At 42.7% G+C, this 141,496-nt stretch overlaps 6 protein-coding genes across 7 annotated transcripts; 4 read left to right on the top strand and 2 right to left on the bottom strand.

Moving 5' to 3' along the window:
- The first annotated feature begins 54,069 nt into the window (after positions 1-54,069).
- Positions 54,070-66,610, top strand: tbx20 (T-box transcription factor 20). The gene is made up of 8 exons (XM_084026358.1): positions 54,070-54,556; positions 55,382-55,619; positions 56,441-56,605; positions 57,587-57,695; positions 59,673-59,831; positions 60,478-60,554; positions 62,594-62,706; positions 63,262-66,610. The coding sequence occupies exons 1-8, from the start codon at positions 54,427-54,429 to the stop codon at positions 63,588-63,590; spliced, it is 1,320 nt and encodes a 439-aa protein (XP_083882484.1). The 5' UTR covers positions 54,070-54,426; the 3' UTR covers positions 63,591-66,610.
- A 7,988-nt stretch (positions 66,611-74,598) lies between these two features.
- Positions 74,599-83,536, bottom strand: herpud2 (HERPUD family member 2). Its single transcript, XM_084027198.1, has 9 exons — positions 83,415-83,536; positions 80,700-81,056; positions 79,419-79,496; positions 78,676-78,780; positions 77,336-77,493; positions 76,786-76,911; positions 76,243-76,578; positions 76,011-76,122; positions 74,599-75,418 (listed from the first exon to the last, which is right to left on the bottom strand). Exons 2-9 carry the CDS (start codon positions 80,844-80,846, stop codon positions 75,239-75,241), a joined length of 1,242 nt encoding a protein of 413 aa, XP_083883324.1. The 5' UTR covers positions 80,847-81,056; positions 83,415-83,536; the 3' UTR covers positions 74,599-75,238.
- Positions 83,537-84,126: 590 nt separating this feature from the next.
- On the bottom strand, positions 84,127-86,718 carry pkdc (protein kinase-like domain containing). Of its 2 annotated transcripts, none has more exons than XM_084026574.1 (3): positions 86,640-86,718; positions 85,538-85,919; positions 84,127-84,845 (listed from the first exon to the last, which is right to left on the bottom strand). In XM_084026574.1, exons 2-3 carry the CDS (start codon positions 85,909-85,911, stop codon positions 84,245-84,247), a joined length of 975 nt encoding a protein of 324 aa, XP_083882700.1. In that variant the 5' UTR covers positions 85,912-85,919; positions 86,640-86,718; the 3' UTR covers positions 84,127-84,244. The 2 variants fall into 2 exon arrangements, with proteins under 2 accessions (XP_083882700.1, XP_083882699.1); XM_084026573.1 differs by having other exon boundaries at positions 86,526-86,662.
- Positions 86,719-87,716: 998 nt separating this feature from the next.
- ankmy2a (ankyrin repeat and MYND domain containing 2a) lies at positions 87,717-93,804 on the top strand. The gene is made up of 10 exons (XM_084026248.1): positions 87,717-87,913; positions 88,689-88,753; positions 89,407-89,545; positions 89,656-89,754; positions 90,148-90,308; positions 90,760-90,974; positions 91,762-91,897; positions 92,071-92,199; positions 92,394-92,523; positions 92,821-93,804. The coding sequence occupies exons 1-10, from the start codon at positions 87,847-87,849 to the stop codon at positions 92,940-92,942; spliced, it is 1,263 nt and encodes a 420-aa protein (XP_083882374.1). The 5' UTR covers positions 87,717-87,846; the 3' UTR covers positions 92,943-93,804.
- A 3,371-nt stretch (positions 93,805-97,175) lies between these two features.
- On the top strand, positions 97,176-100,609 carry sostdc1a (sclerostin domain containing 1a). Its single transcript, XM_084027162.1, has 2 exons — positions 97,176-97,468; positions 99,609-100,609. Exons 1-2 carry the CDS (start codon positions 97,249-97,251, stop codon positions 100,046-100,048), a joined length of 660 nt encoding a protein of 219 aa, XP_083883288.1. The 5' UTR covers positions 97,176-97,248; the 3' UTR covers positions 100,049-100,609.
- A 914-nt stretch (positions 100,610-101,523) lies between these two features.
- On the top strand, positions 101,524-140,414 carry crppa (CDP-L-ribitol pyrophosphorylase A). Its single transcript, XM_084027159.1, has 10 exons — positions 101,524-101,947; positions 104,573-104,861; positions 106,149-106,298; positions 111,857-111,961; positions 112,984-113,029; positions 114,414-114,511; positions 119,018-119,095; positions 119,199-119,291; positions 122,885-123,016; positions 139,435-140,414. Exons 1-10 carry the CDS (start codon positions 101,697-101,699, stop codon positions 139,537-139,539), a joined length of 1,347 nt encoding a protein of 448 aa, XP_083883285.1. The 5' UTR covers positions 101,524-101,696; the 3' UTR covers positions 139,540-140,414.
- The last annotated feature ends 1,082 nt before the right edge of the window (positions 140,415-141,496 follow it).

Raw genomic sequence — 141,496 nt, 5'->3', positions numbered from 1 at the left:
CATTTTGAAGGTATTTTTTTACTCCACTTCATTTATCTGACAAGTAAAGTTATTTTGCAGATTTAAATTATTGATTAAAAATATGGCAGTAAAAATTATGAAGAAAGGAACATAACACATGCATAGAAACAAAAAACAAAGTGAAACAATGAGGTATTCTTAACAGATCATCAAAAAAAGACACATTAAATAAAAACGTGATTTTTTAACCGGAGAAGGAAATATTTGCTATAAGACTATTTACATCTATGGATCTGTCAAAAATTCCCCTCATTCCTGTTGGTGTAATGTTATTGCACCAGCATTTCACAACCAGCAGGTGTCACTAAAGGACCACAATATATATATGCAATCTAAAATCACTGTTCAACATATTACAATGCTTCTCATAACAATAGCTCTCATTGTCTGAGGCATATCTTTTTTTTTTTTTTAATTGATGATGTATTAAAGGGTAAAATGGAATTCAAACATTCATATTCTTGTTCTTTTATTTCTTAAAAAAATATATTTTTCTTGTCCTGTTTAGGAGAAGATTCTGCAGCTCACCACACAAAAATAAATACAATTGTATTTTCATTGAGAAAGGGGGATTCTGGCTCTGGAGCAGACTAGCGGTTGCCATGGATGCGGTAGAGTTTCTCTCTGGCAACGGAGACGGGAACATCAGGAAAGATGAGTCGATGTGGTTTGTTTAGCTTGGAGAAGGACGGAGATGGAGCAGAAGGTGGTAACGTCATGACAGCTTCCCTCAAAACTCGACAAACAAACAACCGCCGGGGAAATCTGGGCTGATGTGGTGGCGGGTATGTGGGTGAGAAAACCAGGGCGAGGGTTGAGAGGTTCTTGGGGGTGACAGTGTGTTTGTTTTTTTTCTCCTGGCTTTGTAGCAGAAGCATAGACTGTATAGAAGAAGTGGACGTTGTCATGGTGACGTCACCCATTGGTTTGTGGAATTTGAAGCCTCAAGTTTGGCACCACGAACTTCAACCTTACTGGATCTGGATCCATCTGGATTCATAAGGTCAACTTTACAGCTAAGTCATCTTCATAGCTAACTAGCATTGGTAGCGTGGTAGCAACCTGTCAATCAGCAGGTAAGCCCCGCCCCCTAAAGCATCCCCTGCTTTCTGGTCTGGTGGACTCTAAATGGACCATAATGTACTAAATGAACATCATGCTGGATTGAAGAAGACTTGAAACTAGAGATTGAGACCATAAACTCATGTTTACAATGTTTACTGAGATAATAAATCAAGAGAGAAGTAGGACCATTTTCTCATAGACTTCTATACAACCAGAGAGGAGTCGCCCCCTGGTGGCCAGCAGAGAGAAGTAGGACCATTTTCTCAGAGACTTCTATACAATCAGAGAGGAGTCGCCCCCTGGTGGCCAGCAGAGAGAATGCACTTTTAAGGCATTTAGGCTTTGGCTTCACTTCACACTAAACGAGGAAGAGGATGAACATGGAGTCAAAGGTCATGAATGAAACCTTGTCATAGTAAAGGAATATTTGTTAGATAATTTGACCTTCACCCTTAAAGGAACAGTGTGTAGGATTTAGTTACATCTTGCACTTTTCCAACGCCATTCATCTCGTTCAGAGGTCGACCATACCATCCTCACTTTTTGACTTTTAATAAAAAATCCTTTCACTCCAGGCCAAGCCGTCTCCGTTCCTCCTATCGTAGAGTGTAAGAGACGGCGTTCTCTCTTCCCACGCACGTCTGACAGGATGCTTATTGTTGCACCGTCCTGCAGCGGTTGTTGTTGGAGCGCCGTGCGTTTATGAAAAACCCGCCAGCAACATGTGGACGAGGCATGGGATGAAACCGCCCACATCTCTCATCGGCCATCGTGGCATCGTGTATTTGGCCAAGTTGTCGTCAGAGCCGTCAGGGAAAAAACCCAGAAGTGTCGCTGCATGTGGACGACGTGAAGGACGAGCTCCTGAGATCTGTTAGCTCAGCTTGCGGCGACGCTGAGGGAATTTGTTTTTACACCAAACAGCGTGGCGGTGGCAGCGTTGGCCGGGGCGACGTTGTTGCTGGAGGTCGATGACACCGTTTATCCAAGATGGACTTCCTGCTAATTAAAAACAGCTGCGTCTGAATTCGTCCACTGAATATGGAAGACATATTGAATGACTCTCAGAACACACTCATCTCCAGGTTTCCTTCTTTTACCGCCTCAAACTACAAGACTGCTTTCAGATCTGTGTCACTACCAACAAACACAGACGTTACACTGAAGTTACTCTGTTCATTTTAATGCAGTTTGAATCTTCAACATAGCAAATCTATTGTGTCTTCATGTCTGTGTGTGTGTGTGTGTGTGTGTGTGTGTGTGTGTGTGTGTGTGTGCGCGCACATGTGTCCGACTTCTGCTATCTTTATGAGGACCAAACTGAGTTCTTAAACCTGAAGACTTGTGTTACACACCAGGCAGCAAACTCCGGTTGTGAGAAGTGAAGCCAAAGCTGAAGTGCCTTTAAACTGAAATCCTCTCTGCTGGCCACCAGGGGGCGACTCCTCTCTGATTGTATAGAAGTCTATTAGAAAAATGATCCTCCTTCTCTCTGGTCTTAATTGACCAAAATCTGAGATGGTGACGGCCAAAATATTGAACTTGAGGCTTCGAAACAATAATCTGTAGATAAATGGGTGATGTCATGATGACAACGTCCGCTTGTTATCTACGGCTAACACTCTGAGCTAATAAAGTATAACAAAACTTACCAGCCATGGCCGGCTATGTTTTTCCATGAGTCTGTGTCAGTGTCAGTCAGTGTTGCTGGAGAGTTTATTTACCTTGTTATATGGCTTAAATGACTCGGTGGAAGTTAGATGGAACAGAATATGGTAAAACTAAAATTTTGACCCCGGCCATCCAGAAAATAATAATGTTCCGATAATATTCCAATAGATTTAAGATTCTTGGGAAATAAGATGGAATTGAATGTAAGCCAATGTAATGTCCTCTAAAGTGATGGAAACATGACTGTGTGTGTGTGTGTGTGTGTGTGTGTGTGTGTGTGTGTGTGTGTGTGTGTGTGTGTGTGTGTGTGTGTGTGTGTGTGTGTCTGTGTGTGTGTGTGTGTGTGTGTGTGTGTGTGTGTGTGTGTGAGGCGGGGGCTGAGACAGAATGGGGGGTGGGGGGGAATTAATTTGCGGACCAACTGGCTCCCCGCGCTGCTGTGACATGTTTATCACGGAGCAGAAACACATGCTGTCAATGATCACTCGTTGTTTGAGTATCAGTTATCTCAACATTACGGCCCATTAGTATTCTCTGGAAGTCAATTCAATTAGCGCTCTCCAGGGGCCCCGGGGCCACAACACCGCATCAGTCAGGAGAGAGTGGCTGTCGCAGCCAGGTCACGGCGTGTGTGTGTGTGTGTGTGTGTGTGTGTGTGTGTGTGTGTGTGTGTGTGTGTGTGTGTGGAGGAGAGGGGATTCACTGATTAAGGGTTGTTTTTCCTTTATTCATACATAAACGAAAACATTTAACCCATAAAAACCTTCAAAATACATTTGTCACATTATGATTAAACTCTTTATGATGAAAAACTATATTCAAAATGACATAATAAAAACTCAAATTGTATTTTCCATTCCAGGTGTTATTTTGTACGATACTGAAATACATTCCCCTCGAAGTGTAACTGACAACTCAGTTTCATTGTATGGGAACATCATTTTTAAGAGTCTAAGTCTTTAGATAGATGCATTTTAGTTTTTAGTCAATTTAAACTTTGTTAAAATGTCTGTTTGACTGTTTTAATGTTTGAAAGTTTCTTTGACTTTCGGAGCAAACAGGATATGATAAAGAAAAAGAAACGGTCTCCTTAAAGGAGCCTCAATTAATAAAGTCTGACTCTGAGTCAGTTTCTTGCCATGTAAGTATTAATGTGAGTATCTGTGTGATATGATATGAATTTTGTCCAGCACTATTTTTTTTAACCTCAGCAGGTGCTGTAGCTGTATCCCCTCTCCAGGTCATCGTCATGGCAACACCTGTGTTTTTTAGGTGGACAGAACGACGGCCTTGGCCTCGTCTTAATCCTGGTAACACAGCTGCCCGGATTACCGGCGCACCTTGACCTCCGGCGTTTGAATCCCTCGCTTCCCCGGGACAAAGCTGTCGGCCGGTTCACCTGCCGCTCCGCTGATGGACGACAGATAAAGTCAGATACTCGGCAAAAAGCTTCGTCTCACAGGAAAAAACAAGACGATTGTCGGCTTTTCCCCTTGAAAATGTGTAAAGTCAATGTCGTCCAACTAATTTAAAATTTAAATGTAATTAAAATAATTTAATTAAAATAATTTAAAAAGCTGAAATCATAATTTTTTAAAAAGCCTTTTTAACCCTTTTAGATCACATCCCGTCATATTGTTCACCTATAACAATAAATGCCCCGAAAAAGTACAAAAATGATTATTTTTAACTCAAAAAAGCTTTTTCTTTCTGGAAACATTTATAAACATAAGCTAACACCAGCTAGTTCCAACTAGATAGTTTGTCAACATCTTATTTTATCCAATAAGATGTTCATCTCACTTACCAATAATGTTTTATTTCAACAACTTACATTAAGTGAATGCTGTATAAATGAATCCGAGTCATCAATTAAACATTTGTGGCATGGAGTCGTGTTCATGCATTGCCTTTTTTTTTTTTTTTACTTTTTTTTACACTCTTACACGCGAGAGGCCAAGCGGCGAGTTGAGAGAGAGGACATGATTGGCTTAAGTCGGTGCAGAAAGATTGTTTCCTTTGGCGCTGCGCTGCGATTTCCTGCCCTGTGATCATTCCTTCCATACGATTAGGCCGATGTGCAGAGCATGCAGTCATATGACGGGCTTTCCCTCCGCGAGTCAGCCGGCCGACACACGGAGGATTAGACCCGCTGAAGCTAGCGAGGCTAGCTGCTCGTTAGTGAGGCTAGCTGCTCGTTAGCGAGGCTAGCTGCTCGTTAGCGTTGGCATACAATGCTGATGGCTCGGGTACGTCTGCTGTCGTCCCTCAAGGATTCAAGGATTCATTGATGTAAAACACCTCCTCCTGGTCTCTGTCCTGAGGTCTTTGGTCAGCTTGATCCAGGATCCACCATGGACCAGGTCATCTGGTCCTGCAGGTGTGATGCAGATCGGCTGTTGATCGTGTCATAGATCCGCTGCTCTTAATCCAACCGTTGCACGTCCTTCACCGAATTCTGTCATGTGACATAAGAGCTCCGATAAAAACCAACAAAGACAAAACATTTCTACAGAAGCATATGCAGATGTGAATGCCCTCATTGACAAAAGCATTCCCAGGCCCTTAATAATACAAATAATAATAAACTTTATTTATAAGGCATCTTTGATGACAGACAAAGTAAAGCAAGATACAAGACAACAGAAAACTAAAATAAAGTTATTTTAACCTTAACCCTGATGTTGCCCACCGTGACCCCGACCCTTACCTTAACCTTAACCTTAACCTACTTACTTAACTTAACCCTAAAATAACCCTAAAGCCTCAAACAGGTCTTTGAAAAAGTGACGTTCGGAGAAATTGTGCTTTCTAATCAATGTCAAACTGGTCCTCACAAAGACAGATGTATAAGAACACACACACACTAATGTATGCACACGCACACACACACACACACACACACACACATACATACATAAATACAGAGCTAACCAGCCCAGGGTCGGGTCTATGTAATATAATTAGCCCAAATCAGTGACCTCCTTTTCAGACCCTACACAATACCAGAGGGGCCCTCGGCAACCTCCCAAAACACACACACACACACACACACACACCTTCAGACTGACCTCCACACTCACCCGGCTGGGACCGTCTTACTCGCCCTGTGGGACATTCTGCCAAACATGCAGAGGAGAGAGAGAGAGATGAATTCATTAATTACATAAATGACATTTGTCAATTTAAAAGATTTTTTTTTCCAGAAAGTCTCAGTTTTGTCGTCGTATCTTTAGTTTAGATTAGATATTGTACATAACCAACACGGCTCAGCTTGCTGTGGCTTGCTCTCTCTCTGACTCTGTCTCTCTCTCTCTCTCTGTCTCTCTCTCTCTCATTACCAAGGTGAGTTTTGACTGATAACCCCGACCCAATATATGGTGGCGACGCCCATGACTAATCCTCTTACAGACGTACCTGATCAAGTATTGGGAAAACAATCTGGGAAGCCAAATGGTTTAATTAAGAGTCCACGATCATTTGGTCATACGCACACCTATGTGTGTGTGTGTGTGTGTGTGTGTGTGTGTGTGTGTGTGTGTGTGTGTGTGTGTGTGAGGTTCTCCTGTCGTTTGTCAACACCCCAACGGTTTAATCTTTCCTGCCTGTACAGGAATTAAAAGATTATGAGCGTTCGGCATGGCTTCATGCATGCCGCATAAGGGGCTCACTTCTGTCTCCCAGGGGGTGAGATGGAGGCCGGGGGGGGGGGGGGGGGGGGGGGGGGGCAGTGGAGAGGTTTTTTTGGAGCATTTCCACCACCTACACCTCCACCACACACTGCAATCTTAGGTTCTTAGCAATGATTTTTAAAAAACAGTCACTGATGTGGGTTTTTACGATGCATTCACTTCGTGTTGGAAACTCAAGTTCCTGAAAAGAAGAAGGAAAAAAATGCAGCCACATGTCCTTACAAGTGTGAATTAAACTGTTGCTTCAACTGACTACGTCATCGCTCCGGTTCCCTCCAAGTCTACGATACTTTCACGCAAGATATTCTTCACACATTAATAACATTTGTTTTAGAGTTTTTGAAGTAAACACAATCGTGTCCATCGACAACATTGGCTAACTAGCTAACGTGAACCTCTACTGTGTTTACCAAAATTGCTTTATTTTTTAAATAAAGCAGGAGATATTGGATATCATTACATGCTCCTGAAAATGTCATTAAAAGCTCAAATTCTAGTTTGAAATAAGTTCCTGCAAGGAACTATTTTTCCAGGCGTAGTAACATCGGGCCTAACGACTCTCTTAGGACTATAACAACCGATCCATGTGTGCGATAAAAAATAAAATCATATACACTCTAAATATAATTAGGGCTCAAGTCCCTGATTTCAGACAGAAGTAGCTTTAATCTGTTTTTTAAGCTTCGTCAGGTTATTTGATGTGAGATATGTGGGATATTCAAGATTTCGTGTCGACACACACACACACTCCCACAGTGCTTCCGTGATGTGTGTGTGTGTGTGTGTGTGTGTGTGTGTGTGTGTGAGAGAGAGAGTGTGCATTTTCATTAGCACCACAGTCCAGCCACTGAGGCGAGGTGTAATAGGCTCTTTCAGCGCCTCGGCTGGCTGGCGTGCTGCAGCGATCTTTCAGCGGCCGGGCTCCCCGCTAACACCTCTCCGCTCACTGCAGTCCTTCAATTAGCAGTTTATTATCGTAGGGGCCCTCGGCCTCGGCCCCCGGGCGCTTATAGCTACATACCAACGCTACCGACGGTCTGCGAGCTCGTGTGTTTGAGGGCGACGGCGTGCCGGCGTGCAGAGTGACACCTTCAGCAGCAGCAGGTTTTTGTATTTTTTTAAGATGAGACGTTCTTTGAGCCAAGCAGAGATTTTTAATGTTTATGTGTTTGGAGACTTGCAGAATATACAGATCCACTTGTGTGTGTTTGTGTTCACGCGCAAATGAAGTGTGTGTTCTGCTCCGTGAAAGCAGCAGCGTGTTGTGAAGAACTAAAAAAATCTGCCGTATTTATGTCTAGATGACCTTATTTGGAGTGTTGATGGAGCAGCTACAATGTTAGCATAGCCTAGCACCCATCAACCAGACTCCATTCAGAAAACAAGCGTTTTAAAGGTAGTTATCTTGTGGTCTTGCAGACAGACATAACAAAGCATGACATCACACTTTTTACTGATCACCATCATTATGGAGTTATTTCAGCATCCTTTTCATCTGGTTATTGATATTAATAGTTGGTTTTTGGTTCCTCCAGCTGTAGTAAACCAGCTGATGTGTGTCTTGATAGATCCGGTGAATCCAGCTTGATGAAAATCACCGAGCACCTTTCGATGAACAAATCATTCTGATACAACTGATGCTATTAATATATAATATATATATAATATATATATAGGAGCCGCCGTTGTTGTTTTGAGGAACAGTCACCTCTCCGTGTGGTCTAATCACAACTTAGTGGTATTTTCATTTAAAAGGTACTTGGGCAACATTTTCTCAAACTTTCATATAATATAAAATAAATATCAAATTACCATATCCATTTTCTCAAAATAATTATTTTGTATATTTCTGATGTAAATGAAAATGTTTTGAGGTCTCTCTCTGTTTCTGCTGCTTCGCCGGGCGGGAACGGGTTAAGACACAAACACACACTCTCTCTCTCTCTCTCTCTCTCTCTCTCTCTCTCTCTCTCTCTCTCTGTCTTTTTTTTGCATGATGAGAAGCTATGCACACACACACACCACACACACAGAGAGCTGCCCCCCCCCCCCCCCCCCCCCCTCCTCTCCTGCCAATGCGCTGCTGGTTAGATATTGTTAGAATTCCATTTGCCATTTACATTTTGTCCGCTTGACATAATTGAGGAATGGATGCTCTTATGAAAATTAAACTCGCAGTCCTCCTGGGTTACTGTAACCCTGTTAAAATGTAATGAGATTCTTTATGCGTCTTCCTGTGATTTTTTTATTAAATAGAATATCAGTATGACTAATTCCCCTGGCCCAAATGTGGACTGGGACACCGCATTATTGATAGGCCAGTGCATAAGTGGTCTCTCTTGGCCTGCCTCTAATGGCCTAATAATGCATTATACCGGTATCAGTGGGCCCTGCGGCTTGCAGTGCTTATTGTCGTTACTGAAAACACCTGGGCGGACCATTCATCAAGGTTAAATCACCAGGGCCCATCCGTTCATTAGGCTGTCAGTAAACATCTTTATTTAGTTTCGCCTGCCGATACTGACAGAATGGAGGCGCCCTGACGAGCAGCTGCGCCCCCCCGCCAGCGTCCAGGAAGACACAGGGCCGGAGCCGGGGCCGGGGCCGGGGCCTCACCACGCGGTTGGTCCACCATCAGGGGCCGAGCCTCCCCTTGTCAATTGGACGGATGATGGAGCGGAACGGATTAGTACGCTCGTTCCCGGAAGAGAAGCTTTTTTTTAAACAATGTGCATATTTATCTTCTCGATTGTTTGTGAGTGTAAGCGGAGGGAGAGGCTGAAAAACTGTCGGGCGATCTCAGAGAATTTGGAGGCTTTTTCATCCCCGTGACGGATGACCGGAGGGCTAACGAAGGGGGGCGGCGGTGGAGAGATGATTAACCTCATTGACTCCCATCTTAAAGTTAAAGAGCAACTTGACAAATCATCACTGAGCAGGCTGAAGGCTTTAACATATTCATATGGCTCCAATACAACAAACACTCAAAGTACAATTCAATTAAAAATGAGGAGGGAAAGAAACTCAAATAGTTTGTCTCAAGGAAAATGAGGAATTCAAGTTTTAATTATTAATCTTTATTTCTTATAATAAAAAAGAATAATACATGTGTGAACCTTTTAAGAACACCTTACAGTTAAAACAATTTCTGTACAGATTGAGATTTATATTAATTATATGAGCTACAACACAATACTTCTTGTGACACATTTTTCTATGTTTTTCCATCCTTTTCTTAACTCAGTTTCTTTAAATAACAATTCAACATTTATAATTGAAATACAAAGTGCTTGAATCTACGTTTAAATGCAGTGCAACAGGCCGGGCTCGACTTTAATTAACAATGGTGATATAAACCTTTTGGGCTCACAGCGAAAAAATAAAAATAAAACATCATTAAGCTATACGAAGACATTACACTCATTTGTTTCATCCCTGGCACAAACATGGACAAATAATTCATTGTCTACTCATAATTAATTTCTTTACAGCCGCCGGATTCTCGCAAAGCAGAACAATTTAATGAATAAATTAGAGGCAAGGTTTGAGAGAATAAGTGACGTCTGCTGCTGTGTGCTTTAACACAAATGGGACGTAATTCGGTTGACCGTGACATTAACGATTAATTCCGAGAAAATTGCAGCAAATTAGGCAGATGGGATAAAGTTTCAGGCTTTATTTTTTTAAGGAAAAAAAAAAAAAAAAAACCTTCAGACTCTGCTTTATTGGTTTGGATTCTAATCTGGAAAATGGGCTAAAAATCAAACGCTGCCATCACTGGCTTTTAGTTGTTTCAGAATAAATGAGGAGGGCGACTTCTGAGTCGGTCGAAGATTACAAAAGCATGGTGGTAAAGATTTTGCTGACTTATGGCCCAGGAAAACAAATGATGTGTTGGTTCATCAGTTCATCACTGACTCTCTGCAAAATACGATTTTCTTTTGTCTTAATCATTCTTTTCTTTGACGGGCAACAGCAACTCAAACAACATATTTCAGCTGCGACATGAAACATATAAGCTTTTAAAAATGTTAATTTATTCATCATTTCAAATATTTGTTTTAAGCGTCAGCTTGAAGACAAGCGAGCAGGAGGCGAAGGGAAGTTTAAGTATTTTAATAAAACAATAATTCAATGTGGAAGAGGGAGGGGAGCGGTGGAGGTCCGGGAAGTATAGGTGAGTGAAGCACCAGTATTAATTTAGTAAATTATGGTTCATTTAGAGACAAACAGACCAGAAAGCAGGGGATCCTTTAGGGGCGGGGCTTACCTGCTGATTGACAGGTCGCTACCACTAAGATGACTTTAAAACTTAGCTGTAAATTTGACCTTGAATTATGAGGCTAACTTTGTTTACAGCTTCACACCATAATACACATGGTTCCAGATCCAATAAGGTTGCTTGTGTTCATCAGATCCACCCGTCGCTCCTCCACAGTCCAAATATGGTCACTTTCTTCACTGGTTGCCAAAAAAATCCAAGATGCCGACGACCAAAATGCCAAACTAGAGGCTTCAAAACCGTAGTCCGCAAACCAAAGGGTGGCGTCACCATGAGGACATCCACTTCTTTTATCCAGTTTATATGGTTTTTACGGTTCAGGTTAAGTTCATGGGAGCTAATGTGAAAAAGAGGATGAAGACTGGGAAGAAAGTCACTTATAGAGCCAAAAGACCATAAACAGTTTAACGTGGAGTGAGTTTGAATGGATACCTGGACCTAAAAAACACATCTGAACCCTCAAACAGCCACAACCAAAATGTCGTCTCAATCCAAAAGTGTCCTCACTCGGTTCAAAAAAGTGTGTCGGGCCCCGCTGTGTATCAAGAACAAGAACTCACACTCTGGCACACTAGGAGGGGACACCACATGTGAAACCGGCGGTGTTGATGAATTGATGTGGCGAGCGGCTCTTCTGCCGCCAAGCTCGGATTCATGGGAACCAGGAGTTCCTGGGAATAATATATCAGTCAGAGGCCGGGGGCGGGGGGGCGTTAAAGAGCTGCACACGTCTGTCACTGAGCCGGCCGGACCCCGGGGCCTCAGACCAAAACGCAAACAAACTGAATCAGCTGGACTCGTTTCAGATACACACTTTGATGCACACACACGTAGATCAGAGATTCAACTTACGTAATATTTAATACGCTGCATAAACGTGATCTTTGAGGAGGTTCGCAGCAAAATAATTTGTTTTATTGTCATCTCTGTTAGAAGTGAACTTCATTAAATGTCAAGAAAATGGTTTGAAAATACCTTGTCAAAGCCAAACTTAAGGACACATGTATAAAGTAATTTGGGTGATTTGATTATTTTGCTTCTTGCACATTAAGTTCGTTAGTTTATATTCTTTAGATTTGGGAATGAAAATAGAAACATGTGGTTTCTGTTTCTGCCAGTGAAGTCCATCTTCATTTATTTGTACTTAACATACAAGTTTTAATTATTAAAAAAGTAAATAGTAAAAAAGAGAAACCCTACTCATGTGTGGATTGAAACTTGCAAAAAGTTTGTTTTAATATTTCATATTAGCAGATACATCTAATTTTTAATGTCATTGTGACGCCTCGTGTTATTCTCTTTATCTTTAATTATATTTAATTTAGTTCATGAAAATTGCCTGTTTCTGCAACCAGTTGGAGTTAGTTTCCCCTGACTGGGAGCTACAGATCTGCTATTCCTCTATTGACCTCTAGGGGGAGATAACATCCTGACCTTAGACAAGCAGGATAAAGTGCTGCAGAAAGAGAAGAGAAATCACTTCTTCTCCTCACTTCTACTGGATTTCTTTAACCTGCTATGAAATAAAATTACCTTATAAGTATTATGACCTTATAATCCCCAGGATTTCAAATAATAAAGCTGCAGGTTTTGCTGTAAATCTCAAATTAAAAGGAAAGGAAAAATCAAATTTAGACAAACAAAAGAATGTATACTAAAAAAAAGTAGAGAAATTCCAAAGTTGAGGATTGTCTTTAACAAATTGTTGCCTTTTACTCTTCTGAAAATTATATGTCTGTATACGCTATTTGATTAATAGACACTTTTCATGGTACTTAGATACAATAGAAACCGACACATTTTCCTTCACATCCACCTTTTCACCTGCAACTCCGATGTAACTCCCTGAAACCTGCTGGTTTCCAGAACGCTGCCAACATATTTCTGCGAGCGTTGCAGACAGACAGGAACAATTAAAAGCTGTTAAGTGACCTTGCTTGGCAGCGGCGGCGGGCAGAGCGAAGACTGAAGAGGGGAGAATGAAGCCTTCTCGACAGCGTTCGTCATCCCAGGGCCCCCGAGAACTTCTGAATGAGGAAAATGATTTGATTATGTTGAGGCTAATGACGAGGGGCATACTTAAATCCATCTCCACGGTTTTCCCTTGCTTCTGCCCCTGATTCAGCGCGCTGTCAGCAGCTTGTTAGTCGAGTTTTTACTGCAGTTCTTCAGCTCCGAGCCTCGTCGCTTGAATACTGAGAGGTGAAGTTAGACAGAGAGTCGGGAACGAGGGTTCAACCCGTGTCGTCCTGGAAACCAAAGCTACAAACGTGATGGGAGATGAACTCAGATATTAAGTCAAATTAACAAAACCAGAATTAATTCTATTATTATATAATGTATGCAGTTGGAGCTCATTTTAACTGCTTTATATCATTTATCTGTTGGGTTTCTGCTGTTTTGAAGTGGAGCCACTTTTACATTTGAGGTATTTTAAGCTATTAGATCATTAATATGCAAATAGTGACTAATAGCTGCCGAATAAATGTAGTAAAAAGTAAATTTCCTCTTGAAGTGTAAGTAGCATACAATTGAAAGTAAAGTACAACCAGTTTTACCACAGTGCAACTTGAAATTGTCTTCTTTTCTGTGTATAATTTAATTCTTTCATTGATAAATAATCCAAATCATCAGCCACCAGGACAGAACAACTTCCTGGATCCTCCATGGTTGCCTCGGTAACTGGTCCCTATTTAATGAAACATCTTAAAACGAGTCGACAGTGACTCAGCAGGTGCTCGTGCAGCGCCACGTGTGCACACGTTTGATGAACGTAAAGACGTTAGCGACGGAGAAGTCAATAGAGACCAGATGGAGACGTGAAGTCACTTCTCCTCTAAGTGACAGGATTTTTAAATAAAAAAACAAGTGAACAATCAGCAGCAGGCCGAGCTTTAACCGTCGTATGAAAGGAGCCAAACAAAAGGCCGGCGGCTGACAAGACGGCGACCTCGCCTTCCCGCCCGTCAACGCAACAAAGAAGCTGCTGCTCAGAAGGTCGGAAAATAGAAAACCCCCAAACGAATTACTGTAAAGAAAAGGAAATCACGTTAGGGGGACGAGAGCGGAAGTGAAGAGGAATCGTCCCGTTGTTCTAATATTAGCGGGCGCTATTGTTTTGCGGGTGAAGCCGGGCATGCTGGGAGTTCTGTGAATGGTCGTGATTACGTTTGCTGCTCGGGACAACGTTCACCATGGCCTGTGTTTTGTTTTGTTGCTGCATGTCTTTTCTCCCTGATACATTAGAGCCAATCAGACGTCAGCTGTCCTGTTACTGTCTCACACTGGTGTGTGTGTGTGTGTGTGTGTGTGTGTGTGTGTGTGTGTGTGTGTGTGTGTGTGTGTGTGTGTGTGTGTGGATTAGATTGATGTATTGGGATGATGTCAAGCTTTTATTCGATAGACACCAGTCGGTCGCTGTTGTAGCGTGACAATGTGAAAAAATACACATTTGCTTTTATTTTTCCCAATTTAGTTATGATTACAAGATTTTATTGATTCCAATTCAGGTGTTGCAGCAACATTATGATATAAATAAGTACCAATAAATGGAAATTACATTGTTTTTTATCATAATAATGAGATATTAGGAAACAAGTTACAAGATAAAGTCACACCTTTCATTATTCTTTATAAACACAACATATATTTATTCAGTTTTGTATGTAAAAAGTAACCCAAAATAATCCACTTAATATATAAAATATACACAAATGAGTAAAAAAACTTCTGCAATACGAGAATCTACCAAAAAACAAACAGGAAATACAAAAAAGTAAATAAATTAAACCTGAATAAATGGACCCTCCTTGTGCATCACAAGCTGTTAGTCTCTCTGCGTTATCGTCACGTCGCCCGTGGAGAAGACAAAGCGTGAGCGAGCAGAGCGAGATGGAAGAAGAAGACGAAGGAGATGAGGAAGAAGAGGAAGAAGAGGAGGGAGGAAAAAAGAAACGTTTCACCGCTTTCAGAAAGACTCCATCGGTGAGGAGCCGCCCCCCCCCCCCCCTCTCTGTAATCACATTACCCAAGAAAACTTTTACTTATGGCTAATGGAATTCGCTTAAAATTGAGCCGCTGGGGTGAAAGTAGATTTGCATTGATCCAGATATGTATAGAGCCAAAGTCAGTCTATCTATTCTGTGAGGGAATTAAAGGCCGCTAAGCCTATAGAGCCAGACTGTATAATCCTATGTTAGGAGATCAATACTGGCTGGAACCCACGTGAGCTTTTTTCATTGTGTGTGTGTCTCCCTGAACACACACACGTATTTGTGTTATTTGTCCAGGATGTATATATGTTAGCTTCAGGTCTCCGTGGCCGCCGCTCGCTTCGTCGCGAACAGGAAGAGGCTCGTTTTGGGGCGGCGGCGAAGGTTTCGCAGTCAAACTGTTAACACCACAGGAATAAGCCCGGCTGCCCGGCCGGCGTTTATTTAGTCTGACACCCATCGTCTAGCGTTGCCCTCTGACAGCTTTCACCCCCCGGGAGGGTGCGAGGGGGAGGGGGGGGGGGGGGGGGGGAGTTGGCAGCAGAACCGGGTTGGCGGCTACAACGATCAGAAACCATCTGGATATGAAATACGCCACCGCAGTGATAATAAGAAATAATAAGAAACATGTGAGAAATCACCTGGCGTATGGTGACGATCACCATCGCAGTTTAGCATGCTAACATGCTAATGTTGGTTTTTAGTGCTAAACACGCAATTTTATTTGTAAAGCACCTTTCAACAACAAGGTAATTCAAAGTGCTTTATATAAAACATTAAAAACATTGAAAAGAAGACAAAAAAAATGAAAATTCTCGTCTTTAAAATTTCACAAACAGTGAAAAATGTGAATTAGTCTGAAGGATATTTTGTTTAAAATGTTACAAAAATACAAAGACCATAAACTTCACATTCGTGAAGCTGCAAACAAAAAATAAATAACTGAAACAATTCACGTTTAGTCGTCAAGTTTAGAATGTCCGTCGTATTTCTGATCGCGTTTCTCGCCTCGTCGGACTTTGTTACGAAACAAAAATGAGTCTCCATCCTCCGTATGGTGAAAGATTAGCTCACCACCTTTTCCAGCTAATTGATGGATGGATGTCATGATATTATTGGTTGATATTGGTTGGTAACAGCTGATGTAAGCAATTTGATACAAAAATTGCTTTTTCACCTGGGTGACGGGGAGAGGTAATCATTGCATCTGGTCAAAAGTGATGACTGATGCATTTAAATTGGATTAAACGGAGAATTGTGTCTGAAAACCAAATATTCCAACTTTATGGGCAACAGCGTTAATAAACATCCGATAGAAGTGATGAAGAAACCTTTTAAAATAAGACCAAATTGTAATAAGGAGCCAAATATTGAAATCTGCCAGCCTTCCGTTATCAGTAAATGTTCCTAAATTAGCGTTTCTATGATCTTTTGCATAACGACAGGAAGGTGTTCTCTCTCTGCACGAGCATGGAGTCAAAGAGGGAGATTAGCTAAGTGGTCGAGTCTGATCAAATCACAAGGTTTTAACCGGGCGACATTGATCAGCTGGGAAAAATAATTCCTCCCGGCAGTCCATCAATCTCATCCATATTCACCCCCCCTCCCCTCGTCTTCCTCCCCCCCAAAACATCCTCGCGGTTCCCCCGCCAACCCTGAGAATGTGCTAAATGACCTCACACAGTGACAGCGTCGCCACGCACACACCCGATAGTGACCTCATTGATGAGCCAGCTCCTGCCAATACAGAAAGCACGCGGACACACACACACACACAAGTGGAGCGTCATCAGTCAAGAGGTCACGGCGAGCCCATCATCATCACCGCCGGCCGCCACCGGCAGCAGCAGCAGCAGCAATGACATTGGCGAATCTGATGACTACGAAAATCCAAATATGAGATTAGTCCCTCTGACTATCCGGCTCCTAAGTGCCACTCCACACAAATGGGGCCCTAAGAAGATAATAACCATGCAATTGCTTTTATAGGGATGGAGTTATTCAATTACAAGACCTGGAGTGAAATGTTGCTATAACTGTACCGCGGCTGGCAGAGAGGATGGTTGTTTTTTTTTTAGTTTAGAAACAGGAAATCTCAGGGTGACGTTTCCTTGACAACGAGAAGGAATTGTGTATATGTGCAAGGATTATTTCTTCTTCTTCTTCTTCTAAATGTATTTTTGTCCATTTTCTACCATTTTCTACAAATGCAGTCTGATCTGTTGGCCACGAGACGGATTAGAGGTCAAGGGCGCCTCGGCTTTGGAAGTGATGGAGGAGGAAGTTTTGCTCTTTTCACTTTCTAAAAGGAAAAAAACAAACACTTGGACATGTTTTCATGTGTATAAAGAATAAATATGACTATTAAAATATTGCAATTTTCGTTTTTTCACACTATGAAATGCACCACACACACACACAGACACACACGCGCACACACACACATCAACCTCATATCACGCTTGCAGAAATACACAATTACATGTGGTTAAACTTTATAAAATGATGAGTAAAAAGGTCATAGTTTACGTTAAAATAATAATTTAACAATGTAACAATGTTACGTGACAAGCATTAAAAAATGTCACATGAAATAACATTACAAAAACCTAGGTAAAACATGTCAACACTACCAGCGGTGTCCTGGGTGAAAGTCCTGTGTTCGTACAGCCCATTCACCACCCTGTTGTTATACTCATGATTACAATGTTTCTTTTTATTTCATTTTCAACAGACAAGTGCAAGTGACAAAAACGACGTGTTGTTACAGCTCCGATCTTTCATACGACATATTCTGACTTGCGATCACCACCAATCGCCTCGCTGTGCTATCCTCAGCACCGGTCGCTAACAGTATGTAGCTAAAAGTCTCCAGATGGTATTCGTGCTTTGTGAAGTTTAATTAGCGTTACAGATGAAGCTAATAATCCGACCTCGTTTCGCTGCACACGTGATCAAAAAAAAAATGTGACTCCGTTCTGCACAAGTCACATTTGGGATGAGTTTGCATGAATTTGCCTTCGGATTTAATTGACCTGTTGCCTTCAGGTGAATGATAAAGTAATAAAACAACCACAACCTCCTTAAACCCCCGGGGACCACAGGAGGAACTGCGGCACCAACTTCATCTCATCTCGCTGCACCTTTCCCACCAAACCGGGATCAACCGCCGCCGCATGGTGGACCCGGTCCGACTGAAGGAAGTGTGTTTGACCATTTCCTCCTCGCCTCTTTGTTAGCATCCACTCAGAGCTGTTGAAAGTCCAGAGGAGAGCCCTCCTCCCAACCCGCTGCCTTCAACTTAATCCTGTTTGTCCCCGTTTACCAGGATTGAAGTGGAGCGGCCTCTCTGGATCCCACCCCCCCCGTTTAAAACCATTTCCTGGTCCATCTATGTGCCCTCATCCAGGACAACTTCTATTACTTACAAATTATGGGCGCGGTAACCCAGTTACCCTGCAAGGCTCTGGTTCTACTGGAAGTCCACAGGGTTTCCAGTGGACAGCGGCTCGGCCAAGGGCAAACCACAGCGGAGGGTCGTCTGCATAAGGGAAGACTTTTTTTCTTTTTTTTACAAGCTGTTATTGCTGACGTGGAAATAAATAGTATTCAAAATAAGAGAGGGTACAATGCATCCACAACAGCTAATAATTAAAAAAAATAAAAAATAAAAGGTCAATCTGATCAGAATATTTACAAGGTCATTGTCGCATCACAATCTCACGATAATCAACCTTCGTTGTCCCGAGAGATCCTCCATAAAGACTCATAACAGCCTTTAAAATTATTGATCGATCGCCCTCAGACACTTCTCCACCTTCTGAAGAAGTGGAGATGTGCCTGTGGATAATTACCCATGAGCCTCTTGGTCATAAGCGATTATGCGTGGAAGTGGCACTCAGTGTTCACTTCAACCTGCCACTCGACTTTAGATCTACTTTAATTTCCTGCAGTTTGAGATTTTTTGTTGTTGTTGAAAAGTTACTTTCCTTTAGTTGTTTGTTTGAATCATAGATTGTGTATGAGTGGACGTTGTCATAGTGACGTCAAGTTTGTTTTCGTGGTCGTGTTTTTGTGTTCGTTTCAATGCTTGCTATTAAACATGCCGTAGTCCACAAACCTGCCACTGTGCCAACAGTCTTGAATGGAGCTGGATCTTGAACCTTTTTTCTTTGCTGCTGCAGCTTTAACGGACCGCCATTCCTCCCTCCGAGGGACTCGTGTGATATACGTAGAAGCTTTGACGAGTGCGGAGGTGTGGAGATCTCGGGACACACGGACCCGTTAGGTTGCCGTAGCGACCCGGAGGCCTCCTACCAGAGGGGATTAGGTTAAACTAACTCTCCGTCGTTCACAGTTTATCACGGAGAGGCCGCTTCTGCCAACTACTTTAGAGCACTTTCAGCAGAGAGGTGGGTTCTGGGAAATTTCACACAGATCGAGCCTTTATTGGTCTTATTAGCACACACACACACACACACACACACACACACACACACACACACACACACACACACACACATTACAAAGCCAAAGTATCAGCTGAAGAAAGGAAACTTTGGAGTTTGAATGTCACCAAAAATAATTAAAATATTAAAACATCAAGATAAAATGAAGCAGATTGGAATATTAATACTTAAATTAATGTTTCTTTTATCATATCTGTGTTATATGCATCATTGATCGCTAGAAGTGGGCAGTTACGAAGTATTTGTACAGAAAGTCTGATTGCAGATACAGTTTTGTAGAGTATTTTTATTATTTGAGAGTGTTGATCAGTGGGACTTTCTTTCTTTGAGTCTCAATCTGAAAATATCCTGAAATCTGTGCAAATATTTAGAAATCCACAGAATGTAAACGTCACTAATCTCTTCTCCGGCGAACACAAATCATTTCCTCGTCTGCAGCGACTCTGTGAGCAAACACGCTCACACTTCCTCGCGTCTCCTCCGTTTACCTCCCCGACCACCAGGCCTTCAGGGCAGCAAGCGAGCTAAGTAGCTAGCTAATTAGCTAATAACCCGCTAACCAAATTGGCAGCCGCCGGCCCTTTAAGAGCTTGGGTTGCCATTAGCATCAGCGACTGTCGTCAGAGCGCCGATCCGTCCAATGTTCAGCCAAAAGAGCCCGAACGGTTCTCAACCGACGCTGAACCGTTATCCATTCACAGGCTGATAACAACAACCGCTGTCTGAAATGAAACGTCCCTTTACCTGTCTGGCTTTGCAGTAAATGTCCCAACGCGCACACACACACACACAGACACACACACACACAAACACACACTGCCTTTAAGAGGGCGAGCTCTCCTCGCCTCCCCAATTAGGCCTCTAATTTGGCTAATGGAGCATTAATGGAGAAAGAGGCTGCTGAAGACCCGAGCTCAGCACAATGTCCTCTAAACCAACACACACACACACACACACACATACACACACACACACACACACAATCCCCTCATACCCAAACCCCTCCACCCCCAACCCAATACGACACACAGATTAGATTTCACTAACAATAGTATCAGAATGCTCTGGAGACAACACACACACACACACACACACACACACACACACACTTACAGAAAGGGTTATTTTACTGAGATCCACACACACATTCAGAAATTGAAAATACGAAAACATTCAGACTGAGATAGTAAAGACCCCTTTTTGCAACAAGTCCTCCAACTCATACGACCACAGTTGTCGTTGGTCCATGCACTCGAATACGACCTCTGGGAGCGTATTGCGGAGATTCTTCCGCAACGATAGTAGTGGTTAAGGTTAGGGTTAGGTCGACGTGTGGAGGCGGTCTCTGCCGATGATGTACGCGCGGGGGGGGGTAGCGCGGGGGGCGCGCGGGGGCGCGCGGGGGGGGGGGTGATTGACGGGGGGCGCGCGGGGGGGGGGGGGTAGCTCGGGGGGCGCGCGGGGGGGTGATGGGGGTGGGGGGGGGGGTAGGGGGGGGTGGGGAGGGGGTGGGGGGAAGATGTCGTGGAATCGGGGTAGGTTTAGGTCGACGTGTGGGGGGGGGCGATCGTCTGAGACACCGGAGTGTCGATATTTACTTGACCGCTAGAGGGCGCGCTATTTTGAAACGTAACATATGGTCGTAATTCGGTGCTTGACACACGACCTATGTGGTCGTTTTCTCGAGGAGGACAGTCTGCCTTTTTGACCTGAAAAGGCTTGATGATTTATTATATTTATCTGACAAATAATTATTAATAAATCTTTGGGAGAGTTTAGGAAATTAGTTAGAATATATAAAGAGGTTGTTTATAAACTCATATTTACAATGTTTACTGAGATAATAAATCAAGTGGGCTGTTTTTCTCATAGACTTCTATACAACCAGAGAGGAGTCGCCCCCTGGTGGCCAGCAGATAGAATGACAGTTGAAGGCACTTCAGTTTTGGCTTCATTTTTCAGAACAAGAGGTTGCCTCCTGAGTAAGGTATATAAATATATGCACAGAAAAAAAAGTGTAATATGAAGTTATATGATGCATAATATTAAAAAAGATTCTGAAACAAACACATGGCTCAACACATCACACTCATTAAAGGATGTGGACAGCATGGGAACTTCTGCAGCGCTGTTGAGAGGAGGATCAACATGGCGCCATCACCCTGCTGCTTATCAAACACACACACACACACACACACACACACACACACTGATGGTCATGTACTGTATATGTACATAACCTCTTGTGATACTCTAAACATGTATGACCTGGAGCTCTGCTTCCCCTCCTTCATGTCTCTCCGTTTGAAATTTGAAATTTTCACACCAAATTAAACAACTAATTTTTTTACACCCAAAATTGTTTCCTGAAAGTCTGACACATGTTGCCGATATATGAGGTCATCACCCTCTACGCTCGCGCTCCGGGCAGCGTGAGGGAATATTGGCGGCGTGCTGCGATAAGGCCGGCAGTGAAGAGCTGCCACGACGCCTTGTTGGGCTGCGTCGGAGTTTCCAAGGCATGACGGCGCTGGCGACAGCCGTATCTGACGCTCTGACCCTTTTCAAGTCAGCCGCTAGCACTTCAATCTCTGCCTCTGTTTTACACACACACACACACACACACACATCCTCCCCACATCTGTAGATAGTGTCGTTGATCCAGTCTCCAGGCCGACGATAAGGGGACCCCCTGAAAAAAAGGAGGAGGGGTGCAAGCGAGTGTTCATGAGCAGTCTGAGAGTGGAAACCCAGAGTGTGTGTGTGTGTGTGTGTGTGTGTGTGTGTGTGTGAGTCATGCTAATCTCCAGCCCCGGCTCCATAAACACCGCCGTGGCCCTGCAGAGCCAGATCCTGAGCAGCCTCGCGGCTCCAAGTCTGATGCGTCACATCACACCGCCGCCGCTGCTGCTGATGACCACAACAACAAGGCTTAGATTAGCTCGACCCCTATCTGATGATGTCATCAATAGCAATCTCTGGTGATTGGGGGAACAAACATGTACAGGTTTGTCTTCATTATACGACTCTCAGGAACATTTCAGGCTCTGAAAACAAGAAATACAGACAATCTATCACACAGCAGCGGAGACACAGGAAGTAACAGAGGAAATAAATGATTATATTATTTTGATAAAAACCTGGCATTAGTTTTCACATGTATGTTGAACTGATGATGAACTGTACTAGAAGCTGCTTAGAGCGAAGTTAGAAGTCTCATCTCTACTTTATATTCTTCAAACTATTGTTTTTTATTCCAGTTTCTCATCCAAAACTACATTTTACATGATTACATTTGAACACATCATGATTACATTGTAATTTATCTTCGCCCGTTACTCAGTTAAACTGAGTAGAGCACGGACGCACCACAATGCAAGCTAATGCAACCTCCACTAACGATAGCTATTAGCTGTTAGCTCGTAGCTCCGTGCTGTCGTTATTAATCTAAGCAACGTGACGGGAATGAAGTAAATCTTAAAAAACTAAGTAAACCTACGCCAGGAGTTTATTTTAAAAAGACACTGTCTTCAAGTTAACAAGCCTCCAAAGTGGCCAAACGCTGGAACTACAAATAAAAAGTTGTAGGCTGGACCGCGGGGCTGGAGGCGGGGCTAAAATAAACGCTAGTTCACGCAGTTTATTATGAAAAAAGACAGGAGAACGAACATTAGCTTTTCAGATGATCATTTCTAGGAAAATGTTTACGATAAATATAATCGATTCAAACTGGAAGTTGCTCTTCGTCCAGCCGTGAAGCTCCGCCCACCAACATGTCCTGGCTCCGCCCACCGACATGTCCTGTAACGTCTCCAGATGTGTTTGTATTGTCACGTTCTCATCTTATCACAAACTACATTCTTTTTAGAACAAATTATTATTGTCTACGTTTGATTTTGATTTCTCACAGAAAAAAACAAGATTACTGCCGGGGGGTTTTCTCCGTTCTGATTGGCTCCCAGAGTTTAAACCGGACCGTGATTGGTCAACACAAAGAGAGAGAGCGATGTTCGGTTGAGAGAGGCAGATAAGAGTCGGAGCCAGACCAAATAAAGTGCAGCAGACTGTTAGCATTCCTGACGTTGCTCGATATCCCCCGAACCCACACAGAGAGACATTCCTCGGCTGTCTCACAACACAAATACAATTTCAATACTTTACATTTAACAAGCTATAAAAGTGTGAGTTCAGTGAGTTTCCCAACATTTGAGGGGTGAAGAAAGCTTGTTTCATAGAAAAACCTTCGAGGTTCCAGCTGAGCTTCCATGGTCAACGTCACAAATACAGTATGAACCCAAATATAACCGAAAGTAAATATTTAAAATGGACACGAGACACGAATGTGGAGAGTTAACAGTTGTTATTATAGTATGACAAAAATGTACGATATAATCAGGCCTGACAACACAAGCAGTCATTCATAAAATTATCATTTAAAATTCAACGATACTCTGGTTAAACACAAAAGGCAGTTTATAATAAAGAAAAAAGACTGAACTGAGTCAACTATAACAACAAATGACTTTAAATTATACAAAACATTAAAGACTTTGTCTTCTGGGTGAAAACTGAAAAAACGTAAGTAAACTAAACAAATTAAAATATTAATTGAACTAACCAGTCAAAAAATATTAAATATCTATCGGTACATATGTTTATATCTGTACATAGATTATTTGTCGTTTATTTTTAGCTTAATGTTCTGTACCTTGAGAGTCAAATTCTGATATGAAAACACATAAGAAACAAATAAACATCCCAGCAGCATCGCCTACTTTCATAGTTCGTTCAACAGGAAGTCGATCGTCGGGCGTTTCCTGTTGGAAGCGGCGGTGAGTTTTCTGTCTGAATGAATGAGAATCTGTCAAGTTCGGGACAAAAGCTCCCGGGTTGGAAACGGCCATCAGCGTCAGACATGGCGAGCTTTCTCTTCCTAAACCAAACACCCGCCATCAAACACAACAACACTGGTAAAAAAAAAAAAAAAAAGGCGTACGGCCTCTCGCACCTTCGCTCGTTCCGGTGGCGGGAAGTAGGATGCCGTTCGTTACGAGCCGTTGTTTTTTTGTGTCAGCTTTTACGAGTGAACGAGGAGACGTTAGCTTCCTGTTGCTCGTGGCCTCGGACCACCCGGAGGTTTATTACAGTCACATGACCAAGGAGCTAACGGACGGGAAATCCAGCATTCGGCAAGTTCAGGAACATTTCAAACTCCATATTCCTAAAAAAAGGGCAGCTTAATTATTTCAAATAATTCATTTATTTTTCTTCACGAGATGTTCAGGGAACATTTTCTAACCGACACCAGAGGAAACGACACGTTGGTTCAAGTCCTGGATTTCCTCATCAATGTTGGTCAGTAAAACATTCACCAAGACAATAAATATATAAATTAATTAATACTTAGTGTTGAGAATAAAGGAGGTCAATTAATTTGTAGATATTGTATTTTGGTTGGTACGACCTTCTGTAGAGAAAAGAACAGAAGTTTGACCTTTTCTTCATCCATCCATGTGAAAAACAAATATACTTGTGTATTTCAAATAGAATATACTAACAATGAATTGTACCTGGAAATATTTTGAAAGTAAACCAACATCATACCTAAAAGTATTTTTTTTAAATAACTTTTTTCACACAAAATAATTGTACCATAGTACACTATTCTACAAACATGATGCATGAAATTGTACATTTAATGTTTTTATGTTGGGTTTGATGTCGTCATGAATGAAAATGTTCTTTAATGTGCAACATCATAAGAAAAATACAGTTTTAAGAGATATGGTGACATTAATTTAGTTAATTAACAAAACACAGTAAAGAAATCTTTAGAAATAGATCTAGAAGATGACACATTTGAATTATATTAAATACACTGTTGCCAATAAAGTTGGAATATTTGGTTTTCAGACTCAATGTTTACCGGTATTCATATTTAAATGCATCAGTCATCACTTTTGAACAGGTGCATTACATTGTGTGTCCCAATTAACCAGGGGAAATGTATTAATGTGATTAATGTAATAGTATTTGTTTGGAGCTATAAAAGACGAGACATTTGCAAATCATTCTTACTTCATGGGCGACCCTGTATACTAAGTGTTAAAAGTACTGGAGGTCGTTTTGAAACATTCCCTTTTTTGCAGGATCTAAATAATTAACTTCAGGTGACGATTTCCCTCCAAAAAAAAAGAAAAGTTCTAAAGTGTGTTGCACCTAGAAGCTTTGCTGCAGCGTGTTAATGTTAGTGTGTACTAAGACCTCTGTTCCCCCGAGGTCACCGACAAGCCACGACTTAAACCACTCGACAGCCATGTTGGTCTTTGATCTCCATGGTTATGCCTCGGCGTTGGCACCTCCTCGGTGAGCTAACGCGGCTCTGCCCGGGCGTTAACAGACGGCGATGATCCGCTCGCTTCAAAGAGCACAAACACCTGCGTTGTTTCCGCGGCACAAATTGCTTTACGTTCCATTTTTTCGGATCCGAACAGCGGAGGTGTTGTTGAGGGTGTAGCTGCAGCGACGGACCCCGGAGGGGGGGATCCGCTCTCAAAGCCACACAAGAGGAGCTAAGCCCCCACTGAAGAGAGGCTGTCAGCCTCACCTGTGGGGACCGGCCCACCCCTCCGCCGGCCCCGGCCCGGCTCTGAGAGGGGAGCTTTGGGAGGATTTGGGGGGAAGAATGGCAGCCCACTTTGCATCTTGAGACTGTAAATACCTCGAAGGGGTTGACGGCTTTTAGTATCAGCCACCGAGTGGAAGGAACGGGGATGATGTTGGAGGGTTTTTTTCACAGCATAGCAGAAAGGAAAAAGCTACGATGGCGTGTTATGGCCACGGTAGGGGGAAAAAACGGAGCCGCAAGAGGGGGGCAATATCCCAAGAAAAAAAGTGGCAAATTTGTGACTTGGTTGGTTGATATCAGTGTTTTTTTTATTTTTATTATGATTAAATATAAATGTAGTGAAGCACCGACTGTATGCAAGAAGTGGACATAGTCATGGCGACGTCACCCATTGGTTTGTGGACTACGGGGTTTCTAAGTCTTGAGTACCACATTTTGGCCGTCATCACATTTTGGCTGTCGCCATCTTGGTTTCTTTTTGCAACCAGTGAAGGAAGTGACCATATTTGAATTCATATTTTCACACCTTTGAATTAAAATTGAAAATTGCTTGAAATTATTGGTGCACTAAAGATCTGATGTTCATTTAATTTCAAAAATATTTGAAAAAACTGGGAAATCAGTGATTGATCTTAAAATTGATATTTGCCCGTATGGTGATGTTTTTCTAATTGAATCCAGATTAGAACGTAACGTTGATTCGATGGTTGATGGGATTAGCTCACAATCTTATTTTGGCCTATTTCTCCTAAATAGGGGAAACAACATGACCGGGAAATGTGATCTAAAAAAGGGCTCATTTTCCATTTCAGCTCCACTTTAAACACTTGTTGATTATTGATCCCATCAGGACGTCCCTCTGGCTTTATTATTGGTTTTTCTCAGACATTAAAAACATCAGAAAGACAGATATATGTGGCACTAAACCGGCTCGATCTGCCTCCATCCACAGGAGAGCGTTTCACAGTCTGGTACTGCAGACGTGTTTACACACACTTAAGCCTCACTGTATTTATTACTGCAGGATTCCCAGGTACTTATACAGTCCCACCAACCATTTAAACAAATGCACACACTCACACACCTATGAATATCATCATGCACACACACACTGAACGTGCACCTCCGCTCCTCGCGAGTACTTAGCACATTAGAGAAACAAAACAGATCTACCTCTCAGCACACACTTTAATCCTCAGGCATCCAGCGCTGGGATGGTGTGAGAGAGTCCGATCCCAGATCTGCACCGCAGCAGGTCTGCGCTGACAGACGGCGCTCTCTGCAAGAAGGATAGGTCAGCGGGTCATGTGACCTATCGGGCCACGCCGCTAATCCGGCCATCGCTCTTCGATACGCTGTCGGCAGGCGAAGGGGAAGCATGCATCTGCAAAAAAACAAAATATGTCATCGGCTGTTTCTCCAGAGCTGGAAGGTCACGATCAAAAATGTAAGACAACGTCCCAGCTGACATTTCTATATCATATTCTTTAAAAAAATCATTTTAATGCAGCGGAATGTGGAATTTGACACAAATATTCCAGACATTTTTTAATGAAAGACCAAGGATTTTTATTTCAATAGAATCTCAAATCACAATAAATTCTGATTCAGTTGTTCACTTTACTGGAATCTCAGCAACCTTAACCCTCGTACTTCTTTCACTGAGTGAAAATGAAAACTTCCTGGAAATGTCGTACAGATTGAGACAGATGTTTCTTCTTCTACCTTGAGAGACAGTGAAGTTCAGGAGGGTCGAGTTCAGGGTCTGTGAGATGTGAAAGGCAATTACAGACTTATCAGTACAGGTTCTCTATGAAAACATAAAAACTGTTTCTGCTGGACTTTGTGTTCACGTCATACGAACTAGAAGAAACTGCAGTGTGAAACAGGAACAAAAGACTTAAGAAAAAAACAAAAGCTGACCATCAATACTAGGACAGATATTTAAGAAAATTATAAATAACATTTATTTATTTATATAGCACCTTTAATAATATAACTTAAAGTACTTTACAAAAACAAATCAACAATACAGGGAGAAAAACCAGAAAATTGGAGTAATACTAGCAGTAAAACAAGTTAATAATGTAAAAACAACATTTTAATATACACAAGTCATAAAACAAGTATGGGAGATATTGATTTAGAGTAAAAGTGACAATAAAAAATAAAAAACAATGTGGAGTCGATCCAGTCGATCGAATCAAATACGTTTTGTACGAGCCAAACAACAACATGTTTAAGTGCAAACGTACGTCCACATGTAACTGGACGAGGTCGCGGTGAAAACTCTGCACTCTGTTAACCACATGAAGACGTTTGCTGCACGAAGTGGATGTGGACAGTTTGAGGAATGGAGGCGTTTAGGATCGGCGGAGAAAACAAATGGAGGGCTGAGCGAGCGAGTGCTAGCAAAGTACGCGATCGATCACGGAGCGGGACGGGAGGGAGGCGGAGGGAACGTGTGACTGGAGGGGAGTGAAGGAGTCGGGGTGGTGGTGGTTTGGTGGGTGGGGGGGGGTCCGGTGGGTGGGTGCAGATAAAGCCGAGCTCTGGAGGATTAACTTGTCTTGAGTGTGTTTCAGAGCCGGCGTGGTTGAGGGACAGGCACTCTGCTCGAGGGCTCTGGAAGTTCTCAGCAACATCCAGACGCCCTGTCTGCAGAAACACACACACACACACACACACACACTCGTACACAAACAGAAAAATAACATGCATGAACACAAAGCACACCAGCACCGAAACACAGACATGAAAGCGCTTGAACGTAGAACGACTATGTCTATTTGTGACTCCGTTTTCTTCTGGCTTTCTCTATTTAAAGCCTCAGGTTTCTCTTTATTTTTTCTTTATTTTTCTTTTTTTATGGATTCTTGCTTTGGTTGATGATGTACGATATGACAAGCCTAAATAAATAATTCATGCAACTTTGTTTTTTGACAAGATGTGTGCCACACACTCTTTTTTCTATTACAAACCAAAAATCTGTTTATTCGCCTCCTATATGGTGACAAAGTGTTTTAGGGGGAAGACTAAAGTCGTTGGTTCCCTTCAGGTTGAGGTCAAGTTTAATGTTTGGGTTACAGTTCAAGTTAGAAGTAAGAATGCAACTTTGTCCAAAATCATACAATACTATAAATGTGTGTAAGTGAAAAAAAATCAGCCCTTTTAAAAAATCTGTCTATGACTTTTGCCGATATTGCGTGAAAAATCTCCGACAGGAGACAACAAATCAACAGACAGACAGTGGGGACGATTGTTCCGAAGGCCCATTATTCTCGAAATCCCAATAATCACAAATCACCATTTTTCTGAAATTACATCGCCAAGTCTTCCCAATTTTCACCCTACCATGGCAAAGGCATAACACACAACTCCATCTCTGATTGGCTAGTTTTCGTCCCCTTCGTTGGTTGGTTGGTTGGTTGGTTGGTTGGTTGGTTGGTTGGTTGGTTGGTTGGTTTGGTTGGTTGGTTGGTTGGTTGGTTGGTTGGTTTGGTTGGTTTGGTCAGTCACATATTCGCCATAGTAGGAAAATAATATCACGTAATGTATGATAAGTCAGGATCAGAACTAAGAGATTTTTATCCAATGGGACAATTTGGGGTTTCAGAATAATGACATGGGAACTGTACATCCTCCTATCATTGTAGAAATGATAGCAAAAATAAATTTAGAGCTTGATTTTAAAACATATAGGATACAAAATATAGATTTTCGTAGAGCTTATAATTTATGATCTTCTTACTTTGATTGTTGATTTTCACTAAAACGATGTTTCCCAACAAAATGTAAAGTGATTTTTCTGTGCCATTTCTAGAGTTTTAAGCATATTTTGATGATTATGGGGATAATATAATATAATGGCTATTATATTGGTCGGATAATCTCACATAGGTCCTCATACAGACTTTTAATTCTACTTCTTAGCAGCTCAACTAACAGCTCGAATGCTAATCGCCGAGTCATGACTCATCGTGTGCTCAGTAGAACAGGAAGTCTTATTTCCTTTGGGTGGTTTTCTCCAGGAAACGCTGGCAGTAATTCCTGAGTGATGAGGGCCTTGTTTCTAGACCCCCCCTCTCCTGGAGACCTTTAATCAAGCAGCGACATGAGTTAGCGGGTCTGTTTCACGCCATGACGCTCTCCTCTCTGGCCGCCTCGCTGGTGTCGGCTGAAGGAAGGTGACAGGACGCCGGTGTGAGAGCGCTGATAGGAGTTGCCTCCGCAGGTCGTTCCCACGCGGAGCGTCTCCAGAGCCGCCAACGCCGACAGCATGACGGGTGACAAGCGTGCCTGCTGTCAGTCAGCGGCGTCCAGACAGCTCAGCAACATTACTGATGCTGGAATCAGTGGAAGGACTCGACCAGACGATCTGATGTCGGACGTTACATCTGATTATTTTTTGTATCGAGACTCAGCGTCTGTGTCTGGTGATTTTTTAGATTAAATGTTCAGTTTATTGGAATATTCTCTGACTTTTCAAACTAAATAAACCAGTTAACATCTGACTGAAACGTCATTTCCAGAGTCTCTATCTTCCATTTAGTGACGTAATTTCCCAGTGAAACAGGAGGCGGGACTTATCGTTAACAGGGGATATTTGATTTGATGGGCTCACCACCTTCTCCAGCTCTGATTGGTTGATGGACGGACGTCATCATGATATTATTGGTTGAAACTAGCTGATGTTGTCGCGTGTCGCGTTTTCCAGGAAGAAAAAGATTTAGATACTAAGAAATTTATATTTTCAGTGTATATTGTTAAATAGATGTTTATGATGAGGTTAAAAACGGCAGCTTTTTTTATCTAACAATTAACTTCTTTTACTCACTTAAAAAAATTCAATAGGAAGTCAGCCTTGACTCTGGTGCAGCAACTTAACCTTTGTACCGTAAATGATTCATTAAATAAATAATACTCAAACATCATGATAATTTAATAATAAATATCATCATTAAGTTCATATTTTAGGCTGTGACGTTTCAAGCCGCTACAACAGATCTTTTTTTGTCCACTTTGTGGCAACATAACACGTTTTAAACACAATATTCATGATATTATTACCATATATAGTTGGTGTGGCAAATGTGTTAGTAGGTGTGTAATATGGGGAAACATTATCAATCATTTCGTCCAATATTCATTCTCCTTTTAGCTCTACTTTTGGTCTCCACCACCAAAAATTTGTGTCTTTAGCTAAATGCGCCAGTACGATTCATCTCTGACTTTGTCTGCCAGGTAGTTTACAATTGTTTTTTTCTGAAAGCACTTTGCAACTGTGTTCTGTAAAGTGCCTTTAGATAAAGTTTATTGACATAACTAGTTTAATCATATCCTTTCCATTCTAACAGTGGTGTCCAATCTTATTCAAGAAGGTATGTGTGCCGGTGTGGGTGCTGGATTTTGTTTGAGGCCAGCACTACCTCACCTGATCCAACTCATCAAGGTCTTGATTGAAGACCATGGTTAGTTAATTAGTTGAATCAGGTGTCTGAGTGCTGGGCTAAAACCAACAAACCTGCACCCACACCAGCCCTCCTTGGATCAGATTGGACCTCCCTGATTTACATCATCTAAATACTAGAAATCAATGCTGTCGTTACCAGAAAAGTTTGAATATTTTGGGCAAAAAGAGAAAAAGTTTTTCAGGTTGTTTTCAATATGTGAATGTCAGCAAAATCTCCCTCACACACATGCACACAAACACACACACATACACACACAAACACACACACAAACACACACACTGCCTCCTACAAACAACAGATGTTCAGGTGACAGAGAGACATAATCCAGGCAGCAGGTGACTGTCTTTGTGTATTCGTGTATTTCCATTTCTTGTAAATACACTGCATGTGTTTTTGTGTGTGTGTGTGTGTGGGTGTGTGTGTGTGTGTGCACGCGTGCGAGTGTTGTTCGGACGTCATCATTACTGTCATGTTGACAGCAGGACACACACGTAGTGCTGAGAGGAGTGTGTGTGTGTGTGTGTGTGTGTGTGCGAGCCGCCTCAGGCCGGTGTCTGTGTGTCAGCGGTGGTGAGTTAATCGAGCCATTACTCCGATTAGCTCGCTGTGTCCCTGCTGCTGTGAAACAGGCCGACGGTTAGCATCCGCTAAACAACATGACGGTGTGTGTGTGTTTGTACGAGGAGTGTGTGTGATGAGACGTCCAGATGTTTCCAGCAGCTGCAATGAAGTTTGAAATTTCAGTTTTGAGCACCAAAGCCTCCGACCGTCACACGCTACGTTCTCCGCTAGCGTCACATTATCACGTGTCATGTGACGCCTTGTCGATATACAACTGTTCCATTCACAGTGTCTTTTCAAAATAAACTTCACAGGAAGTCAGGTTTAGGAAAACAACGCGGTTGATGTAACTAATGAGACTGACGTTTACTTTCAGTTTGACACGGGACACAAACAGCAGTCTCCTGGGTCAAAGTCCTGTGTTTGTTTGACCCGTCTTTGTCTCTAGCTTTATTCTGTATCTTTTCCCTTCAAAACACAACTCACTCGTGTCATAATTTATTTTAATAAGCAGGCGTTATATCGATCAAATCAGGCTGCAGAGGACCGTGATCCGGCAACAACAATCTACTTCAATCAAGTCTTTGCTTTATTTTATGTATTTTTATTGTATTTTTGGTTTTACATTAAGTTATCCATCAGTGAAAATAAAATAAACCTTTAAAATAATTTTGTTATAGATTTAGTGAAGGCCTGAATGATGATTTGTATTATCATTTATGTTCATATTCATCTATATTCATTTATACTAATTATTAGATTTTTATTTTCTTTCTTTCTCGTTAACATTTAATAAATACTTTTGTGGGGGTTTTTGCACAAACTGTGCAATAAAAATAGTTTATTATTATGTATTTGTTGTTATCGTTATGAATGCATGTAAATAAAAAAGCATCCCACATTTTTCTCTTTAGTTTTGTCGGCTTGAAGAATAATTGAACTGTTAAATACATTGTACATTCATTTTGTACTCATTCTGATAGCTTGATCTCAAGTTTTCGATGATTATAAACCAGGAAGCAACCCATGTTGTGATGTGCACTTTATTCAACTTATAAATATATAATTATTCTCTGCTTCTCCTTCCCTACACTCCTAGAGATCTTGTCTTTCGCTTCACTTCTTCTTCTGCAGCATCTTCACTCTGCAGATCCTCTCCGCTGGCTGTTAGCCCCATTGTATCTGTGGTTTGTCATCTTCCCTTTTCTTTGGCCGGAGGACAGCTGCCTTTGTGTGGTTCTGGTGTTGAGCCCTGCTGAAAAGGCAACGGAGACGAGGCAATGAGCTAAGTGATATTTAGCTCTTTGCCTGCTTCACAAACACACACACAAGCCTACAAACTCTTCTACGCCCACAGATCTACAAAGAAACAAATGCAAACGGAGCGGCATCGCTGCATTCGGCGGCCTCACAAGCCTGTAAACACCAGCACACACACACACACACACACACATCCTCTGTCGGGCTGGAGTCGACGTTGACAGGCTGCTCTTTTGTCCATCATTCACCCGCAGACAAGAGCACAAACAAGAGAGGAGAGAGAGGGAGAGATAAAAGCCCTCCCCCCTGCCCGCTGTAATCCAATTACAGGCCTGCAAATTTGATTGGCGCCCCGTGAGTGTGCCTTCAGCTGTCCGTCATTAGCGACTGGAGAACAGGGGGGGGGCTCGCCGAGGGTGCTGTCAGGGTGGAGGGAGGTGTGTGTGTGTGCGTGTGTGTGTCCTGCTCTGTCTCACACACACACACACACACACACACTTTATCTCCGTTTGGCTCAAAGACGTCTCCTTCGTCTTCATGTGCCAAACGTCCCATGTCCACCTCCCGTTTAGCGTCCCATTAGGACAAAATGAAACACGCTGAAAAATGCCTTTTATTAAACATTTGTCAGATTATCGGATTCCTGCGGAGCTTCTTGTTTCCGATGACATCACGGCGGGAGCCGCTGAAGGCTGCAAACCTTTTCTGTTGTTTGTCCCGATCAATCTCAGAAAACATCCTAGCGATCGGCTCGGCTCGTGCCGAAGAGGAGGATGAGGGCGGGAATGTAAGAGGTCTGGATGCTGATTGGCCGAGTGGATAAAGTGATGGAGAGTCTGTTTCACAGACCAAGGCCAAAGTCAACATCTTGGTGAATAAACTGCTTTTAGAAAGCACTTCGGTGATAGCAGTGAACTGCAGAGAGCTGGTCAGTTTTAGAGTCTGGTTCACTTTGACTTTTATCAGATCAACCCGTTCTCACTCCCGACACATCGAGCAGAGACGATCGGTGTTCCATACCGACTTCCATAAATACCACTTCCGGTTCACAAAAGTGAAGCCGAAGCTGAAGATCCTTAAACCTGCATTCTCTCTGCTGGCCTCCAGGGGAAGACTCCTCTCTGATTCTCTTCCATGATAACGTGCTAGACAGCTTTTTCATATCACTTTTTATAATATTAACGATAATCTCGAGAATGGAAAATTCACTGTGATCAACACTACTGCTTGTGAGTGTTTTTAATTGTGATAAAATCCTCAAGTCGAAACCCAACAAACTGCAATCAAATTATGTGAATCCACTGGTTGCATTTCCTCCAAAATTATTTGATCAATTTTGGCGTTTTATTAAATAAAATGTGATAAGAATTTGTGTGTTTTCTTGCAAGTGCATCGTGTCTGAATCCGTCTTACCGTCAGCTGACGAAGTGACACGAGACGTCAAACCAATGGCGACGGATGGAGAAGGAAGTAGGAGGGACCAAGGAGAGGAAGCAGGAAGAGGAGGAGGGAAGCTGTCTGTCTCTTTGCTCTGAAGGTGGAAACAGGGTTGTGTTTTTCGCCCACGCTGGTGATAGAGCTATCTATGTGGGACCCAGCCATCCTGGCAGTGCCCCCCCCACCCCCCCAACACAACCTCCACCTCAGCCCCTGCATGGCTGTCCTCAGGAGGAGCCAGCCAATAAAGATAAGCCTGACGGAGGAGCCAGCCAATAAAAGATAAGCCTCCGAGGAGCCAGCCAATAAAAGATAAGGCCCCGGGGCCACGTCTGTGACTCCTTCACTGATCTTCCTTCGGCAGATACAAGACTCCGTCTGGCGTCTCGCTGGCATCCGCAGAGCAACACAACGGATATACGCCGCTCACAAAGCAGCGTCCGAGCTAAAGAACCTACTTTTGACGCAGAGTTTCTATCAACCACGACAACGGCTTAATAAAAACTTCAAGTTTGCAGTTTAATCCTGTAAAGTAAATTTATTGCTAAATCCACGATACGATATTATTCTGATTTATGCGATAGGGTCATTTTCTCATAGACTTCCATGTGATCAGACTTCTTTTTGCAACCAGTCGCCCCCTGATGGTCAGCAAAGAGAATGACAGTTTAAAAGTCATTTCAGCTTTGGCTTCACTTTTTAGAAGCAATGGTTTCTGTCTGGTTGGAATTAATTCCCAGGAATAAATCTTTGATTTTGCTGACCTCCAGGTGTTTAGGTTTTATCCTTGCTGTGGTGCAAGTCCAGGTGTTCTCCAGGACCCTATGACATCACTGTGATGTCATAGATTCTTTCCGTTTCCGTGTCCAGCTTTTCTAATAAGACAGTCAAAATGCGCGCAGTAACAAGTTGATGGAAACGCATCTGTCGACCCTCTGATGTTGCTGCTTTCAATGTGTGTGTTGTGTGTGTGTGTGTGTGTGTGTGTGTGTGTGTGTGTGTGTGTGTGTGTGTGTGTGTGTGTGTGTGTGTGTGTGTGTGTGTGTGAAAAGACAGAACTAGACGCTGATGTTCTCAACACTTGCTTTCCTGGAGTCGGGCCTATCAGCGAGATAAACAGCAGATCTCCTTCGCCAGGTCTGTTACAGGAAGTGCTGTTCACAGGCGTTACACAGTTTTATCGCCCGGAGGAAAGCTGATAACTGAGGAGCGTTAACCATAATTAGCATTTTTAGAGAGCGACGCGCTCCGACGGGAGAAAAGAGACACCTGCTTGAGTTGAATGTCGCAATAAAAACGGCACAAAATGTTGATTTTCTCAGTGAATATTTAATGCTTTGTTTTTGTGAAGCACTTTGTAATTGTTGGTTGTGTTGATTGTTAAATAAATAATACTATCAATCACTGCCAAGTGATAACCCCAAACCCAAGTTTTTAATTTACAAAACCTTGAAATTAATGTTTTTTAGTCCTTCTTTACATGCTCTCATGATGGAGCGCTCTATTCCGTATATAAATCAGACTTTACTTGACTTAAATAGAAATTAATGAAACACATGAACCCCTCACCCTTACCCTCCCCTGGTATCAGAAATAAATTACAATTTGATTTAATTTCTCAGATGAATCATCATTTTAAAAGGGCAAACAACTGAATGAAACATCCGGTTTTTTAATTAAAAAGTCAAGTATACCTGCATATATAAAACTGTAAGATGAGAAGTTAGTTATCTCGGTGAGAAAGATCCAATCATTAAATTTTTTTTCACCCCTTTTCGATCACACTCCCGGTCGTGTTGTTCACCTATTTAAGAATATATGCCAGGAAAAAAAACATATTTTTATGCCTTTTTTCTTGCTTGAAAACAAAAATATGACACGTGCTGAAATCACATCAGTACACCAATATTATACATCCATTCACCGATCAATCTGTAACTATGGAACCACGTTGATTGATTGTTAGATCAACAGGATTGCACAACGAAATTCAGTTTTAAGTCCAATTTTCTGTGACATGAGAAAATACAAAAACATATATTTTATATGAGAAGGAAGAAACTGCTCTCAAGTCTGGTATTAGCTGATACTTGTGTGTCTCTTCCCAGAATGCAGCAGGGTAAACAGGCTGTGGCTACTTGGGTTTTGTCTTCCTTTGGTTTCTGCGCAGGCACCCCCTGTCACCGATATCACCGACGCTGAGCCAAGCCGATGGAGCTGTAGGAAACACGATGGGATCTATCGAGTCTACTGGATCTGGTCTGTCCTGTTGGCACTCTGCTTCCCCCGCTCCGTGGTCCCTGGACCCCCTTATCAGTCCCACCCCCACACGCCTCCTGTCCCACCAAGGCTCCACCAACAACCCCACCCCCCCAGAAAGTCCTCCATGTCTCTGAAATCCTGATAAGTGTGCATGTGTGTGTGTTTACTGTGTGTATTTGGCCCCCGTCTGTCTCCACGCCTACAATGACATCACTGGACCACGACGAGGAAAAGTGTGTCTGGAGGTGGTGGCTTGACTCGGGGTTGCCGTGACAACAGCATCATCCGTCCCATGGGAGGGAGAACTGGAAGCTTATCACTCAGAAAGCTTTTAAAAATGAAGGGGGTAAAAAAAAAAGAAAAAAAGAGTTGAGGCTTGAGGAACAGAGCCTGATGGGTAAATAAGTTAACCAGCGTCTATCTCTGCCATTTAAGACCAGTTCCCGTGTTCCCCCATTACCCGCTGAATACTGGTGTTTGTGCATCTTTGTGAGGTCCAAATTTGAATGGTTTCAACTGTGTGTTTGCCAGTTTTTGGTTTTCTTCTTTTCTTGTTTTTCCTGCCGATGTTAATGTAAAGGACTTTTTAAACCATTTAAAAAGGTGCTCTACAAAAAAGTTTTTTATTATTAATATTTATTGGAACATGTCGCCCGCAAAAGTATTGTTTGTTTTAAACAGTTTTTAACAGTTTCAAAGATGTGTTGAACAAACTAAACTGAAATGAAAACACTACAAAAGTACTTTTTTAATGTATCTAGGCGACATAACTGGTTCGGTTTCGTAAAAAACAAATAAAAGACTATAAAATTGAAACAAAATACAACAAAACTACTTGGTTCACTTGTGACTTGTGTTAAAAATAAAGACATTCTGTACTCAAGTAGAAGTAAACATACTTGTGTTCAAAAACTCTGGTAAAAGTAGAAATACTGATTAAGCTTTACTCAAGTAAAAGTGAAAAAGTAATATATATAAGTTTTGAAAATGTAAGGAGTAGAAACAGTTGTTTTAAAATGTAGGTAGTAAAAGTAAAAAAAAGTTGTCAGGAAAATAAATATTCAAGTAAAATTCAGATACCTGAAAATTCTACCTTAGTACAGTAAAGTATTTTTATCTGCTAATTTGTGATATAATCCACTACAGAATACGTGTTCCCCTAGTAACTGAATCCAAAGTGCAGTTTTGTTGAGGAGTCACACAATCAATGACTGATTAGATGAAGTGAAAACACCTGAGAACTCCCGAGTGTGTGGAGACGCTTTGTGTCGGCCCAAAGAAAAAACACCAAGGAGGTTTTATTATTTACACATACTCGGAGGTTTTCTGAAAATGCAAAAATATTTTGGTATAGCACCCTTTTTGTGAATTTAGAGTAATGTGCTAAATTACAAAAAACATTTAATTAACTTCCATGATTCGTCATCATTAGCACCATGTGACAACATCAAACGTATTATTTCCTGATTTATTTCACTTTTAGAGAATCATCATTAAAGAATAAAACACATCTGAACCACATGTATTTTTTTAATGTTTATTTTAACGTGTTAAATTTGTACTTTTATACTGAAAAAAGTAAATGTTGGACAAAGACGCTCCTGCTTCTTTCTCTGCGTCGCCTCATGTCTCTTCTCCGGCCAGAAAATGAAATCAGGACTGACAGCGCGCCATGACAATCTGCAGCTCTGTCGTCTCATTGGCCGATAAACAGGAAATCATTTATTATTATTTTTTAATAGAAAAACACATCAATAAAGTGCAGAACTCTGATTTTTGGGATTACGGTTAAATAGACAAATGATGTGACACACACACACACACACACACACACACACACACCGTCCAGACGTCCCCCCTTATCTCTCAGCTCCTTGGCTACATCTTGACACACTAACAATGTACAAATATGGAGAGAGCAACGCTCTGTCAACACCATCCCAGTCAGTTTGGACCAGAACACCACACACACACACACACACACACACAAACAAACACACACAAACACACACAGACACACACATAAACACACACACACACACACATACACACATAACATTAATACAACTTATAATGAACAACTAGACCGTCAGCGTCAGAGTTGTTGAGTACCTAGCTTAGTTAGCGAGCTAGCTAAGCTAAGCTAAGCTAAGCGGCCATGTTGGTGATGTACGATGTGTGAGACCAGAGACGTATTCACTGAGCGGTTTCACACTAAACTAAATGATACCAACTTAAATGCTCAGACACTTTCACTCTCTCACACACACACACACACACACACACACACACACACACACACTGATCCAGACCACCCCCCCCCCCCCCCTCCCTGGGAAAGGGGTGAGAGGACAGCAGGCCGTCTCCGTTAGCATTGCATACCACTCAGAGCGCGCTCAGATAAGACAAGCAGAGGAGCCGAGTCCTTCAAGAGACCAGGACCAGACAAGACCAGGACCAGACAAGACCAGGACCAGACCCCGACTGAGACTCAGACATTTAGAATATGAAACATACTGCTCCGTTCCTATGGAAATCTGGCTGCAGCATCACTGACTGACACGGCCCGAATTTCTTCTAGAGAAAAGCTCCAGATATATAATACCCAATGATTTATGTCTCAGAATTTACCCCCAACAAAATGAAAATGTACTTTATAGCAAAAGATACCAAAGTCTTTTATTTTGAAAGTTGTGCAGCGCTTCCTTCTCCTGTAAAGACCAGTCGGCAGGGAAACTGATTGGTAATAAAATAATTAAATAAATGGTGAGCTGATACCAGAGAGCAGACGTGTTGTGTTCACTTGTTCACTAATTTAAGAGCTTCTATTACTGTGGCTCACTAATGGGCTGCAGAGGAGCTGCTATTATGGTCTGTCAGATAGTTTATCTGTGAGCTGAATACACTGACCCGACACACACACGCACACACACACACACACACACACACACACACACACACACACACACACACACACACACTTTTGGTACACTATTTTGAAGCTAATACTTTTACTGAAGGCGACACACTACAGGCAAAAATATTTGTTTTTCACACACTGGTCCATTTTTATTTGGTTTCCATAACAACCATAGTCTTCTTTCAGACATCCAAAACATCCAAAATACACATTTAGCTGTTTATTTGACTGTTTGTGTCTGTAGATTTCTCCTAAATTCACAAAAAGATACAATTAGATAATTTTTATTTGCATATTTAGTTTCATGCTGATATCTATTTTAGTTATATTTTAACAATCCGTATGTTCACAGTCTATAAACCTCACTTACATCCAGCTTACTCTCAGTTTCTCTCCTTTTTGTATATTTATATATATTTGTTTTTACTGAGCGGTTCGTTTATAGATTATTTACAACCTCATTTATACAACATTTTATGACAAAAATATGATGAAAATCTTTTTTTTAATAGTTGCCTATAGTATTTTCTGATTTATGGAGTCATAAAAACAGATATCCAACTTTACCTCCATAAAAAGAAAACTTCAAAATGTCAACAAACTGAAACACTAATTTTTTTTATGAATGTTCAGCTTTCAGCTCTGTAAACGTGTCCGAACATCGGACTCTTCTGTGGAGGTTTATCAGGGTTGCTGGGGACTTTGGGGGGTCAGCAGGTCACCGTGGGAGACCCGATGGTTCATGGACTGGCTTGTCTGTCTGGGAGCTTAATCCTCCAGCTCACACACACCCTTACAACCTGACCCCTCTGCAACCAGGACCTCGTAGACCGGACCAGGAAGCCAAGTGTGTGTTTACATCTGTTTGCATAAATCTGTCCCACGTGAGCTCGGAGACATATTTCACTGCCCATGGTCTTGCTGTTGCTGCTGCTGAACGGCCACAGACTGGGGCCGGGGTCAAAGGTCACAGAGAAAACAGAAGTCGCCGGCCACATCCGTCCATCATCACGCCGTTGTTTTCAGAGCAGAACTGTCAGCAGAGTCGTCATGGAGATATCGACACTTCACTTCGGTCGATTTGTTAACATTTTATTTTACACCCTTCGAGAGTTTTGTGTTTGAGGCTCGTTGATTGTTTTTTTAATAGTTTTAATTTTGATTGGACGCCTGTGGCTAAGAGGCAGAAGGAGATATTCGGGATTTGGGTTCAGGAACTATACTTGTTGGCGGAGGATCAATTCACCGTTCTTTGGCCTTCTCTTAGGAGTTGTTGACAATAAGAAAAAATATCACTGAAACACATCTGCTGCTCTGATGCCAAAAACAAAACAATGACTGTGATTATTCGACTGTGGCTCAATTTCCCTCGAATAAAAATATTTTTAAAATTTGAAAAATAGAGGACAAGTGTTTTTCATGACTCTCGACTGTAAGAAGTGGACTTCTTCATGGTGACGTCACCCATTGGTTTGTGGACTACTCCAGTGAAGGAAGTGACCATATTTGGACTGTGGAGGAGCGACGGGTGGATCTGACTAACAACAAGTAGCAGAGCAGCACCTGGATTCTGGTGTGAAGCTGCTAACAAAGTTAGCTTCATAATTCAAGGTCAACTTTGCGTTTAAATGTTAACGTTTAATGTCTGAGCATTACATTTGTAACTAGTCGTCGTTAGATTTGACGGATTAAAACAAATAATCAGACGGGAGTAATTCACTGTTGAGTCATTTAAAAGCACAACTTATTAATACCTCAAATGAATAAACACAATATATTCATTTGAGGGGTTTTTTTTAATCAAAAGTCTCCCGTCCTCTACTCATCAGGATCCGTATGTTGAATCTGGAGAAATCAATCGTGCGTCTTTAAAAACCTGATAAAACACGACTCCTATGTTGGTGATTGATTTTTATTCCTCGGCTCGGAGAGAGAGACCTCCAACGACATATTGGACACAGTTTTTATTTGTGTCGGGAGTTGGGCTGCCGGGACGTGTGACAGTGTGTATGTGTCATGTGACAGAGCGAGTTACAGTGTGTGTGTGTGTGTGTGTGTGTGTGTGTGTGTGTGTGAGTGTGTGTGTGTGTGTGTGAGGAACGGTATATGTTCAGCCTTCTTTAGATTTTAGCAGCAGTGTGTTTCTCTGGAGGGTTGGAGACAAAGTGTGTGTACATGCATGTACTTCTGCAGTGTGTACGCACTAAAACCAGAAGGCACTTCAGCGTTGGCTTCACTTTTCCCACGGGTCAGGGAATATCTGGAATATCAGGGAAATTTAAATTTTAGATAGATAGATAGATAGATAGATAGATAGATAGATAGATAGATAGATAGATAGATAGATAGATAGATAGATAGATACTTTATTGATCTTAAGGAAAAATTCAAGTTTTAATTTTAGTTGCAATTTATCAAAATGTAATATTTCCCATGCTGCATTTCTCTTTATGTGGTTATTTCACAAGTTTCCTCCTCTTTTGTAATGGTTGTTATGGTTACTTGGTCTTTCAGCGCCAATTTACCTCTTGTCATCAACAAATAACACTATAAACGTGTTCAAGCAGTGAAAACTTAAAGTTTTGTACTTGAAGTTCATTGTGGCTGTTTTTTGTTGCTCAACACAACCTTATGTATTTTTACCTTCATTATAGGTCCTGAAAATTCTGCTTTTAGTCAGTGAAAGTCAGGAACCCTGAGTAGGTACCCTGAGGTCCAGAGGTTGTTGACCTTATTTCCAGACCTTATTATTTCAAGTTCATATTGTCTGTTATTGCCGTTATGTGTTGTTCTTTGAGAGAGAGAGAGCGAGAGAGATTCAGGTCCGCTCTCTCGGGGCTGCAGCAGTTCTTAGCAGCTTGCTTGGTGTTTATGTAACACCCTTTCTGGGGTGCTAATGCTGGAGAGCCGTTTAACAGGCCGGCGAGCCCTCTGCTGCTCGCCGCCAGCCAGGAAGCAGAAATGGACGGTTGGGGGGAGGAGGGGGTGAGGAGGGTGAGGGAAGATGTTGTTATGAGGGGGTGTTTCTTATCCCGATCCCATGCCAGCTCCCCTGCTGCGCTGGATGAAAGCTCCCCGACCAGCCGTCGTCGCGGTAACTAATTTGTTGAGATTTTCTGCTCGGCTGGAGGCACGAGGAAGAGGGCCCCTCCTCCTCCTCATCTCCTCCTCCTCCTCAACACTCACAACCTTTCCATTTCTGCTCCTCTGACTCTCCTCAGACAGAAAGAACTTCAGAAAATCTTAATTAGGATCACGAAAATGCCTTTACAGCAAAACGTTTTACGAAGACGGGATCTTTTTTTATCACATTAAAACTAGTTCATGAGTTTTATCTGCTAGAAATATTTTTTCATTTTTTATTTTTACATTCATTGGGTTACTAATTCTTTTGTGACTGTTTAATATTTACATTTCTCTCTGTTTGTGTTGTTACGGTACAACTCGGAGAGGCCAAAAAGAAACAAATAAAAACTTGCATTTCAATTCTCTCATATTTTATATTCATAATGAAATCATCAGCAAAGAAGTTGCTAATTTGATAAAACTGTTCATTATCTCATCAATTAGTGAAATAAATGTTTTCCTTCAGAATTACAAAATGACATTTTATGTAAAGTTTTTTTTTTAAGGAATTAAAGGCACAGTTAGTTTAAATTACATTATATCAATAATCATTTCCCCATATTTCAAATATACTTGATGTTTACTCAACTTTTTAAATGAACCCTGACTATGACGATGTCAAATTTTAAGTTTTTTTTTTAATCACCACAAAATTCATTGTAACTCTCATATTTTTTTATTTTCATCAGAGGTTAAGTTCTGTTTGAGTTTATTTGTCTGTAAAAATAGTAAAATCTGAGAAAATAAGAAGAAGTTGGCAGCCATGAAGCTGTTGAGTCTATTAAAAAAGGCAAATGATGACCTCATGGTGGCGCTAGCATCTCCAAGGTCATTAGGATTCATTTTCTGGGAACCATGAACATCTCTGGAAAATTACACAACAATCTTTTTAAACGTTTTTGAGATATTTGGGTCTGAAGCAAAGTATGAGCATACAGTGACTCTTGGCCGCGTCACCTTGATAACATCCCATAATCGCCGCCGTGGCACCCTTTACGGTTCAAACAGGTCATTGGCAGGAAGCCATAATCCTCTGCTTGAACTCCGGCCCGCGACGGCCATTTTAATGGGGTCAAATACTGAAAGCGGATCACCTCCCAACCTGACCAGCGCCGCAGAAACTCTGACGTGGAGAAGACGCCGCCTCGTTGTGCCGTCCACGCCGCTCAGAGATGAATAACCTGGAGAGGATTAAAGGATCGATGATGTCACCGATGTCGACCTCGAGGGAGGCAACATCTGCATGCGTGTACGGATTATCAACACATGCATGGGAGCTACGTGTGTGTGTGTGTGTGTGTTGTGGTGTAACTAAGTGCAGGTAATTCCAGGCGATAACAACAACAGTCGGACAACAATGGACCTTTTCTTCGCCCGGTTGGCGCTCCTCCAGGTTCCTCCAGTGTTATTTTAGCAGCGACGCTAATCCCACTTCTAGCGGCGTTCACGTCCCGACGAACACACCAGATTATGGCTTATAGATTTCTTTTTTTTCAGATCCCACACGTCGTCCATATGAGAGTCGAACACGAGGTGAGGGTTTGTGGATTTTGGATGTTTATGTTTTCCGTATGTAGTTAAAGTTAATTGAAAAAGGAATAATTGATTGTCTCCTGATTTCATTGTTATTATTATTTATTATTTATGATTTATTTTATATTATTATCAATGTTCTCGTGGTGAAGTTGAGTCATTGGTGCACCCACACAGGTGATGTCACTCTGGCTGATTGGATCTCTGCTTCTCTGCAGGCTTGATTGGCGTCATTCATTTCAATGAACACAGCAGAGACAAAGTAAACTTTATCATCAATGTTTATTTGTCTGTCTTGGTAGTGCTGATTTCATTTATACGTGTTTTGTATTTCACACAGCCCAACATCTAAAGAGTTAAAAAAAACAAGGATTTATCACTGCTTATTAATTGTGTTTTTATTTAATGAACCTCCTCTGTTTGGATAAGAACTGGTGTTGTGGGAACAGGTTTGGAGGAACATGTGGTTGAGAGAACATACGGCTGATGGAACATAAGGTTGAGGGAACAAAGGGCTGAGGGAACATAGAGCTAAGGGAACAGGGTTAAGGGAACAAAATGTTGAGGGAACAGAGGACGGGGGACATAGGGTTGAGGGAACATATAGGACTGGGAGAATATAGGGTTGAGGAAACATAGGGCTAGGAGAATATAGGGTTGCGGGAACATAGGGCTGGGAGAATATAGGGTTGAGGGAACATAGGGCTGAGGGAACAGGGTTGAGGGAACAAAATGTTGAGGGAACAGAGGACGGAGGGACATAGGGTTGAAGGAACATAGGACTTGGAGAATATAGGGTTGAGGGAACATAGGGCTGAGGGAACAGGGTTGAGGGAACAAAATGTTGAAGGAACAGAGGATGGGGGGGACATAGGGTTCAGGGAACATAGGACTGGGGGAACATAAGGTTGACAGATCATAAGGGTGAGGGGACAAAAGGCTGAAGGAACATACTGTAGGGTTGAGGGAACATGGGACTGAGGGAACATAGTGTTGAGAGAACATAAGGCTGAAGGAACATACTGTAGGGTTAAGGGAACATAGGGTTGAGAGAACATAAGGCTGAAGGAACATACTGTAGGGTTAAGGGAACATAGTGTTGAGAGAACATAAGGCTGAAGGAACATACTGTAGGGTTAAGGGAACATAGGCCTTCTGACCTTCTTGCAAGGATCAAATATAAGTGTGAGTGGAATAAAAACTCTTGTGAGCGCCCATGAGGAGCATGACGAGAGTCTGGACCGGGAGGGGGTGAGGAGTAGGTGGGGGGTTAGGGGTGTGGGGGGTTGAAGGGTGCTCGGGGTCTTTAAGTGAATAAAGGTTAAAGTCAGTTCTACTAACAGGGGCTCTTTGCACATACGGCGCCTTCGCCCTCCCCACGCTCCACCGGCTGTTAGCACCCAGCATCCCTCTGCTCTTCAGACACACACACACACGCACACACACACATGCACACACACACACACACACACACACAAATCACAATCTTATGTGCAGTTCTACTAAATATGACATGAACTGAAAAAATGTATCGATATATAACCCAACCTATCTTTTAATACTTAACCCAAGATTAGAAAGTGAGTTTAAAGTTCGTAGTTTTTTAAACGTTACTATTTAAAACACTTTGGACCTGCACGAAAAAAAAAAAAACAACAAAAAAAACTATTATTATGTGGCAGTTCTTTTTTAAAGAATAGTAATGTTTTAGTAAAGATGCATGTAGATCTTCTTGATCTTCCTCCAGCCTTGCTGCACCCACACAGGTCACTCTGGCTGATTGGATCTCTGCTTCTCTGCAAGCTTGATTGGTGTCTCTGTCACACACCTAGCATTTACAGAATGATATTAATTAATTTCAATGAACACATAAACATTTAACCTTGACAGGTCAAACAAAATAAAGACATTAAAGGATTAAACACAATGGTGGGGATTTTTCGTGCAATTAATTGGCACATCAATATATTTTTTCTGGGTTTTTTTTTAAATACATTTACTCAGAATGCAACTATCATGCAAGGAAAAAAAGCAGCAGCAATTATTCTGAGCTTTTGCTAAAAAGGTATCGACCAATCACGTTGTGTGGAATGGGTCGCTATGCATGAGGTTTCTCAAACAGCAGCATCGAGACTCCGTAGTCAAAACCAAGACGCCGAACTATGACTTCTTTGAACGGGGACAAAGGCAAAGAAGATCCACTCCGTCATTCTTACCACATAATACTTTTATTTTCTTTGTCACGTCTCCAGTGTATAAATGCCTTCACGCTCAACAAAGAAATACCTTCTCCAATGACCTTGACCTTGACTTTGCGGCGTCGGCGTGAAGCTCCTTTCTCTCTCCTTGCCAAAGTGAAAATCTGTGGAGCTGAAGTGTGGAGTTCTGAAGTTGAGGTCAAACTAGTAGAAGGACACGGAGGTGAAGTCCACAGTCTAACATGCAGAGATGACTCCCTCCCCCTCGCGCTCTGGCCATATTTAGAGATGTGACTCTTGGCACATCTCAGAAACAGCCTCCCCGGGGGGTCAACGGGGTCGATGCGGTCCGCAGAACCACAACACAATTACAGCGCTGCTCCTTAAAGAGATGTACAAGGAGGAGGCTGCAGGGTGGAGGGGCTCCTCTGTTAGCTTTTAGCACCAGCAAACCCGCCGCTAAAATCTTCTGGTTGTCCTTGCTATGCTGCAAAAAGGGTTTGGGTGTTGCGGCGAGCGTTGTTCGCCTGTCGGTGTCTGTCACGCTCTCTCAGGACGCCCGGCAGCGAGATGTGCAATCATCCAGCCTTTCTTTTTTTTTTTTTTTGTAACCACCGAGCTGCTCAATTATTCAGCAGCAGTGTGGAGTCAAACATTCCCATTTAAAGATCTAACACTTGTTTGACCAGCTGAATGTCCGATAGTCGTGTCGAGAGGACGGACAGATGGCGAAGAGGACGGACACGAAAAACACTCAGAAAATAAATCCTTGTAGTCTGTAAAAAGATGAGAATCAGATTTTGTTCCAGAAAAGCCAAGTAGACGTTTAGACTTTCTTCTACTCTGTCACTTAACCCTCCTGTTCTCTGCGGTGGTCAGTTTGACCCCATTTAATGTTTATCACCTCTAATAAGAGGGTTAAAATATGTTTTAATTGATATTCAGTGACTTTTCCTAATTGAATTGGGGCAAATGTGTTAACATCCAAAAAAGTTAGTTGGTCCAGCTAATGTTAGAGGTGTTCCTGTGATTTGCTGATTTGCCTATTTTTCATATTATATGTATTCTGGATGTATAAAGCAGTGGGAGGGGGTTAGCTTTTAGTAAATCTGGTTATGTATGTCATCAACAAGAAACATGAAGTACCTGAAGCATAAACCTGGGTAACAACTTTTGATTATGATCATTTTCTGAAGGTTTAAATTGCTGGAGTCAAATTGACCCGAAGGATAAAAAAACACGTCCTCCTCACTACCTCCTCAGGACAAAAACAACATTTCTATTGATTCTTAGGTGATTCTAAAAGGTAGGTTAGGACATTCTTTATTTTATTATTAATCTGAAGGAACATTGATCTCTGCCTCCCAGAAACATGAAGAAGGAAGATGAGAAGCTCTAGAAATACGAAGGCCTGAAAGAGGAAGATGTTGAGCGTAAAGGTATCGGGGCTACCCGTGGTGATCGGAGCACTCAGGGCTGTAACCCCCTAAACTGGGGCCATGGATCCAGCAGGGTCCAGGATCAACATCACCAGATCTCAGTCCAGAAGATCGCAGTCAATATGTCTGATCGTCTTGAATAAAATCAACTTTTGAACACAAAAGGAACGGTTACATTTCTGAAGTCTTGCTGTGATCGGAGGTCCTTCACAAAAGAAGGACCTTCAGTGTGTTCAGTGTTTCCTTGTCCTCGTCTCCTGGAGGTTTCATTTGTGGGATTGAAAGGTTCCTCCGTGACGGTGAGGAGAGAGGACGCGAGGAGGCATAAGTTAGCAGAATGAATAGCAGCCGGTATCTCAGTGTTTGTGGCTCATCAGTCTCCTGATCCATCACATCCTCGCCCCCCTTCTCCTCCGCCTCCCTCCTTTCATTTGACCTATCCTTCACCAAGGCCCCGTTAATCCCATTGAGTTTGGGCAAAACAGACTTAGAGGGGGAAGGAGGGGTGTGGGGGATGGGGGGGGTTAAATAAAAATGCTCTATAATCCAAAAGTCACGGACTTGATCCTGAAGCTACACCTGTGAGTTTGACGGCATTTAACCATGGATTTCACATATAGCATTAACGCTAAGTGTTAAAGTCATCTTAGTAGCTTGGTAGCAACCTGTCAATCAGCAGGTAAGCCCCGCCCCCTAACGCATCCCCTGCTTTCTGGTCTGTTGGACTCTAAATGGACCGTAATGTACTAAATGAACATCATGCTGGATTGAAGAAGACTAGAAACTTTCTCATAGACTTCTATACAACCAGAGAGGAGTCGCCCCCTGGTGGCCCGCAGAGACAATTCATCTTTAAGGCACTTCAGCGTTAGCTTCACTTTTCAGATCAGGAGGTTGCTGCCTGAGTTTGTCAGAAAAAGCTTTATGGAGAAGCTGTTTTTGTTAAAACTCTTCACTCTTCATGGGGGGAGATGAGTAGAGGAGGATGGGGGTCCGTAGGGGGGAAGAGAGAGAGAGAGAGAGAGAGAGAGAGAGAGAGTGGGGGTGAGTGGAGACGTCGGCCCTGCATTTGAACTTAACCTGGCTGTGGCCCGGGACTGACGCAGCAATTAGCACCAGGGATCAGCTTCAAAAGGATCGGCCCAGTGTGAAGCTGGTCTAATTAGTCATATGAACGGAGGCAACAGACCGACCACTGCATGCCTCAAGCTCTGGAGGGGAGTGTGTGTGTGTGTGTGTGTGTGTGTGTGTGTGTGTGTGTGTGTGTGTGTGTGTTGAGGGCTGATTCACTGCAGCAGGTGAATAAGAGTCCACGTTGGTGAAGACACGCCGCAGGTCAAAGCTTTCTTATGTCGGCTAACGCGTGATCTGATAAGATCGGAGTAAAAATAAAAACATCGCTGCTCCTCTGCATGAACATTGTCTGATTGGCTGGAAACAATATCAAACTTTGATGTAGCAACAGAAACAAACATATAAAACTTAGGCGTTTTAATTCAACTTTAAGGTTATCAATACTTCCTTCTTCATCTTCTTTCTTCTTCATTCTTCTATGTCCTTGTTATCCGTGTCCATATTTAACAAAAAACTCAAAGATGATCTCCTTCAGTGGCAGAGAGAACCAGCCCTTTATTTTCCTGCTGTCTTCATAAACTCAGTATTATAGTTTCTCTCACAAAAATGCCGTTTATTTTCAGCCCTTTCGCAGCAATCCCATAGAGCAGCTAAGCCCCGCCCCCTTCCATTGTCCCACATCGGACTTAATTCAGAATAAATATGTGTGGACGTCAACGGAGAGAGACAAACATAAATGATCCCATTTGAGATGTCTTCCTCTCTACAGTCTAGACCGACCACGACAGACGTTTTCCGTTGCCGACGTTAGCCGCCGCTGTGGCTACACGCTAGTTCTAAAGAGCTAGGTGTCGATATCACACCGCAGCCATCCTTCCCTCAGATAAAAGCCCTCTGTGGCCCCCGTCGGGGCCCCGCAGGTGAACGCATGACATGTAATATGCACAAGCGTCCGTGATAATGGGGATTTACATTGACAAAACAAAGCCATGCACATATATTAAATGTATTCCTGTAGGCAAATAGTCGCCCCTGCTGCCTGCTCTGTAATCTGGTAAAAAATCGCCAGGGAGGTGGAAGGGTCGGGTCACAACAACAGCCATTTCATTACGGTTGGCTCAAATGTCCCAGGATGCAATTCAATCACGGGGCGATTATTTTTCCTCAGATTCCACTCTGCGGGGAATTGGCTTGTCGTTCGTCGCTGACCTTTTCACGCCGCGGCCATTCATCCCCGGGAATAATTGTTCGGATGGTTTCGCCGTCATATCCCTGAGTGCTGCAGCTTGTATCTCGGTGTGGTGAGCCGTCACCTATCCTGTTATCTGCCGCCGCCGGCGAGGAATACTGGTGTGTGGCAGGACGAGCACGCAAGCACAAACGCACACTGGAAGTCGTTTAACCGTCTCCGGTTACAAAACGGAACAATGGACGAAACAGTTTCAGTTGTTTTCACTCAGGTTCTCAACGATTCTCTTAAAAGTTCAGCAAACATCAGCATGACGAGTTAAACAGAATCTGCCTGAATTAATCAATAATTTATCACTTTTAATAACTGGATGTGAACACATTTCACAGTTTGAAGATTGAATTATCACATAAGAGAAATAATATAAAATAATAAAATCCTTTTTTTAAGGAATAAATTAACTGAACAAGTGAGTAACAGAGGAAGTGAAGAGATAATAAAGATAATAAAACCATAAAGATGGATACAGGAATGACCTTTGCCCTTTTAAAACAAGTTTGTTAAATGAAAAAGCAGCATTTTTTATGTAAATATACATTTTACAGCATCAGGAAACATAAATGTGTAACATCACGTAGTTTAGAATTTGAATTCTGGTGGAATTTTAGAATTTTGATCAATGAATATAATAATTTGAAACTTTGTTTTGATTTTTGTGCTTTTGGCAGCTTTATATTTTGTTATAAATTCAGGACATGATGAGTCACTTATAGCTGAGATTTTGCTGTTAAAAAAAAATCTTGCAAAACTAAAAACACAGAAGCAATATTGTACGTGAAGATTATAAGAGTACCAACTTATTCTGAGTCAGCCTTTAATAATAAGGGAACTGCTCCTGTCGTGGTGTATTCAGCTGACCGCCATCTGTTTCCCACAGTTCCCTCCGAGGCCGGCTGTGTCTTTAAGGCTCCGCTGGCCCCCTCAAAGTGTGAATAATATTCGGCGAGGACTAACGCTTAAGTGGGAAAGCTTTTAGCACATTATCCGCTGGCAAATTGCAAACGTAATCTAATAGTCCGGCGCAGGTCTCTTATTAAATATCTGCAGCAGCAGGATCTGCATTCAGGAGCCCCCTAATGGGTTTAGCTGCTCCGCAGGTCTCTGGCTCGCTGGTGTGTGTGTGTGTGTGTGTGTGTGTGTGTGTGTGTGTGTGTGTGTGTGTGTGTGTGTGTGTGTGAGAGAGAGGGAGAGAGAGAAAGAGAGAGACATTGAGGATGAGAGGTTATCCCACTCTCTCTCTCTCTCTCTCTCTACACACACACACACACACACACACACACACACACACTGACACCTCCAGAAAAGATCTGAATCAGCGTTTTGGATACATGATGCCTTCATTTTTCAGCATCAACATTTTGATGAACTTAATAAGTAAATGAGTTAAACATCATGTGTAATAAATTACACATTTATCCTTGTAAGGTACACACTTTCTTTAGCAGGTGTTATCGGGACTCCAACAAAGTTTGCCGCAAGTTTGAGAGCCGATAAATCGAGACCGCTAACTTTGGTCTTTGTTGTTATTGGACATTTTGTAGAGTTAAAGCTGACTTTGGACACGTGCAACATTAAAGGCAGAGTAGGTCATTTGGAAAAACCACAGAGATTTTGACTTTGAACGCATCGCAGAACTGAAAATGGCCCGCCCCCTTTGTTCAGACCTCCGTTCAAAGTCCCGCCCCCAGAACGCCAAACGAGTGCTCGAGATCGGCAGAGGGCCAAACAGGAAGTAAGCATTGACAGACAGGCCGGCCGTCCAATCATTATCTCCGACCCGACTGTTTTGATTGGACGACGTTTTTACAGTCCTGCCGCGGCCACAGATGACTTATTTAATTTTTTTATGTCAGAACATTTAATGTATTCATTGTTATCGGTATGTTAGGAGGATTTCAAGAAATACAACAAAAAGTGTTTCTGAACAGAATCACCTACTCAGCCTTTAACATGGAAAGTAAATCTTAGAGTCCATCCCGAAGTTTTCTTAGTTGATGTAAAGTTGATCAGAGACTGAAGACGATAACGGCTCAATAAAACTACAGAGAGCAGACCACGAACTTACTGTTAACGTACTGAAATAATGTGCATTTCCTGTTGTCACGTGAGAGCTGTGTGTGTGTGTGTGTGTGTGTGTGTGTGTGTGTAGGTGTGTGTGTTAAAGATTAGGTGCTCACCGGTGTGTGTCACAGAACGGATTAACCCAAGACTGTTGCTCCTGCACTCAATAAGGTTTCCTGTGTGTGTGTGTGTGTGTGTGTGTGTGTGTGTGTGTGTGTGTGTGTGTGTGTGTGTGTGTGTGTGTGTGTGTGTGTGTGTGTGTGTTGTAAAGGCATTTTTCTCACAGTTGCTGAGGGTCTCAATAATGAGGGTAAAAAGCAAGTGAGTGGAACCTCTCATGTGTCTTTTCACGTTCATTTTTAAAACCAACGCATGCAGGAAGAAGTGGCCGTCGTCATGGTGACATCGGTTTTGAAGCCTCAAGTTCAGCATTTTTGGCCGACCATATTTAGACTGTGAAGTCCAATAAATCAAAGAAAAGTTGGGTCATTTTCTCAGACTTCTATACAATCAGAGAGGAGTCGCCCCCTGATGGCTAGCAGAGAGAATACAGCTTTGAGGCGCTTCAGCTTTGGCGTTACTTTTCAACTTAGCATTAACTGGGAAACACATGTTTCTGCTTCCTAAATGTTGTCGCCAATAAACGATGCAAAACAAGCAGATACACTTCACTTTAAAAGTGGCCGGATTGATTGATTGATTTTACTCGATTATCAGGATATTTTGGGTGTTTTTTTGTATTTTGTGTCAACATTAGAAATCAGATCACATCAAACGTTACGAGCAGCTAAAGTCCAATCAATGAATCATTTAACAGTTTGACAGACAGAGACAAAATAACCGAATCTATTTTCTGTAATTTGGGTAAACAAATGGAGAAGCTCAAAATATGTTTTTTTTGTTTATTTAAAGAGAACATGAAGTGGGAAGTGTTGCCGTCGTCCTCTGACTGTGGAAACATTAAGTTCTTAACATAAAAATATTGCAAATATGGTGTTGCTGTAGCTCTGTTAGGACAAAAACACCTTTATGATATAAAAGAAAGCATTTCCACACAATGTTGAAAGTACAAAGAAGAGTATTTATTACATTAAATATTGTATATTGTGTTGCTTTATTATGAGTATATAAACAAAAGAGGGCAGCAGCTATATTTTGGTACAAATATTAGAAATTAAAAACTCAGAATTCCTTCCACGTTAGTTGGTGAAACTGACTTCACTGGTTGAGATTATATTGATGTTTAATATATGAGGAACTTTAAAAAGAAAAATCTAAATGTATGCTTATTTCTACCATTCATTATCAAACAGCACCATCTTGGGCAAACGTCTGTTGACGTTTGGAGACTCCCAATATGTGGTCCGGGGCCCTCCGAGGGTCCACCAGGGGCCAACAAACATCACCTTTCTTTCTGTATTCTTTATAATGTGCAACGAATAATTCGAGTTTCCTCGCCTGGCTGTGTCGGTCCCAACACGTTCCCCACCACCACCACGGTGAAGCCTGCATGAAGTTATATCTCTCGAAGCTCTCCGGGGTTTTTAATTGGCTGCTCGGTATCGGAGCTCGCGCTGGGACAGCGGGGAGCGTGACGTGGAGGCGGAGGCAGCGATTGGAGGGCAGACTGGAATTATAAGGGGAGGCTGAGTCGGTCCGGAGCTTCCCCCAAAGAGCAGCCGGCCTCAGCTTATCTGGAGTCAGTGGAGTCAGTCCGCCTGCTTCCTCCTTCAACATGCAGCCAAGAAGAGCAGCAGCTCGGCAGTGACGGGTCCTTCCACAGAAACGGGTCCTTCCACAGAAACGGGTTCTTCCAAAGCGGCGAGTTTTTACGCGTTCGTGCGTAAAGTTTCCGGAACAAACTGCCCATTTTTTCCTTCTCCTGCTTCTTATTGGAGTCAAAAACAGCCGGAGTTGAGTGTTTCTGGAGGATTTGTTTTTTTATTTGATTATTATTTTATTTTTTTTATTTAAAAAGGAGGATATTTGTTGGTCCAAGCATTTTCACCGACATGGAGTACACGTCATCCCCGAAACCGCAGCTCTCCTCCCGGGCCAATGCTTTCTCCATAGCCGCCCTGATGTCCAGCGGGAAGCCCAGCAAGGACAAGGAGACGGAGGAGAACACCATCAAGCCTCTCGGTAAGCATGGGAAATTATATAATAAGAATAATTGAGAAAACATGTGCAGAATAGATGCGTAAAGCTGAAAAAAAAAAACAACAACCTGAGAGTTAATGAAGGATTTAAGAGAAACTCTGAGATGAAAATAGATAGAAGTTGAATAAATATACGAGTGTTATAAAAAAAAACAAAAAGGGTGAATGTCAAGCATTATAATATTTAAATAAATAAACAAGGTGACAGAGAAGCATCCGTGCACATTTATGTTAAATGTATATTAAGCACTGAGTTATTGTTTTAAATTGAACTATATGTTTTGATCTATTAATTCTGATTTTAAAAAAGGGGGTAATATTTGGAAAAAGGCTGAGTTTATGTTAGATTCCAGATGCTAAAGTAAAATAAATGTTGACACTCAGCTGGATCTCGGAGCAGAACTCTTAAATACATCAACATGCATGTTATTTTATTTTATAGCAACCTTTGTGTCAAGTGAAGCTTTTATTTTGCAGAGAGATAAATCCACTCAGCGTGTGACGCTGCAGCAAATATCATTTATGTTTTAAAAATCATTTAAAAAAGAATAAAACGCTGGAAGAACAGTCAGCTCTTTTATTTTACTCTTCATATTTGATACGTTTTATAGATTTAAATGCCAGAAATTAAATTAATATTATCCCCGTTTACTCATTTCACATGTGGACAGTCTAGTAATAATACTGATAATAATAGAAATGAAATATTAAAAATATTAGAGGCTGTTTTATTAGATTCTTATAGACTTTTCTTTGTATTTGTTGCTGAAAAAACAATCATTTCTGTTTATTTCTTGAAACCACACAGAGCAGTTCGTGGAGAAGTCCTCCAGCAACCAGCAGTCTCTGGCCGACCTGTCCGCCCTGGACGCACACGGGGACTTCAGCGGGAGCGCGCCCGCGGTTTGCACGGAGCCGCTCATCCCCACCAATCCCGGCATCCCTAGCGAGGAGATGGCGAAGATCTCGTGCACCCTGGAGACCAAAGAGCTGTGGGACAAATTCCACGATCTCGGCACCGAGATGATCATCACCAAGTCTGGAAGGTAAACGGGCCGGTCTCTTTATTTTATTCTCATTATTCTTATTTTTCTACAATACAGGAGTATAAAACATATGTAAAATTACATAAATGAAAAATTAGATCACTGGGATTATTGGATGCTAATTTCCAGATACCATCATTTTTTCGTTAGCTGTTAAAAGAAAATCAACATTTATTTTCCTTTTGTGCCGTGCAGGTTCGCTGTCACATCATCATTCTTTTAAGTTTAAATAATAATGAAAAGAAATACAAGTAAAACATATATTTAAAAACAAATACAATTGATCTCTGTGTTTTTTCTTCAGATCCAAATATTTAACTGACCTTAGTCACGTGGAAGAAAAACAATATTTCAGGCATATAATACGTTTGTTTCATTCATTTGTTTTAATCTCTATTAAATATTAGTCATATTGCACATAGCTACTTTAAAAAGAAGAAGAAGATACAAGCTGCTCGGCTGCAGGCGGGACAATGGAGGGGGTGCAGTTTTAATATTCTTAGAAAAAAATAAAGACAACAAAATAAAAAATAATAATTGACTCAATGATTTATACAAAGGGACTATTTTTTCCAGCAGAAATGTTTACCTGCGAGACTTAAATAGCACTTAGGAAATAAAAAAAATGCAAATTGAAAAATTAAAATCGAAAATAAAAAATAAATATTGTTGTCTGGTCAGAATTGATTGTTTCTGAGAAGGGAGATGCAATCCATTAATTACTCATTTTAACCCTACTAAAGAAAATAATAAATTATTATTATTATTATTAATAATAATAATAATAATAATAACAGAATGACCTGTCTCGTCTCAACCAGGAGGATGTTCCCCACCATCCGGGTCTCGTTCTCCGGGGTGGACCAGGACTCCAAGTACATCGTGCTGATGGACATTGTCCCGGTGGACAACAAGCGGTACCGGTACGCCTACCACCGCTCCTCCTGGCTGGTGGCCGGCAAGGCCGACCCTCCTCTGCCCGCCAGGTAAACACATGTCGGTGTTGATCTTTGATTTTATTTTATTCTTAATTAAACATCGTCAACAATTCATGAAGAAAAGCTGGAAAGAAAAAGAGCTGTGCGGAGGTTTCTTCTCCAAATGGAGACCGACGAAATAATTTGATCTTGACAGGAAACATCTTCATGCCTCTGATTGATGTCACGAAGATGTCAATTCAAGCAATAAACCAGCTTTTTCTTTTAGGGTTGGTCGCCATGTATCCAGGCAACGCCGAGATATAATTATCTTTCCATTTGTTTCGGAGATTTTCTATAAATTTAAAGTGATGGGCATTTTGGTTTCTGTGTTGATTTAAGATTTAAATGTGATCCCTTCCAGCTCACCAAAAATAAGCAATTAAATAAAGGTGTGTTTATTTCATCCACCAAGATGTCGTTCATACTTTATGTTGGGAATCAACGGGGTGTTGTATATTAATTATGATAACAACACAGATTCCCAGCATAAACGAAGCTCCAAATTTGCTTAAATAAATCGAATACATTTCTTGGTGTAAAAAAAAAAAAAAAATGTATTGAGTGGTGATTAAATCAAATGTATAATCTATAAAAAAAAATGTATATAAAATTCATATTTACATTTAAAGTATGTTTTGCATTTCAGAAAGTTATGCTGCCTTCATGTGGTATCGGAATCCTCCAAAATTGCATTCTGTAATATGTACACATTACTTGATATAGAGACATTATATGTATAGTTCTATCCATAACACATAGACTATAGAATAAAAAGCAAACCTTACGTCCGTAATTTATTTCCCCCAATTCTTCAACAACAAAGCACTTGAACGTGACTTCACAATTGGGAATTACGATCTTCCGACCAGCACGTTAAGGCAGCATTACAAGAGCGTCTTTGACTGTATTCGTCCGTTGATTGGCGGGCGAACGTTCGCTTCTAACGCCTCAGCCAATCACAGCCTCTTATTTCCCCTCGCCCCGCAGGCTGTACGTGCATCCGGACTCTCCGTTCACCGGCGAGCAGCTCGTCAAGCAAATGGTTTCCTTCGAGAAGGTCAAACTGACAAACAACGAGCTGGACCAGCACGGACATGTGAGCTCTTGTTTCTTTATTCATCTTTGTCACGTCAGACAAAAAAGACGTCAGTATTTACCCGCGTCACCAGCAGGCTAACCGTTATGATACAGTAAGCTAGCTAGTGTTAGCTTATAGCCTAGCATAAACTGAACGAGCGAATTAAACGACTTGTTAAGTTATTAAATTTAACAAGTTATAGCTTCAAAATAAATATAGTCAAGTTAGAAAGTTACGTAGAATTTCTACGATACAAACGTTCTCTCTGAATCAAAATAAAAACATTTATTTATCCATTAATTAGCCAACAGTAGGGACAGACTACTTCCTGGGTAACAAGGTGATTATTATCTTGAAATTAGCTCCAAAACAAAAACACATTATGAATTTAAAAAATCTAAGATTATGTTGTGTATATCCCCCTATTTTTTTTTTTGACTTGGCCGACGTGTTTATTATTGTATTTATTATATATTAATATTATTATAACGTTTTTATTATTATTACTTTTATTCTTTTCTTATTGATAGAAATCCATATATGCAGTATTTTTTTAAAATATTTTATGGAAGTAAAAACGATACTAAAGCTGCTAGTTCTAAGAAGAAATAATTTATTTAGCCCAAAAGGCTGCGTTTTAAAAGAGCAATCAGGCATAAATTTTCTTTATTGAAAAACTATTCAATTATTGTAATATTAACTAAACTGCAGAAACAACATTTCCCATAATTTGATGACCTGAGAAACATTTGTTGTTTCACCAAAGGACAAAATATAATGCGTGAATGGATCAGGGGTCGACCGATATGTTTCTTTTTCGAGCCGATACCGATTAATACTAATCTAGGAGACTGATTTGTTGAAAATATGTTTAATTCACAAAACCTTTGAATGTGACCTGAACACAAAAAGTGCAGGGAGCTATCAGCAGCATTATTATGAAGATGAATAAACAAACAAATACATAAAATAGTTCCCTGAAGTTTTATGAAGTTAAAATAAATACAAATAAAGACCAAAGAATTGTGACTGTGGCTGCATCAGAGCTCAAGTAGCACATTTTAAAATTCAATTACTTTGTTTGCTTAAAAAATAACCGATAACCATAAAAATGCTGAATATCGGCGCCGATAATCGGTCGACCTCTAGAATGGTTGATTTAAATTATGTATTATGTATATTTTAATTATGTATTTCAACTCTATAGTTGCACATTTTAAAACTGCCAGATGAGAGAGACAGAGGGAGAGAGAGAGAGAGAGAGAGTGTGTGTGTGTGTGTGTGTGTGTGTGTGTGTGTGTGTGTGTGTGTGTGTGTGTGTGTGTGTGTGTGTGTGTGTGTGTTTTCTGGGCTGCAGCCAAACAAGGAAAACTCACCTGCAGCTGCTGCAGTGTTAACAACTTTATCTGTTCACACTCTCTCTCTCTCTCTCTCTCTCTCTCTCTCTCTCTCTCTCTCTCTCTCTCTCTCTCTCTCTCTCTTTCCACTTCAAAACATCAAAGTCAGGATGCAATGAAGAAGCAACTATGTTGGAATATCTAATGTATTAATATAGAATTTATTTTAATTTTATGATCATGTTTTGTTTGTTTATTGAATATTTATATGTATTTATAAAAAAACATCAGGAATATAATGACAAAGACCTGTGTGTTTAAAGAAAATGTCTCAGCTTTAGTAGCTGTTCTGGAGCTTTCGATCACATCATGTGATCTTCATCTGCAGATGCCCAGTTGTCAAGGAATTTATAGATTAACATTTTTTTTGGAGCACTTTAAGGAATTTTAAGCTAAGTTAGTGTATTTCTAAATATTTCTATTAAATGCAAACCATATATATTAATATACTGCATTTGATCTAAAAAATATTATTATGACGAACTTTAGGTAAACAGGTGGAGTTGATGTCTTCTAATTCCTGAATACATTAAAGTTACGATGTCTATTTAACCCGTGCTGGTCCCCGATCCTCATCGGTTCTCCTTGTCTCCTGCAGATAATCCTCAACTCCATGCACAAGTACCAGCCGCGGGTCCACATCATCAAGAAGAAGGACCACACCGCCTCGCTGCTCAACCTCAAGTCCGAGGAGTTCCGCACCTTCGTCTTCGTGGAGACCGTCTTCACCGCCGTCACGGCCTATCAGAACCAGCTGGTGAGTGAACACTTCCTCCCGTCGCTTCCTCCTGTCACTTCCTCCCATTACTTCCTCCCGTCGCTTCCTCCTGTCACTTTCTCCCGTCGCTTCCTCCTGTCGCTTCCTCCCTTCACTTCCTCCTGTCGCTTCCTCCCGTCGCTTCCTCCCGTCGCTTCCTCCCGTCGCTTCCTCCCATCGCTTCCTCCCTTCACTTCCTCCCATTGCTTCCTCCCGTCGCTTCCTCCTGTCGCTTCCTCCCTTCGCTTCCTCCCATTACTTCCTCCCGTCGCTTCCTCCTGTTGCTTCCTCCCGTCGCTTCCTCCCGTCGCTTCCTCCTGTCGCTTCCTCCTGTCACTTCCTCCCATCGTTTCCTCCCGTTGCTTCCTCCCATCTTTTCCTCCTGAAAAATCATTTAGTTGCTTTTCCTTTTGTTGTAGTATCGTATATCTTTAGTATATTTAGAATTTGTATTAATAATAAAAAATATGCAAAGTAACAAATACTGTCAAAGTATAAAGTAGCAGAAATACCCCTAAGTACGAGTACTTAAAATTGTACAGTACTTTGATACACTCCATCAAATATTAAACCAAAACCACTCGATCAGGAAGTTATAGTATTATATATATTTATATAAATATGAATATCCTTACTTTCTCTCCAGATCACCAAACTGAAGATCGACAGCAACCCGTTCGCCAAAGGTTTCCGGGACTCGTCGCGGCTGACAGACATGGAGAGGTACAGGGGATTCTGGGTCCTGAGTGTGTGTGTGTGTGTGTGTGTGTGTGTGTGTGTGTGTGTGTGTGTGTGTGTGTGTGTGTGTGTGTGTATTATATATCCTGCTGCTCATCAACACACAAGCTTCTGTCCTTCTCATCTTTCATGTTGTTTCTTAAAAACCTTCTGTTTGTTTTCTTTCATTCTTTCTTTCTTCATCTAGTCTTCGTCATGAATTCCTTCCTTGTTTCCGTTCTCTCTCTTTGTTTCCTTCCTTTTCTCTGTCACTCTCTCCTTCTAGTTTACTCTTCATCACATCATTCTCGTCTTCCCTCTGAGTTTTCTAGTTTTCCTTCTAGTTGATTTGTGGTTTGTTCCTGTCGTTCCATCCTTCTGTCTTTTTTTTTGTTTTGTATCTCTCTTCTATTCCTGTCTTCCTTCTGAAGTTGTTGTTTTCCTTCTTTGCTTGAATTCTTCACTCTTCCTCTCTTTCCTTCTCTACAGCTCTGCTGCTTTTTCTCATCTTCTTCATCGTCTTTCTGTCTTTTCTAGTTTTGATTTCTCTTGTCTTCCTCCCTTTATTTATCTTTTATTCTTTCTTTCTTCCTCTTCCCTATACTGTAGTTTTTCTCGTTATCATGTCCTTGTTGTTTTACACACACAGTGCATGAGACAGATGACACACACACACACACACACACACACACACACTTACAGTTACTAATCCCCATCCAAAGGATTTTTTATGGACGCTGCCAAAACACACACTTCTCGTAATTCTTGATTCCGGCACGACGGCCAAAATCAGCTGACAAAATCAAACCATCTGTCCATTTCCCTCAATCAGACGTCCCGAACCAGAGACGTCCGAGCCAGACACCCCCTCCTCCCCCCTCCCTCGCCCTCCTCCCTCCTCCCCCGTTGTCTTTCTCTGTTTGAGGGCTGTGAATTAGACCTGATCAATTGATCTTCAGGGAGCTGCAGAAATCACATTAGTCTGGAGTCGGCCACTGCACTAAAACACACTATAATTCAATTGGCTGCAGTGACTGATTGAAACCAGCATAGCCCCCCCACCCCGACCTTCCCCTCGCCTCCCTCCCGCCCCGCCGTGCATTGTGGGAGTTTGCTGTGGCCTCTGTGCCGGAGGGGCCCGACGCTGATAAAAACACACACATTTGTACTCCTCTGCTGACAGATATTGCACTTTCCTAACCTAATTGGAGGGGCGGGGGCCACAGAGGGGGGAGGGGGGGGGGCTGCTAATGTGGACGCATGGCTCACATGATGCAGACCACTTCCCTCCACACACACACACACACACACACACACTCTCACTACCTCCCATAACAATTTGTGTCACTGTGTTTGAGAAGTGCGATCTGACAAGACTCAAATGAGCTAATGCACTTTGTGGGATGGTGAACACACACACACACACACACACACACACACACACACACACATGCTCTGTCGACACAAACATGAGTAGACACACATTTTCAGACATCAAACAAATATTCCATGAATGCAAATTCAATATAAACATTTCAAAACAAAGAGGGGAGGCTTGTGATTTCAGGTATCCACATTTACTATCGTGGATATTCATAAAGAAACTCCAACTATGTCACCTGTAGTTGTGATATCTTTTATTACAGTTTTAATTTCATACATTTTAATTCTGATCTTGTGATTTTTTGTCACCTTGAACTCTTGAAAAATAGTAATAATAATAAATAACAATAATAAATCATATATTTTACAATTTCAATTACGCTTTAATGAGTAAATGAAAAGGTGAGGAAAATATTATTTTCTTTAAATCCCAGAATTTATGGGAACACTAGAAATACAAGACAAAGTGTTAATTTTGTCCAGAACTGGTTGAAAATGTGACGTTAAAGTGTGTGATTTCAGGTGCACACAATACAGGAAACGCTGTTTTATATAAAAATGATGTAATTTTGCATTTTGCTTGGTTTTTATTTTGGGGCGCGACTCTGAAATGGAACCAAAAGAGATTTATTTTGGGGCTCTCTCTTCGACTTCTGCTGCAGGGAAAGTGTTGAGAATCTGATCCACAAGCACTCCTACGCCCGGTCGCCGATCCGGACCTACGCCGGCGACGAGGAGAACCTGAGCGAGGACGGACACGCGGCGCACGCCAGAGGTGAGTGGGCGTCGACCGACGGATGCTCTCAGACAGAAGGACGTTGTTCACTTGTTGGGAACTATTTTATCCTGCGGATTAATTAATGAATCCCGGCCAAAGGAACAAATGCAAAACATAGTGGAATAACTTAAGGGGATATTTTCTTCAGGAACAAATACTTTTATGGTCTCTGTTTTTTTAGTGAAAAACAAGCAGAAAATCTCTAATAAAGGTCATCAAAGGTCGTCTGATGTGCACTTTGTACCTTTTTTAATGTTATTCTTGTGTTCTTAGATTTGCTTTTATATATATTTCTGTTTATAATTATTATTATTGTTATTATTATTATATGATATATGTTGGTCTGTCATGTGTGTTTTGTAAGCTGCTACTGGATGCTTGAATTTCCCTCAGGATCAATAAAGTATCTATTTATCGATCTATCATGAGGTGAAATCAAAAAAGGATATATACATATTAAAAACAGCAGCATTGTACATGATATTTATTATAGTCCTGATCATTTAAATCTATCCTTTCCGTTGTGTAAATGTTTCATTTTGTCTCCGGCAGGCTCGGCCTTCACCGCCTCAGACAACCTCTCCCTGAGCTCCTGGGTCACCACCGCCTCGGGTTTCTCGGGCTTCCAGCACCCTCAGTCCCTGACGGCGATGGGTGCCGGCGCCGGCTCCCTGCCCCACCCCATCCAGGGCTCGCTGCCCCCCTACAGCCGGCTGGGCATGCCGCTGACGCCCAGCGCTCTGGCCGGAAGCATGCAGGGCAGCGGGCCCTCCTTCCCTTCCTTCCACATGCCCCGCTACCACCACTACTTCCAGCAGGGGCCCTACGCCGCCATCCAGGGACTCCGCCACTCCTCCACCGTCATGACCCCCTTCGTATGACTCCGTCCCGGGGAGGAGGAGGAGGAGACGGCCGGTCTCCGCTCCGATCCCCGATCCGACCCCCGATCCGGTTGCTCCTCGGATCCCTCCTCATCCCGTTTCTATGTGTCCCCCTCTGGTCTTTGTAAATAGATCACCTGCAGAGAGCGAGGTGACGAGGATGTAGCACTCTGAGAAAAAAAAATGGACTGTGAGGACTCAACAGGACCTGCAGGTCTTATGGACACTTCTTCAAACACTTACAACCTCAAAACAGACTGTCAAGGAGCATGTTTGGTCTCTGGGAGAACAGGAAGTGGATCCTCAGCTGAATCTAACAATACTTAAAGACCTTCTAACGGCGAGGCTTTAAAGAGACTCCTCCGACGCTGCAGTACGTCGGACATTTCAGCGTGTCGGAGTCCGAACTTTCTGGAGTTTTTCAACTTCACTGCTGAAGTGTTGAAACTTGTACAAAGATGAAAACGCAACATTTACTCGTAGGAAGATTCTCACTGTAGAGCGCAACAAAAAAATAATACTCATAGGACGCATGCTGACCGCAGTAGACAAACACGCTGGGTAAACTTTATGTGGAATAATAGGAGACGACTGACCTGCGACAGGGGGGCGGAGCCTCTCACCCGAACACCAGAACGGAAAAACCACAATGTTTAGCTGCAAAATCAACTGATTTCACAGATTCCAAATATTTCACCCTAAACTGAACTTTCCCATCGTTGTCCAACATGTTGGGAGCTATCGTAGCTGATTAGCTTCTTAGCTTCCAGACGCTGTTATTTTACCTTAATTCTCAAAAAAAACAACAGTTTGCTGGCCAGCGAGCTCCTTCACCGGCCAGCTGGCTCGGACAGCTCGTTGTCGCTCCTCTTGAAAGATAATCCTGAAAACTAAAATACATTTAGCTCGTACGATAGCTGCAGCGTTACCTCCTGGTGTGTCCGGAGAGATTCAAACCCACGACGGTTTTAGAGTCGGCCATAAATAAATCTATTTTCACTGGTAGAGTTCATCTGGTACATCAGAATCCCGTTTATGATTTCTGCAAACAGACGGCCGTAGAGAAATATCTGTTTTTGGGGGTTTCTTCTGTCGACTGCAGACGTTTTGGCGGCGGGAAGCCCGGCGGGTCGTTGGCGAGCTGATTCATGGCGGCATCGCAGCGTGTCGACAGGGCGTCCACACCTGGAAGTAAATGACTCTCTGCCGTCTCATTAACAACGCAGCAGCAGCGAGGAGGAGGAGGAGGAAGCAGCCGTGAGGCGACTCCCTCGCTTTAAAAACATTGGATTTATATGAAAATATAAAGAAATACACGGCTGAGATGGAGAATCCCCCAAAAAACTAATCTCAACAAGTAACCGTCGTCTATTATCAATTCCTCAAAACAAAACCGATTCATCAGGATTTACATAAAGGATTTATGAATATGTTGAAGGTTATTTAGAAACTGTCTAAATGTATAGTTTGTCTCCCGGAGAGAAGTTTTATTTTTCATCTGAAAAAGTCTTTACTGGCAGCAAAAACTAAAGAATTCTTCTTATTGATCACTCTTAACCTAATTTAATTTTTTTTGTTTTTTTTCCCAAACCCTTAAAATATTCCGTTTAATATATATTTTTAAAAAAAGCATCAAGTCCTGACATGAAAAAAAATTACTGCAACAATTAATCATTTATCAAAGTACATACCTATCCAATCAATGAATCAATCAGCTGATTATTTCTGGTTTAAGAGATTTGGTTTGTTTGACTCGACTGAAAATGTAATTTTCTCAGTATTTTCAGAGAAAATCTGAAACAATAAGTGACGGAATCAGAATTATTTGTCTTTTATTTGGAAATCTGGTCCTTTTGTTTGACATATTGTGTACAAACCAAACAAATGTTAATTTCCATCATTGTAAATGTAAAAACATCTTTTTCTCTCTTTGAGTCCCGACTTCCCGCTGAAAATAATCTTCCTTTTTTTGTTTTTAACTGAAAGTTTTCTTTTTCTGTGCCATACTATGAACACGACACCGGATGAGATTGTGTTTTGATGATTTTTAAGTGCAATATATTTATTTTGCTCTCTGGAAATAATGTGTAATATACTATGCTGCATTTAAAAAAAATAGTTATTTGTAAACCTTGAGAAATATATATCACCACCCAAAACTCTTTGAGTTATTTATTGTTTTTAAACTGACGTTATGTTCACTTTTCTCTCTCCATCAATCACGAATAAATTAAATCATGAAATCACTTAAAAACAATTGAAACATGCATTCATTCAACATCATAATAATAATTATGTTTTTTCCTTATGAGAGAATCAATGAAGCAAAGAGTTTGTTTCTCCTGATGGAATATTTAACGTGAAGAAGACAGAAGAGAAAAACTCTTCTGTTTCTGAAGCTGTTAAACCATCACAAACATCTACAGCTCCACCTGGTGGTCAGCTGCTGTATCGGCTGGTACTCAAAGCTTTCCATCCTTTGATTTGATTGGATTTGATCTTTATTTTCCTAGAATATAACGTACAATATTTACATGACATGAAATACATCATACAAAAATGAAAAAGACATAAGAATAATGTATGTTTGTGGTTTATATACGTTTCACCTCCAGATGTTTTCTGAACCATCAAGGAAATATTCAGACTCCTTCACTTTCCTCACATTTTGTCACGTTGAATCCTTAAGAAATCCCTTTAAATTAATTTCCCCGCCTCAGAAATTTACACTCAAATGTTGCAAATTAATTATTTAAAAATCCCTGAAATATGACACAAGTGTTCGGAGCATCTGTTGCTTCCACACGGCTCTCAACAGCTGAGCCAGCAGCTTGCAGCTAACGGTGCTAACATGCCGACAGAGCTAACGGTGTAGCATCAGTCTGACATCTCTTCACGTAGCAAAAAAATAGCCGTTTGTTGCCATGGTAACTATCTTCTACTTCCTTTAGCCTCCTGACCTGAAACACGATGATGCATCATGAAGACACGCGTTGCTCATATTATCAGATTTATGTCCTTTAGGGTGCAATAAAAAGATTAAATCTTCATATTGTTATGTCTGTTCTTTCCTTCTGGTTTGCTTTTGTTTTGTACGACAACCAAACCACAGACGTCCTCAAGTAGAAGTACACATACTTGTGTTCAAAAAGACTCTGGTAGAAGTAGAAGTACTGATCTACTTCTTTTACTCAAGTAAATGTAAAAATAAGAAAAGAAGTATAAGCTCTGAAATGTAATCAAATAGAAAGTAAAAAGTATCACTATGAAGGAAATAAAACCTCAAATGAATTTAAATCTAAAGTAGTCTGTTTTTAAAATGTGAGTAGAAAGTACAGATATTTGTTTTAAACATGTAGGGAGGAAAAAAGTAGAATACGAGTAAGATACCTGAAAACTCTACTGAAGTATTTGATCCGGTTGATCCCGGCTCGTCAGCAGGTCACCTGGTTGCCACACCTGTTGCCCGTCTCCTCATCACCCGCTGCTCTACATAAACCGACCCGCTGACGCCCACTTCCTGCTGACGCTGCGTCGTCGGCCTCCACATACTTTTACTCTCTTTGAGATTCCTCATTCTTTTTGTCCTGAAGACTTTCTTTTTTTTTCTTCCTGCCAGTCTGGTTAAAGTCTGGTGATCCTGTGTGTTCAACACACACACACACACACACACACACACACCGTCCTGCTGCCAGACACCAAATCTAGATGAATCCGCCCCTGAAAATAGTCCCTAACAAACGCATTACTTCCTCCTGTTAGACTACAGTTTGCTATAAAACTACAGTTCCCAGCTTTTTTTTAGGGAAATGTGGGGGTTGAGAGACTCAAGATCATGAGTTAATTATTCTTTTTTCACAGAGAATCCGTCTGTTGATTGATGAGAACTCTCAAGATGATGGAAAAAACAAATTACGGTGATGATTTTACGTTTCTGTAAAAATCCTGAAACCCTGAACCGAGCTGGTCGATGAATACAAAACACTGGACACTTATTATATAATTATTTTTAAGAGATCATCTATTTCCTCATTTTAGTCGAAACAGCAAATAAATGGTTGATGAATTAATAATTTGTTCCATATTAAAACATTTCTGTGTAAATATAACATCTGTTTGTTCTGTTTACAAAAAGATATACAAAGGCGTCTTTTTGAGCCATTTAAGCCCAATTTACTGTAAGTCAGCGTCGATGCAGACTTTGCCTGCAGAAAATTACCCACAGTTCATAGCGTTGGGACGTGAAACACAAGGTTACAAGGAGGAAGCCAAAAAAAACAGAGGTTGCTGTCTGTGTTGAGCCTGAAATGTCATGTTTTCTTGTCACCTTAAAAAGTCTGCAGAGGAAGTTGAAGTACTTTTTTCATTGACATCGCATTGACTTCCACCAACCAGTGTAACCTGACAGTCAAAACCCGGGGAGAAATGGGTTTTGGCAGCTGGACAGTCAGAGGACACTTTAGGGGCAAAAATAAGAGTTTAAAAAGTAAACATGACATGTCCTTCTATTGTTAAACAAATCATCATCATAATGCAGACTCGCTGTGAGTCAGATGTGATATTATATTACATGTTGTCAAAAAACACCACCCAATGTTTGTGTTTAACTCGATTCCCCGATGGAACCGCATCCATGTCAGAACCAGTGCTGCATCGGCCTGAGAAGGGTCGAACCTTGTTGTCGTACAACAAGGTTGTACCACAGAAAGGACGAGACATGAATCATAGTTATAAAAGCATCGTCAGATACTTAGATTCGTAGTATAACTACATTCTAATGTGGTAATTGGATTCATAACTACTTCAAAGGCCTCACACTGGTCGTGATCCTTAAAAAGTCGCTGTGAGGTTTAGTGATGTGCCTCAAATAACGGCTCCAATTTAACCAAAGTGTACATTTATAATATTTATTAAAAAATAAAACATAAAAAATTACATAAAAATATGTTAAATATCTGATTGGCTCAAAGCAGCAACACCTGGAGCTGATTGTATCGACCTCGTTAGCAACACCTGCATCAATTATCTCCAAACGAGCGTTGTATCCATCCATCCATCCATCCATCCATCCATCCCTCCATCCCTCCATCCATCATCCATCCATCCATCCATCCATCATCCATCCATCCATCCATCCATCCATCCATCCATCCATCATCCATCCATCCCTCCATCCATCCATCCATCCATCCATCCCTCCATCCATCCATCCATCCATCCCTCCATCCATCCATCCATCCCTCCATCCATCCATCCATCATCCATCCATCCCTCCATCCATCCATCCATCCATCATCCATCCATCCCTCCATCCATCCATCCATCCATCATCCATCCATCCCTCCATCCATCCATCATCCATCCATCCCTCCATCCATCCACCCATCATCCATCCATCCATCCATCATCCATCCATCCCTCCATCCATCCATCCATCCATCCCTCCATCCATCCATCCATCCCTCCATCCATCCATCCATCATCCATCCATCCCTCCATCCATCCATCCATCCATCATCCATCCATCCCTCCATCCATCCATCCATCCATCATCCATCCATCCCTCCATCCATCCATCATCCATCCATCCCTCCATCCATCCACCCATCATCCCTCCATCCATCCATCCATCCATCCCTCCATCCATCCATCCATCCCTCCATCCATCCATCATCCATCCATCCCTCCATCCATCCACCCATCATCCATCCATCCATCCATCCATCCATCATCCATCCATCCCTCCATCCATCCATCCATCCATCCATCCCTCCATCCATCCATCCATCCATCCCTCCATCCATCCATCCATCCCTCCATCCATCCATCCATCATCCATCCATCCCTCCATCCATCCATCCATCCATCATCCATCCATCCCTCCATCCATCCATCCATCCATCATCCATCCATCCCTCCATCCATCCATCATCCATCCATCCCTCCATCCATCCATCCATCATCCATCCATCCCTCCATCCATCCATCATCCATCCATCCATCCATCCATCCATCATCCATCCATCCCTCCATCCATCCATCCATCCATCCATCCCTCCATCCATCCATCCATCCATCCCTCCATCCATCCATCCATCCCTCCATCCATCCATCCATCATCCATCCATCCCTCCATCCATCCATCCATCCATCATCCATCCATCCCTCCATCCATCCATCCATCCATCATCCATCCATCCCTCCATCCATCCATCATCCATCCATCCCTCCATCCATCCATCCCTCCATCCATCCATCCATCCATCATCCATCCATCCCTCCATCCATCCATCCATCCATCCATCCATCCATCCATCCATCCATCATCCATCCATCCATCCATCCATCCATCCATCCATCCATCATCCATCCATCCCTCCATCCATCCATCCATCCATCATCCATCCATCCCTCCATCCATCCATCCATCCATACATCCATCATCCATCCATCCATCCATCCATCCATCCATCATCCATCCATCCCTCCATCCATCCATCCATCCATCCATCCATCATCCATCCATCCATCCATCCATCATCCATCCATCCCTCCATCCATCCATCCATCCATCCATCCATCATCCATCCATCCATCCCTCCATCCATCCATCCATCCATCCCTCCATCCATCCATCCATCCATCATCCATCCATCCACAACCTGAAACCTTTTTTCCATCCAGTCGTTTGGACTGGAGCAGCATCTCCGGCGTTTGAGGACAGGAAGTGGATTTAGTTTGAGTCCTGTCGTCTCCGCTTGACTCCACTCTCAAGGTGTATTTCCCTCCAAAACCATTTCCATTGTTCACCAACAGGTTTCCCGTTTCAGCACAAACTTCTGTGTGTGTGTGTGTGTGTGTGTGTGTGTGTGTGTGTGTGTGTGTGTGTGTGTGTATGTGTGTGTGTGTGTGTGTGTGTGTGTGTGTGTGTGTGTGTGTGTGTGTGTGTGTCCCTGAAACCACTTTGTGGCCTGTTTGTTAAAAGCGCTTTATCGCTAAATTTGAGTTGGCACGTCTCGTCAGGACTTCAGACCGCCGGCTGATGAGACTCCTGACCTGCAGATAAGACATCCATTAAGTGGCTCGTCTGGGGGCCCCGACTCTGCTGCTGCTAGGCTAGCGGGGCCCTAATTAGCATATTGTTATTAGCCATTTGCACAGCCAATCACCACGCTGTAAAGAAAGCACCTCGCGCTCCGTTGCTAAATGACGTCTCTTCTCTCTGACATTGTGATGGCCGTCCTCCGCCAGACGATTCAAACGACCACTAAAAGCCCCGGGGGGGGGGAGATGGAGAGAGAGAGGGAAGGAGAGAGAGAGAGCGAGAGAGAGAGAGAGAGAGAGAGAGGGGGGGGGGGGGGCAAAATGCAAACTAGAGTGAGAGACATTAGATTCAGCTCATGCTCCTCACTGTGTAAATTATGCCCCAAAATGGACTCTCCGGCCCGACTGTTGGCTCCAATTTGTTGGTCCATACCTCACGGTGCCCCCCCCCCCCCCCCCCCCTCCCCCCCTCTCTAATCCAATCAGAGCCACGCTGGATGTTATTTATTTGCTTATTTATTTATTTTCGAAGGATGTAACTGATTCTTATCGGGGCAGAAGTGGGGCCTCCTTCCTGGTGAAACGGTGACTAACGTCCAGCCCATCGATCCGTCAGTTCGTCTGCGGTGGCGGTTGATGCTTCGAGTGATAGACGTCAGCGTGTGTGTGTGTGTGTGTGTGTGTGTGTGTGTGTGTGTGTTTATGATTGTGTTCACTTTATGTCAATAGTGCAGATACAGATCTGTTGACTGAGATCAAACATGTGAACACTAAACAGACTTACAGGGACGGCGTTTGGAGTCTGACATCATTTCGGTTTCTCGTAGAAGAATATTTTTTCCCGTCGAGCCGCTTTCTTTCTCCCTTCCTGTAACGTTTGTTCCCATTAAAGCTTCGGCAAAATGCCTAAAATGTAAATCCACAAACACTTTCCGTGCTTCCATATGGAGATATTCGGCTTCCAGGTTGGTATTAGCGTCACAGAACATCGTGATTTATGATCTCAGCGCCGGCTTTTAATAATTTAACAACTCCTCAGAGCTCCTGAGTGGACGTTTGTTCGCTCTGCGTCGTCATCCACTTTGGCAGGTTTTGGCTCGATGACACACTTTTTAACCTTTTCTCCAGGAAAAAACAAACCTGAGTTACACGGAGATCCTGATGAGTCTGCTTTTTGAAATTCTGTATGGTTTTCACCTTGGGGGAGTTCATCATAATGTCAATAGTGCGTAGTTGAGACTGAAATAAAGGAAGTAGGAAGGAGGTCAGTGACCCCTCCCCCACGTTAAAGTCCCGGCATCATCATTTAATTCATTATAGCTGACAAAGAATTCTGTGTAAATGTAATATAACATGTGCCGTCCTTCTTTGGTCAACTTTTTCTCTGAAAAGTGAAGCCAAACCTAAAGTGCCTTAAACTGTCATTCTCTCTGAGGCCACCAGGGGGCGACTCCTCTCTGGTTGTATAGAAGTCTATGAGAAAATGGTCCTACTTCTCTCTTGATGTATTATCTCAGTAAACATTGTAAACATGAGTTTATGGTCTCAATCTCTAGTTTCAAGTCTTCTTCAATCCAGCATGTTGTTCATTTAGTACATTATGGTCCATTTAGAGTCCACCAGACCAGAAAGCAGGGGATGCTTTAGGGGGCGGGGCTTACCTGGTGACTGACTGCTCCCTACTTGTTTCCAACTCTACAACAAATACATTTTTGCTCTCTGGTGAAAAAACTATTTAATCATGATGATAAATGCATCTTTAACCACCTGTTTTTTTAATTTCAAATAAAGTAAAAGAGGAAATTTGTTGGCAGATGGTTCTTGATGCATCAAAACTCCTAATATTAGCATAAAAGTATGGATAGAAATGTGCACAAAATTGCATTTTTCTTTTGTTGAATTTTTGGAAATTGGATTAAAATGTGCGTTACGTTTTAATGGAAGCTGAGCAACTCGGTTAACTTACTGATCGAATAAGAATATGTCTGTATAAATGCATTTGTACTGAAAGCAGGTGCTACAGCGTATCACCGTCCCGTCCTTCCGGGTGTCACGGGCTCGATCTCGGGGCCCATCTTCTCTCGGTTGACTTAATAAAGCCGCTCCGTCTCGGTGGCATGTGTCCAGCCCAACTGCTGCCTCCCCAAAGACAACGAGGCCTGATAGCAGGGAAACGGCAGCGAGCCGTCTGCATAACAAGGACTTATTATGATGATGAAATGTCCTACAAGGCCCCAAACACCCTCTTAAAGAAATCTCTCCCTCCGATAACGGGAGTCTAACCCTGGGAGGGGGGGGGGGGGTCCTAACCTGATTGGATCGGCGGCTCGGAGGGGGCGCTCGTAACGAAATCAAATGGCCGTCAAGCCGCTGTCATGCATAATTAATTGGGCCTTCTACGACCAACTACACAAAAATCCATGGTCATTTGATTAGGGGGGTTTGGAGGACTCTCTGAAGTGCATCGCTGTCTGAGCTGCTCACCTCTCTATCAGTGAGCCGAGTGTCAGAGTCTGCACACGTTTAACTTTAACCACCAGCGGGAAACAAAACCTCAGTGATGCTCCACGCTACATCTCAAGGTCATAGTGTCAAAATGTGCTGAAGGTCACTGAGACACCGGACCGATCTCAGCAGGTGCAGCTCATATTATCAGATTGTAATCCAGTAACCTGCAGTTGATCCAGGAGAATAAACCAAACATCAGTTTTTCATCATTAACCTCCGGTTCTGAGAAGTGAAGCCAACCCTGAAGTGCCTTAAACTGTCATTCTCTCTGCTGGCCACCAGGGGGCGACTCCTCTCTGGTTGTATAGAAGTCTATGAGAAAATGGTCCTACTTCTCTCTTGATGTATTATCTCAGTAAACATTGTAAACATGAGTTTATGGTCTCAATCTCTAGTTTCAAGTCTTCTTCAATCCAGCATGATGTTCATTTAGTACATTATGGTCCATTTAGAGTCCACCAGACCAGAAAGCTTGTAGGGGGCGGGGCTTACCTGCTGACTGACAGGTCTCTACCACGCTACCAATGCTAGTTAGCTACTAAGATGACCTATTTTCATAACAGATCTCTGGTGTATAGATGTTTTCTTTTTGTTTATACATTTATAGAACATTTACACTCTGACCTTCATCTGTCCAGCTTTGTTGTCCCCAGCTCTAATTTCTATTTCTTTACAAATACATTCAGAGATGCAAAAAGAAAAAAAATACTATTTTATTTAATTTAAAAATGTTTTTATTTAACCTCATCCAGTTTGCTTTTTGTGTTTTACCGTTTGTTTTTCCTTCAAATGTCTGCAGAACATCCTGATTTATTTTCTTTGTCTGATGAATGTAGACTTCACCTGTTTACAAATAAAGCTCAGCATGTTTGTTAAATTCCCACCAACAGCATATACGTTTATTTATGTTGTTTTACATGCGCGCAGGTGTATTGTATTTATTGTTATTCTCATTATGTTATTGCTCCCGTTTTTGTATTTTTATATCTCTATTATGCACCATTTTGGGGCATGATGCTTTAAGAAATAAATGTACTTTCTGCTCTTATTGTTGTAAATATTTTTGCCTTATGTGAGGCATTCTCTAACTTGCATCCTGTAAAATATTTTATGGTTTAAAAAAAAATCTATTAATAGTATTATAATCATATTCTATGAAACAGTTTATGCAATCACAAATATGTAATATCTTTGGCAGAGCACTGGATCTGAAAATCATAAAATGGGACAAAAAAGTGTTGTTATATAAAAGCAGAAGTAAACTATCAATGCATTTAAGAGTTATGATCATCAAAGCATGGAAACTTTGATGTTAAAACAATAAAAACAATGTATTTAGTCCCATAAAGGAGGCCCGACATCAAACTACTTTGACATCCGTGTGTGAACATCGCCACCTGCAGGACATCACCAGAACCACAGCTCAAACCTAACAGGAAGTAAAACAGCAGACGAGTCGAACTGCAGCATGATTTTTATTGAAAAAAAAAGCATATATTCAGGAATTAAAGATGCATATACTTACATGTGTAAATGTTCAAATACACAAAGTGGGAAAACAATGTGCTTCAGTAGCTGCAATGTCTCTCTGCACGTCGCGTGCACACGTGAGAATGTTCCATGTTTTGTTCAGGACGACGTCTCCCCGTCACTTCAGGGAGAGCCCTGATGTTATTTTCTCGTTTGGGTCACATCCCTCATTTAAAAAGTTTCAAAAGCACGACGTTGATCACCGTTTAAAATGGAAGACAGCTCCTCCGGGGGTCTCTCACCAACGTCACCAATGAATTCATGATCGATGACAGAAAAATCTTTTTTTTCTTTTGTTTTTACTCCATTAATGCAACATGAGATTAACTTTCTATGTGTTTATTTATTATCTCCTGCAGGACGCACAACGAACTGCTGTTAAACTTCAGTGAGTCTGGTTTGTGAGTGTTGGGGGTTCGTGGACCCACGGGGGTCCGGGGTAAAAAGGGGAAGTGTGTGAATGAATCGGGGGAATCTGACGATGTTTGGGGGGCATTTAGGGACGTAAAGATGAAGCGTTGACACTTCTGTCGAGCGGAGGAAGAGGGGGGTGTATGAGGGTCTGCCTAGTTGGCCGGTTGGGGCCGTCCCTCCGGGATGAGCGAGGTGAAGAAGGTGCTGATGAAGGACCACGCGGTGGGCAGGAAGCCTGGCCCAGGGGCGGCGGCCTGGGCCTGGTCCTCGGGGCCGCCGCCTCCTTCCTCAGCGCTGTCGTCGTCCTCCACCCCCTCATCCATCAGACGTTCCTGGTGAGAGACAGAAAAAGACATTCAGACACGCAATCCCATAATAACATTCATCAACGACCTTTATGTCTGGGTTGGATTATTTCTGCAGTTAATTTGATTTTAATCTGGTGGAAATATGGCCAACGTCCGAAAGAACAAATCATTTTTAATACTGAATCCAATTTTTTTCCTCAATTTGGTGCAGCTTATAGTCTCTGTTTTTTTGTTTAAAGATTACTTTTGTAATTAAAGTCCCACGGCTGGAATCAAACCACTCGGTTACCACGTCTCCATGGAGACGAACAGATCTCTGAACAACTAATTATATATAAACTGCCGTCGGGAGCAGCATGTCGGACAGACAGGTGAGATCTGTCAGGTGGTTCTTGTAGAACTAGAGGCAGAATAGAGAGGCTAAGTCCCGCCCCTTCCGATGTCTCCCATGGGACCTTATTTTGGAAAACGTTAGTTAACGGCGGAGACAAATACATTTTTTTAATCACCATGAATTCCTCATATGATGTTTGTCAAAAAGATAATGTTTCAAGTCCAGAAAGTCTGTGTGTCATCGTATCATTTAGTTAGTGAAACGCTCTTTTCTCCAACTCACCATCTCCTGTATGTCCTGGTGTCTCTCCGGCTCCTCCGGAGGAGGCGCGGCCCGTTCTCCTCCTCTGAGGTTCTGCTGCTCCGGCCGGAAGGGAAACCAACCGGCCTGATGCCTGATGGGGAAAAGAACACCAGTTTAAAGCTTGTATCCGACAAACACGTCTTGAAACTTTGCGTTTTCACCGACTGAACACTAATAGAAGCGAACGTATCTGCGAGTGTCGGTGACTCACAGGTAGACCAGCAGCATGGCGCCGATCACCATGACGAAGCGGCTGAAGGAGGAGTAGAAGTACACGATGCTGAGCAGGACGCCGGCGCGGGACACCGTGTACAGCCAGTCCAGCCAGTCGCGGTTCAGCTCGTCGTCGTTCAGCACGGCGCCGCCCTGCGCGTTCATCTGGATGTTGGGGTTGGCCGGCTGGTTCTCGGGGAGAGGGTTGGGGGCCGGGTTGGGCCCCAGCGGGGGCTGCACGGCCTCGTTGGGCTGGGCGGGCTGATGGGGCGAGGAGGAGGGGGAGGAAGGAGGAGGCTCGCTGGGTGGCTGGGAGGCGGCGACGGCGGCTTGACTGATGAGGAAGTGAAAAAGTGAGGAAGGAAACTTTACTTTAAGTCAAAGAAAAGAAGACAAAGCTGAATAATTTAACGTTTACAGGACTTTCCAAACCTCACAAGGAGCTGAAATGAATCATTTCATGTCCTCACTTTTAATTATCAATAATAATGGCAGCGATTAGAGCGATCAGACCATTTACAGACTCATTTCTTTCACTTACTATTGCATGTAGTAGTGGCGTGCGTACATCTGCTGCCACCACAGCATCTGCATGGGCATGTACATGGGGTGGGGGGGCATGTTGGCGGGGAGGTCTCCTTGGAGGGGGACCTGGGCTCCTTCTGGCCTGTGGAGGAACCGCAAGTTTCATATCAAAAGTATTAAAACAAAACAGTGTCATGACAAGAACGTCTTCTGTTTGCACTCTTGAAGATCAACATTAGAAATATTATTATTATTAGATTTATTATTTTAAGATTGTTTTAAATGTTTATTTTAATCTTCTGGGTGCTTGAACTGGTTTTCTTTTGAAGATCAGAGACCACAAACTTCTACAGTTCTGCTTCCAGTGGAACGAAACTCGATGCCACGAAGGAAAGACTCCAAAATGTGTTGAATGAGAAACCCAGTCTGAACATAATAAAATGAATACTATCATAAGCTTCTTAATAAGGATTTATCACAGGATTGAAAAGTTCGTATTTTTATAGGAACCATCTGTTTATAAATTATTTTATGTGGTTATCTAGGTCTTAGAGAGTGTTGCTCACCACTGGGGGACGCCGGCGGGAGTCTGAGGGTTGTACTGGGGGACGCCACCGCGGTACCTCAGCCCATCATAACTTCCTGGGACAGAAGAGGAAGAGGAGGAGGAGGAGGAAGAGGAGGCGGCTGGCTGACTGGCAGGGGAGCCGGCGCTGTCTGAACTCTGAGGGACGAGACGTGAACACCAATCAGAAGCTGACCTGAGCATTATTATATAACCAATACAAAGAAAGGAGAATATTTTATCGAATCTTTATTCCAAACTCAGATCGATATTTTAATCTATTGGGAGATGAGACTAGATGAAGTCTTAGATGTGGGATGTTAATATTATAATAATAATATTTTCCTGGTTTTAAAGCAGCATTACAGTAAAGTGATTCAGTGTGACCCGATGTTCTATTATTTGACTTTATATCCAGATTATTGATGATTATTTATCAAAAATCGTCAACCCAACAACATTGTCACAATATTATTATCGAGACATTAAATCAGAAATATCAATGTACTTGCTTTTCTCCCTACAGTCGAGTATAAAACACTATTACCTCGTGTGGTTTATGCAGTAAATATGACTATCAACACAAATACAATATGTTTATTCTAAATACTCATACCAGCATCAGATCCAGACTTTCTCTCACTCTCTCTCCGTTCTAGTTCACACCACAGACCAAACCTGGATCCTATTTATAGCGTTCCAGCTCTGATTTCTAACTGCTCTGACTGGTTAAAGGTGTTTTCACAGATCTGGGTGCAGGTAATTCATAACTGAGTGGAAGGTATTTGAATCACTTCGTTTGCATGTGCAGATAACCGAGTGGAGTTATTTGCAAAAGGTGTTTCATGGTGAGAGAGCAGCGCACCAGACTCCATTTAAAAAAAAAGAGCCTTTTATATGCCTGATTGGTTTTCATCAACCAGCTTTAAAGATGACGCATTTTCTTTTTAAGTGCTGTGAGGTGGATCTGATGTGAAGTAGTTCATGTGTTTATTTGAGAACAGGGTTTGGTGGGGTGGTTTAATGAGAGTTTAATTAATTCCTGTTTACATTATGAACTGTCATTTTAAGGAAACAGAATGTTTACAATAAACTAGTAACATCTCGTAGAGAAATGAGCCGTATTCATTTATAGACATAGTTGGTCTGCCGATTAAGACTGTGAGGTTTTCATTTACGAGTCCCGGCTCCGGTCGCTACAATGGTGGCGAATAAACACTTCAAATGGTGGATTGACTCTAGGATCCAGCTGTGTACATTAGCTGTAAAGTCAAACAGGTGGAGGTGAAGGAGCTTCGTTGAACAAACACACTGTTTGGATGCGTGTCGGTATCTACTCACGTTGGAGTCGGTGGCAGCGGCAGAGTTGGAAGAGCCCCGAGGGAGGGGCGAGGCCGGGGGGCTGTGAGAGCTACACACTAGATGCATCATGTGGTATTCATCCTGCTGCAGGTCGACAAGGTCGAGGGTCACGAGTCGAGGGAGAGGGAGGGAGGGAGGGAGGGAGGGGAGGGGAGGTGAAGGCAGCCACAGGGCAGAGAGATGAATCAAGAAACAGAGAGGAAGGATCAGTGTGGAAACGGCCAGAACTCTGAAACAATACTCAGCCTTTGTTGGTGGAAACGCATCACATCAGCTATTGTTGCCGAGGCAACAAGCTTTTCTAAATGCCTACATTCACACACAGTGATGGTAGAGGCGGCCATGCAAGGTGCAGCCTGCCCATCGGCATCTCATCTAACTCATTCATGCACATTAGGGTAATTTGGGGTTCAGTGTCTTGCCCAAAGAGCCGGGAATTGAACCACCGACCTTTTAGATTTGGAGCCACAGCTGCAAAAGCCAAATATTTGCTGGTCCAAGCTTCTTAAATATGTAAGTTTGAGGCTTTTCTTTTGTCTAGTTTGAACTTTAAACTCAATATTTTAAGAGTTTTTGGACAAAACAAGACCGAACTGTGAGTCTGTTTTTATTCTTGTTGACAAAACTATTAATAGGTAATGAAGATAATCCTTAGTTGTGGTGAGAGTAGAAGAAAAAATGAATATAAACATTTAAAAGTCCATGCATTCCCCAGCTCTTACCTGTCTCAGCACATCTTTGAGCTGGAGGTGGTCTTGGAGGAGCCTCCCCGAGTACACCAGCCGCTGGTCTTTGGACAGCTACAACACAAACAGCATCGCATGGAGGTGAGACAAAGACATGACCGGTGTGAGGCGGCGTACGCTCCCGACCACACCGTACAGGCGGGTGTCGGGTGTCTAAATGTTTTGTTTTACTCAATAAAGCAGGGAAGTGCGTCGAGGTCACCGGCTGCGTGGCTCTCAGCCACCCGACGGTTGTTTCTTTACAGTGTAAACAGATACGGCAAAACCTCAAACGTGTGTTCCCAGGGTCAGAATGAACCTTTAGAGAAAACATCAGATAACAAAAAAACTAATTTCCATGGCAACCTTGCGTGCTGATGGAGATCATGTGATGCGTCAAAACAGACTTTGCTGTGAGACTTTTCTCAGCTGTTGTTTTGAAAAAAGAAGGCGGAGCCCGACGAAAACAAACATCGGCCTTTTAAAGCAAACAAGCGTTTGTGCGGTCGGCTCCGAGGTTCCTGTTTGTGGGCCGGCGAGGCGGAGACCTCGTTGCTGTGTGGAGCTCCAACATGAGAGGTGAGTTATAAGGCATCCTTGGATTAGATTGCCGGGCTGCAGATTAGATTGTGAAGCTTACTAAAAGCTCAGCCGGCGTGTACATTCATATTCTCTGTGCCGTCCCGAGGCTGACGTTTCACAATATTTTATTAAGTGCACTTGCAAAAGATAGAAAAATGAAACTCAAAAGGTTATCACCTCACTCTCACTGACATTTTGATTTATTTACGTGCAAAACTTTCTTTTTATATCTCCTTTTGCAACATGATCTGCTTATTTTACACACAAACGTTCACATGCTGCTTGTTGCTATGGTTACACAGCTCTGCTCTTTGTACGTGTGGTCTGTTTTTATCGTGATCATATGAAGCAGAAAAACGTGAAAATGTGTTTTTGCAGTGCAAAGTGCTGAAAACGTCCGAGTTGTAGAACGGAGTTCCTCGAGTTCACATCCATGAAAATACAAAGTTTATTTAAAACTTTTGGAGGGTGGTTATGTGCAAGCAGGAAGCAGGTGTTCTGCTGTTCATATTGAACACTGGTGCACCCGTTAACAACCTCAACACAAGACGTTTTATCATATTCAGTCGTATGATTGTAGTTTTCCAAAGTACCAAACCTTCAGGCGAACTCGAGTGTTTAGATGTATTCATCCTGAGGTCAGATTTCCGAAGCAGAGCGAGAACGAAAGGCTACGAAGAGAGAGCTACGACTCACCGGCTTGCTGGGGTACACGTTGGAGATGTGGCTCTTCAGCCTCTCCACGGTCCAGTTGAGGAAGCAGTTAATGGTCTGGTCGTCATACTTCTGGTTGGGGGCCTTGATGACCAGGGTCACGGGACTATCAACTGCCCAGGAGTCCATGGCTCATAATACGAGCAGCGGTGGCTTTAACGTCACAGCTACCTCAAATCCTCTCCATTCTGGTCTCGCACCTAAAGTTGGCCCTGCTGTGGTGGTGGGGGGCTTTGGGTGTGTGGATCCCCCTCTACAATAGCTGCCTCATCTGGGAGGAGGGAGGGGGAAGCTGCTGGTTTCCAACTATGTTCTTCTGTGGAGATAGTTCTTGGATATCTGGTGGGGAAAAAAGAAGAAGAGTCTGAGTTTGAAATCTCTCAGTCAATCATACCTTTATCCTCACTATCCATGGAGGACTATAGTGAACCCTTTTAGAGGACTACATGGAGGACTATAGTGAACCCTTTAGAGGACTACATGGAGGACTACATGGGGGAGCTCATCAGCAAGATTAAAAAATACAAATTGACATCACTGCTGCTGGATCAATAATGTCATAGACTTCTATACAATCAGACTTCTTTTTTTATAACCAGAGGGGACTGTATTAGCTTTGACACCACACACCTAATAAACTGGGAACTGAGTGTTTACATATAAAGTGAAAGTAAACAGCCAGTAAAACCACCGTTCCAGTTATACAGGTTTAACTTTTTCAACACAGACAATATGTTAATCTGTCACTCAATACTCTCTGAATTTCAAAACCCATTAGTGGCTTTCAGCCTCGAGTTTGTGTCTTCTCACTGAACACATTAATCTTTAAAAATGGGTCAATAACATGTATTTGTGTATTTTTAAAACAAGAGTAAAGTAACATCCTTAAAACAGCATGGCGCTGTCGTTTAAACAAACCTCACTCATTACAGAATTACACTCATTATAAACTGAGGAACAAAACTTGGGTGTGACTCCAAAATAGTTCATATTTAATTAATGTAAATAGAAACAAATATCTGCAAATGTATGTAAATGTTTTGTTTTAAGTGTAAAAAAGAGAGCGTGAGCAAGATAAGATTATTTGCTGACAAATTAATTTAATTTTAAAATACACCTTTAGTTTAATTTATTTTAACTTTTTAAAACTTGAGGGAACTATTTTATGTATTTGTTCAGCTTCATAATAAAGCTGCTGATAGCTCCGTGCACTTTTTGTGTTGAGGTCATGTTGAAAGGTTCTGTGAATTAAAAAGTAAATAAAAAAGTTTTGTGTTAAGAGTTTGTGTTATTCTAAATGTGGACACTTATTGACTCTTTTTTTCCCGGTCTCCTAGATTAGTAATAATTATTATTAATTATCATAGAGTTGTTTTAACTACTATTTTTCCCCACTGCTTTTAGTACTGGTGATGTAATTGAGGTTCTGGACATGATGAGCTTACATAAGATGCATTTTGTTTTTTCTTGTTGCTGCAGACAAATATCAGTTTGAAATATTGGTCTCATTGATTAGTAATAATCAGTATCGGTCCTGGGAAAACTACATCTGTCGACCCCTGACCAAAAAAACACATCAGCCCAGCAGCTGCTGGTTTAGTGCCTTGCTCCAGAGGCGGACTGACACCTCTACAGAAAACAGTCCGGACTTGGAACCAGGAACCAGGAAACAGTCATGACTTGGAACCACGGTCCGGTTCCCCAGCCAAGTCCCCACAGACGCACTCCAGATACGATGTGGTCTTAACTTCTGTATTTTTAGGCAAAGCATTCAAGTATGAAAACAGAAGCTAACAGCCGCTGAGGCGACAAGTTTCACTCTCTGACACCTGCTGCGTTGCGTCATCTTTAGTTAGAGTCAACTGTCACACGTCACCGATAGAGACGCTAAAACCAGTGTTACCAGTATAAAACACCCTGGGTCGAGCTACAACCAGTGTTACCAGTATAAAACACCCTGGGTCGAGCTACAACCAGTGTTACCAGTAAAATACATAACCAGAGTCGAGCTAAAACCAGTGTTACCAGTATAAAACACCCTGGGTCGAGCTACAACCAGTGTTACCAGTATAAAACACCCTGGGTCGAGCTACAACCAGTGTTACCAGTAAAATACATAACCAGAGTCGAGCTAAAACCAGTGTTACCAGTCAAATTCATACCCAGAGTCGAGTTAAAACCAGTGTTACCAGTAAAATACATACCCAGAGTTGAGCTAAAACCAGTGTTACCCGTAGTAGACACCTAGAGTCGAGCTAAAACCATTATTACCAGTATAATACACACCCAGAGTCGAGCTAAAACCGCTATTACCATTAAAAACACCCAGAGTCGAGCTAAAACTAGTGTTAGTAGTAAAATACACCTAGATTCGAGCTAAAAACCAGTGTTACCATTAAAAAAAACTCCCAGAGTCAAGCTAGAACCATTGTAACCAGTAAAACCCACTCCGAGTTGAGCTAAAACCAGTAAAAGTCTGGCGTTCACGCAGCTTCGGGGGATTCGTGTTTTGACCCTCCGTGAAACCAGGGTAACGGTGCTAGCTTGTCGGCTAACGTTAGCTTCGCCAAGTCCGCCGGAACGACTCGGTCGGACTCGTTAACTCGCCGAGTGTCCGGCCCGCGGTGACAGCGGCGGGGACGAACCGACCCGGGGCCGGGGCGTCGCCGTCAGAACAGATCGGGGGGTTTTCCGTACCTGAATCGCTCCGGTGCGGCCGTCGTCTCTACGACCCCCAGCTCCTTCGGTCGGCTGCTGCCTTGTTGTTGTAAATGTCGGGTGTGTGTGTGTGTGTGTGTGTGTGAGAGAGATAGAGACCGGAACCACGTCATCATTCTCCTCACAACAGCTGATCACGGAAAAAAGATCCGGGAAGAAGCCAGAAAAAAGTATGCAGGTCCCTCCTTTGTTAGGTTTAGAAATTACTCATTATTTATCTCATCATTTAAAAACTGGTGGGTAATGTGGGTAAATATATCCTGTCTTATTATTATTTTTATTATGACCCTTATTTTGAAGTTCTTCTTGTGATGAATAATTTATATCAAAGCAGGGAAGTAACGAAGTACAAATACTTCGTTACGGTACTTAAGCAGAATTTTCATGTATCTGTTCTTTATTTATTTATTATTATTATGTATTTATTTTCCTGACAACTTTTTACATTTTAAGGGAAATTATTTTGTTAAAGTCATTAATATGAGGAGAGATTCAGTAAGCCTTGTAAAGAATACTTGGAGTAGAAATACTCCAAAGGTACATTTTTTACTTTCTAATTTGAGTACATTTATATATACATATATATATATAATGAATATAAAATGCATCTTGAACACACACACACACACACACACATATGTTCAAAGAGCTGCAGCACAGGAACAAATAACCAGAGAGCATTTTTCTTCTTCTTCTTTTAATAAGCCACATATTTGGTCGGCATGCTTCACTGTACACAGGTGCTTGTGGCTGATTTAATGTTTCCTACACACAGATCTTCCGGTTCAGTTTAAAATGTTTTTTTTTTATTATTCTGGTGACAGTTTCAGTTTGCGGAGAACCTCCTTGGTCAGCTGTTTGCTGTAGCGGTTGATCTTCCAGTGTCCAGGCATCCATCCCAGCAGGAAGCGATGAAAATCCGTCCACGCAAACACAAACATCTCCCTCCACTCCTTCTCCAGCGCAGCAAAGTCCACATCTTTTTCCACCGATTGCTTTAACTCTGTGAAATAGAAGTCCAGTAGACCCGGTACCCTCTTTTCACACTCCCTCTCCTCCATGCAGCTTCCCAAAAAATACACAACATCTTTCATCCCACAGCCGCCGCCGACATACTGGAAGTCTACGGCCGCCACGTCCCGTCCGCTCGGCGCGAAACAGAAGTTGGCTAACTTGGCGTCTCCGTGAACGACGGTCTTGAAGCGACATCCGTTGAGCATCTGGTCAATGTGGCCGGCTGCTGCTTTGAGCTCGGCGTCGTCCATGGCCTCCAGCTCGTCTGGACGGGTCTCCAGGTGCCAGTAGGTCCCAACGGGCCACAGACCCTCTGGATCCACGCCCAGGAAGAGAGCGTGGAAGTGGGCCAGCCAGCCGAGACAAGCCTTTATTTCTCCGTCCTTCACGCTGGTCCTGCAAAGACAAACACTCAACCTTATTTATCCAGCATGAAATTCATTTACACCTCATTTACACTTTATACAAGAAGTGGACGTCCACAGTGCAACCAGTGAAGGACGTGACCATATTTGGAGTGTGGGAGGAGCGACGGGGGGATCTGATGAACACAGGTGTCAAAGTTAATGTTAAAGTCATCTTAGTAGCTAACTAGCATTAGTAGTGTGGTAGTGACCTGTCAATCAGCAGGAAGCCCCGCCCCCTAAAGCTTCCCTCTGCTTTCTGGTCTGTTGGACTCTAATTGGACGATGGATGAAAATCCGGAGCGTGTTCTCGTCCTGCTCTATGTGGAAATATGTCCTGAGATAACTGTTGTTGTGATATGTCACTAAAAAATTAATTTGTATTGAATTATCAGGCAAATTATCAATGATTCAGTGGTAGCATGCAGCGACGCAGTGGTTAAGAATATTACAGCATTAAGAATATTACGTATATTAAATTAACAGAAAATATAATTTAAACAACACAAGTGAATGAACAAAATTCTGAAATATTTATGAAAAACATTTGAGAATATTTTTCTTATAGGGTTGGAGATGCACTGGGAGAAATTTGACTCCTTGACAAAAAAAAAGTAAGCTCCTACGAAATGTTGCATCATTATTATTGGATATTAGAATTTGTCCACACATTTGATTTCACACCTTCTCTGATCGTAACCCTCCGCATCCAGATCCTCCAGCACGATCAGCATCTCGTCTCCATAGGAACAAGCGGCCAGGCAGGCGGGAGTGCGACAGCTCTGATTGGTGGAGTAGTTCTGGTACCAGTGCGTCTCCACCTGGTAGGATCTCACTTTACGCGCGTGGGAGCGGTCCGTGTTCCAGCCGCCGGGGTGCTCGGCGTCCTCCGGGAACTTGACGTGTTTGACGACGGCGGTCTTCCGCCGGTCGCCGCCCTGCAGGTGCAGCCGGACGATCTCCCCGTAGCCGCTCCACAGGGTCTGGATCTTGGCACCGACGCGCAGGGAGGACGCGCCGCACGCCTGCAGGACCAGGTCCTGGTGCTCCGGTTTCATTTCCAGACCTGAAGGGCGCACATGTGTTTAACGCATAGCAGCCTGTGGTGGAATGTAACTAAGTACACATTTACTCAAGTGTGGTGGAAATCGGTTTATGATTACCTGATGAGAAATAAGAATGCAACTCCTAACAGAGCTTTTAGTAATTTTAGAATGACATAAGTGCAAAATACAGGTAACCTCATGACACTTAATAGTAAGTCATTCAACCTTCTAATTAACCTATAATAAACCACTAAATGAAACATTCCCATCACATCAAGTACTAATTCAAGTTTACTTGTGTTTACTGATGAAGTGTTTTCTTTATGTGTTGAGAAAATTCTCCTACTTCTGAAGCTGAATAAACTCTTTAAAAAGCCTTTTGGATTTAATATTAACCCAGAAACATCAGATATAATAATAGGCTACTGTCAGGGAACATTTTACTACACAATCAATACATTTACTCACTTTTTGCTGAAAACACTGAGTTTACTTTTCATTCAGTAACACAGTGTGGTATTAGTACTTTAACCATAGTGAAAGATCTGGAAGCAACCATATCAGTTCTCTCTCTGCACGCACATCTGTCATACAGAGCTGGTTATTGTTGTTATTGTGTCACTTACCTTTCTCACAAATATCAACGTTTTGGGATCCAGATTTATGTTTCCTTCTCACACATTCAGCGGAAGCTCTAACAATATAAATTATATGTAAATATAAAGAATTAACCAACCAACCTGGGTCTCGAATATGCAGAAACCGAACGCTTTTATTTCCCTCTCAGCTTCATTTCACATAACAGGAAGTATTCTGGAGGCTTCTCTGTCGTGTTTACAGCGGCACACATGAAATGAAGTCAAATGCACAGGATACTGCCACCTGCTGGACTGGAGTGTGATTCGGACAGATGGGATGCCAAGCAGGGCTTGGACACATGGTTGGACACAGTGTGGTTAAAGGTGATGATATTGTCGTGTAATCTGTCCTGTCTGGTTGCATCAAAAATGTCAAGTCATATTTTTTAAATTCCAAGAATATTATATTTAATGTCCATTGCGAACAAATTTAGATCTTCTCATAAATCATAATTCAATTTAACTTAATGTATATATACTGTATATATATTTATAAAACATTTCCAAACGCATGCAACATCCTCGTCATCCATCCCGGGTCGCTCCAGGGAATAAAAAGGGAGGAATCCTCAGGAAGACACTGATGAGGGATGTATTTATAATAGAATTACAATAGATAGCATGTGTGCAGAATAAACAACAAAATATTGATCACATGGTCTATATATGACGGAAATTATGCACGTAATCAGAGCAGTATTAGTAACAGAATTAGCAGAAATAATAGTAGAAAATGATTACTACTAATAATAATAAGTGTTGCTTTCTCGTTCATTGTTTATTAAGGTATTATAAGGTCTTTCTTATTTTTATAATGACACTCAGAGGAATACAGATTATTGATTTGGATATAAATATGGATGGAGACTACACTATGAGGATGACGTCTCACCTGAAGCACCAACATTTCTGAATGAACTTTCTAGACATCTGTGGAACTGATTATTACAGCAGAAATATAGGGGGGGGGGGGGGTGATATCTGTTGTGATTGTCCACATTTGAGTGTCTTGGCTATAAGTAGGTATAATGACACCCTGAATATATATCTCAACATATTTTTATTTAATTATTTAGAACAATCTGTTTTTTCTCTCTCCAACATTGCACATACATTTTTCATCGTAACCCAGAAACACCCCCGCTGACGCGTACGCAGTGGTACGTTCCAGATGACAGCTCAACCCGAGCTCGCTCCATGCCCGAGCTTCGGCAGTCTGCTAGCACCGCGGAAAGTCCGCCTTTAGACCACAAACTTGGCCTCTCGTTCGTGCCGTCACGGCCCCGGTTGTACAGCAGCAGTCGCCGACATGTCTGTTCCTAAGAAGGGAGACTTGTCTCCGAGCGAGAAGGAGTTGTTTGAGGTTATCACTGCAGGTAAGCCCCTCCGGCTAATGCTAATCCCTCTGGAACACACACATACAGGGGCTAGCTCTTGTTAGCTTCCGTGATTTTTTATATATTTACGAAATGCTGTCACCCTGACGCTTTTGCTGCTTAGTGACCGTCTTGTCAACCCGTAGCGTGTCACCTGAGTGCGAGTCTTTATACTCGGCTAGGTGGAAGCTAACTTTAGATGGCGGTTAGCTTTCAGTGTGTAGCTTACCTCTGTTAGCTTGCTGCTAACCAGTGTGAACTTTCCCTGTAGGTTCATTTTAACGCCGGATGAGAGTGTGTGTTATGTAACAATTGCATTATAATACACACATTCATGACTGAATATTTAATTTAAAACAAATTAAAACAAAAATAGTGTTTCACTCTCCAGAGCTGCATAAACTCTGCTGGTGAAGCTTGTTGTTTATTGTTTATAGGATTATTTGACTATATCTATTGTGTATATGTATATGTGTGTGTGTGTGTGTGTGTGTGTGTGTGTACCTGTGATTAATGTCTAAATGTTTAATTGCTGCTGTAACACTGCAATTTCCCCTCTATCTATCTATCTATCTATCTATCTATCTATCTATCTATCTATCTATCTATCTATCTATCTATCTATGTTTATGCTCTGATAACACTGCAATTTCCCATCTATCTATCTATCTATCTATCTATCTATCTATCTATCTATCTATCTATCTATCATATCTATCGATCTATCGTTCTATCTATGTATATACTGTAATAACACTGAATTTGATCCATTTAGGAAACGTCCAAGAGGCCTCGAGGCTGCTGGGCTGCAGGGATGTTCGAGTCAACTGCTTGGATGAGGTATTAAAACATTAATGGCTCTTTAAAAGCAGGTTGACACATTTGTTGATGACCTGAATTTCTCCCAAAATCACAATGTGTCAACTTGATGGTACTCATTTGTGTGGCTTATGCTCGTCCTTTGTTCGGGGACATGTGTGTAGGATGTCGGCCTGCTCAAGGGCTTTGGAGGAGCTCCTTCACGCTCTTCCTTCCCTTTCGCCGCTCTCTGTTGTGTTCGCCTGTCAGAATCAGCTGTTTGAAACATGTTCTGTTCAGTGAAAGCAGCTGAATGAGTCGTGTTGAAGTAGCTTCGTTTTGTGTTTCTCCCTCTCGCTCGAGGGGACAAAAAAATGTCCAAAAATCATGGGAAATAGTCAAAGGAAGAAGTCATCACTTTACATTTTGTTAATTAACAAATGTTTTCCTTCTACACAGACACACAAATTATTTTATTTTTTTACCAAACAAAAAACTTTTAAATAAGATGAGCATAAATCAAACGTCTCCCTACATAAATAAAGGATAAAAACTATTTTTTAAATTATTTTGTATCCTGTATTAATCAGGCTCTATTTTCTCTTCTCTCCCATGATAATATCACATTTATCACTGTTTAAACTATTTTCATCATAAACTGTGCAGTATCTGAGTGTTCTTGCTGTCGTCCACAGTACGGGATGACCCCTCTCATGCACGCCGCCTACAAAGGAAAGGCCGACATGTGCAAGTTGCTGCTGCAGCACGGAGCCGACGTGAACTGCAATGAGCACGAGCACGGCTACACGGCGCTGATGTTTGCCGGCCTCTCAGGTTGGACTTGATAAGATTTTTTTTTTTTTTTTTTTTTTTTTTTAAATCCTCATCTTTAAAATAAACTCACCTCGTAATGTGTTGTGACTCCTCTTCCTCTTCGGCTGCAGGTAAGACTGACATCACGTGGATGATGTTGGACGCCGGGGCGGAAACGGACGTGGTCAACTCTGTCGGAAGGACCGCCGCGCAGATGGCCGCCTTTGTCGGTACGTCTGTTGTTAAAGCGGAGCTGAGATGAAAAATGCCTTTTTAACCCTTTTTAGATCATAACTTGTTCACGTGTTTAGCAAAATATGCCCCAACAATCAATTTCTTTGTATTTTTATATGAAAATCCTTTTATCTTGCTGGAAAACAAAATATGATGCTTGCGTGCATCAGCTGGAACAAACCAGTTATTCATGACATCCATCCATCATCTGATTGGGAGATGGTGTTGAGGATCAGGCTCCAACTGGTCTGATGTGGTTCTTTGACTCTAACTGTTATTCCTGTTAAACGCCTTGTAAGCTGCTCTGACTAAACATGAACATGTGACAAACCACGAAATCACGTTGTGGGGTGAAAAAAAAGAACCGTTTCTTCTGTTCCCCTCCTCAGGGCAGCACGACTGCGTCACGGTGATCAACAACTTCTTCTCCCGTGCCAGACTGGATTACTACAGCAAGCCTCAGGGTCTGGAGAAGGAGCCCAAGCTGCCGCCTAAACTGGCCGGACCCCTCCACAAGGTCATCATGAGCACCAACCTGAACCCCGTCAAGGTAGGACGCCGCTCGGATCTCTACCGTCCTGCAGCTCCCTCATCTAACCATCCTCTAATTTTCCAGCAGTTATTTTGTCTGATTATATTCCTTCGTGTAGCGAGGCAGGAAGTAATGGCTGAACAGCTGCTGCAGTGGGTTTCCATTTAAAACCAGCCTGCTGCTCTTGAGCCTCGAACACAAGAGCACAAAACCCGTAAAGATGTCTCATGGTGTATCTTCTAACTACCCGACTATTTGTATTTTAATGTTTTTTTATGAAATTCAAGGTAAAAAAAAAATGCCTTTTTCACTTTGGAAATCTGTAACGAAGTAGAATCGATGATCAGAAACCGAATTAAATGAAAATAAAAATGTTTATGACAAGATAACACTATAATACTCATTTTGAAAAAGCTCTTTTTTTGTGTGAGAAACGTCATGTTTGATAGCTGTTGGTCGTGGTTTGCAGATGGTGATGCTGGTGAAGGAGAATCCCCTGGTGGCCGAGGTGGAGGCTCTGGAGAAATGCCGCCGGGTGATGGAGCTCATCTGTGAGAAGTGCATCAAGCAGCAGGACATGAACGAGGTGCTGGCCATGAAGATGCACTACATCAGCTGCGTGCTGGGAAAGTGTGCTTCCTTCCTCAAGGACCGCGAGGACAAGCTGGACGGCCTCATCAAGAGGTGAGCTGCAGGCCGGTGTGCTACGGTTCAATAAATAATATTATCTGTTTACAGAAATAGTTTTAAAAGTTTTACTGAGATATTTTTTCTCCACATCTCGGTCAGTCACTGATGTTTTTGTTGGATTGACAACATCAATCAACATCATGTTTTTTTTTTATCTTCAGTTCCAAAAATATCTTTCCTTTAACCAAATAATTAAAGTTGAAACTTGAAAGTTGAAATTAAACTTGATGCAAATGTATGAGCTGCAGCTGGGCTCGTTCAAGTTGGTAGTTTCAGTAAATTTGTCTGTTAAAATTACACAAACGTTGACGGCCCGTGTCTGAGGCTGCAGAATATTGCATCATCATCTATCTTAAATAAATATCATGAATGGAAAAATGTTTTATGTGTAAAAAAAAATAAGGAGAGAGATGTTTATTTTCACTTTTCTGTGCCAGATCCCTTTTTGCAGCATTTAAATGCAGCTTTTAAAGGATCTTCTTTTGGTTTGTGTTGAGTCGACATGGGACGATACGATAATGTATTATAATCATTATAATCATAAAAATTGTATTATTACTATTTTTTTTTTACTTATTTACTTATATGTATTTTTGATTCTGTTCAATTAATATTATTATTAGTTTGTATCCATTTAAATGTCTGGATTTGTTATTTGTTAAATGTGAAAAATAATAATAAAAGTAAAAAGGCATAAAAACATCCTTGACGTTTGTGAAGAACCAGACATTGTGATGAGTCCCAGATGAACATCTTTGCGTTTCCCTTCTGTCCCCTGAAGTCTGCTGAAGGGTCGGGACGGCGACGGCTTCCCCGTCTACCAGGAGAAGTTCCTCCGTGAATGCATCCGCAAGTTCCCGTACTGCGACGCCACTCTGCTGCAGCAGCTGGTGCGGAGCATCGCCCCCGTGGAGATCGTGAGTCTGGAAGCTGTTCACGGATAATTAAACACCAACGTGTCTGAAGCTAGATCTGGAATATTAAGGATCTGTTTATTTTACATTGGATTTGAATGAGGCTCATTTAGATGTAAAATAGTCTGTGTTGGTGTTTTTCATGTTTATTTTTTTTCCTCTTTCCGTGGCGGCAGGGAAACGACCCCACGGCTCTGTCGGTTCTGACCCAGGCCATCACGGGTCAGGTCGGCTTCATGGATGCAGAGTTTTGTACCTCGTGTGGAGAGAAAGGAGCCGAGAAGAGGTGCTCCATCTGCAAAATGGTGAGTCAGGTTTTATAAAACAGTGGAGAGCTTCCAGAACAATAAACATAATATTTGAACATTTTCAAAGCATTCAAGTTCATGGTTTATTCATGTTTTCTGTTATTTGTAAATACGTTTGAAGCACACAGGCGTCAACGGTCCCAGTTTTTATCTTTCAATGTTCCAACTTTAATGTTTCCCTTTGGCACCAGGTGATCTACTGTGGCCAGGCCTGCCAAAAGATGCACTGGTTCACCCACAAGAAAGTCTGCAAGACACTCAAAGTGCAGAGAGACCAGCAGGAGGCGGAGTCAGCCGAGCTGAGGATGCAGCAGAGCAACGGTACTTTATCTGGGAGGAAACCAGACGCAAGCCTTTTAGGGGCCCTAAGCAATTTGATTTAAGGGCCCCCCCCTCCCACAACCGGAGAGTCACCTGTGCTTGATGATTATTTACACAAATGTCACACAATAATGTTACATAATAAATTGTATTAATTATTGGACATATCACCTGAAGGCCCCTATTCAGACACAACCCATTTTGTATGATAAAGGGGCCATATTAAATCAGATTATATTTATTTTGCGTACATTGCGTACTGATTACATTTAGACCTGACTGTGTTGTTTGTTTCAGAGGAGAGCGTGGCGGTGCAGGAGGCCTCGGAGGCCCTGCAGGATCTCTCCGTGGAGTCCGGCAGCGAGGTCGCCCCCTCAGAAACCCCAAACCCTTCTTCCATCCCGGCGGCCGACAACTGAGGAAACGTCTTCACGGGCCGGCAACCAGAAAAAAAACCATCCACACACCCTCAGACGGACGGAAACAGAGCGAACTGGCAGCGAGACTGAAAGCCAGACGAGGACTGGTCACGCAGGAGATGAGAAATCATATTTATTATCGAGCCCCGAGGCCGCCTCACAGGCAGCGAGACGCTCACGCATACGAGGAAGGCTTCGTGCCACAGCAGGTCATCGGTTTTTTGTTTTGGTCCTTTTTTATTTGTTGATTTTAAGGCTGTGATGTGTGTGAGACGTTGTGTAGGCAGATGTTTGTGGTAGAACATGTGACGAGCTAATGGTTCACATCCAGGATGGGATGTAATTCTGCCTTAAGAAACCATAGCAACCAGTGTGGGGGGGAGACGCGGCGGCGTAGCCAATCAGTGCTGTTGTTCACAAAACGTTTGTTTCTTTGTTGCCGATAACTTCATCGCAGGTTTGGGAGAAGAGGGCGAGGCTGCACAATGACGACCAAAAATGTATATTTTTAGATATATGAACAACCTAAACATTAATTTATTTTTTGTGTGTATCGTGAAAGATGACGTTAATGCTCAGGATTTTTTCCAAAACGGTAACAAAAATATGAATGTTTGTTTTTTTTTGTTTCTCTCCATCCGAAATGCGACATCTTCATTTTGTCGACCGAGCAACAGCACAAGAACGCCGCGAGGACGTTCAGTCGTACGGGTTTGATATGATTCCAGTGGTTGTGCAGCCTGAGTGGACGGAGACGGATCCAACGAGGCTTTTGGTTTGTTCTGAACTCTTGATTGTCTCCATCATTTCAAACGGCTTGAGCTGAATCACATTAAATAAAGACCAACTTCATCAAAGGGCACATTGATGGTATTGATTTGTGGAGTAGACAATCTCTCTCATTCATCCTCCAGGAAGGGAAATCTTGATTAGTTGAGCTTTCTGTGAGATTATGTAGCAGTGGGAATCTCAGAAGTTCCACTGAACCACAGATTAATTTGTTTTTAAATGCTTGAAATCACAAAAAAACAATTCTTCTCTTATATTTCCAAAGAAATAAATCGGTTAATTTGACTTCCATGCACAGATTGTGATATATTCACGTGTTTTTCCTGTTAGATTTGATGCATGTTCGTGATTTTAAATGTCTGCATCATTCACCTGCATGGAAGGCAAATATCCAGCAGGGGGCAGTGTTTCACCATTCACAGACATTTGCACGTTTGCAGGTTAATTTATTCACATGAACCTAAAGAATTCCTCTTTTAAAGTCAAACAGCTGATTTCCCTGGTACAAACGTTCAACCATGCATGAAATAAATATAAAGTACAATATTTGCATTTGAAATTTAGTCCAATATGACTATAGAGCAGCAAGAAGATGGAAATACTCAAGCAAAGTACCTTTAATTTTAGAGTAAATGTACCTTGTTATTGGTACATATGCAACGTGTTATTAACTTGAACATTATTGGGAGTATATTGGTGTGTAACAATATACGATGATGCGATATTAAGAGTTAAATCACGTTGGCTGAGAACAGAAGGAGACGAACCCTCCGTTCATTGTTTTCGGAGTCGCCGCCGTGACCTTTCCGTCTTTGTTCCAGGTGTTGTTCATTCCTCTCTGCATGAGGGTGCTTCCTCATCATGCTAACACTCCCGCCATGCCGCTTGTCAATACGCCATTAACCCCGGCCACCTTTCATTTCCCATGAGGGTTAGGGGCTGCCGGATTCCTGCTGCCGCCGAGGGCACAACACAGCGAGAGAGAGAGAGGGCCGATATCATATTCAGTGTGTTCTGCATTCATCCGGGCCGGGCCATTCAGAGCCTCAGAGGGGCGTCGTGTTGCTCTTTATTTCCTCTCGGAAGTGGACTGAATGAGGCTCCTGTTTGAGGACAAACAAAAGAGAAGAAACAATAACAGAGCCGTGAACTTTAACGACACTCTGGATTCACCTGCAGGCGAGTTCAAAACCAGAGAGACGCCAGTGGAGACTTACCTCCCCGCCGGTGGAAAGCCTGTACTGTTATATTAGACTATTATATAGACTATACTAGAAAATGTGACTTAATTGACTTGTGTAAGAGTCTTTTAAATTGACAAACATTACGTGTAATTCATTACAATACAAACCAAACCGAAAGCTTACATAATAAGGTGCCATGGTGGTCCACAGGAAGGGGCAGGACTTAACCTCTATGGGGTATCTTTCAGTTCCAACGGCACCAGGTGATGGACATGGAAGTTGTAATTCCACTGATTGTTGCTTGAAAACCTGGCGCTTTTCCTGGGTAGCTTTCTCAGCACTGTTGTCATTGCTGTAAGCACTGTTAGCTGCAAGCCTCTGGCTCAACTGTCTCCATACTGAGAGCTGTGTGGAGGCAATCCCCCAAATATGCTCTGAATTTGGAATTCAGCATTTTAAATTCTACCAAAGGCTACCAAACCCAAAGTCTTTGTCCCGCTGGACCATCTGTTCCAGCAATAACCATTTCATAAAACTAAAAGTGAAAAACCTGAACTTTACACAAGATGGCTGAACCTTATTTTTTGGAAGCTGTCTGCAGGAATTTGCAGAGAGCGTTAACGAGCCAGACCTCCGGCGTTGGACGACGAGGTCTGGATCACAGTCGGCGTCCCGGTTCACCACAAAGGTGTTGGGTGGGTTCAGAGATTCCTAAAGTTCTTTCACACCAAACTGTGAAAAACACTTCTTTGTTGCAGGAAAACAGGAATCCACCAAAAAAATATCCCAAAAGTCGACACATTTATGTAAAATGTTTATGTTGATCGTGAGTCCACATCATTTATTTCCTCCCTTCATCCCTTCATGTTTTCTATATTTCTTTCCAACAATTATTTTTCCTTTCTTTTAAAACACTTCAGTAGATAATGTGTGTACTTTTAACAGCTTTATTTTAACACTGTGGTATTGATCAATCTGATAACCTTTGACTCTGACGAAGATAGACTTGTCCTCCTACAAAACAAAAAGTGCTCATGGGATCATAAAACCAAGTGATCCGCGTCTAAGCTTTCATTCACATGAGCAACAATTAGTGTCTCTGCAACGACGCCTGCTTTCAGGTCGGGTAAGACGAGCCTGGAATGGATGTTCCCCACAAAAGTAATTACACCTGTCCTTGTTCTGTTTGGCGGAGAGAGAAAAGACTCCAGTTAGTCTGAGCACTCGGATCATTAGACGGCACTGACGGGGATCGAGAGGCCGGCAGAGAGAGACGGGATCGGCTTTCAGTCTCGAGCTAAAACGAGAGGGAGGCAGGTCGCAGCGTGGAGAAGATCAGACGTGAGAAACCAAGCAGAAGACGTCTTAAACAGTCAGTGTGATCCGTTCTAGAAAGTGAAGCCAATGCTGAAGTGTCTTAAACTGTCATTCTCTCTGCTGGCCACCAGGGGGCGACTCCTCTCTGGTTGTATAGAAGTCTGTGAGAAAATGGTCCTACTTCTCTCTGCTGGCCACCAGGGGGCGACTCCTCTCTGGTTGTATAGAAGTCTATGAGAAAATGGTCCTACTTCTCTCTTGATGTATTATCTCAGTAAACATTGTAAACATGAGTTTATGGTCTCAATCTCTAGTTTCAAGTCTTCTTCAATCCAGCATGATGTTCATTTAGTACATTATGGTCCATTTAGAGTCCACCAGACCAGAAAGCAGGGGATGCTTTAGGGGGCGGGGCTTACCTGATGCCACGCTACCAATGCTAGTTAGCTACTAAGATGACTTTAACACTTAGCTGTAAAGTTTAGCTGTAAAAATTATGAAGCTAACTTTGTTAGCAGCTTCACACCAGAATCCACATGGATCCAGTCAGGTTCAGGGGGTCGGGGGTGCCCGCTTGTGTTCATCAGATCCACCCGTAGCTCCTCCCACAGTCCAAATATGGTGACCTGCAAATTCTACTTACAGTTACAAAGTATTAGTACAAGTATTTATACATCATTACTTCCCACCTCCTTCACTCAGGCACGTAAACCCATCATCATCATCATCATCATCATCATCATCATCATCATCATCGTCTTCATGGATACAGGCGTCCTCCCTCCTCAGCATCCAGGATCACACTCTCAACCCGCCACAATAAAAACAGTAGGCGTGGTTATCACGCATTTACAGCGACCAATCACAGCCTCCCAACGGAGACGCACCTGAGTAGCTGCCAGAGCGCGAGGCGGGTTCGAGGCTGCAGCTATAAAAGCGCGGGTCTCCGCGAGCTCCGTCCGCACGCAGCGTCCGCGTGCCTCCCAACTCGGACCTACTACGCCCCCGTCGCAGCCATGCACCTGAGCGCGCACGACTCGTGCCATTCCCTGCTCGTGCTCTGCCTCCTCGTGCGGAGTTGTCAAGCCTTCAAGAACGACGCCACGGAGCTGCTGTTCTCGCACGTGAGCGCGCCGGCGCCTCCGGACCTTCAGAGCAACGTGACGCTGAACCGCGCGCGAACCGGCGGGAGAGGAGCGGCGGCGGCGGCGGTCGGCGGCGCGCACGAGAGAGGCGGTGAGGACCGGAGGATGCTCCGCTTTATTACCGGGCTGCGGCGTGTGTGTGTGTGTGTGTGTGTGTGTGTGTGTGTGTGTGTGTGTGTGTGTGTGTGTGTTGTTCTTTAGAAGAAGTCTTATAGTTTTGAATGGATTAATTCTTATTTCTAATCTGCGGTTACTTGCATGACGTGATTTCTGTTTACTCATATTTCTGGGATTAAGCAATAGAGACGACTGTTAGTAGTTTAAGATAGTCCTTTATTACTTTATTTTATTTTTTTTATCATTTTAATTTACAATTTATGCAGCCAGAGGTGCATTTTTAACAGATGAGAAAATAGAAATATTAGCAAAAACAAGCTGCTCTATGTCGTTTCTATTTTGTTTTACCCTCTAATTAAATATTCTGTATTTAAAGCGGTAAAAACTGTTGGTAAAGTTAGGGTTTAGAGTGGAAAAGGGCCTTTTTAATCCTTAGATCACCTCCCCGCTCATATTGTTCATGTTTAACAATATATACAATTTCTATCACAACCCATATGAAGAACCCTAACCCTTACATCAGCAAGTACAGACCAATCATATCATCCATTCATCAATCAATCAGAGGTGGTGAGATAATCCTTTCAACTTCCTCCCAACGTTAAGTCCCGCCTCCTGTTTCAGCTCCACTTTAAGAATGTAAATGTCCTCTTTAACATCTCAGAGAGTCAAAATGAGTTTGTCACTTTAATCAGGCATTTAATCGCATCATCGTGACGCCGTCATTTACTCTGGAAAGAGATCATAGAAATCCTCAAATACTTACAACTGGCTAATAAACATACCCGAATCACTTTCTATTCATTTCAAATAGATAAGATTAAATAAGATCTTTTCTTGATCCGCAATAAAATCCTATATGGTCCCGATCACGAGTCACATGACATCATATTTTCTCAATTTAGCTAGTTCTGGCCTTATTATTATAATTATTATTATTTCTCCATACTCATCAGCTAGCTCGCTGGCTAATAAGCTAAATCGAGCTAAACAGCATCAGGAACAGTTTTGCTCTTGGGTGACGTGATGTGTCACAATAATATCAGAGTTTCTATTGGTCCAAAGCTGATGTGGGTGGGATTAATGCTGCTGCAGTCACGACTCTCCGCAGAGACTGTTTTTCCTCCAGTTACCACGGCGAGCTGAGGTAACACACATGGCTGGTGTCCAGGTCCTGACACACCTGGCCGAGGTCGAGGTCCAGACACACCTGGTCGGTGTCAGGGTCCAGCTTCAGACACACCTGGCTGGGGGGGGGGGGGGGGGGGGGTATTTCACTGAGCTGCATGAATGAGCTGAGCTTGGGTTGCACTAGTGTGTGTGTGTGTGTGTGTGTGTGTGGGGGGTGGTTAGTGTTTGTAGCCTGCAGCAGAATAAAAGTCGTGGCTGCAGCAGAAGTTAATCCTCCTCCTCAGTTTGAAGTGGAGAAGGTCAGAATGCCGTCGTTCTCCTTCACCAACTTCCTGTGCCGATTACACAACCAACATCGTGTAATCGTGTATCATCGGGGTCAAAAGGCAGTAATCCTTCAACCATTATCATTAACTCTTCAATATCACGATGACATAATGACTGAGTTGCTGTCGTGTGTAATTAAATCTCAGAGAGTACAATAATACAAATGAATAGACATTTAATGAGCAAATTAACGTTTTAGTCAACATTTTCTCGATCATGGAAAATTGTCATTATCGGGATAATCGTAAATATCGTCACAAGTGATTTTAAAAAGCTGCCTAGCTCACTATCGTGGTGGAGAAGTTAAAAACGGAGCTTTAAAAATACGGGATACATATGTTATAATGATTTATGCAAGGAGAACTTATGATGTCTGACCATATTATTTAATACTATTTGATTGTCATGATTTTTAGAAAAAAATATTTCTTATCTGTGATTCAATAAAATGATTTGTGATTCCAGGATGGATTTTTACGTGTTTTTTAAAGAGTTTTAAGCATATTTTGATGATTACCGCTCATTATTTCGGCAGGTTAATCGCTGTGAGACCTTTTTAACAGGCTTTTTTCACAGTTTACTGACCTTTTATGGACATAAAATAATCGTTAGTTGTGCAGCTGCTAGATTCTTATGGTTCTCGTTCTTTTCCCCAGAACGAAGCCAGATCGGCTGCCGAGAGCTGAGGTCCACGAAGTACATCTCCGACGGCCACTGCACCAGCGTCAACCCCATCAAGGAGCTGGTGTGCGCCGGTGAGTGCCTCCCGGCTCAGATGCTCCAGAACTGGATTGGCGGCGGCTACGGCAGGAAGCTCTGGGGCCGCCGGAGCGGCAGCCAGGACTGGCGCTGCGTCAACGACAAGACCCGCACGCAGCGCATCCAGCTGCAGTGCCAGGACGGCAGCACGAGGACGTACAAGATCACCGTGGTAACGTCCTGCAAGTGCAAGAGGTACTCGAGGCAGCACAACGAGTCGGGTGGCAAGTTTGAGGAGCCGGCGCTGTCGCCGCCGAAGCTCCTGCAAAAGTCCAAGAGCAAGAGGAGGCCGGCGAAGAACCGGCTGGCGGAGAACTGGCACGACGCTGAACCCTGAGACCCTGAATCCACATGAACCCTGCAGGAGTTTTGTCTCAGAGTTTGTGGATTAAATCTCCTTGTGAAGTGACTGGGACTGGGACTGGGACTGGGACTGGGACTTGATTTAGGGGGAGCTGGTTCCTCACTGCGATGGAGGACTCCTGATTGGCACGCTCAGGACTTTTGAATCCACGTGGTCCAAAGATAATGTGGATCGTCCCAGACCTGCATGCGCTCTTATATATTCATTTAATACGCTGACGGAGATCAGACCGACACCAGTAAACATCTCAAACAATCCCGTGTAAATACTTGTACATATATCAAATTCTTACTTGCCTTTTTTGAAGTACGGCCACGTGTATAAAGTTTTACTATGTAAGATTTATGATGTACGATGTAATATATTTCTGTTCCGTTTTGTCATCAGTCAGTCTTGTAATAACTTTATATGAAATAAATATCACCTTTTATCACACGTATTGTTGTCAGTGGAGACTTTATCAGGTGTAACACCAGTTTACTATGGGGACATGTGTATGGTGACATTTCATCTACAGGAGGACCGACATTACAACTGTCCTCATATTTGTTTTTGTTTTCCTTTTTACAATCTTAGTCTTCATATATTAAAAATGAGGTTGTTAATTTACAATAATTAATTAATATACATAATATGTCATTTGAATTGTGCAGTTGTGCAAAAGTTAATTAAAAAATCACTTCTTTATGATTTTTACTGCAGGAATAGTTTTCTAACTAAAGGCTGATGTAGAATGTGTGTTATCGCGAGACTTGCTCCTACACCCTACACTAGGAGGTTAAGATTGAAATACCGCGGGAGTTTAGAGCCGTGTCGAGCAGGAGCCGCTTCCAGTGCTTTTCCAAAAATGCGTCATGCATTCGCTTGAATTTGACCGGAAGTGACATAACTTTACCTTTAAAAGTAAAGCTGAATTGAAACTAAACGATCTCCACTCAAAATTGTATGATTTCATCACTGGATCTTTTAAATGGTCTAGAAATTATATTACATGTTCACTTGTCAGTAGTAAAATACAGTCTGAGGAGCAGGTATTTTCCCAGCAAACTTACTATTCTGACTATTAACTATTAACAACAAAAAGCTTAACTGCTTTGCACTTTTCCGTGATATTTTTTTCCGTATTGGTCAAACAACTGTACGTTTTCCTCCATTACATGTATCTTACAACTCCGGTTTATATTACTTCAAACATTTACATATTTTATTTTCCAAACAAAAAAATTTAAGAGATCTTGAAATATGATGACACCAATATTGCTTTTGATATTTAACTAGGGCCTGCATTTTTGTATCATCTATTCAAGTGGAATTTACACTGGGGGAACTATTAGTAGTTATGGAGGATTTTGATGGTGGCATTCTTTTTTTTTAGTACCCCTTTAAAAAATACATCGCCCATTTATACACTTTCTGTGCTTTTTGGTTAAAAAAAAAAACACTCGTGGGAATTTTATTTTGAAATAATTCACCGGAAAGACCGCCATTTAACGGTTGAGCTTGACGGCGCGGTTTCCTCAAACCTCCATCCACGTCGCTGCCGGTCTCCCCACCCCGCCCATCACCAGCTGGGAATGGACGGACCGGGGAATCACCTGTCGTGACCCTTCAACCGTCAAAAATGGAAGTTACCCGCCTCAACATGCAGAGCGGTGGCTGTGAGCCGAACAGGCCCGCTCATCCCGGGACTTTCCCAACTCGCGAGAGCGGGAAGAGCGAGCGACAGCCGGGGGAACGCAGCGTGGACTTCCCGGTGTCTGTGGTCCTCCCTGCCGGCGGCACCGGAGAGAGAACCGGACTACAGACACCGAAACAGTTCTGCTCGTTTCTGGGTCGGCCGCTGATAAGCTACACTATCGAGGCTTTCGAGAGGTAGGAGGAATAATAAATACCATAAACCCTGAAATGTCATAATCCGTATTTGTGAGAACGTATCCATGTACAGGTGTAACGGTAGCGGCAGCAGGAGAGGGAAACGTCACTTCCTCTAACGGTGATGTACTCAAATACTGTACAAATACTGGTGACTGTTATTAACGTCTACTACAGTTTTAGCAACTTTACAAACCCACGAAAAGTTTCTAAAACACCATGTTTTGTTATAAATTAGCCAACATCATTTAAAAAAAGTACAGCTGTAACAATTAGTCGATTAATCAATTAGTTGTTTGGTAGGAACACATTTGTTTAGAGTTAATCTTTTAAAGTCACTACCACACATTACTGGTTCCAACTTCTAAATTCAATTCAATTCTAAAAACTTTATTTTAATAGCAGCACAAAACAAAGCAAACAAAAACTGTTCAGGTTAAGATGAAAAAACTGCATCCGTGCAAATAAACGAGCAGCATCTTGAAACAAATAATAGATATATGTATAAATATAAGCGGGTACTGACTCTAATATATACAATGTATTTAAAATAGGTAATGAATAATATAAGCGAGTATGACTGGATAAATAAACAGACTGTTATGAAGAAATCTCTAAACCGGTGTGGAATAAATACAACAGAGACAGTAATATTATAAGAAAAGGTGCATTATGGCGGTATATAATAACTTAAATATACAAAGGGGTGTATGTTCATATGGTATTCAGAAGTGTTTGATTACATTACAGTCTCCTTCTTTCTTTTTGGCCTTTTTTTTCTAACACATTTTGAGGATCGTGATGAGAAAATAAAGAGATAATAATAATTATTAAAAAAAAATCCTGCCTGCTTCATCACCTGTTTTGGAAACTTACAAAATATCAGAAATGTGGCGGAGGAGTTTCCAGACACTGTTCGGGAATCTGCCGTGTACTTAGTTTGAACCCGTAGAGATCACATCACGCTGCCAACAGTGTTCAAGCAGAAAGTAGTTCCACTGAGAGAGAGAGAGAGAGAGAGAGAGAGAGAGTCGAAAACACTTAAGAAACTAATTTATTAGTTGATGTACAACCAGCTCCCGATCTCTGGTTCTGATAAGTGAAGCCAATGCCGAAGTGCCTTAAACTCGTGAAGTAATTTCACCTGTTCAGACTTCACCTCGACTCTACATAGCATGACCCACTAACACCCTCCCTCGACCCCCCCCCCCCCCGCAAAAAAAAAAAAAAAAAAACTCGGATCGTAGCACTGTTACTCTTGAAGTACTACTTTACTCAGATGAGGACCTAACACTTGTTCTATTTTTAGCTCTTACTGCATCGGCAATGATACGTCGTGGTTTCTTTGTTTCCTTCTTTTGACAAATGTACTTATTGTAAGTCGCTTTGGACAAAAGCGTCTGCTAAATGACCTAAATGTAAATGTAAATGTAATTTAGAGTCAAACAGACCAGAAAGCAGGGGATGCTTTAGGGGGCGGGTCTTACCTGCTATTTGACAGGTCTCTACCACGCTACCAATGCTAGTTAGCTACTAAGATGACTTTAACACTTAGCTGTAAAGTTTATCTTGAATCATGAAGCTCACTTTGTTAGCAGCTTCACACCAGAATCCACATGGATCCACATCCAGTAAGGGTGCTGCTCTGGTGCTTGTGTTCATCAGATCAACAATATGTTTAGATTGTCTGATGTAGTGTAAGACCACTAACTATTTAGGCGAGTCATAGTGTTAATTTCTTGACTGTGCATTTCGTGTTGCACAGCACAACAGTAGACTTAAGTAGACTAGTTAACATAGGAATCTTTGTAAAACTGTATTCCTGTCTGATCCCCGGCTCCAGAGCAGCGAGGAGAAGGTGGATGTTTACGCTGAGTGCTGATCACTGCCTGACCCTCATTACAACATCACAATAACAACCGGAGTTTACCATCCGACGTGGCTCCTCTCGGCTTGTTGTCGGTGTTTACGTGTTGTCAGGAAACGAATGCAGCAACATCCTGAGAGGAGAGAGAGAGATGCTGCCTGTGTGTGGCCCAGTGATTACAGAGAGGTCGTAGGTCATCGGCGTCGGCCCTGAGGCCTGGAAGCGTTTCAGGCAGAACCACAATCCAAACCCGGTCATGGTCACTCATACGTAGAGAAGCACGGAGGTGAAATCTGTTCCAGATGTATTATTGTGATGGTGGAACTTATTTTTGATATCACAATAGTTTAACATGAATCAAAATTGATCGCATCCTCATGTCTGTGTGCTAAAGCCAACAGTGGCTAGCTTAGCTTAGCATAAAGACTGGAAAGAGGAGGAAACGACTCGCAAAAACCACAACCGGTCAAACAAAACGTTTTGTTATTGTATCTCTGTTTTATGTCTCTTGAATGTATTTCGGGTTTTGGACTGTCGGTCGACCAGTGGGAACATTTTGAAGACGTCACTTTTGGCTTTGGAATCTCTAAACACACATTGTCCAACATTCCCTCCATTTAAATAAGCAGAAAACAATCCATAGATCTGTTGCAGCCGAGAGTCTTAATGCAAGGAGCTCTGCGGGTGCCGTGATCTGCCTTTCGTCTTCGGTCTTTCTGACTTCTCAGCTGACGTAGCGGACGGTGTGTTTCTCGCAGGGTGTCGTGGATCCAGAACATCGTGGTCGTCGTTGCCAAAGAAAACATGGACCTGATGACGGACATCGTCCAGCGCTTCCAGCACGGCAAGGTTCGAGCGGTGGCCGGCGGCTCGACTCGTCACAGGTCGATATGTAACGGAGTCCTGGCTCTGGGCGAGGGTGAGGAAGAGAAGGAGGAGAGGCCGGCGGCGGGCAGGCCGAAGGTGGTCGTCATCCACGATGCCGTGCGGCCGTTTGTGGACGAGGACTTTCTCTACAAGATCGCCGTGGCTGCCAAGGAACACGGGGTCAGTATGATGAAAGCTGTTTTAACAGAAAACACCTGAATGTTCAGAGGGAATACGAGCTTGTTCTGTAGAACGGCTCATATAAACACCTTTCTATGCTTCACACTAGTGGAATACAGTCTGATCCAGGTACAGGAAGCAGCCGGCGATGCCAGTAGTTCCTCCTGCTTGGAACACGTCGCTCAGCTAATTACATCTCCAGTGTATAGCTCATAACTCCGTTTCTTAAACCAGAGTGTAAACAAAGGGCTCACGGTCAGCTGCAGTTACAGGAATCAAACCTTTTCACCTGGCGGTGACGGCGGCTCAACGGAGCGGGGCCACGTGTCTTTCATTTGTGCGTCCGTGTGGTTCGTTTTTCACCGTAAACAAACCAAACGGTAGAAAAATACAACAACGTCAAGTTTTCCAGTTCAGCCCAAAGAAGACAAACAGTTCTGGGGATCGTTTGTGATCATACCTTCCCGTATTTTTTTTTTTGTTTTGTTTGTCAGACTGACAGATCCGTCGCTCCCGGCCACGGCAGCGTTTATTCCATCAGCCACGGATGGAAAACATTGTGGAGCCCAACACGGTGGCAGATTACTCTCCTAATGGTTCACGGCTGAGAGTCTCAGTTGCATGCTGGGTCGCCCAGGTTGCGTTTTTGTGAGCAGGCTTTGTGACGAAACCCCTTCACAACAGACGGTCTGGTCTTCGTTATCTCGCCGCCGGAGTCCACGCTCGCATCTCCGCGGGAACAAAAGATCAGCACGTTCATTTTGATTGAACTGCATGTGTGACACGCAGCTTTGCTGTCGCTCACCGAGAGCCTCCTCTCTGGAAGCTGTCTTCAATAACGCTGCAGCGAGATGAAGATATAATCTCTGGAAGTGTTGATTATTTGGGATTTTGCAGTGTGAGCTCCAGCTGTGGGGTTAACATGGATTTATTGTTGCTGCAGACTTGAACGTTTGATCGGGGGAAGCATTCTCTCACAGCTGTCAGGATCATTTAATAAAGAAAGAAAGATCTCATGATCCTTATTTGTGTTGTTAATGATCATGTTGTGGGATATTATGAAAGAAAATGTATGAATCTTGATATCGTCCTCCCTAGAACTCATCTCATGTCGACATTTTATGATTTTAATTTAATTGAATCTACCAGAAACTCTGTAAACTCCTCGTAAAGTTTATGATCACCTCACTCATTTGGTGAAAATCCTGTACAGAGTTTGTCTCGAGGGGTAAAATCTGTTATTTTTGTCCTAAAACAATATTAAAAACCTCTTCTTGTTCCTCCTAGGCAGCAGGAGCGATCCGACCTCTCGTTTCCACGGTGATAGCCACCACGTCAGAGGGCTACCTGGATCATTCTCTGGAGCGAGCCAAGTACCGAGCCAGCGAGATGCCTCAGGGGTTCAGATATGATGTCATCCATCAGGCCTATCAGAAGGTAGCGTCTGTTTGTTTCATTCACCTTGAACACTAGAGAGGGCCGTTCCTACGGCGTCCATGTTGGTCAAGAAACACCAAACGCCATGATGCACTTTGATTGAAGTTGTCCTCATTTTTGCAGCTTAAATTAGTTGTACGTGTTGCTGTGTGGCTATAGGTTAATTTACATTTATATACTACAGGGTTGGTACGGGTACTGGAAATCCTTGAAAACACCTGAATTATAGTGTGGTGTTTTCAAGGTTTGAAAAGTGCTTGGATTTAGAATAAAGTGCTTGAAATGTGTGTTCTATGTGATGACATCTATGATATAACAGAGAAAAGAAGATCTCCATATTTGAGGGACTGAAAACGGCATTTTCTGACATCAGATGACAACAGATGATGAAAATAGTTGGTGATTATATTTCTGTGGATCTGTTAGTGGAATTAGTTTTCCTTTCATTTGTGGTCCTTCTGTAAAAAGCTGTCTCCAAACATCATGTTGGTTGTTTAGAGGACAATAACATCTCATTTGATGTGATGAACAAGTGACATAATAAGTAAACTGAATACTGAAGGATTGTGTTGATACAAATATGTAGTTTACCACAGCTGGAAGGTGCTGGAAAAGCATGGATATGCACCTTGAAATGCTTGAATTTGACTTTGGAAAAGGTGTAGGAACCCTGATACTGATGAGATGCAATGAAGAGGTCAAGCAGCACCCAGGATGTTTCCAGAGCTTTATTTGTGAACACATGATATCACATGGATGGATCAAGTCCTCACTCCGAGGGTCAAGTAGTATGAATTATAACATGACAGGCAGGTTGAGGCAGTTCTCCCGCATCATACCGGGCCTGAACAGTCCTTCATTGTTGGGCCGATGTGCCAGAACCTGCAGGGCTTCGCTGCCGAGAGCTCGTGGCGTGGGCGCTATCATTTTCACTTGGCCTTTTTTGCTGCGTCTGGGAAACGGAATGACTCATTAATATATTCTGCCACACTGCGGCGGATCATTCTGTGGAACAAAGGGCGTGAAAAGAGCCCTGGAATTACACATGGCACATGTAGGTGGAGTCGGATTAATAGCCCCCGCAGTTTTAATATGTGCACCTGAAAAATGGAAAGAATTCCTCCGCTGACGTAAAAAACCTTAAATGTGTTGATTCTTCTCTGAGAGCAGGAGCTTATTGACTTGGCCGGCATTCATGTTAGTGCGAGCGAACTAATGTGAAACCGGAGTTCTTTATTTTTCCGTCACTTTGCTCGTTTCGACCCTCGACTCCGTTCGCCGGTTCGTCCGACGCCCTCGGAGAACGTTGAGCTCGGAGGTAAAGCGTTCCTCCACCTGGAGCCCCTTATTTTTCTACTCCTGGCACGTATGGATCTTCAGATTGCTTCGAGGGCCCCGTGTTGGCGTTTGGCGTCGGTTCTTTTTCAGAAAATGAGCTCACGTATATTCTGGCGGGATCAAGGCCAGTCAGACTGAGGAGGTCGTCGGAGGGGGAGAAGGTTGGGGGGTGTCCCCCCCTCCTCTCTCCTCCGGGTCTCCTCCTCTTCAACCTTTCAAAAGATGGGGAAAGTGTCAGGTTAGGACTGTAGGACATTCTGCAGATTTGTAGCTTGACGTCCATTGAGAGCAGAAGAACTTTGTGTTGGAAAGACAAAGGGGGAGACACTTTATCCAGTCCCCAGTGAAAGCTTTTGTACCGGGAGAAAATGCAAAAGGTTAAATTACCTCGAGACCGTCAGCGTATTTCTGCTGTAATTTCTCTCTTCAGTTCCAGAGTCCGAGGGAATAAAAGAATAAAAGACCCCTCTCTTGTATATAAAATATTACCCAGGTATATAATCTCAGGTAGCACGGTCTTGTCTTTGTACTGTATTTTAAACTGAATGAGCTCATCGCCCCAACCCAAACTTCCGTGTGATCTACGCGAGCTGAGTGTTCCCATCTGGGAGTTATAGCACAAAATAAAATGTTCATGGTGCAATAAAGTGTAGGAACAAATCTCAATTAAGCACTAATCTTAATTGAGATGACTCTGTATACTTTATGGTGTAACTCAATGCATTTAGCAGATAATTCCTTCAGGAGTCAGGAATATTGGACTTGGACGTAGACGGCTGTTTCCCGACACATTCAAAATTAAAAAACTTTATTAGGTGATAATATGCGAGGCTCAACGTTAATGTTTTTTTTTTCACTTGCCTACTCGGGTAAATGGATCAGGAAAAAGTTTTTTTTTTTTTTTTACTTGCTCCTGAAACTGTTTGGCGGTTCTCAAATGACAACAAAGACGAAAGTTAATTCTCATAGTTAATCTACATTTAAGTGAATTAATTTGAATTTGTCTGCAGCTGCCGCCCAACTTAACTCCCGTTTCCATGACGATTAAAAGGCTCGCTTGCACTTCAGCTGGTAAACTTCGTCTTTAACCGCCACTGTTTTCCTGCGAGCGTCCGATCGGTGGCGTGCGTGGAAGCGAGATGGTTCACGTCATAGCTGCTAATAAATACACTTATTTTGGGTCCTTTTATTTTTTAAATCAGGCTGTGTTTTTCATTTCTCTGCCATGACAGTGAGCTAAACAGCTTTTTCATTTCACTCATGATGATATAAAGAAATTATCTCGATGATGGAAACTCACCATGATCAACTTAGTGAGTGTTTTTCTTTTATTTTTTTGTTCTGGTGCTGTGGTCAAATCCTACACACAAAGACATAGACATATACGTTGGTGTATTTTCTGGCCCGAAGTGGCATTTTTCCTTATTATTGAGCCCCGATACTTCAGAGCTCACTCTCCTCGGGTAGCTAGTCCATTAATTCAGCTTTAATTAATAGGTAACGTGAGTATTGATCAGGAAGAGCAGTTAGGATTAATCTAGGAAAAAACTTAAAATAAGTACATTTAAGCTGCGGACGCTGGGGACAGGTCTCCACTGCTTTTCAAAATAAAGTGTCGCCCATGGGATTAATACAGATGGATTCTTGGTTGGTTCTCATGAGGTTTTGTGGTTACGTTCCCACACAACCAAACTGCTTTGCGAATTACGTTTCCAGGGAAACCGATTATGTGTCAAAAAAAAATTGAGTCCACAGGAGTCCACGTAGGGAGGAGGTCTGGGTGGTGGACTGGTCTGAAGACACCCGGCGTCCACCAGCAGCCTGATCTGTAGTACCAAAGTACTTTTCTCGTTTTAAGCCAAACCATGATGTTTATTGTACTAAACCTAACGATGCGGTTTTCGTAGCATTTTTCGTAGCGTTTTTGTTTGTAACCACGTGTTTCAACGTTTTTATAACTGCAAACGTTCAGTCGGGGAAAAAACAATAAGTAATCGAGAGTGTAATTTAGTGGTATGGGAACGAACCCAATTCAATCTCAATGTTATTTAACTATAATATGGAGTATTGCAATCACTAAAAAAGACATTATGGGGCATAACTTTCACAACCACGTCCAGATGTACCCTCACCTGTAATGAATTATAGTTTAATTAGACCTTTTTAAATTTCTCTCCGCTCGCATAACGATTTTTCATGTCTTGTATTTATTTATCCCAAAGTGAAATTCTGCTGATTGGAAGAGAGACCCGCCCCGCCGCCCTTCTTTTTGTTTTCTTGTAACTGGGAACACATTTACTTAAGCTGGTTTCTCCATAAGTCCATAAAAGCATCACATTTGCATGTTTCCTTCCAGTGGAACGTACGAGAACCACATGTTTTTACCTACTAACGAGCCTCGAACAACGAGGGGAAATGAACCGCCGGAATAAACAATGTCACCATCGCTGCTGGTGAGAATAAGCAGCAATGTAAAAGATATGAGATACTGCTTTATGATGAAAATTAAAGAGCTTTACTAGGTTTTTCTCAGCCACCAACACAAATTAAGTTCCTGTTTTTAAAGCGCTCAGATTGAGAGTTGCACAACTTTCGCATAATAGGTTCACCCCCCTCCCTGAGATCATTTTAGGCATTCCTTGGATGTTTAGCATCTGTATATCATCCACATTCATACAAGAAAAGCACATCGTGAACAACAACGTGGGAAAACATCTTGCTGATAAAACCAAATTCTAAGAAGATGAGTGTTAAAAGGCTAACAGTCCATCAGCCAAAGACAACAGCGTCTTCTGAGAAATGTGTCCGTTCAAACGCTCGGCTCCGATCTGGACGCGGACAGGGAGAGATATGAAAGATATGAAAGGCGTTTCGGATACGTTCGGTGAAATATGCGCAGAAAGTTGGAGCGGAGGAGGCGATGACATCATGATTCACAGAAACCAAACGATCTCAGGAATGTCTGAAGCAGAGACGAGTTAATCAGAGAGTTACACTCGCAGGTTGTGAAAATAACACCGTGAGTCTTTAATGCAGGTGGAAACTACCAAACTTGCTTCATGCTTATATTGAAACAAAACGGCTTTTCTGCAATACTTTTTTCATTTGATATTTTTTGGGCCAATTGGAGATGGGGCCTTAGGACGGCAGCGTTGTGTATTTGATTGGTCCGTCGAAAGGCTTTGGAGTCTTTTTGTATCCCGGCAACCATTGGTCAAACCGCCGTGAAATTTGGTCTGGATATACGTGATCTGCCGGGGATTATTTCTTATGAAGTTATTGACCTCACTGACCTTTTTTGTCTGCTGCCATCTGGTCAAAATTACCACATGCACATGTGGGAATGTCAAAATCTCAAGTGCTGAAAGTTTACTGAGCACACTCAGGTTCCGTTGAGACAAAAAAAAATCTCAAATTTGCAGCCACGAGATCTCACTCAGCAAATGAACAATCCATGAAATGTTATCCATACATTCATGTTCCCAACAAAAAGGAATCGGTGAATTTCACCGAGCTGGATTCACTGGATCGAGCAAAACATACGCCATCTGGTTTACCACAGCTGGAGGAGCCCAGAACAAACTGTTTAGCTGTGATTTCATATCTATAACCAGATGGAAATGATGCTGAAATAACTGCATAATGATGGTGATCAGTAAAAAGTGTGAAGTCATGCTTTGTTAGCTTGAGGTCTTGCAGACAGATCTAACTACTTATAAAATGCTTGTTTTCTGAATGGAGTCAGGTTGATGGATACTATGCTAACATTGTAGCTGCTGCATCAACACCCCAAATAAGGTCATCTAGACATAAATACAGCAGAGACCTTGTTGTTTGGACCACAGACACTCTCTGGTTTCTCCACATAGTCTGGTCTGGTCTCTGGACTAATGTGAGCTACTATCTCTAGACCTCTGGGGGACCACAGACAGTCTCTGGTTCCTCCACAAAGGCTGGTCTGGTCTCTGGACTAATGTGAGCTACTATCGTAGACCTTTTAGCCGTCGGCTTGGCTGTCTTTCTGTCTTTCTGTCTGTCTGTTGGTTGGTGGGTCTGTCAATGACTTCCACACTGATGTATCTCAACAACTACTACCCGCACTGTCATGAAATCCAGTCCATTCTGCTCTGATTGGATCCTTTGGTGCGGTCTCAACACTGCAGTGTGATGGAAAGCCATCGTTGTCCACAGCGCTGCTCTGTGTCTCGTCCCCTCTGCAGTGCAGTGAGTCCGACTTGGACTTTGGCACCGAGTGTCTCCATCTGGCTCTGCAGTACTGTGGCACCACCGCCAAGCTGATCCAGGGTCCGCCAACGCTGTGGAAGGTGAGCTCGCCAGGGTCCTGGTTTATGTTTGGTGACATGTTGGCGAGTGTGGCTGTGTGACCCTGTGTATCACACGGACACAAACAAAAGCTTGTGGATTGGATGTGAGGGCTGCTGGCAGAAGAGGAAAAATTTACATATTGATTGTGACATCCAGGATTAGCATGTAGACAATAGTTCAAATGTAAAAGTTCTGTATTTAATCAGATCGTTATTTATTTTTTCTTTTTTTTTATCAGATCACGTTTCACTTTCTGGCCCAAAACAGTTACTTCACCCAGATGACAGGGAGACATGTTGTTCTAGTTAGACTCGGTGTTATCTAGCCATGAAGACGGTTCTGGTTTTATGTGCTGAGGCGCTGAGATTCCTGCCTCCGCTCCAGTGTCACGGACCTAATTCTGTTTGTGGCGCTGGAAGCATCCAAGACATGTTTAAATAACATTTAAAGTGGGACGTTTGTCTCCAGAAACAATGCCCCGGGTTACTCTGGGTAACTCAGCGTGGAGGTTCCCAACCTTTTACTGGGGACCCGACGGTGCAGGTTCGGTGTCTTTTTACAGCTCCTTTTTCAACAAATAGTTCCAGGATCTAAGGAGACATAGCTACGTTTCTGAGAAACAAACATGATATTCTTTGAGATCATAAAGTCATAATCTGGTGAATCAGAGGAAAAATCGCCTTTATTGCTTAATCTGATTGCAAAGTATAATTTGATTAGGTCGTCCACTGCTCACAACATATACAGTTTTTTGTCTCGTAAATGTACAAATATAATCTTGAAAAATGTTTTCCTCTGAATATTTGTATTCTAATTAATCTCCTATTAATCATTTCATAATTGTGTGGGAGCCTTTGATCCGGAGTCACTTTGAATGCTTTGAGGAGCACACATGAAACAGCCTTCAGAAGCAGACATCTCATCATCGTCGCACATCATCAATCAAAACTATCCGCATTATCAGACACTTCTTTTCTAATTTGGGTGAACTGAACCTTTTTAAAGTGAGTTTGTCCTCCAGGTGACCTACAAACGGGATTTAGCTGCTGCAGAGTCCATCATCAAAGGTGAGTTTTCTTTTTGTGAGTTTGCTGTTATTGTATGATTTCCTGTATGTTCTGTATGGTGAACTTCAGCGTGCAGACATGAAAAGGTTTAAATGTTCAGAAAGAAGCCGTTCCTGTCTCTTTGTTGAGCTCAACGAGCCTCGCTGTGCTGACAGGAGATCAGTTCTTTGTAGCGTCATCAGGGCTTACAAGTCGGGACAAGGGGACCGGGTCCACAGTCTGGGACCCGTTCCCCTGTTTCAGCCCGCCAGCTCCTTGGCCAACACTTACCTGTTTGATGATGTCATACGGTGCACGGCGATTATTCCCAGAGACGCCCACGTGAATGGATCCATTGTGTGTTTTCTAGAAGAAAGTTCTCACAACTGTCATGATGAGAAAGTGTGTGTGTGTGTGTGTGTGTGTGTGTGTGTGTGTGTGTGTGTGTGTGTGTGTGTGTGTGTGTGTGTGTGTCATCTGATTTCACAATAGATGACTTTTTAAGTGAGGCAGCCGTTCTGGAGGTCCTCAGTGTTTTTTTCTGTTTGTTTTTTGTGCAGCTGTGGCTGTAATGAGTTGCTGTTTCACAATATACAAGTTGGTCATCTGAACTTAAATTTATATAAATTATACTTGAACTATACAAACAAATGAATGTTCTAGACGCACGTTTTTAAACCCTGAACCACAGTTGTGAAGTAGGAGGAGCTCTTCTTGGAGCACTTCTTCAGCTTGTGTCGGCATGAAACTTAAAGTCATGTTAGAAAATATGCGGTTAGTTGATCAAACCTGAAGGTAAAAGCATGCATACATAGACATTTTCAAGGCGATGTTAATCTCAGATGATTAAATCCTGTTAAACTAACTAAAGATGACACTGTTGGAAAAACAATCTGCAGCTTAAATCGATTTCATTTTAGATTCTGGATCCATTAAAGATGAATTCAGATTCTAAACCAGTTCTAATCACGACACCACCATCTGTAATCCAAAATCGGATAGAAGAATCTCATTGGCTTTCTGTTGAGGCAACCAGTGTGATGCTAACTTCTTGGTTTGTCTATAATAAATATGCATCCCTGCAGATTAAATTAATAATCAGCTAAAACATGAAGTGACTCAGAGATGATTAATGTTGCTCACTGCCCCTAAATATCTAATATGTATTTTGAATATGAGAAGCCTCTAGGAGACATCATAATGTTTCAAAGCACAGCGATAGTCTACCGTGTCACAGTAGTTCAACAGCCTGTTTTTCTTACCCGGTCTGGATGTATTTTTGTGAAGTTCACCTAAAGGACATTTACTGATTTGCAGATATTTTCCTGTTTTTGCGTTTGTGAACATGAACCCTTTGACTGTCTACAGAGCAATAATTCCCCTTCCCTCTGCCTTTCTCTTCTAGAGACTCTGTCGCGGTCGGCCTGCGTCGTCACAGGTGGATCTGCGGACGCCGCGGCGCTGGCCGCCGCCCTCCAGAAGGCCGTCGGAGCTCTCGACATGGTAGGAGTGTGGCTGATTAAAACCGTTTTTTAATTTCCTTCGATCTCACGGTCGCCGGACCTTTGGATTCCCTCACAAAGTCACAGCGAGCTCCACGTGGGTGGCTTCCCTCCCACCCGCTGTGGTCAGACCTGTCTGGGACATCAACTCGCTGTAACTTCCCTCCTCCTCAGTCTCACCCACCGTCCCGACCTCCACCTCTCACTCCCCTGCAGCAGCAGAGCAGATGGCACTCATATTTCCTGTTCCGTGGGAGTCTGCTTGATGAATTGAGTGTTTGGTGATGAGTTGTAACCTCCTGCGTGTACCACCTCTGCTCAGCCCGACATGAAAAGATCCCTCCCTTTCACTCTTAATCTTTTCTTTTAGGGGGGGATGGGGGGGAAATCAAATTCCTCTGTTGCAAACATCCTCCGTTTAATTTGTAAAATTGCCCCTAATAGACGATGGAAAACAGCATCCACATGCAGAGCGGAGAGACTGACAGTCTGTGGTATCAGAGCGGACGACGGCGGCCACGTAGACGTTCCACATGTGAAATGTTTCTTACCTCAACTGTCAAGTTTCTGTCGAGCGAGCCACGCAAACCACCAAACTCATGCAACCTTTCATCGGCTCGCTCTCCCAGGAGTGAGTGAGAGAGTGTGTGTGTGTGTGTGTGGGATCACATGTAGCAAAGGGCCTAGATTTGAACCTGGGACGCTGCTAAGGGCTCACCCCTGGTACATGAGCTACCGTTGTTCCCCCATAATGCATTGCAGAGCCTTTGTATTGGATGTACAGGTGTTGGTGATATTGCGTCCATCCCTTCATATTCTTCTATAACTCATCTCCAGAGCAAACAGCACACCCACACATGGCTTCATGTATATATATATATATATAGATGTATAGATGTATAGATGTATAATCCTTGGGTGTCGGTGTTGACAGTGGAAAGAGGAGGAGGCAAAGCACGCCAGATATGTAACATGGATAATGGGATAATGTTTCCATGTTCCCCCGTGATCCAAACAGTCCATCCTCCTTTAAACTGGCTCCAAGTCCTCCATCAGCCGGTGTCAAACGGGCGGATCCGGCTGTCCGGTGCTGGACCGGGGCCCCTGGGAGACGGAGTGGGGGTCGGTGTCAGTCTCTCTTTGGACCGACTGATTGGAGCCATTCCCGCCTGCGCTCAGGTGGCCGTCGGAAGAGGGGGGGTGGGTGTTTTTCCGGTTGCGTGTGTTTTCGGGGAATCAGATACATCCTCTTCAGGGAGGGAGGGAGAATGAAGGGGGAGATGAAAGGAAGAGGAAGACGAAGAATTACCTTTGTCCCGGTGCCATTACATGAATCTAATACAGGGATAAGCAAGCTGTGTGTGTGTGTGTGTGTGTGTGTGTGTGTGTGTGTGTGTGTGTGTGTGTGTGTGTGTGTGTGTGTGTGTGTGTGTGTGTGTGTGTGTGTGTGTGTGTGTGTGTGTGTGTGTGTGTGTGTGTGTGTGTAGCACTTAGACTCTCGGCCTCCAGAGAAAAAGGAAAAGTTGATGTTAAATGTTTACAAAAATGAATCTGTCAAGTTAACTCGAGGCAAATCTGAGACTCCCTGAGAGAATGGAGGAAAACAACATTCGTAAACAAAATCATTGTACGGCTACCTTGGCCAAAATTAGAGGTGTAAGTCATAAGTTTATTCTTGATAAAATATTATAATAAACAATATTATATCGCTTCCTTATTTGCTGATATCCCAAAGTCTGTTTAATGCAATTTGAATTTGATTCAAATCATTTAACACCCATGTTAGCGTTACAAAAACACGAGGAAGCAAATGTTGACACAGTCACGCTGTGGGAATTTCAAAATAAAAGCATATCTCAAGCATGATATGCATCACCACTGCACGTGTTTTCACTTGGAACTTTGATCGACGAAACATGTTTTGACGATCAACCCTTTTCAAGCATCTTCATAGTAAAACATGAAAGGCTTGTCGGGGAAGACATTTTAACACAAGAAATACATTAAATCAGATTTCTTCACGATGTGAAATAGTTTATCTGATGTCTCAGTTCATAATCTCAAGCATTTTTTTGGCCGTATCTGCTTTTCATTATGATGAAGATCTGTGAAAAACATAAAAGGTGTGATGACTTTGTTATATTATCAGATCGATAAATCAACCTCTACAGTTACAAACATGAAGATATTCAGCCTCTGGCTCCGCCTTCATTTCTCTTTCATCTCGATGTTTCAACCCTCTGGCTTTTTTTTTTTCAAAATCGATAATCGATTGCAGACGGTGAAAACAATGCCAAGAGGAAAGCAACATTTTCAGCGTGACTTTGTTATTGTGTTTCAACACACAAACGTCAGTGTCTCATAAGCAACAGAATATGGAATGTAGAAAGGAGATAAACAATTGTTTTATTGTTTATTGTGCAACATACAAAATGTCTATAAAGAGTTGCTCAGGGTTGAACTAGTTTTTGCATTCTGTCACAGAATTATGAACCATCACTTATTCAAACTATTTGGCTTCAGTGAAACTCCGACAAGTAGATGTTTTATGCACTTTAGTCCATAAACAAGGAAAGAAGTATTTAATTAAAAAAATGTATTCTCTCCTTTATCACCAACCCTTTTATCTTGATGTATGATAATATTCTGCACACATCAAAGATAATCCTCAGACTCATGTTTCAACTCTGTGACGGTTTTTCATGATTAACCTCAACCTATAAGAGGATCCGTCATTCAGACGGAGATGAAGGAGGACTGTGGAGCCGACACCGGGGAACGCATCCTGATACCTAACGGGGTTTTAATCCCGTACAGACGTGACCTTTTAAACATGCTAAATACAGACGTGCTCGAACATCTGACTTCTTTGCCGTCTCCAGTCGTTTCAAGGATTTTTGATGAAGACGAGAGAAACGTCTGTTGCTGTTGAAAAAGACTCAATATTTGACTTTTTGTCTGGTGGCCTGAAATGAAAGCAGTCGTTGCTCTCTGATCATTTCATGTGCAGATCTGCTAACGTAGTTCTCTATAACTTCATAAGGTGATAATATGTCACTATTTTGTTGTATTAAAACCGATCACGTGAAAATGTCTGGACGTTAAACCATCTATCAGCACCTGGAAACACAGAAAAGACGACTTTAAAGGTGATCAAAATGATATTCAGTGCATTAATAACGTAAAGATAACATGGAGTAATGTTCCATAAACAGATCGAAGCCTTTCTGTCGTTTGTTACAGCCTTTTAGTAGTTTTAGTAGTTTGCACTGTTGGCACTGTTGGATGCAAGCTGCCGGCTCAGCCGTGCCGAGAGCCGTGCAGAGGCAATTCCCTCAATCGTAGATGTGCTGTGAGTTTATCGCATTGAGCAGCTTTTTAAAGGAACTGGAGTAAGTGGGTTATTGGAAACAGATGGAGGGGAACCATTAAACTGATAACTTGTAATGTATTTTTGATTTTTCTAAGTGTTTGAACACTTCACAATGTAAACTCTTCCTTCACACCTTAACAGCTTGTTTCTGAGCTGAGCTCATTGTTCTTCTTGCATCCTCAGAGCCGGTTTTGGTCTTCAGACCTCCTTGACTTCTTGGCTCTCCGGGATCATGTCTGAATTTAAATAAACATCTCCAGTCTGGGATTTCATGCCCAACCTGGTTTACATCATGTCAACGTTTTTTTTATTCTACATTTAGGACTGAAATGATTTTCCTCCTGATGCCGCGGGCAGTTATCTTTCAAGACCAATTAACCCTCCGACATGTGTTTCTCGTAACCATTTCACGTTTCCAGCGGCTTCGTGTTATTTTAACGGGTACGACAACCGTGTCTCCACGCCAAACTGACTCTGGATATTTATTTCCTGCGTGTGTGAAATCGTAGGTGTAATTAGAGGCTCGACATTGAGGATGAATGTGGAGTGGACGTGGCGGCGCTCTTGCCGTTTTGCCTCATGCCACTCGCGTGCCAAGGCCCGCGCTGACTGGAGAGACCGGGACCTAAATGTCCTGGTTCCTTGTGCAAAAAAACTCTTTTTACGACCCTTGGCTGTACCGCGACCCTTTGACTCGATTTGCAGCGCAATGGAATTTATGTTGGCTCGTTTCTGATCGTTGTCCCCGGCCTTTTCGTTTTTTTTGTGCAAATGACAGAATTTTCCTGCCAGTTCAGAAGTATAAAGGAGCCGAGAAACGGTTCCTTTTTAAAGAAAAATCTCTTCCATTAGTTTTAATAAGCTTACAGTGGATGGAGCTTCGCCACTCGGGTGTAATGGAGCGTTTAGATTGTTTTATAATCACTCAGGTCGGTGCTCTCTCACACTAAACGCCTGACGAAGTGGCTGAAATAAATACCAGAAGTCCTCACGACCTTTCGAGCGATGAAGTCAGTCTGTCACTAACTATCAGATGCACGAGGACGCCGAGGCTGCAGCTCTCACTTTTAAGTGTTTTCACTGAGGATCCTGTAACAGCAGAATGTAAACCAGCAGGATATCTCTGTCCTACAGGAGCTGGACGTGGTCCCAGATCTGACGGGAGAAAACTCCAGATATCTGTTCAAGGACTGGAACTTCATCCAGGTTTCTGTAAGTTCTTGCATACTTTGTTTTATCTTCCTGATGATAGAGGGGGGGAAATGAATCTTTGCTCCAAAAAATGTTCAATGTTTTTGTTTTTCTTGGCCTCCAGGTCAATCCTTCTTGTCTGTCTGAAGTGGAGGCGATGCTGACTGATCTGGAGGCAGCGAATCGGGCTCTTCTTCACCCGCTGGTTGTCGTTTGGGTGAGTTCATACCAGAAACTGCAGCCATTGTTTGTTATAAAAGCCTCGCCGGTGGCTCAGTGAGGCTGAGACCAGGCAACCTCCAGTTCTGAGAAGTGAAGCCAACGCTGAAGTGCCATAAACAGTCATGCTCTCTGCTGGCCACCAGGGGGCGACTCCTCTCTGGTTGTATAGAAGTCTATGAGAAAATGGTCCTACTTCTCTCTTGATGTATTATCTCAGTAAACATTGTAAACATGAGTTTATGGTCTCAATCTCTAGTTTCACGTCTTCTTCAATCCAGCATGATGTTCATTTAGTACATTATGGTCCATTTAGAGTCCAACAGACCTGAAGGCAGGGGATGCTTTAGGGGGCGGGGCTTACCTGCTGATTGACAGGTCACTACCACGCTACCAATGCTAGTTAGCTACTAACACTAAGCTGTACACATTTAGCTGTGAAGTTGACCTTAAATTATGAAGCTAACTTTGTTAGCAGCGTCAGAATCCAGATGGATCCAGATCCAGTTGTCGCTATCGTGGTCAGATCCACCATCCACATATCATTACAATGTGTAAATGTATTAATCTTTTTTTTTATATGAATTGCACAGTCTTTACTTGAAGGAAAATTTACTTCCAATTAAGAATCTGCACTCTTAATCATTTGATATTATTCCAAAACTATAAGATTAAGCTGTTTTTCACGTCTTCAGTGGTGGAGAAACTATAATATAAGGAGCTCCTGTGGGTCTGTGTGCTCTGGAGGTTCAACAGGTCTCAGTATCAGAACCATCACTTTGAACTGGTCTCTGTGTGTTTGTGAATACAGAACAGGAAGCAGGACAGATCAGGTTTCTTGGAGGTACATGTGCCGCACAGTGACCAAATGTATTTTCTCTGCTTGTAAAAACGTCAGTAGTCCACCTCGGGGCCCCCGGTGAGGCTCTGTGGCTGCCTGGAAACCGTACACCTCCGAGGAGAGCGCCGCGGCTCGGCCCTCGCTGACTGCTCGTCAACGGCCGACTCCGACCTGAAAAACCTAAAACAAACTCATCATATCTGATCCAGACATATCGACATATTTGTGAAAGACCTGCTGATCCCAAACTTCTATATTTTTGATTTGGAGCTTGACCTCTGCATCTAACACACGGAGCCAAAAGAGTGGTGGCTACTGAGAAAGAACTAAAACCCCAAAATAGGTCTGATGTCTGCAGACGTCAGGCAGCGTTACGTCACTGAAACCCGGCTCTCGCTGGCTCTATCAAGCTTTCAGTAAAGAATACATGAAAACACACACGGACCCAAGCATGTCAGAGTTTCCACGACTCCCGCTGTCAACATGTTTCTATTCTATAGATGGATTCAACGGAATTGACCGTTTGCTAAGCCCCGCCCCCTCCCCCTGCTGCTGCTCCGTTAAACTGCCAGAACGACCACAGAGCCAACGGCCTAAAAAAACCCATAAAAAGTGATTTCAGAGACGAGCAGAGAGAAGGATGAAAAGATAAAGATAGAAGTGTAAAAGTGAACCAGTGTGAGTTATTTATCAGATTTGTCTCAGACTGCTGGTCCACCAGCATTTTATAAGCTTAAAAAAAAAGAAGAAGAAGAAATAATTCATAATTATTCATTTACTGAACCCAGCAGTCAGATTGGACCATGAGCCTACTAAAAACTATTCAATCCAATGAAATATTATTTAAATAAACCCAAAGTTTTCCTCTGAGGGCTTTACAATCTGTTCATCTGCTAAATGCCCTAAATGTTAATGTTCAGCTACGTGTTCGTTAAGTTTAAGGCAAAGAGCGTTTAAATGAAAACAGATCCAGATCACACCTTTCCTGCCCTGTTGAACCTGGTTTCACGGTCCCCTTAGAATGCGTCTGAACTCCCTGGGAAGTTGTGACTACGAGGAAAACCTGAAGCGGCCTCCGGGTTTCACGGTCACGCGTACTTTCTGACCTTTGTGTTTTTGCAGGAAGGCTGTTGTTAGAATGCACACGTAGGCGGTTATTTATTAAGAGCTTTGGTCACATGGGATCATCGGGCGAGGGATAATCGAGTTTGGAGACTAGAGCAGGTCGCCTCAGGGGTCGGAGGATGGGAGGAGGGGGGTCATGGTTTCAAACCAGCTGTGAAAATGAGGTGCTGTGGCCTCGAGCACTGGATTCAAACGAAGAGCCCCATGTTGTTGATATTAGCACCTTCTGTCTCATGTCATGAATCTGGGATTAATGGTGTTTCTCAGTAAACATTGTAAACATGAGTTTATGGTCTCAATCTCTAGTTTCAAGTCTTCTTCAATCCAGCATGATGTTCATTTAGTACATTATGGTCCATTTAGTGTCCAACAGACCAGAAAGCAGGGGATGCTTTAGGGGGCGGGGCTTACCTGCTGATTGACAGGTCGCTACCACGCTACCAATGCTAGTTAGCTACTAACACTAAGCTGTAAAGTTGACCTTGAATTATGAAACAAAAAAACACAAGACGGATGAACTTGAGGATTTCAAGCCAAATTGAAATGATCACATTCATGTTCTGTTTTGTAAATCAGTAATTCGTACATATGCGATCAGTTGTACGAACTCGTTACTCGGAGGTTTAACGTCACCTGATGACAGCAGAAGACTGATTGATACTCAAGTATAAGTGCAGTAATTGTTATCTTCAGACGTGTTGACACATCTGAAACGACTCGCTGCCGCGCTTCTTACAGGAAACAACACGATATAATAGCAGCGAATAAATCAGGAGTTGAGTTTCGGCCAGCGGGACGGTTATGGAAATCTGCTCGGATTCGGATGAGGGACGACACGGTAACGTGAACCAATATGTTGGCCCTAATTGGAGAAAATAAACCCCCAAGGCACCAAAGATTTACTGCTGAACGAGAGAATCATTATATCCTCAAACTGAACTGTTCATCGACCGACCTCTGTTTCCTCTCAGCACAGCAACCTTAAATAAATAGACCTCTTGGGTTGCGACATGTTTAAACCACTGCATGAACAATGAGCAGGGTTCGTTCGTTGCTGGAAATCCTTTAAAACACTTGAATTAGTGTGGTGTTTTCAAGGTTTGAAAAGTGCTTGGATTTAGAGTAAAGTGCTTGAAATGTCTGTTCCATGTGATGACATGTATGATAGAACACAGAGAAAAGAGGGACCGAAAACAGCATTTTCTGACATTTCTGCATGAAAAATAACTTGATGATGAACAGATGATGAAAATAGTTGGTGATTATATTTCTGTGGATCTGTTAGTGTTAGTTTCCTTTCATTTGTGGTCCTTCTTTAAAAAGCTGTCTCCAATAATCATGTTGGTTGTTTATAGGACAATAACTATCCCTAACTAACCCTATCCCATCAATAATGAATACTGAGGATTGTATTGATACAAATATGGAGTTTACCACAGCTGGAAGGTGCTGGAAAAGCATGGAAATGCACATTAAAAATGCTTGAAAAGTGCTTAAATTTGACTTTGGAAAAGGTGTAGCAACCCAGAATGAGGTGTAATAGCTATAAAAAAAAAAAAAAAGGCTGTAACTGCCGTCCTGGCGAGGATCCTCTCTGTTCTGATCGGGTGCTTTTATTTTGATAGGTGCGTTTGAGCGGTTCGGATGAGACGTCTGTCAGCGGGGGGGAGGCAGAGCCGGCGGGCATCATGGACCTGGCCTCGGCAGCCAAACGCCGAAATATCCTCCTCTACGGCGTCCGGCTACACGCCTCAAAGGTGAGCCTCAGTCTTTCTTCTCCGTCCTCCTGAACAGAGATCCTGCTGTGGATTCAAGGGAGAGCCAAAGAAAACAGAACAAAGTGTCTCCTTCCAACGTCTCGTCATGCTGTTATGCTTCAGGCGAGATTTCTGTCTTTTATCACACGTCCTCTATGTGTGAGTGTGAGTGCACGCTTGGATGGTTTTCTTTAAAAAAGAAAATGTTTTTGTGGGAGCAGGAATACATTTGTGATGTCGTCATATTCTGTATCCCCCTCCGTGTCCTCCGGGTCAAAATGACCCGCCGTCAATAAACCCCAAAACTAAAGCAGCTTATTTAAATTTTAAACACCAAATCTATTTTGCCTGAAGAAACAACTTGTCATTCACCACAAAGTGTGTGTTTCCCCAGAAAAACTGCATTTAATCAGGAGACACCATTAGTTTCGATGACAATTGTATTATTTCTTACTGTATAGGTGGTAAGCAATATGTGTATAGTATTTCTATAGCCTAAGAACGTAGCAGAAATGTGCAAAAGTCATTAGTTATGCATTTTTATTCATCACAATAAGTCCGGTTTAAAAAAAAATACAAACATTTCAGTGAACAATTTGACTGTCAGGTCATTTTGACCCGAAGACAATATTTGTACCTTTTTTTTCTACAGCTCAATATGAAGAAAGGCCAAATTTCCCTTTTTCTAATTTTGAGGGTAAATCTAGGAAAAGTAATCAAATTTCAAGTTTAAAAAATATAATTTAGGGCAGAGGTCTTCAACGTTTTCAGGACATATTTTAATTCTAAATTGCCATTTCTACATTTCACTACATAACATTTCACAAAAAGGAAGATTTATATTTGCTTATTATGGGTTTTATTCATGTTAAGGTGTATTTTTGTACAGGGATCCCCTGCAGTAACTCTGCGGAGCCCCTAGGGGTCCCGGACCCCCTGTTGAAGATCTCTGATTGAGGGTATTTTTCTCTGCTGTTAAACACGGTGGACAACTGGAGGTTTCAGACAGGATATGAACGTTTCACCTCCTCTACGTCTACTGAAATCCCAGAACTGACTGCTCAGTAATTGCTCGATTATATAAAGTGGAATCCTTCATCCGGCGCCGTGAGACACGTCAAGGATTCTCTGCTACCAAAAAAAAAACGTTGAGCAAAATCACAACACTCGTGCCAGATGTGCAGAAACGCTGAATATTCACGGGAGTTTTGTTGGCGTCAGAGATGACATCCATCAGGATTTATGTTCACGACTGACTGCAGCAGTGTGATGAATGAGGTTGCTTGGCAGCCGCGTCACTTCACAAATCAATCGGAGGAGCTCTGCGAGGCCTCGGGGGGCGAGGGGAAGTCTGAGCAGGTCGGCTTCAGGATGAGCCGGTCTCTATCAGTGTCAACATCACACTGTCGCCTTCTGAAAGTCCTGATAGGGAGGATAGTGATCAGACGATTCAGATGATTCCCCTCTGAATTATGGAGCTGATGCTGTTAAATCGTCGTCCTGCTGCAACAGAGGAGAGGAGGACAGGGAGTGGAAGGAGACGAGGCTTGTTTCATCGTGATGAAATGCTTATCGTTATTATGAGATATTGGAACAGAAGAACAGAGCCTCGTATAAATCACTGTTCGCTTTCTTTGTTATAATGAGGATAATTCTTCCCACATGGCCTTATTCATACTTGTGGTGATGTCTGCCAACACTTCCCCTGTCAGACTATAATATTGCTCAAAAAATTCTTAAGTTTGTTTTATTTCTTTGGCTTTGATTTTAGAAAAAAGAAAAGTTCTGGCAGCAGGCAATAATGCACACAAAGTGGATCACTTCTTTGATTTAGTTGCTTGTTGATTTGATTTAAACAGCCCTATGGAAACCATAAGATGTCACCGCGATTACACGGGCAACGGTTTAACAGGCAACCGGGAACGACTAGATGTCGTTGGCAATAAAACTCACCATCCAGAGGGATGATGTCAACTTTCAGATTGGGCACAGGAAGGCCGACATGCCGCGTTTTCCCAACAACAGAACTTCCCCCGCGATGGAGACGCCACGTCTTCCTGTTTGGGAGTAAAAGTCACTACGAGGACCTTTTTAACCGGTTATTGAAACGACCTCAGTTCAACGCCGATGCCTCTGTGTGACCTACAGACGTAAACCAGACCATCGGTATCTCTGATTGAGTTATTCTTTATGCTTGTCATCGGTGCCGCCGGGTTTCGAGTCCTGCAAAATGTGACGGATCAGGCAGCTTCACCAGAAACTCCTTCAGCTCCTTCGGCTCAGAACCAGGACTGTGTGGAGTCAGACCGTCAGACCCTGCTGCAGTAAAATAAGACGTTTTTCTAAAAGCACTCTGGTGTTCAGAAACATCATCATTGTCCACAGGGAACGCCAAAATCAAATTTATGTTTCTCAGCTTTCATCACAAACGTATGACACCAACACTTGATGAGATTTCCCAAATTAGCGTAACGAAACCTTGTTAAAGGAAAAGCCCCGTCGCTTTTGTTCCTCCCTGAATGATTTCACTCTTGGCCGTCACACAAACTTGTTTGTTGTGAGCTGCATACCAGCGAAGGAGAACAACCCCGGAGAACGTTCAAGGTCCCCTTGTCTCCCATAATGCATCACTCTGAGGGATTTCAGGGCGCCACCCGCCTCTTCGGAAACGCACGTCCGTGTGGCGAATTGAATTTTAACCTCTTACAGTTAAAATGCTTGAGGACATGAGAGGTTCAATCCACCTCACTGACCTTTTAATGATGTCATTTTGGATTTTAACACAAAGGGCATGGCTGTGGTTTCCCATTATTCAGCGGGACCCTGAACTGGCGTTGCCACGTTTGCCACTTCGCTGCGTCGAGTATGAAACGGAGTCACCGACAATGAACGGCGGTCTCTCTGAAAGGAAGCGTGTGATCAAAGCACTTCTCTCGTTGTTTCCTGAAGATGCCCACGAGCCAAACATCGAGGTGCGATAATGTGCAAGAAAAAAAAAACCACAACACCAAAAACCGAAGACGCCGTTTGGCGGCGGATACGCGGACACCGGATCCTCCCACACTGACACGATGTTTGTGAGAGCGGTGACGTTACGATATCGGTGTCGGCCGCGGCGATAGGAAGTGTCATCGGATCCCCCCTCACACAGGGTCCCGGCGACTTGTCATCCGCTGAAAGGAGAGTTGTCACGGTGATATATGGGTGTTGTAATCCATGCAGTGAGAGAGCCCTGATGTTTACTCAACCCCAGGACCGGGAATCCTAAACCTGAGAAGAGATTAGCCGGCCGGGAAAAGAAAAGAGAGGGATAGAAAGGAGGGAGGGGGGAGGAGGACTCTATAGGTCTATTCTCCTCTACCTGTTCAGATCTGGCTCTGAAAGGCAGACAGGTGAAACCCAACACGACCCCGTGAAGCTCTTGCTGTGACACTCCTGGAGTTGTACCCTCGCCGGGGTCACGGGGGATCAGGGTCGACCGCCGTCCCCTTGGCTTCAGCACACGGCGCACTTTTCTCAGACCGCTAATTTGATGCGTCTTCATCGTATCGGAGCTGAACCACGTTATCCTCAATTTGGTTGACGAGGTAGTCGTCACGGTGTTGTTGAGAAACCACATTGATAAGACCGTCCCACATTTTAGCAGCTATGCTAACCTGGAGGGATGACATCACTTGGATTTAATCGGTCAAACATATATTTCTAAAGGTGGATATCTGATGAAATTGAGATCTGCCCCCATACTTTATTCCCCCCCTCACATTTAATGGTTCGAAGAGGTGTGAAAGCATTCATAAGAAGCCACAACATTAATTTCTATAAATGTCTGTGCAAATTTACGTCAAACACAGCTGGGACTGATGGAAAAGTCATTATTTTTCAGTATTGGGCAAATGAAAATGTCGTCCTGACGGTGCTGGAAGAAAAGTTAAGGGATCACCAAACATCATTTTCTTTTTCCTACTAAATCCATAAAACGGTTGTTGTTGAGACATTTTACTCAAAGAAGAAAAAGAAAAAAAAGTTGCGTTTCTGGACCTTTTAGATAGTAGATTTGGAGATATTTCACCGTGTAAACTTTGTCCTGCTGGTGGCGCTAGACCAAGTCTGTAGATGTCGTTGAAGGACCACGAACGTATGTAGGTACGTTCACAGCGATCCATGAAATAGGCGTTGAGACACTTGAGTCCTGGTCCCTGGACCTGCTGCAGGGCTACAAAGAGGGTTCAAGTGAGCCAAAGTTTATTAAGTCACAACCAATCAGGTTTCATTGCAAAGTTCCATAACCAAGAAACCTGCTCCTCTAGTTGAATTCCCGTAAAAGGAATTACACACTCCTGGAGATATTTTCTAAATGAAGCGCCAAGGGAAAATGATTTCTCCAGAGGTCCACACACACTTTCCCCCCCCTCCTCACACATCTGTCAGGCGACACACGCAGCTAATCCTGTTCAAGAAACCCTGCAGAAGCACCCATGTGTTTGCACCCCGGTTTGACGGGGGGGGTCAAAGGAGATCAGGGACAGCTGCTGAGTCAGCACAGTCCTGAACTCTCCGTGTGAATCCTCAGATCAATAAGAGAGCGGCGTTTTTAACGTGCTCTGAGAGCGCTTCGTCATCCCGGTGTCAAACAACGAGGAGTTATCTCCACCGAGAGGCGGATGGGATTACTAAACTCACATGTATCGCTCTCTCGGGTTTGTCTATCGATGATAAAAACACTCAAAGGGAACCGATGTTTGATAATATCATCAAAACATTTGCAGAAAGCAGCAGAGATAAGGAAAAGACCCAGGGCTGTGTTCTGGTTACAGATTTGGCGAGTCCTTCCGTCCAACATCCCTCCTGTTTGCCTCTGACAATAAAGGCTTTAAACTTTATCTACGATCCCCCGTGGAAACGTGGACGGGAGACCCCGGCGGCCCTTGGCGGATCCCTGGCGTCGTTGTGCAGACAGAAGCTCGGGGATCGCGCTCCTCCTCGGTGATGGATCTGTCGAGTGTTGAGGTCAAAAGACTGCAACATGTGCAGGATATCAGGCTGGATCTCCCACATGTGTGTCGGTACGTGTGAAACATGACCGCCGGAGTTCGGCTGCGAGGGATTAGACATACCAGCGCCGTGTTTACTCAGCTTTGATTTCTTAGATTAGAAAGAGCAGCTTTTCGGGGGTCGATACGACTCGGCAATTTTGGTAAATGACATTCCAAGAGGGAGAATCAGTGCCTGAAACGTGCTCGTATGCAGGATTAATGTGACACGGCTCTTCACGATTAGTTTGTAAACATTCAATCACTCAGATTGAGGGTAAAAAAAACCCACACGTGTTTGTTTTGCCACTCTGTTTCCCCGGCCACCCACGCTCCTCCTGCTCCCTCGTTTCCACCCGGCTTTCCCGTTACGTCTCGGCTCTGCAGGTATTATGCTTTCATTTCACTCTCCTCGAAGATTTGTTTTTCCTTTCCTGCTCGGCTTATGCTTTTTATTTGCAGGGACCTCCTCGGTACACACACACACACACACACACGCCTGTCTGATCGGGCGTGGTGGAAAATAGCTGCGGAGTAGTGAGATCAGGGAAAACACCACCAGATGCCCCAGAACGCTGGTAAAAAAAAAAAAAACTTCAGCTGGGGCTGGTGAACGTATCAACGGCTGCAGTTACCCGGAGGACATGCGCCGCCGTCGGGCTCGTTTCACAATCATCCCGGATGAGACTCAAAATACATATATATATTAATTTATCTTGTCAAATGTTACAGTGTCATGGCAGCAAAGAGGACAGAGTAGGTAAATATATAATAAACAGTAAAAAGGGAAATATAATTGTGGACAGACTGCATGGTTGAGTTCACATTATTGCGCATATGAAATAGGATATATGGATATTACTTAGAATATGCAGCCGGCTCACAAACCAGATAAACAGCATGCAAGGATTGAATGCTTCCAGGATTATTTATTGTTGTTGTGCATCTCTGTGTTGCACAACGTCACGCAGCTGCAGCCACACATGACAAACATGACAAACATGGAAAAAAAACAAAAACAGTAGTTCTTTCCCGTCATGCCTTTTTTCAATTAGCATCAGCATGAAAACGGCAACAACAAAACTGTTCTCTGGTCAGACAACACGGCTGGCATCATAACATTAAAACAAAAATTCAACAGCAGGGAGATGCTGTCCATCAACTCTGACTGGGTTTCATTAAGAGTCCACCTCCTCTCATCCCCCCCCCCAGGAGACCTGGTCCCAGTCCTGGGGGGTCCACCTGTCAAGGTCAGCCTGATCCAGGACAATGAGGTGTTGATTCATATTGAACGGATTGATCTGAGTTTTGTGAGCTGGCTGCCTCATTTGTGATGGACGCACCTCATTTACATAAATGTGACGCTGAGTCATGATTATGCAAATTCAAATATATGGCGAATGGTCAGCGACCTCACAGAGTCGTACAGGTTTTGAAGCTCCCCGACAAATGAAAGCATAACTTCAGTGAAGATAACGAGTACCCAACTTGTGGTAAATTGCTGGTGAGTTTTGGGATTCGGGGGTTTGTAAAGTTAATAATAACCATTTTTTCAAGGAAGGATTGGAAAAGGTCAAATCTGGTATTTCATGTCCTGGGATGAATCTCTCAGTCACCAAGTGTCATGTGAAACTGATTTTCCTTCGCGGCGTCGCCGTCTCGTTCTCACACTCCATCTGTCGAGCCACACGGCCGACTTATCCCCCGATGTTTAGTCTGCGGTGCACCGATATTTTGACAGCAGCACAAAAACACAGTGTTGCACCTCTGTTTGTGTGTTCGGCTCTCGGCCGAGCGAGATTACAATCTCTGCTTGTGTTAAGCGTGAAAGTGTGTGTGTGGGTGTGTGGGGGGGGGGGATGTATGCTGCAAAAAGTCTTGTTTTGTGAAATCCACCTGCAGCCGACCTCAGATGGCCTCGGATAGAAACCGCGTATCTGGAGTCCCCTCGCCTCGCTGTAAGCAATACAGTGTGATAAGTAAATGAGGCGTCCGCGGAGGGCCCCGTTTCACCGCATGTGGGACTCGGTCCGTCCCAGTTCATAAATCCCACCCAGGCCTCCATGCTTTCATGCCGCCTCAACTGAAGAGCCATTGTTCTGCGCGCTGTTTTGAGGTATGTCTCTCGGCAAGTTGAATTCAAACAGAGTCGTCTCTCACCAGAGCTGTTTTTTGGAAAAAAAAGAAAATGTTTGCAGCTGAAACACAGACCCCCTGTCCCCCCCATCCCCCCCTCCATGTCCCATTCTTAGCCGGGTTTGAGCAGAAAGAGAAATCGTACATCCGACATGTTTGCCCGGCGGACGCCCCTACACAGGATATTTTGGAAACGTGTGTTGAAAGAGCTTCTCCAGCGTAGCGTGAACGGATCGTGTGGCAGCGGTTGGTCTGAAAAACACTTCATCAATACAAACGTTTAGAATTTTTTTCGGCTGGAAAAGTCTGAAGGGAACTCAGACTTTTCAGACATTCTGATCCCTTTCAGACGAAGCGAGGCAGAGTGGGAACGACGCGGGTATCTGGAAGTACAGACGCCGAGCCGCTGACCCTGAATGCATCGCAGATATTCAATAAAACCTGTTCCTAAAGGAGGAAATCGTGTCAGTCGTCTCCGTCAGCTTCAGCTCTCAGCGATCCAAGCTCATTTTTACCTTGTAAAATCTACCTTGTTTAGATCCAAAGCTCGGGAGTAAATATTATAATATTAATATTATTTCTTGGATCTATCTCTAATGGATCTCATCAACTTGTATTGATCCTGTCCATTTGTCTCCTTGTCTCATTTGCCACTCTCATTATCACAGTCTTTCACTTTGATTTTTACCTGAAAGCATGAACATCTCCAAGACTAAAAATGTAGGTTTTCACCAAGCAGCAGAAACGACTCTCCAGCTTTTAATCTTCATAATGAAAATACTTTTTAAAAGTACCATGAAAGTAACTCAAACCAGAACTTTTTTCTTTCCTTTCCGTCTTAAATCTGAGCTGAAAGTCGTCTCTATCTTTGGTATGTTGACGTAATTGATTGAAACAGGAAGCAGGACGTAGCGCCGGGAGGAATTTGATTAGATCGTTAAAAAGATGAGCTCACAGCCTCCTCTAGATTGATTGATTGATTGATGGATGTGAGGATGTTATTGATAATGAAATCACTAGCATATGTTAGCATGCTTCATATTTTGTTTTCCAGGAACAATAACACTTTTCCCTGCACACATCTAAAAACATGAAATCCCCCGAACTCTCAACACCGAAGTTAAGTTAACTAACAACAAAGCAAATCTGTCAGACTGAAGTGGGAAATGTGTATAAAATACAAATGGCATCACACTGGAAGAGTTTCACCTTCTTCCACAACAGCAAAACTAAACTTTAGCATGTGTTCACAGTGACTACTTTTAATACTTTCAAGACACACTAAGTACAGCACTTGAGTGCAATTTTGAGGGATTTTTCTTCCTTTTTCTTAAATTGATCTGCAACCACAAAAATCCCCTCAAAAACATTTTTCACATGACAGAAAAGCTACAATACTCTGCCTCATAATTACAACTATTACTTGTGATATTTGAGGATATAATGCTACTTCAAATGTCAGTGGAGAATGTGTCCAAAGATGCCGAACATGTCAGATTATCATCGGGGGAAATGTGTATTATACGTAGTCTGTGTGTTAGAAGTGGACGTCGTCATGGTGACGACACCCGTTGGTTTGTGGACTACCGTTTTGAAGCCTCGAGTTCAGCATTTTGTCCGCCTCCATCCTGGAATTATAGCAACCACTAAAGCAGGGGTGTCAAACTCAAATACAGAGTGGGCCAAAATTTCAAACTGAACAAAGCCGCGGGCCAAGGTTGAACAAATTAACCTTTTAATAGGGACCCAAACAAGTTTTGCATTGAATATTGAACAAGCAAGGCTTATATAACTTTATAGTGACATGCAAAATCGAGTTTCAAATAATAATAATAATAATTAAAAAATATCAATGGCATATCAAATAAAATTTTAATAAAAATTGAATGCCTCTTTTCTATTTGCAGCCTTTTTTGAACATATTCTGTTGTGAAACCAAACCTCTTTTCATCTCCTCTACTTTCTGGCTCCTTTGAGTCGTGTCCAGGTCCTTGTACTTGTCCTGGTGTTTCGTTTCATAGTGTCGCCTAATGTTGTACTCCTTAGCTACCGAAACGTTGGCTCCACAAACGAGACAAACAGGTCTGTCCTTTTACATATATAAACAGATATTCTGTCTCCCACCTGTCCAGAAAAGTTCTGTTTTCTCCCTTCCTTTTCGCCATTTTTGGTAGGGGTAACACAGTGACACTGACAGTTGTAGTATGAGGCCGCAGCACGTCTGGGAGAGAGGCACGGGGAGGCGGGGTGAGCCGGCCGGCTTTCAGCCGAAGCGTTGCGCAAGAACACGGATCGCTACTGACACAGAGGAGAGAGCATGGCTGGCGCGCCAAAACAACAGCAGAGCATTATGGGATTTGTAGTATTAGCGGTGAATGCGGTGTTACAGCGGCGCCGCCGCTGTATAATACCGGCGGGCCAGCTCTAATGTTAATTTGATATTGCCTCAAGGGCCAAATGAAATTACACCGCGGGCCAAATTTGGCCCGCGGGCCAGAGTTTGACACCCATGCACTAAAGGAACCATAAACTCATGTTTACAATGTTTACTGAGATAATACATCAAGAGAGAAGTAGGACCATTTTCTCATAGACTTCTATACAACCAGAGAGGAGTCGCCCCCTGATGGCCAGCAGAGAGAATGGCAGTTTAAGGCACTTCAGCATCGGCTTCACTTCTCAGAACCAGAAGTTTCTGCTATTTCCAGCCATAAAAACATGTTTATTTTCATATACCTTTAAATGAAAAGAATCGATACGATGCCGTCAGAGTGTAAAAACTGATCCTGAACCTTAAAGGTGCTTCGGGGGAAATAAAACGGGGACTTAAATGCAGGTTTTGTACTTGCAGTGGTGTGTGTTTCCCTCTGTGGTAATTCTTCATTCAAGGAAAGTCGTCCTGCCACCCTTCTTCATTGTGTTCTCTGCAGTGTTGAAATCAGACTTTTTGGACCGGCCAGTAATTGGACCTGTTGCCCTCTTCTGTCTTAAGCCCCCGAGCTCCTGCCTGTCTTCAGTGAGGCGACTGAGGGGCAGCGGGACCACAATACAGGTCCAGGGGGGACGAGCTGTCAGGAGCCCTGAAACACGATGCTCCCTCGCTGTTTTTTAGCTGTATTGTATCGCTGGGATTGAACAGAAGGTCATTCGGGGATAATTTTTATTTTTATTTTCCCGAGAAATAACTTCATCTATTAAAAAATGACAGAAATCGGTGAAATGTTGCTCGGTGAAGTTCACGTTAGGTGGGTTCAGAACGCCGTCTGGCACAGTAATGATGCTGCCCTCAAGTGGATGCTACAGCTGTTAGGACTGCAAGCACCCTCAACAGACAGACAGTAAAACCTCTCTCAATGTTCTTGGCCACCTCGGTTATAGTAGGTGGTGTGTCTTAACAACTCTTTCCAGTTCTCTTGGCTCCGGCGCCGTGCCAAGCTTTTTTTTCCATGAGCTGTTTTTCAATTAGGACCCAGAGCTTCTGGCATTTGATGAAGGGGAGAGAAGTGGAAGCCCCGAGCGGCGGCGGCGGGCGGCGGCGGGCGGCGGCGGTCCTCGGGGGCCGGGGATCTCGGGGAATGACAGAGGCGTACAAATTGTCACCGTTAAAGGTCCTAATTGCCTGAAACCTTTTTAAGCTTCAAAGCAGGCTCTTCTTGTGTGGCTGCTGCTGCTCCCAGACTGAAAAGGTCGATTTCATGTGTGAGCATTTAAGAGTTTGGGGATTGGAGGATTGCTTATTGTGTGGTCCGCTGATGCCCCCCCCCCCCCCCCCCCCCCCCCCATTTCAAAGACCTGTCACCTCATGGCTTGTCAAAAAAAATCTCCCCATTTTTAACACTAAGCAAAAAAAAAGGCTAATGATTGTCGTTCCATTCCATAAACTTGCGGTTGGCAGTTTGCAATAACAAGGCTGTTGCATGAGTTTGTGCATTCGTGCACATGGAAGTGATTGAGAGTGTTTTTTTGTTTTTAATTAACGACTCGTGAAATGATAACGTATTGCATGTATTAAAACAATACTGTCACTTACTTTCATAATGCGACTTGTCATTTTTGGGGCCTTGAAATTAAGTTTCTGGGTGCACATGAAAAAAACCTTGCTCTCTCCGTCTCCAACTATGACTCGTATCTTGTGGTATTTTTCCCTCTCGATAGCAGGTCATGTAGTGTTTGTCTCTATTTTTAAATTCAGGACAAACTCTATAAACGTCATCTCGGCCACCGGGGGGGATTGGACGCTTCGGTTAATCGAAGTAGCAGACGCTCTGCTGTCAGTGGAGGGGGGAGGAGGGGGGGTTGTGTTTCAAAATGTAAATGTGTCACTTTCCCATTCAACATGGCGTCCATGATGGGCCTTCCACTAATGGGAATAAATGATGATTCTTTTTGGCCGGGGGAGCCGCTAAGTGAGGATTTGTGGCAGTTAATCATGTCAAAGTGGAAAGTGAGCTTCCCTTACGTCGAATAATAGTAAAGGGCACATTCAGAATAGAATAGAATACTCTGGCACATGACGACCTTTTCTGTGTTTGGTACGCATGAAGATAAACAGGTGAGGGCCCGTCGATTAATCAGACTGATCTGCTTAGGGTTCTTTAAGTTGTTTTATCTGACCTGGAGAGCTCACTGGTTTCTCCATCTCCGTCCTCTGCTGGAAGCGGAGTCGGTGGAAACGCTGGAGGACCCTCAGCAGCCTCTGATGATGATGATGATGATGATGATCCGGAGACAAATCCCTGCAGGACCACATTCCCAGGATCCGAGAACCTACGAGTAAGATCACACGATGAAGTGTCTTTCTCGACATGCCCTCTCATGTGTCCCCCAGAATATTCCCTCTCATGGATGTTTCCGTTTCCATAGCAACGAGCCAAGAAGCTTGCTCATTAGCGAGCCGCTCTCTTTTTATTCCTTCCATGGAAAACGAACGGGAGGCGAAAGTCGGGGTCAGGAGAGGGCACAGCGGCTCTCGTCTGTCGAGAGAGACCTACCGGAGAGAGAAGTCTGAGCGCCGATCAATCAGCTCGCAGCGCTCGTATAGATTTCAGCCCCGAGAGCGGAGAGATATGAAAAAATTAAATAAATCCAGCTCTCTTGTCGTGCTGTTTTCTCCCCCTCGACCACATCGGAGGCCCGAGTGGCTGAGAGTCGTGACTACTTGAAGCTGTGCAACGAGTCGGCGAGGAATTTGTCTCTGCGTTCCACTGGTGCAGGCAAACTACTGATTTAATAACTTTATGAAGCGTGATTCATATTTCAAAGGCCGCATATCTGGAGTGGAAAATAATTCAGTACTAGGACTTTCAAACTTTGATCCTCCTTGGTGATCTCCACTTGTGTGTTTTTTTGTTCTGCCTGTAAGAAAACAGACCTCCTATAATAGAGTCATTAGCTGTGGTTTGATGGCTGTAGCTGTCTCCAATATGCCCGAGACACTCGGTGGAGCTTCTTGTGACTGTTCCCATCGCCCTCGGCGGCGGCGGCGGCTCACTTGGGTGGTAATCGACCGGCGACGATATATACTCGGCGTGCGAAGGCGTGATTGCTTTTAGATAACGGCGGGAGGAATGCTTTCATCTGATTGCTCACGGTGTAAACAATGAAAAGATGGAATTTGATTTCTCGCTGTGATGAACCGATGCGTACTCTGGAGGATCTGTGGACGACGTCGTGCTATCAGCTGCTCTCTGTTGACTGCTTACAGATGTGCTAACCTCACGCTGCTGATTGAGCAACAGAACAATGGCTCGGCTACAGCAACACAAGCTGTTTTTCTTTCCTTTGATTCTTCAAAGATTACATTCAAATCTAAGCGGCGTATTACAAAAAGCTTGTAGAACACAGAACGCCTCTGGAGCTCATTCAGAACTATCATATTTTGATTCAATCTTTTTTTTTTTATTTCCTTCCTCTGTGTTGCTTTAATCAATGATGAGGTTTGTAGTCGCTGATCTGAACTCCAGTTCAGTCGTTTTTTTGGTGTGGAAAATCCATGTCATCTGACTCCCCCCGCCGCCCGCCGCCGCCGCTGGTTCTGATTAGGGACGAGTGCTCCGGGAGTTCTGGATCCCGGGTCTCTCGCTTCCATTAACCACGGTCAGGCCCGATTCCACGCTCATCGCTCTCACACCTCGTCACGTCCCTCGTCCAGTCCTGGTGCTGCTGGGAGCTGGCAGTCGGGCTGCGAGCCGGAGAAACGGGCAGCGCGGGAGCGAAAAAACAACTTATTTTTTGGTCGTAAACTCGACTCCAAAACGTGTTAAACTGCCGACACATAGTTGCGATGCGAAACCGCGTTCGGAGGCCAGATTCAAAGGTAGCCGACGCTCCCGATAACAAATCATCCACTGTTTTTGACGTTTCAGTGGGATATATTTTTAATATATTTCTACGTTCCTCTCTGTGGATGTAAAGACATTAAAAGCTTTGTGAGAAAACCCTCTTAAATGATGTTATTTCTGTCTAAGCAAACCTGCCGTTGAGAGCTGGCCGATGAAACGGCTCTCAGACCCAGAAGAGAAAGTGTGAGACGGTTTCCCGTCTTTAAAAGCAGGGATTTATTACATCTTGGATCCGGCTCTCGCAGGTTTTGCCATCGCTCTTTGTCTGTTTTGATAACATTGTCCTCGCCAAAGTAAAAAGACGATTTCACATCTCATAACAACTCCAGTAATAAAGGCTTTGTTCCAATTAGATGATACGGCTCCAGCTCTCTGCTGTCGTCCTTCCTGGCTTCGCCGGAAAACTGAAATGGAACGCGGCCATCGCCCGTGTCGTTAGCTACACCTGCGTTTTTTTCCTGCGATGACGTGTCAAAGTGTTAAAAGTGTTTTATTAGTATAAAAAATGTGTTGGACGGGTTTAAGTTTCAAACAAAGATCAAAAAATAAACTTCAACCATGTAATTATTAACCGAAACATGTCATGAACTTTGCCCTTTTGTCAGTTTTATCAGGTGGCGACCTCTGGTTCTCTAAAGTGAAGCCAAAGCTGAAGTGCCTGTCTACTCTCATTCTCTCTGCTGGCCACCAGGGGGCGACTCCTCTCTGGTTGTATAGCAGTCTATGAGAAAATGGTCCTACTTCTCTCTGCTGGCCACCAGGGGGCGACTCCTCTCTGGTTGTATAGAAGTCTATGAGAAAATGGTCCTACTTCTCTCTTGATGTATTATCTCAGTAAACATTGTAAACATGAGTTTATGGTCTCAATCTCTAGTTTCAAGTCTTCTTCAATCCAGCATGATGTTCATTTAGTACATTATGGTCCATTTAGAGTCCACCAGACCAGAAAGCAGGGGATGCTTTAGGGGGCGGGGCTTACCTGCTGATTGACAGGTCGCTACCACGCTACCAATGCAGTTAACCAAACATTTTTTGGTCTGTATGTTGCCATCAAGTATTTACTAAAGATTATTTTGTAGTTTTCTCTCTCTAAAAGAAGTCAGTTGGAATCATTAAAAAGCCAACTAACGGAGCTAACATGGTTTAATTAAAACATAAATTGCTGGAGAAACACCCAGATTATTGTTAGTAGATCTTCCACAGTTAATGATTAAACTGCATGCTAGAAATTTAAGCTTGAAAGGTGTAGCAACAGTAACTAAGGAGGTGGTGTGGCTTAACATTCAGTCATTTAAACAAAAGCTACTTAACATGTAAGTGTAACATGAATGCAGAACGAATGCATGTGAAACTATTTGCTGGTTGCAGAAACCCACATGTCTTTCTTCTCCTCCTCCTCTGTGGTTAAACATCCTTTCTTTATTTTCCTTTGTGTTCTCTGTATCCTCCTTAAAGAATTTAAAATATTGTTTTAGATGTCCTACGCCAAGAGCCTCGTTAAAGCCCTCAATCCGTTTGTGAAACAGTCCAGGTAGAGCACCCAGTATAAATCTACGTGAGGAACTAAAAAAAAAAAAGCTCCTTGAACTGCCTTTTGAAAGATGGAAAACAGGTCGGGCTAAGTCTTCATCAAGGAACTAAATCAAAGTAGGGAGTCGCTGTAGGACCGGAGTCAGGGGAGTGAAATCCATTAAAAGTGCATTGTGCCGGCAGAGGAGGAAGGGAAAAAAAGAAGAAAGAGATACCGAAAAGAGAAATCACGAACAGCAAAACAACCACAGCAGTGGAGTCGGCCTTTAGAAGAACCCGATGTATGTTCTCCTTTTGTCTCACGTGTGGTTTCACATAGATCTGCCCTAATATCATGCACCAGAGACCTCGGGGTCGGCCTCGCCGCCTCGCCGGCTTCAGACGGCTCCACGTTAGTGCCCATATGTGAAAAAAAAGAAAGTTCATTCTGTGGTGGAGTTTTTTTTTTTCTTCTTTGGAAAATTGCTTCCGTCTGTTGATTTGAACAGAAAATAACTTTGAAAAAATCCTTGATAGCACAGACATAAGGAAATGTGGTTTTCAGAGTGTTTGTTTGTACGTCACCAGCAGCATCATCGCGAGAACGTCATGTTTATAGAATAAATGCTCCCTTTTTACTGTTTGTAACATATATGTTCGTGCTCATCGATGTTTTAAGCAACACGTTCTCAGATGCAACAAGTCAAATTACTCAAACTATGACACTCTACGTTTCCCTCTAGTGTCACTTTATCACATGTCAGTGACGGCATGTAAACAGCTAAGTCCCGCCCCTTCCTGCGTCCCCCATCGGACCTTATTTTGGGAAAAAATATTTAAATTGACAAACATCGAGTTGTAATTCATCAAACAATTCAATTGACTTTTGTTTTCAAAATAAGGTGCCATGATTGTCCAAACTGAAGGGGCGGGGCTTAGCCTCCAAATATACATCCGTTAGCATGCATAGTATCTTTTCAAAATAAAATCACAGGAAGTTAAGGTTAGGCATCAAAACCACTTGGTTACGTTTTTTGGGGGGAAACGCAGTAAACTTGACTGAGTCATGTGACCATTGACTGACAGGCAAAATGTTCATTTTAGTTACACGCGGGACACTAACAGCGGTCTCCTGTGTTTGTGTCTCCCTCCCTTAATGGAGGCGGTTTGGCTTCCTGCTGGTTTGAACTGTATGCTTATGCTAACTGGAAGCGAACGCTATCTGTATGCTAATGCTAACTGGATGCTAACGGGAGTCGTGACTTAACGTAAAGAAATGTGGAGGATCTTCTACCGTTGAGCTCACATAACGAGTGTATGTCTGTAATTTTATGTCATTTAACAACAGGACCTCCCTGTCTCTCCTCCTCCTCTTCCTCCTCCTCCTCATCTCTTTTCCCAGGATGCTGAGCGTTGGCAGAGGTCAGTGTTGAGGGTCGCTGAGATCGCCACAGCCCTGATCCGGGAGAGGAGCCCCGCCCTGGTGGGACAGCTTCTGCAGGCGTGATGGGAAAAATCCCCTCAGCATGACTCACGGTTTCTGCCCTCATCAGTAACAGCGAGGTCAGAGGAGGACTCCCACCACGGAGCTCTGCCCCCCCTTTAAGTCCGGGGGACTTTCAGGAGATCGACTTAAAGCCGAGCTCCAGAAATCCACAACATCCCACAATGCAACTCCTGCCTGGCAAACGGCCACCTCCTTCTAACCCGACGCTGGTGTTTCAAGGAGGTGGTCTGTATGTTTAACGGATGGACAACGGAATCATCTCTCCTATCTGCATTCACATCGATGCTTCGAGATATTAAAAACTGGAAATACATTTTTGCTGCATGTCAGTTTAGAGCACCACTTTTCAACCGTCAGTGTTAAAAAAGAGTAACAAACCTGGATCGTAATTACATGTTAAATGTCTCTTCATTCACTCTGAAAGCCGTTTACAAACTCTGACTGACAAAATGCTGCGTTAACTCATTATAAAGCTGCTACATTGTTTATGTTTTTGTTTTGTTTTTTATTTTAATTTTGTTTTTTTGTTTCATGAAATAAGTGTGGCTGTATTTTTCCAGTACTACTGATTTCAAACATGAGCTTTGGAGACCCCTAGTGGTCGTTTTGATAAAGACACCACAACACATGCAGTCATGTAAGAACACATAGGACCTTTAATCACATAAAATAAACTACTGAAATGATAATATGTGGTAAAAGCATGTTTATATTTTTGTACACTAAAAAAAACTGCTTATTGAAAACAATAAATGTGTGTTTTTTTATTTCATTAATATCAATTCAGAAATCCTAACGATAAAATATTGAGTTCTTCCCATCAGATCAGACGTGACGTGAGCATGCAGGAGGGTTGGAAGGAAGTTTAGATGTAGGTCGTCTGTCAGCAGCCTCTTCATCATCATCATCATCATCATCATCGGCGAAGCTTCAGTCAAAGTAAGCTGAACCTTTTATTGAAGCTCTCTGGAGTTCGTCAGGCTTCAGGTTTCTTCATTCAACCAAATTCAAACTTTTTCCACGACTCCACTTTCTCACGCATTTAAACACACGCTAACTCAGAAACAACTTTTCTCGTGTATGTTTTTTTAATATCAAACATCACTTTTTAAATCTAAAATGATGTTAAGCTGTTTACAGAAAGTAAAATCAGGACTTCGACCAGCTGATAAATGATCAACTCTATTAAGTCCACAATAATGAGTTCACTGAGTCCATTCACTGATAATTAATTTGTTTGATGTTTATTTTAACCTGACCTAATTTGGTCCAAAATGCACCAACGACATGATATTTATCCAATGTTGTAAAATCTGGATTTTTCCTCTGCAATGTAACGAAACATCACCTTTAAAAGTTTCCAGAAACTGAATTTAGGTCTTACAACTGCTGATAAATGTGTTCACTCTATTGATTAAACACATTTTTATCATCAGAACATTTAATAATTTGCAAGTTTAGTTTGTTTGTTCTTTAACCTTTTGACATATGAGAATAAACTAACCATTACAGCTGCCAGATGTAGTTAATTAAAACGTAAAAACAACGTTTATGTATGTTAGGGATGGAGGAGGAATTTAGTCTCAGCTAAACTGAGTTAATGACACCCAAAGGTGAATGTGAAGGACCATTAAAGGTCCTCAGCGTCGCGTCCAGGTGAAGCTTCGGTCGTCTGACATCAAAGCCCCCCTGAAACATTCCTACGCCGCCGCCTCGTGCGCTCCTCTCACGCTTCCACGTCTCCGGTTTCCTGCGTTTCTCCGTGGAATTCCAGCCGCTGATGGAGCGTCGCCTCGGGGCGTCGAACCCACAACAACACGCTTCGGTTTCAGGTTGATGAACGCGGGGAGAAGCATCTGCTTCTTTATTCATTTATTCAGGAATTTCTTCTTCTTTTTTATATTGTCTGAATGCTTCTTCCACCTACACGTTCATACGCACTATTTAATGTTGGGAG

The sequence above is a fragment of the Eutrigla gurnardus genome, assembly GCF_963514095.1.
Source record: "Eutrigla gurnardus genome assembly, chromosome: 14".
NCBI classification, from domain to species: Eukaryota; Metazoa; Chordata; class Actinopteri; order Perciformes; family Triglidae; genus Eutrigla; species Eutrigla gurnardus.
This window is presented reverse-complemented; position numbering and strand designations above follow the sequence as displayed.

What these genes read in the sequence shown, in the direction of transcription:
- sostdc1a (XM_084027162.1), top strand. Translation starts at nt 97,249, where the DNA reads ATGCACCTGAGCGCGCACGACTCGTGCCATTCCCTGCTCGTGCTCTGC. An exon ending in CGGCGCGCACGAGAGAGGCG is followed by an intron (nt 97,469 to 99,608) that starts GTGAGGACCGGA and finishes TCTTTTCCCCAG; the next exon opens with AACGAAGCCAGATCGGCTGC.
- ankmy2a (XM_084026248.1), top strand. Translation starts at nt 87,847, where the DNA reads ATGTCTGTTCCTAAGAAGGGAGACTTGTCTCCGAGCGAGAAGGAGTTG. An exon ending in GCATCGCCCCCGTGGAGATC is followed by an intron (nt 91,898 to 92,070) that starts GTGAGTCTGGAA and finishes CCGTGGCGGCAG; the next exon opens with GGAAACGACCCCACGGCTCT. An exon ending in GGTGCTCCATCTGCAAAATG is followed by an intron (nt 92,200 to 92,393) that starts GTGAGTCAGGTT and finishes CTTTGGCACCAG; the next exon opens with GTGATCTACTGTGGCCAGGC.
- pkdc (XM_084026574.1), bottom strand. Translation starts at nt 85,911, where the DNA reads ATGAAACCGGAGCACCAGGACCTGGTCCTGCAGGCGTGCGGCGCGTCC. An exon ending in GAGGGTTACGATCAGAGAAG is followed by an intron (nt 84,846 to 85,537) that starts GTGTGAAATCAA and finishes TTGTCTTTGCAG; the next exon opens with GACCAGCGTGAAGGACGGAG.
- crppa (XM_084027159.1), top strand. Translation starts at nt 101,697, where the DNA reads ATGGAAGTTACCCGCCTCAACATGCAGAGCGGTGGCTGTGAGCCGAAC. An exon ending in CCGTCGGAGCTCTCGACATG is followed by an intron (nt 114,512 to 119,017) that starts GTAGGAGTGTGG and finishes TCTGTCCTACAG; the next exon opens with GAGCTGGACGTGGTCCCAGA. An exon ending in TCCGGCTACACGCCTCAAAG is followed by an intron (nt 123,017 to 139,434) that starts GTGAGCCTCAGT and finishes CTCTTTTCCCAG; the next exon opens with GATGCTGAGCGTTGGCAGAG.
- tbx20 (XM_084026358.1), top strand. Translation starts at nt 54,427, where the DNA reads ATGGAGTACACGTCATCCCCGAAACCGCAGCTCTCCTCCCGGGCCAAT. An exon ending in ATCATCACCAAGTCTGGAAG is followed by an intron (nt 55,620 to 56,440) that starts GTAAACGGGCCG and finishes CGTCTCAACCAG; the next exon opens with GAGGATGTTCCCCACCATCC. An exon ending in AGCTGGACCAGCACGGACAT is followed by an intron (nt 57,696 to 59,672) that starts GTGAGCTCTTGT and finishes TGTCTCCTGCAG; the next exon opens with ATAATCCTCAACTCCATGCA.
- herpud2 (XM_084027198.1), bottom strand. Translation starts at nt 80,846, where the DNA reads ATGGACTCCTGGGCAGTTGATAGTCCCGTGACCCTGGTCATCAAGGCC. An exon ending in ACGTGTACCCCAGCAAGCCG is followed by an intron (nt 79,497 to 80,699) that starts GTGAGTCGTAGC and finishes TTTGTGTTGTAG; the next exon opens with CTGTCCAAAGACCAGCGGCT. An exon ending in ACCAGGACATACAGGAGATG is followed by an intron (nt 75,419 to 76,010) that starts GTGAGTTGGAGA and finishes GTCTCTCACCAG; the next exon opens with GAACGTCTGATGGATGAGGG.